The sequence below is a fragment of the Balaenoptera borealis genome, assembly GCF_965194805.1.
Source record: "Balaenoptera borealis genome assembly, chromosome: 10".
Classification (NCBI taxonomy): Eukaryota; Metazoa; Chordata; class Mammalia; order Artiodactyla; family Balaenopteridae; genus Balaenoptera; species Balaenoptera borealis.
In genome coordinates this window covers 89,948,891-90,070,071 of record NC_138874.1, presented here as the reverse complement: position 1 = coordinate 90,070,071, position 121,181 = coordinate 89,948,891, and the positions used below count along the sequence as shown (strand labels likewise).

Below are 121,181 nucleotides of genomic sequence, written 5' to 3'. Positions count from 1 at the left end.
GAGCCACAATTACTGAGCCTGCGCGTCTGGAGCCTGTGCTCCGCAACAAGAGAGGCCGCGATAGTGAGAGGCCCGCGCACCGCGATGAAGAGTGGCCCCCGCTTGCCGCAACTAGAGAAAGCCCTCGCACAGAAACGAAGACCCAACACAGCCATAAATAAATAATTAAATAAATAAATAAATAAATAAATAAATAAATAAAAATTAAAAAAAAAAAGTCTCTGACTGATTTATTTCATTAGGGGGGCTTCCCTGGTGGCACAGTGGTTGAGAATCTGCCTGCCAATGCAGGGGACACGGGTTCGAGCCCTGGTCTGGGAAGATCCCACATGCCGCGGAGCAACTGGGCCCGTGAGCCACAACTACTGGGCCTGAGCGTCTGGAGGCCGCAACAAGCGAGGCCGCGATAGTGAGAGGCCCGCGCACTGCGATGAAGAGTGGCCCCCGCTTGCCGCAACTAGAGAAAGCCCTCGCACAGAAACGAAGACCCAACACAGCCATAAATAAATAAATAAATAAATAAATAAATAAATAAATATTAAAAAAAAAAAGTCTCTAACTGATTTATTTCATTAGGGGTTGCAAAATAGTTATTCTCTAATTCGGAAAGATGAGTAATGCTGCTGGGACTATTCATGTACAAATTTTTGCGTGGACGTATTTTCAATTCTCTTAGATATATATATATATATAAAATATTATATCATATTATATTATGCTATATTATATTATATTATATAAACCTAAGAATGGAATTGCTGGGCCATATAGCAACTCTATGTTTAACATTTGAGAAACTCCCAGACTATTTTACAAAGCAGCTCCACCATTTTACAATCCCACCAGCAGCACACAAAAGTTCTACTTGCTACACATCCTTGCCAGCACTTGATACGGTCAGTCTTTTGGGGGGTATAGTCATTCTAGTGGGTGGGAAGTGGCAGCTCAGTGGGGTTTTCATTTGCATTTCCCTAATGACTAATGATTTTGAGCATCTTTTCATGTGCTTGTTGGCCAACTGTACACCTTCTTTGGAGAAATGTCTACACAAATCCTTGTCCATTTTAAAACTGGGTTGTCTTTTTATTGTTGAATTCTAAGTATTTTTTATACATTCTGGATACAAGCCCTTAATCAGATACATGATTTGCAAATATTTTCTCCCATTCTGTAGGTTGTCTTTTCACTTTCTTGATGTTACCCTTTGAAGCATTATTTTTTCTTTCCTGACTTGTGCTTTTCTTGTCGTATCTAAGGCTTTGCCTAACCTGAGCTCACAAAGATTTATTACTGTTTTCTTCTAAGAATTTTATGTTTTAGCTCTTTTACTTAGGTCTATGATGCATTTGAATTAACTTTTGTACATGATGTAAGGTCCCACTTCGTTCCTTTGCAAGTGTATATCCAGTGGTCCAGCACCATTTGTTAAAAAGACTATTCTTTCCCCAGGGAATTATCTTGCCACCCTGGTCAAGAATCAATTGCCTATAGTAAAAGGGTTTATTTCTGGACTCTAAATTCTATTGCATTGAGCTATATATTCATCTTTATGCCAGTAACACATTGTCTCAATTATTGTAGCTTTGTAGTAAGTTTTGAAATCAGGAAGTGTAAGTCCTCCAACTTTGTTCCTTTTTAAGATTGGTTATTTTGGGTTCCTTGCATTTCCAGATGAATTTTAGGATTGACTTGTTAATTTCTGCCAAAAAGGCAGTTGGGATGTTAATAGGGATTGCCTTGAATCCGTAGACCAATGGGAGAATATTGCTATCTTAACAATATTAAGTCTTCCAATCTACGAACATGGGATGTCATTCCATCTATTTATTTATTGTTAGGTCTTTAAAAATTTCTTTAAAAAATGCTTTGTAGGGACTTCCCCGGTGGTTCAGTGGTCAAGACTCTGCCTTCCAATGCAGGAGGCGTGGGTATGATCCCTGTTTGGGGAACTAGGATCCCACATGCCGTTGGGTGCGGCCAAAAAACTTTAAAAAAAAGCTTCGTAGCTTTCAGTGTATGGTCTTGAACTTGATTAAATTTTTTCCTAAGCATTTTGTCATTTTTGATGCTATCATAAATGGAACTATTTTCTTAATTGCATTTTAGGATTGTTAATTGCTAGTGTAGCAATACAACTGATTTTGTGTATTGATTTTTATATCCTGCAACCTTGCTCAACTTTAAAAAATTTTTGTGTGGATTCTTTTCCACACAAAAGTATTTTCCATATATAAGATCGTGTCACCTATAAATAGAAGACGTTTTACTTCTTTCTTTTTAATCTGGATGCTTTTTATTTCTTTTTCTTGCCTAATTGCCCTGGCTAGGACCTCTAGTACAATGTTGAGTAGAAGTGGTTAAGAGTGGACATCCTGTCTTGTTCCTGATCTTAGGGAGAAAATATTAAGTTTGATGTTAGCTACATGTTCTGTTTTCTTACAGATGATCTTTATCAGGTTGAGGAAGTTCCTTTCTATTCCAAGTTTGTTGAGTGTTTTTATTATGAAAGGGTGTTAGATTTTTGTCAAATGCTTTTTAAGTGTTGAGATTACCATGTGATTTTTGTGCTTTATTCTATCAATATGGTGTATTACATTGATTGATTTTTGGATATTGAACCAGCCTTGCATTCCTGGTATAAATCCTATTTGGTCATAGAGTACACAGTAAGTCCCCTATATATAAACCTTCAAGTTGCGAACTTTCAAAGATGTGAACGTGCATTCGCATGTCTAATCACGTAAATTAGTTTACCTGTCTGGTGCACATTGTCACATGCATGCATCCTCTACAAGTGGTTGTGCTTTTGTGTACTTTACTGTACAGTTCTGTTTAGAGTATAGTAGTACAGTATCTTTATTTCAAGCCCAGGATGTCCGGAAGCAAGCATAAAAGCAGTGGTGATGTAGCTGGTACTGGTATGACGAGAAAAAAAGAGCTATTACCCAGACATAACTGTATTGTTTTTTCAGGAGGGTAGATAAAATTGAATCCAGCAAGGAACCAGAACCTGTGCCATCAACGTCAGGTGTGAGTGAAATTGCAGCTTTCCCTTTGTCTCCTATTGCTGATGATCTTTCAGCTCTTCCATCTCCCACCTCCTCTCCTTCCTCCAGTCAGTAACTCTTCTTGCCTGGTTCACTCGATGCCAGCCCCTGTATGCCAGCTGTTGTACTGTACAACTGTACTTTTCAAGGTACTGTACTGTAAGATTAAAAATGTTCTCTTTATTTTTTGTATTTGTTTTTTATGTATTATTTGTATGAAAAATGTTATAAACCTATTACAGTATAGTACTATATAGCCGATTGTGTTAGTTGGGTACCTAGGCTAACTTTATTGGACTTACGAACAAACTGGACCTACAACTCGAATATGTAGGGGACTTACTGTAATCTTTTTTATGTTGCTGGACTCAGTTTACAGAACAAAGTGAAAAGTGGATCTCGATGGGGCAAACTGAAGATATCTAGCATAGTTCCCAAAGTCAGTAATCCTGATTCTCAATCCAGTGCTTTTTTTCCACTAGCAAAGTAAATCAACAGTATGAGTACACAATTGATGGCTGTAATGAGAAATATATAAAAATATGAAGTCATGGTTCCCTAGTCTCAAAATACTTATAATATTGATGAGAAGACATATATACATGAAATAATGAGTAAATATTTTAAAACAGGACTATGTGTAGAAAAATAAAATCAAGGTAAGGGGTTACCTTATGCTTCTTTTATATTCACATAGTGGAGGGCACAAACTATTGGCTTCAGTACTCAACGCCTAGCTTCCTGGGAGGACTTTTAAACTATCAAAGACTGATACTAGGAAACTAACCTAGAAGAAAAGAACTTTAATGGGTACATACTATGTACTTCATGTTTTAATATATCCTTAAACCAGAAGCCATAGTTTAGTTATTATTCCTGATTTAAAAATAAACGAATTAAAGTTCAAAAAATTAAGTTAACTTAAACTGGAAGTGAGGATATGATTCCAGGTGTGTCTGATTTGCCCAGGAGTATTGCTCTCTGTACTACATCCAGATACCAGAAGCACCCTTAAGCATAAGACTTAGAGGTTAGTAGCCTAGCATTCAAGTCTTGTAAACAACATTAATTTGTTATTAAATTTTGAGCAATTCATAGCACCTCTCAGATCCCTAGCTAATCTGTCTAAATAAAATAGAGATAATAACATAGCCTGCTCTTATCTCTGGAGGATCATACAGTGAAGTCCAAGCATGGGGGAGGGTTAGGCCAAAATACTAAACATGATGTGTGGGCATGTGTACATGATACTTACATGTCTCTTTCTATATTCCAAAGCCAATATTAAAACTATTAACAGAAACCAATATTAACAGAAACCACTGAGGTTATTATTAGTTTTAAAATAGCTTGCCTCTCATTTCTCATAAATTCCTTGGCAAATATTCTATGTTGAAATCGTACCTGAAAAAGTGAGGAAAGAAGTTAAGATTTAAAAGTGAGGGAAGGGGGACTTGCCTGGTGTTCCAGTGGTAAGGAATCCACCTTACAATGCAGGGGACGCAGGATCGATCCCTGGTCTGGGAACTAAGATCACACATGCTGCAGGGCAACTAAGCCCGCGTGCCACAACTACTGAGCTCACGTGCCTCAATTAGAGAGCCTACATGCCACAAACTACGGAGCCCACACGCTCTGGAACCCACAAGCCACAACTAGAGAAGAGAAAACCCGCACGCCACAACTAGAGAGATGCCTGCGCACCACAACGAAGAGCCTGCGCACCACACCAAAAGATCCCACATGCCTCAACAAGATCCCACGTGCCACAGCTAAGACCTGACGCAGCCAAAATAAATAAATAAATCTTTTAAAAATAAATAAATAAATAAAAGTGAGGGAAGGGGCACATTAAAAAAAAGAGAAGGCTTTTGGTATACACATTCATTGGTATCCAAGTTTGTGCATGCTATTTATAGAGGCTCCACTAATTAGCCTCATGACCAAGGGCAAGCTCTTCGTATTATGATTCAGTTACTCTCCTAATACGGAAGCATCAGTTCTATTACCAGAGCGGTGTTTGTATAAAATGAGATAATAAATATGAAAGTGACAGAAAAAACTAGAAATGAACCTCACCATTTGGGACCTGCCCATAGGAAAAGCATTTTTCATCACTAGAATCCAGTCTCCATATCTGTGGCCTCAGCTGAAAGAAACAGCTATTCTGATAACCTTCCTAACCTCCCCCAATTCTCTACAGATCTTTGTACATTGTCAGATGAACCTCATAGTTAAGCCATTTCTCTATCTGGGAGCAGAGGTAGAAGTAACCTGATGAACAACAGAGATCACTTCTGCCTTTCTAAGTCTGGGAACTTTTACATCCTACTTCCCAGGTCTAGGAATTTTTATGCTATACCATTTACTCTATATCCTTAGCATCCTTCCCAGGATCCAAAAAGTACATAATAAAAAGAGAAAATAAAATTAAAAAAAAAAATCCTCCCTTTAATACTTGGCTACAGATGAGTAAGAGACTCTACCATAATAGAATGGCAATTTTTATTTTACAAATGAAAAGGCAAAATACTGCTACTGAGTTGACCATGAAGTCACATCTGAGTTGAATTTTCATACTTTGCAGTTGAATTTTCCCACCTTGCAGTTGAATTTTCCCAGTTCATCAGTTAATTCCACTGAAAACAGACTAAGCCTCCATTTGTGGAAGAAGTGTAGGCCAGATTTAACCATGATGATGGAGATGGTCGACAAGATTAAGCAAAGGAAATGACTGTAATCTGTTTCAAGTTCTTTTTCTTCTTGGAAACATTCTCCATGGTAATGTAAGACTTAAAACAAAGACTGTGACTGTCCTGGCCAGAGAAGGTTAAAGCTGTATCATAGAGAATTGTAGACTATTCTTCTACCTTTGTCCAGTGATATCCATATCTCTCAGAGAGGTCTGGCTAAACCAGAATATTCTTTGCAATAGCATTCAAAGTCCTTACTTGGGTCACATCTGTTACCTTTAGAGAATATTCTGATCTAGAAAGAGAGGCTCCCATAGCAACAGAGGAATTTCTGCAATAGAAGTAATAAAGGGACAGATAATTACATAAGTTGTTAAATGAGTCCTCCTACTGGCACTTCATTTTATAGGCAATTTCATGGCTCAAGAACAAAGTTAGGTCAAGGACCCTGAACTACTATATTTCATAATTTTTATTAATTACTTGAAACATCTAGTATCTAAATCTATCAGATAGTGTACTTGACTTTATATCTGGAGTTGTAAATTCTAAGGCTCTTGCTTCTTTTACATTTCATTTTTTCCAACTTAGAAATAATCAACAATTAACTATTAAATTATAGGAGTCCTCTCAAGTATAATAAAAAAAAACACATAATAGTTTAAATTCCTTAATGGTGATATAATTTCCAAATAACTGAAAATAGGGAATTCCCTGGCAGTCCAGTGGTTAGGACTCCATACTTTCACTGCCAAGGGTGCAGGTTCAATCCCTGGTTGGGGGAACTAAGACCCCCACAAGCTGTGCGGCATGGCCAAAAACAATAAAATTTAAAGAAATTAAAAAATAAAAATAAAATAACTGAAAATAGAGAGCAAAGGTGAGGAAAGACTTAAGTATTAACAGTAGGAAAGATAAAATTGACTACGGCTCTTCCATCCTGATACCATAGTTATTAACTTTGCTAAAGGAAATCACAGGTGAATGGCCACACATACATATCTGATTCATTTGAAGCTTAGCTGCTGAATTAGAATTTATTATTAACTGGTCTAAGTTCAGCAATGCCTTAAGGCTTTGAAGGTTAGCCTGTGTTCAGAAGAGCCTGCTTATTTAAGGCAGGAAAAGAACCACTCTGCAGTTAAAACACTTCAAAAATGACTGTAATACTTACATACTAATCACAACATTCCATTCATTAATCATGCCATCAACTAAGATTTTCCTGTTTGGGGAAGTAAAGATTAATCGCATTCATTTTTGCAGGAGTCAAAGAATATATTTTTACCGAAACTTCATTCCTGAATCTCTAGCCAACCGAGCGGAACAGTGGAATTCTGTAGCACCTGAACCCTCAAGGATCCTTTGTAGATTTCTGTCTGTTATGCCACCCCCTGTTGGAAAGAATAAGTAATATATTAAATAGAATAGATTTTCATATAAGATTTAATGAATAATATGACTGCCAACTCTACCTGGAACCTCCATACTGAAATTTCTCATTGATTTGAGAATTATTCTCTCTTTACTCAGCTAGAATGAATTTAGAAAAAAATGATGAAAAGGCAAGACTACAGACTCTGAAGAACAAAAGATAAGGTCAAAGAAACTTTATGACAGAATTTTACAGGCCCACTGGTTTATATAACAATGCTATACGTTACTGATTTTAAATCTATAAAGATTACTCTAGGGCAAGGAAAATCACTGAGTGCTCTAGGCCTGCTTCTAAATCTATAAAGATTACTCTAGGGCAAGGAAAATCACTGAGTGCTCTAGCCCTGCTTCCCCTCAATTAAAGCAAAATCAAATTGAAATGAAAGGTAAGATAGACTTGAGGAAGAAGTCACAAAAGCGAAGCCTCAGAAATGTATGTCCAAGAGAAAACCTCCAAGGTTCTTTCTCTGGCCCAGGATTTGATGAACACACAGATTTCACTGGAAATGGGAATAATGCAAGGTGTTATACAGCTTATTTGTTATAATATCAACTTTTTGTTTCATTTTACAGAAGAATTTGATTCTACTTTATTAAAACTGCACAATCAAGTATTTTATGACTCATTTGTTTTAATGAACAATCTCTTAAATGTCTGTATATAAAGAATAATATTCTGAACTGATACCAGATTATAAATATAAAATCAGCTTATTCATCTTTATATCATTCTCTCCTAATATATAGGATGTATTCAATACATATTTTTAAATGACTGTTAAAATATGTACTTTTTATCTCAAGCTATTCAAGCTACTAAAATAACTTGACTTACACACTCTTTCAGACTCATTAACTTTTTTCTTGGTGGTACAGTAATATCACTGAGCCCTAAGAAGCAGAAAGAACACAGACGGAGAAGTCAGATTTAGATTGGAATCCTGGCTTTACCACTGTGGCCCTTCACAGCTATGTGATCTTAGATAAATTACTTAAATCCACTGAGCCTCAATTTTTTTCACCAAAGAGGGATAGTATTGCCTACTTCACAAACTTGTAAGGATTAAAAGACAAATACATTATTTCCTTCTAATAAATAACAAAATATCTGGCCACTGAAATACATGTTGCTCAGTTATCAGAACATAAGTAATACATTTTCCAAACATAGACTAACAGGTGGGACTTGAAAGAACAGCTAGTTCAATATCCTCTCTTTATAAAGATAAGGAAACTGGAGCCTAAATTATATTGTAAGCTTCATTATGAAAGTCCCTAGAGGGGAGCTACTATGTTCTAGTTATCTTTATATTTCCCAATGATGGACACTCATTAGGCATTCAGGTTGACTTACCCAGGAATTTTTACTTGCTGGTAATTACTTACATGAAATTGTTATAATTTGTTTATACATCTATTTGGTGAGCTCCTCAAGTAGAAGGATTACTTCATATACATTTCTGTGTTTTTACACCTACCACAGAACCTGGCATATAATTAGCATTTTCTTGGTAAGGTTTGTTAAATAATCACAAATATTTTTGGATATAACATCTTTTCACCTAAGACTGTAAGCCTCTTGAGGAAGTAGTTTCTTGTGTAACTCTGTATCCCAAGTAGTGCCTTGCACATAGCACATAACTTAATAATTACATACAAAGCAAAGGCAATCTTACGTTAACAACTGTCTTTAAGTCTGGGTATTAGTTGTCAAGTATAAATATATTTAGTCTTAAATGGAAATGCATCAGACTCAATTAAGTTTCTTTAACATTCCCTGATTAATCTTCTAAGGGTCTCAACTTAACAAATAATATATGCTTTCTGTCTGCTCATGTTTCAGGAACTTGCTACAAGTCAAAGCTTTACTAAATTTCTGACACTATCTGTCTGTTTGGCCTCTTTTTAAAAATTGGCCTATATCTCACTATCACCATTTTGACCTCTGGTCAGTCTTGGCATCATTGGTATTAAGACAACCAGACATTGTATGCCTTCTGATGTGATGAAATATGAAGTATTCAGAATTATCCATGAAGTATTCCTACCAAAAATATTTAACCAGAATCTAAACAAGCAGTTTATAGGAAAATACAGAGGCTAGTCTAGGAAATACATGCTAAACAATATCAAAAGGAAACAATCTGATAAATCCAGAAATTAGGACATTTTACGGGGTAAGTAGTTCAAACTTTTTAAATGTCATTTTTTTTTAAAGCAGAAGAAGAAAAGGAAAACTTCTATATTAAAAGATATTAAGAAAGATAAAAACCAAGTGCAATACTTGTTCCTTGATTGGATCCTGGTTTGAACATATCAGCTATAAAAAACATTCTAGGTACAATTAGAGAAAGGAGAGTATTGGCTGAGTATTAAATGGTATTAGGGATTTAGTGTTTATTTTGATAGATGTGATAATGGTATTGCGGCTAGAGTAAAATGCCCTTATTTTTTTAGAGACGTATAAAGAGAAAATGTCATAATGCCTTTAATTTAATTTTAAAATACCTCAGGATAAAAAAAAGATGAAACAAATATGACAAAATGTTAAATCTAGAAATTGAGTACGTGAGTATTCATAATGCTGTTTTCTTTTTTATACGTTTGAGAAATTTAATAAGAAAAAATTAAGATTGTCTTTATATTCATCTCATTCTGGATCTAGGTCATCTTATCTAATTCTTTAAAAACTGTTGACTTCTAATGAGCCATTATGTACTTCATTGATCTCAGAGTTATCATTAGGAGTATGTGATCCAACTGTTCTGACTACAAGGAAGAATTTCGTGATCAAATATTTTCAGAAACTGCGTATTACATTATCCAGGGATATTACCTATGTTTGCTTATACCTTGTCAACAACTAGGACATTTGGCCCTAATGCAGCATAGCAGCATCAAGCTTGGTGTGCCTCACCAGAAATGAACATCTACATTCACAAAATTGTATACTATGGGAAAGCAAACATGGAGAAACCCCAATCCTTATTTGCTCTTCTCTGAGCGAAACCCTACTAGAGTGTTCCTCATATAAAGTTTTAAATTGCAGCACAGATCCCCCAGTCTTAAACATTTTAATCCAATTATATATTCTTTCCGAACACCATGTACTAATACTACCCCCCATACTGTCCTGCCTCTTTTGCTCTTCCTCACTATAGTGTTACACTAGTAAACGGATAGATAAATAAATACCTGGCATTACCACAATTCTGCCTTTTGCCTGAAAAAAAAAAAATAAACAATTTTAATATCCTTCTCTTACATGGGATAATAAGGCAGCAAAACAGAAACATAACTATATTAAATTTATTAAGTTACTACTAGTATCTAATTTTCAATAGCTCTTTCTATTTCTTTGGGATCGTGGGTAAGTAAAATGTTCAGCATAGTAACTCCTTCTACCCAGAAAGGTTATTTTATTGTATTGCTTTAAAGACTTGTACTGTTACAAACACAAAGAATAGGAGAATAAAATATAAATACTAAATAATCGCACCACCTTAAGAAAACCCATTACTGGGGGCTTCCCTGGTGGCAGAGTGGTTAAGAATCCGCCAGCCAATGAAGGGGACACGGGTTTAAGCCCTGGTCTGGGAGGATCCCACATGCCGTGGAGCAACTAAGGCCATGCACCACAACTACTGAGCCTGTGCTCTAGAGCCCACGAGCCACAACTACCGAGCCCATGTGCCACAACTACTGAAGCCTGCGTGCCTAGAGCCCGTGCTCCACAACAAGAGAAGCCACCACAATGAAAAGCCCCCGCACCACAACGGAGTAGCTCCCGCTCACTGCAACTAGAGAAAGCGTGCGTGCAGCAACGAAGACCCAACACAGCCAAAAATAATAAATAAAATAAATCTTTTAAAAAAGAAAAAAAAAGAAAAGCCACTACTGAAAAATAACACTAATTCTGAGTTCTTGGCATGCGATGGAATGGAAGTAGTTGAATTTAAGTAAGATTTCAGCAGAAAAGAAAGAGTATAGCATAATCGTAAATTACTAGAAAAAAAATCTGTTCAAATCATGTATCCTCAACTAAATTCCCTAGCTTATTATACCAATTAAACAAAACCACAGGTCCATTTTATTGGATATTAAGTAATAAAACTGAACTAGATGAATTGATTTAATTTCTGATAATAGGTATTGAAATTTCCCTATTTTTATTCTAATTTTCATCCCATTTCCTAAATAAATTTTGGTGATATACCCAGTATCACTGAAAGTCAAAAGGAAATCACCTTTTTACAAATGCATACTCAGTGGAAACTCTAGTGGCAGGTAGGTAATAATGACAGAATAAAAATAACATATAATGTTATAACAAGCTCACTAACTTGCAGAATAATACCCTGATCAAATTGCTCTATCATGAAAGTGTTTATCAAATGTCACTTTACTCACTCCTCCATCCATCCAACAAGTATTTATTAAGCGCTTACCGTGTACCAGACACTGTTGTAGGTATGGAGAATACTGTGACTGACGGGGTCCAAAATATGCCACTGTGGCATAAAAATTATTTTGAGCTAAAGGCTGAAATTCCTTATCTGCCTAAAAGCAGAGCCTCCCAAAAGAACTGAAAAAGAACTCAACTGTCATAAATCCCCTCACTGGAAGCAGCTCATCAGCACCACACCCAGACAGACAATATCATAAAACTATCCTATCTCCCATCTATTCTTCTAAAGATACAATAATCTTTCCAAAAAGTCATTTGTTTTCCCATAAGGGCCCTTTCTCCTTCCACTTCTAAGTCCCTAAGTGCTCTCTTCCCCCTCCTTCACCTATTAGAATATGGTATATAAGCCCCAAATTCTAAGCACCTCTTTCAGTCACATTTCTTTGTGAACTCCCATACATACATACACACATGATTACAATCTTGTTTTCTTGCAAATCTATCTTTTGTCAGTTTAATTTGCAGGACCTACAATACTGAACCTAGGAGGGTTCACTTTTTTTTTTAAAAAGAGGGTAAAGAAAAAGTTTTTCCTCCCTGACATCATGAGCAAGAGAAAGTTCCTATTCTCATGGGGCTTTCATGTTCAACGAAAACAGACAACAGATAGGTTTATTTATAAAATGTAAATATTTAAACATACAACGAAAAAAAAATAAAGCAAGGAAATGAAATAGAGAGTAAAAGGGAGAGGGGGCTATTTCATAAAATTTAATAATTGTTAGAGAAATAAGTGAAACAAGGCTGTTTAGTATCCTCAAACAGACTACAGCAAAATACCCACAAAACTAAATATTTACTATCTAGAACGCTGAAATGAGTTCAGGAGCAAAAAAATTCATATTTACTATAACTGTTTCTTCCAACTGAAAGCTTTCTAAAACATGGACAAATCTTTAAAGAGATGAATTCTATCACTTTTTTTTTTGGCCTTCCATAAAAGATTATTTAGAACTATATGCTTACCTAAGGCTATCAAAGTGATTTACCAATACAGAGCAGTTACTAAGTGTCAGAACTTGTGCTGAAGTAATCCACAACTATTCTAGGAGGTAGGCACTATTATTATTCTAACTTGTAGGTAAGGAAACTGAAGTTTAGGATGGTTAGGTAAACTGCCCAAGGTCACTGTTAGTAAGTGGCAAAACCAGGATTTAAACATAGACCTTTCTAATCCCAAATCCTATGCTTTAACCAGTATATTATACTACTAAGTAACTGCTTCAAGAAGTAAAGTTAGCATGATCTCACTTCTATGTGGGATCTGAAAAAGTAAAATACAGAGAAGCAGAGAACAGAATGGTGGTTACCAGGGGTGAGGAGGTGAAGGAAATGGGGAGATGTTGGTAAAAGGATACAAAGTTGCTATGTAGGATGAGTACGTCTATAGATCAAATGTACAGCATGATGACTGTAGTCAATAAAACTGTACTGAATACTAAAAATTTGCTAAGAGAGTAGATTTCAGGTACTTTCACCACACACACACGCCACACAAGTTAACTATATGAACAGATGAATATGATCTTGACTATAACATTTCATTCTGTATATGTATATCAAAACATCATGTTGGGGCTTCCCTGGTGGCACAGTGGTTGAGAATTTGCCTGCCAATGCAGGGGACACGGGTTCGAGCCCTGGTCTGGGAGGATCCCACATGCCATGGAGCAACTAGGCCCGTGAGCCACAACTACTGAGCCTGCACATCTGGACCTTGTGCTCCGCAACAAGAGAGGCCGCGATAGTGAGAGGCCCGCGCACCGCGATGAAGAGTGGCCCCCGCTTGCTGCAACTGGAGAAAGCCCTTGCACAGAAACGAAGACCCAACACAGCCAAAAATAAATAAATAAATAATAAAAATAAAGGAATTCCTTTAAAAAAAAAATCATGTTGTACACCTGTTATATATACATATAATTTTTACTTAAAAAAAGTAAAGTTAGTGTATAAGCATATTTAACCCAGCTCTTCCTGCCAACCTGCCAGTGATTAAACTACAAATCTCTCTCTCTCTCTCTCTCTCACACACACACACACACACACACAATTATTTTGAAATGCAATATATGACTACAACAATTATTCTCTACTCCATACTGAGTAACCATTTTAAAATGGAAACGTGACTCATCAATCCTTCTATTTTAAAACGCTTCAGGCTTCCCCAGTGCACCAAGGATAAAATACAAACTCTTAAATAGTTTTCAAGGCTCTGGACAGTATTCTTCTCTTCACATTCAACATTATAGTCATTCTTCACTATCTTAATAAATTACGCTCACTTTTGTTTCTAGGCCTTTGCATATACTGTTTTGTCTACATGGAGCATCCCCCCGACTCTCCCTCTCCCTATTCCCTTTTACATTGATGGCTCCTAATCATCCTTCAAATGAGTAAGACATTGCAGTGTGGATTTCTTTTCTTCTGGGAAGCTAACTACTGTTAATCCCAACTGTTAACCTCAAATCTGGGGTTAATTCCTCTCCAATGTGCTCCCACAGCACTTTTTTTTTTAATATAGTACTCTATTAAAAGTGCCTGTTGTGCACTAGTTTGTAAGGGCAGTGACTACAGACACGTGCGCATGCGCAGGCACCCCTTGGTCACCACCATAGTGCAAATGCCCTGCACCTTAATATATACTTAATAAATACTTATAAAACCAGTAAGTTCCAGTCTAGAAAAGTTTATCTGATCCTCAGGTGAAATTTCTGAAAATTATTTTCATGGTTATAGAAAAGTAAACATAAGCAGATGTCTACACAAAAACACTAAATAATATTATTAATAATAGCAGTAATAATAATTACAGACACTAACATGTATTAAAATCTAATACATATCAAGCACTCTGCTAAGGCTCTTACCAAGAGCCTTTCTTATCTCTTATATTATCTCTTATCTCTACCAATCCTACCTGATCTCTACCAATCCTCAGAGCAACCCTATATAGGAAATATTAAACTTATCTCAATTTCACACAAGGAAACAGAGGCTTAAACGCTAGTAATCTACTCAACATTATACAGCAAGTGTCAAACCTGTCTCAAATCCAGAATATTCTCATCTCAAAGTCCATACTCACTAACTTAGAATGCCTCTGGACTGGTGTCAGAAAAACACAGACTGTTCTACAAATGATGCGAACTCACAAGAGGAAATCATATAAGAGAAAAATGTATTTCCTCCTATCTTGGTAGCTGGGGAGAAATGAGAGAAGGATACAGTTTTAGTTTTTTTTTGGCCGTGCCATCTGGCATGCAGGATCTTGGTTCCCCCACCAGGGATCGAACCCGTGCCCCCTGCAGTGGAAGCACAGAGTCTTAATCACTGGACCACAAGGGAAGTCCCAGTTTTAGTTTTAGAATTCACCTCAAAATGATAATTTTCTCAAATTTTATGTGGGAACCCCTGAGTATACATAGGTTGACAGTAAGAAGATATGGCTTAAACTATGCAACGCTGATGGCAGAAGAAAGGTAAAATTTGCTGTGGTTATCCAATTAGATCAGTTATTTAGGCATTGTCTATAATTTGATCTTAAGAGCCTTGCCTACTAAAAATGCTCATGTGAAAGAAATAAAAATTATAAAATATGTTATTTCCTGCTTGCTATGGAGTAACCACAAAGTCAGTAATATGTAGTTTCACAACCTCGTTGAACAGCAGAATATCAGAAGTAACCACAACAGAGTCTTAGGAAGAAAGGAAGGAAATTGTGTGTACCTGATCTATGAGTCGCTTTATTAGGGGTAGTCCTTCTAGTGCGGAACTGTCACATCCACTGGTTAATACTCTTTCAAATCCCAAAGTTAAGAGGGTCTCTAGAGCTGCCATTGGATCATGAACCATGTCAAAGGCTGAAATAAATAAAACTGACTTGAATTTTGAACAGATATCTCTAATACAGTGCTTTCCAAAATGTAGTATACACACAGTGGTATGCTGGACCTAGCTTGTCCTGGCTTGCAAGAGTGTCAGTTGTTAAATATTCAGGAATTTTGCAAGCATGATTGTCAATCCATTGGCAGCTGAAATTAGTCAAGGTGAAAGTACATAAACCACAGAAATCAACAAATGCTACAAGTCAGGGCTCTTTTTTCCTGAGAACCAGTTTACCAGCATACCACAGTCAGCATGCCACCAATGGTATGCAGGATCATTTTAGATGGTATGCATTTGAACAGATGCATTTACTTACATGCAGATTAGAAGTGAAAAGTTTCCATTTTTCATTAGTTATAAAGTTTCTCTTTAAAATAAATTTACTTATGATTTTAAGAAAATTATTAAATACATTTACACAAGTAGCCCTTGGATATGGTAAAATTGTAAACGTAACAGGCAAGTGACTCAAATTTGGGAAAGTCTGCTCTAAGGGTTCAAACAAACTGGACAAACAGAATGAAAACATTACATTCACCAGTTCTAGAAAAAGCCTTGGTTCACATTCTCATTATTGACTAATATTTTATTCTAATCCATTTATCCCATGTACTCAAGACTCATAGTATAAGGATAGTTGTTTACAACAGACTATATGAGGTTTCAGTTCCATCCTACTTTCTAAGAGACTTCTCTCCTCCTCATTGAGGAAACTGGCAATAGGAACCCCAAAGAAAACTACTTCTGCTTTGGTTCTCAGCACTGCTACATGATACGCAAGTGCTAATCTATGGTGCATTAGGTGGTAGACCCCTTCCTTTCACCCTTTAGTGTATGTAGGCAGCTAAATGTAACACAGAGGGTTTTCCTTTTTTGGTGGCAGTACCTTCTCAGTGATTACACTGTCATAATATTAAATACATGAGTGAAAAAAAAGTGGAATCCAGGACAATATAATAATATAAAAACGGAAATATTTTTGCTAAATTTATTGAAGGAAAAGACAAAAACTTTGAAATGATTTTCTTAGTTTAAGAACAGAAAAATATATTCTATATGGTGGGTTTATTTTGAATTATTTAGCATATCAAATTTTAAACTATATATTTTTCAGATAAACATTTACTAATTTAAATTACCTCATATTTTAAAACTTTTCTTTTTTTTTGGCTAGCTTCAAAGTTCCTGACTTTTAAGCGATCTAACATCTTTTAGTTATTGCTAGTTTATGAGAAGCATTGCTAAACAGCAAGTCAAGAAAGTTTTCTGGTGCTACTCATTTCATAAAGAAACAAGGATTACAAATGCTTTATACCTGATTTCTATAAATGGATGCAAATCCTAGTGTCCACTCTCATCCTAATCTTTGGATGCTTACTCAAAAGGACAAAAAAAATTCAATAATTTCTCATGCATATCATCAAATAAAAAAAAAAATTGAAGACTTCTTTCTTTTCATGTGCAATGGCAGTGCCTCTGAAGGCAAAATTCACACTTGTTCCTCCATTTTACCAATGCTAGGCAAAAATGTATGGAAACTGTAACTGCCTGATTTAGAGATAAGAAGTATTTTCATATAAAATTATCAGATACTTTTTAGAAATCATTCTGATGCAGACAAGTTATCAATAATGTACAATAATTTTGTGCACTATAGTGAACATCTGTTCATTGATTATCCAGCACCTATTTCTTCTCTCCTCTTCCTAATAGTACCCAATTCTTCATCAGATACCCACCCCCTCTCTGCCCATGAATCTTACATTCATCTGGGAAAGCTGACCTCACTCCTAGCTCCAGAAAGACCTTATCTGGCTTAAGCCAAGCAGCACATTTCCTTTCATTGGCCATAGTGATTTATCCTTTTTGAGACTGCACATGACCTGAGGCAAACTAATAAAAATGAATCTCAGGATTCTTGCTTGGAAAGCTGTGACAAGCACACGCACTTGTAGGCAATGCTTACTCTCTCCCTCTATTATATGCCACAACCACCACCTTCTGCTTTTAATAACTTTTCATAACTAAGGCTTCACATTTTCTAGAAACTGTGCATCTCTAAATTTACAACTGTTAGTCCCACGATCAGTATAAAAAAACCAATTGGTAACACTGTAACGACACTATACAATTGTGTTCCAGAAAAAAGGTTGTGGCATTTGGTGAAATGAGAAAACTGACACCGTTCAACAGAACTTCTAAAATGGAAATGACTCACCTCGGTGGAAAGTGACTGGCAGAGGACGGCAAATAGCTATATAAAGAAAATCACATTACAACATGAATGAAGAGATCATCACTGATTACTATTTACAGAATTCTCCATGTTAGAATGAACTTTTTAATACTTTCTTCTCTTAAGTGAAGACACTGAACTAAAATAATAAAAATATGGCAACCTTCCAAATCCAAAAGTCCTATGTTTCCATTAATCTCTGATTTTCATTTAAAAAAAAAATAGTCATCCACTCCTTAGAGGCACCAAATAAAAACTATATGATCTGGCAACTATAAGGGTAGCATTACATCTATTACTTACCCTTCTGAAAATCTTCAAGAAATACTCTGGCCTAGTAATATAGGTAGTTTGCTTCTGTCCTCTCTACATCTCCCCATCCTCACCAAATGTAACAGCTTTTCAACTTTTTGGTGCTGTGATTAAAGGAATCAAGGTAAATTTCCCTTAAACCCTATAGGAACAGTAGCAGAACCCAATCTATAGTAACTGAGAGAGTCAGGAGGGCTATGTCACACATAGTCTCTACCCAAAACACCTAAATAGCTAGTGTTTAAAATAGGTTAGTATAAGTGCCTGCAGGTGTGAATGAAAAGTCAGTTTTGTGACTGCGTTTTTCTATATTGGGAGTATTCAATGCAATCATCGTTAGAGGCTTTTTAGTCTCAGATACAAATTCTTACCCACAAGGGACATGCACAGTTCTTTGTCAATGTGTCCATCTTCAGTCAGTGCCCCAAATACCAAACCATCAGCACCATAAAGCTTGGCAAGACGAATGTCAGCCTTCATCACCTCAACTTCACGGTCTGAATATAAAAAGTCACCTCCACGTGGTCGAATCATCACAAAAACTGGTATCTGGACATATTGCTTCACTACTTGAAGGACACCTATAAGAACAGAGCAGACTAATTAAAATTCAAATGTGAGCTAAAAGCTCAAGGAAGTCAATAAAATATTACTGTACTGGTCTTTTACATTTTCTCTGGTGTATCACTTCTACAAGAAATGGAAGAGTTGATGGAATAAACCATAGAAAGATGGATCTAAAGGAAAAAGAAGACACTGAGAAGAAAAATGTACATATAGTAGAAGTTACATAATAAGAAAATCAAGCGTAAATAAAAAAGCCATTTAGAAAATAGAAGGAAGTTACCGCATTTTAAAAGCACTTGTCAGTTGACTCAACTAAATTCTTTTACTGGAATGTGACATTTGAAAGTGTAATAACTACCAGGCTCTATGTTCTGCCAGTGTATTCCCTAAGATCCGGTTTCTCCTTCATAATGATTACAGCTCTATTTAAAACCTACTATAGAGATGGTTACATAGTTCTAAAGTTTATGATTCCTTAATGGACAAAGATATTTAGCACAGCCTTTTTTTTTAATAAGAGATATGCAAAAGGGAGCAAAGTTGTACTTATTTGTGGTTTTATGAGGAGATCTATGAATAAAAGTACCCAAATTTGACACAATTCGTGGCTAGTTCAGAAACACTCAATGGTATAAGATCTGTGGCAAGCACCATTAGTGTTTACCCAATGTGAATTTACGTCTTTTTCCTTGCTACAAGAACCCCAATTCTGCATGGGATAGCAATGTGCCCATCACCAAGTAATGAATCATACATGACTGCTGTTGCAAAAAACAGACTGCACTCAAATAACAGGTATGTTCTAGGTATTTCACAGAGTGGCCAGGGAACGCCCTCCTTTATTTTAGAGAGAAGAGTCCAAAAGGCCATTGCATATATAAACCTTTTATACTAAATAACGCTATCATCCATCTCAGAGTAAAATATAGGAGTCAAAATTTCATATAGGGACTTGGGCTTTAGAACGAGACAGAGTAACAGGAACTGGATTTACCCTTCCACCCATAAAACCAAAAAACAGACAAAACATATGAAACAATGGTTTGCAACAAAGGATAATGTTGCCTGAGAGATGGGAAACAAATGAGGTGAGCTCTCTGAATGACCCAGATTACTACCTTGAGAGTTTTCCAGGCCACAGCATAGGGAGGGGGAACCCAGGCGGAGGCCAGAGAATTCTCTGAGTTGAAGAGACAAAGCTGAGAGTCCAGGAAGACCAAGTGGCTAGAGTTCACAGCAGAGAACAGCAGGGAGGAGAGAAAGAGAACCCTGGAGATCTGCACAGAACCACACCCCGCCTTCCCGCTAATATTCAGCTGAGTACCAATCGGCGTATGCACGCAAGGAAACTACACAAAGCCAGAGAAAGACCCACTGAAAAGAATTAGAAGAAATACTGCCTGTCAGTCACACCAGGCCAGGAATAATGCCTGTTCCCACAAGCCACACAGGAAAATTTCAAGATTCATGGGGCACTGGGTAGAGTACACAGAAGGTCTTGCCTCAGTAGTGGGGAATAACACTATTCCAGACCCACTTAACAAATTTTTAAAACCCAATCCAAAGTGAACAAACTGTTTCCAATACCTAACTGCTCAAGGATATTTATAGGAATACAAAAATATCCAGTACCCAGCAAAGTAAAATTCATAATGTCTTGCATACAATGAAAAATTATCAGGCAGGAAAACAAGATGCATCATTAGGCGAAAATCAACCAAACAAAACCACCTAGAACTGATACAGATGTTAGAATTAGCAGCCAAGTCATTAAAATAGCTATTGTAACTTTATTCTATATGTTCAAAAAAGCTAAAAAGTGACATGAGAGATATAACAACAATCTCAAGTATCTAGGGATGAAAACTACAGTGTGTGAGATGAAAAATACACTAGGTGGGATTAACAGCAATTAGACATTGCAGAGAAAAGATCAGTAAACTTGAAAACAAAGGAATAGGATCTATAGAAAATGAAACAGAGAAAAAGGTTTTTTTAAGAGTAGTTCATCAGTGAGCTGTGGAACAACTTTAAGCAGCCTTAAGTAAGTTAGCTGAAGTCTTTGAAGGAGGGAGTGGAGGACATTAAATGCAGAAAAATTTCCAAATGTGATGAAAAGTATAAATGCACATGTCCAAGAAACATGAAAAAAACTACACTCAGGTACATCATAATCAAATTGTTCAAAACCAAGAATAAAGAACAAAATCTTAAAAGTAACCAAGAGAAAGACAAATTACACAGAAAAGAACAAAGGTTTGGATGACAGCAGATTTCCTGTCAGAAACAATACAAGCAAGAAGACAGTGGAGAAGCATCTTTAAAGTCCTGGCAGAATAAAACTGTCAACCTAGAATTCTACACCCAGCAAAAATATCTTTCAAAAAATGGGGAAAGGTGTTTTCAGATATACAAAAGCTGAAAGAATTCATCACCAGCACATTGTACTACAAAAAATGTTAGAAGAATTACTTCAGGCAGAAGGAAAATGAAACCAGATGGAAATATAGATCTACACAAAGGAAGAGCATCAGAAATGGTTAATTACACATGGGTAAATATGATGTCTTCTTATTATTTCAGTCTCTTTAAAAGATAACTGGCTCTTTAAAAAAAATAATAACAATGTAGTGTGGAGTTTTTAACATATGTAAAAGAAAAATGTATGACAACAGCACAAAGACTAAGAGGGGTGAAATGAAGACAAAAGTCAGTATACCAAGGATGCCAGAATGGAAAGATAAAAAAAACCACGGTCCTTGACATTACTGCAGAGCATATAAACCAATATTAACAGTAACTTAATCTCAACTTTATGATATATAAGGGAAAAAAAATCTATCTGATCACATCTGTGCTAGACAAGTTTATTTGCAACCATAAACATTTCTAACTGATACAATATCCATGGCATAGTTAACATGTTAGTAACTTCAGTAAAAGATCCCAATGAAACAGATTATCAATTGTCTCCAGGCTCCATAAACTCCTATGAGAAAATCCGAAAAATGGACACTTACCCATGCTGGGTGTGGTTCCTCCTTCCACTAAGCCAGAACATAATTCAATGCGATCAGCACCTGTAATAAGAAAAGCATTGCTAAGCACAATAATTTTTTTAATTAAAAAATTAAGAAAAATTTTGAAAAGCATTGCTCAAAAGTTATTGTCCAAAATTAACTCTTATTAAACAGCAAGCTTAACATTTTTTTCTAAATATAGAACAGAGTCTTAGAAACTGAGAGAAATCAAATTATAAAACTAGAGTAAAACTCTATTTTTAAACCCAACTATATTCTGCAACCCACATGATGTTACTGCTAGTCAAATTTAAGAGTTAATTCAAGTTAAGCTAGGTCTCTTAAAATTTTGTATTATAGGGTTGCTTCTCTATGTACAAGGAAGTGATTTAGAATAAAGAAGTTTCTGGATTGACCACAGTGGAACACTGACTCTTCATTGATTAAAAAAATAGCAATCTCGGGACTTCCCTTGTGGCGCAGTGGTTGGGAATCCTCCTGCCAGTGCAGGGGACTGAGCCCTGGTCCGGGAAGATCCCACGTGCCACGGAGCAACTAAGCCTGTGCACCACAATTACTGAGCCTGTGCTCTAGAGCTCACGAGCCACAACTACCAAGCCCACGTGCCACAATACCGAAGGCCGCGTGCCTAGAGCCCGTGCTCCACAACAAGAGAAGCCACCACAATGAGAAGCCTGCGCACCGCAACGAAGAGTAGCCCCTGCTCACTGCAACTAGGGAAAAGCCCATGTGCAGCCATGAAGACCCAATGCAGCCAAAAATAAATAAATAAATAAATAAATTTTTAAAAATAAATAAAATAAAAATAAAAGATGAAAATCACAGTTTCTTTAACAAACTATAAGGAAAGAAAAGAAAGAATTAAAGAAAGAAAAAAGGGAAACATAGATTGAAACAGACATATCAAAAAAATGATATGTTTATATCTTGATTCAAAGAACTGTAAAACAAAACTGTGTGAGCCAATTGGGGAAAGCTGAAAACTAACTGGGTATTTTTGATGATATTAATAAATATTATTTTTAAAAGATGTTACTGATATTTTGGTTATTATTATTATTTTTAAAGGTTATTATTATTTTTTAAACCTTTTAGAGATACTGAAATATTTGTGGATGAAATGACATAATGTCTGGGATTTACTTCAAAGTAATTTGGGGATGGGAGAGGGAAGGTAGGAATATAGATCAGAGGTCAGCAAATGATGGTCTGCAGGCCAAAGGCTCACAAGCTTCTTTTTGTTATGGCATTCAAGTTTAACATGTTTTCGTGTATTTTTTAAATTTTATTTATTTATTTATGGTCGTGTTGGGTCTTCGTTGTTGCACACGGGCTTTCTCTAGTTGTGTCGAGCAGGGGTTACACTTCATTGCAGTGCATGGGCTTCTCATTGTGGTGGCTTCTCTTTTTGTGGAGCACGGGCTTTAGGCGCGTGGGCTTCATGAAGTAGTTGTGGCATGTGGCCTCAGTAGTCATGGCTTGTGGGCTCTAGAGCGCAGGCTCAGTAGTTGTGGCGCATGGGCTCAGTTGCTCGCTGGCATGTGGCATCTTCCTGGACCAGGGCTCAAACCCATGTCCCCTGCATTGGCAGGTGGATTCTTAACCACTGTGCCACCAGGGAAGTCCTGTTTTCGTGTATTTTTAAAAAACATACATTTCATACAACTGACCCATATCATACAATTCACCCTTTTACAGTGTACAATTCAATGGTTTTTAGTATGCTCACAGAATTTTGCAACCATTGTCACCAATTTTAGAACGTTTTCATCACCCCAGAAAGAAACCTCACACCCTTCAGCAGTCACTTTCCCCTCTCCCCATGCTCCTCAGTCCTCGGCAACCACCAATCTACTTTCAGCCTATAAAAAAATTGCCTATTCTGGATATTTCATATAAGTCGAATCATACAATATGTGGTATTTTTTTTACTGCTTTCTTCCACTTAGAATAATATTTCAAGATTCATCTACGTTGTAGCTTGATCAGTACTTCGTCCTTTTTTTATTGCCAAAATTGAGAATGGTTTTTACATTTTCAAAGGATTTTTTAAAAAAACAAAGAAGAATATATGACAGAGACCAAATGTGGCCAGCAAAGTCAGAAATATATTCTGTCTTGCTCTTAACAAAAACGTTTGCTCACCCCCAATATAAATGAAAGATTGGCCATGTACTGAAAATGATTAAAGCTGATGGGTACATGGTGATTCATTATACTATTCTCTCTACTTTCGTATATGTCTGAAATTTTCCATAATAAAGTTTAAAAAATTTTCTGATCCTGAGATGATGGGAATTCCTGTGCTTCCTGTTAAAGCAAGTTCAGGGTGCAAAAGAAACCATGAGGTAAAATATATGATGTTCAAAAAAAAAAAAGATAATGATAAAAGTCCTCACAATGAAAAAAGCATCAAATCTCTAAAATCAATGGCCTGAAAAAAATTAAATCTTTGCTAAGTTCAATTTTAAAAAAGTTGGTTAGGGCTTCCCTGGTGGCACAGTGGTTAAAGATCTGCCTGCAAATGCAGGTTAGATCCCTGGTCTGGGAAGATCCCACATGCCGCGGAGCAACTAAGTCCATGCGCCACAACTACTGAAGCCCACACACCTAGAGCCCGTGCTCCATAACGAGAAGCCACCGCAATGAGAAGCCCGCGGACCACAACGAAGAGTAGCCCCTGCTCTCTGCAACTGGAGAAAGCCCGCATGCAGCAACGAAGACCCAATGCAGCCAAAAATAAAAATTAAAAAAAAAAAAGTTGGGTTAGTAAGCACTATTATGGACACCTGACTCAAAATATAACCTACTGGGGAAGTAAGACTAGACGATCAGTAGGTTTTCTAGTTGGTTGGTTGTTTTCAAAAGGATTACTGGGGGCTTCCCTGGTGGCACAGTGGTTGGGAATCCACCTGCCAATGCAGGGGACACGGGTTCGAGCCCTTGTCCAGGAAGATCCCACATGCCGCGGAGCAACTAAGCCCGTGCGCCACAACTGCTGAGCCTGCACTCTAGAGCCCGCGAGCCACAACTACTGACCCTGTGTGCCACAACTACTGAAGCCCGCGTGCCTAGAGCCTGTGCTCCGCAACAAGAGAAGCCACCCCAATGAGAAGCCAGCGCACCACAATGAAGAGTAGCCCCCGCTTGCCGCAACTAGAGAAAGGCCGTGCACAGCAACAAAGACTCAGTGCAGCCAAAAAAATAAATAAATAAATAAATTTTAAAAATCTCCAATTAAAAAAAAAAGGATTACTGGGATCCTTAGAGATCACAAAGGTTCCTAAGGTCAGTTCCCAGGATTCATTTTCAGACTTTTAAAAGAACTGTCAATTGCCATCATTTTCTAATTTCTCTTACCTCCTCTTTCTGCATTTACAGCTGACTCCACTGAATCAACACACACTTCCATAAGAAACCCATTTGCTGCTCCTAAAATATACAGAGAACAATGAAATTTCATGATGATACTATCCATCCAGACCAAGCAACCACAAATATTTTACATTTTGCTGCCAAAATCCAAATGTCTAATAATAGGTAAGTATGTAAGTACACTAGGGCTCGTGAATGCAATAAAATACCACATTGTTAAATTGATGTCTCTGGACTGCAAAATAAAAACACAGACATATGTATAAGAAATATTGAGAAATGCCCATCGACAGACTAATGGATAAAGATGTGGTACGTATATACAAGGGAATATTATTCAGCCATAAAAAGGAACGAAATTGGGTCATTTGTAGAGATGTGGATGGACCTAGAGACTGTCATACAGAGTGAAGTAAGTCAGAAAGAGAAAAACAAATATCATATATTAATGCATATATGTGGAACCTAGAAAAATGTACAGATGAACTGGTTTGCAAGGCAGAAATAGAGACACAGATGTAGAGAACGTATGGACACCAAGGGGGGAAGTGGCGGGGGGGTGGGGTGGTGCTGTGATGAATTGGGCGATTGGGATTGACACGTATACACTAATATGTATAAAACAGATAACTAATAAAAACCTGCTGTATAAAAAAATAAATTAAATTTAAAAACAAAGAAATTATACTGAGAAAAATATACACTGAATGTCAAGTTAATCTTCCTAAAACACAGACCTCATCATCACATTCCAGGTCAAGATTCTTTCGATGCTTCTCAACACCTGCAGAATATGTTTAAACTTCTTCATAAGGTATGTATGTTTAAGAGCAGGGATGGATCTCAAATCCTGACCAGACAACTGATTTGTGTGATTCTAGACAAATTACTTAGTCTAAGTTTTCTATAAAACAGAGTAGGTTTTAGTACCTACCTCAGAGTAGTGAGGATAAAATGAGATAATTCATTTAAAGTGTACAGTACCCACTAAGTGTACAAAAAGTACTAGTTGTCATTAATTAACTATACATTATTTCCTCTATATGCCTCAAGTTCCCCCTGATCCCCATCCCTGCTCTTGGTTATGCCATCTCCTCAATCCACAGTGCTTCCAGCTCTATCTTTGAATGCTAAAATCTTCCAAGGTTCATGTCAAATCACATTTCCATGACATTTCCTCTCTCTCAAAGTAGGAAATTGTATCTCCCTTTTTTGAACTCATATAACTCTTCATAAACTATATGTTCCTCTTTAAAACACTAACTCTATCTCTTTAAAACATTATTTTCTCATATTATTTTTTTTGTAGATAGGTGTCTGATCACTCTTACTTGACCTAAACTTCCTAAGTAAAGTCTTTATGTGAGAAATCTTTATTATTACCCACAGTAAGAACACTGTCTACCACAGTACACAATAGACACACGAAGATTTACTAAAGGCTGAATATTTATAAATTCATAAAAATTCATGTATTTACACTAAAGAGTGTGATGAAAAGAGTTTTGAATTTTTTCTGTAAGTTAAGCACATACTTTTTAAAAAAATTAAAACTACTGAATGCATACTTAATGCCTAAAAGAATGTTCACCACATACTGATAATTGTTACTACTAGGTGGTGAGATTTAAAATTACTTTTACTTTCTTCTTTTTACTTTTCTATATTGCTTGATTTTTTTCTACCCGATGTTGCTTTTACAGTTTTTTTTAAATCAATTTTCAATTTGAAAAACAAAAATCTATCATCCACTAACATCAAACTGTAACTGCCTCATTTATTTAAGAGAAGACTATCAGAAAGAGCTAAGTGACACTCTGTGCTCTTAACCAACAGCACTGCATTAACTCCATGGGTTTCCTAATCGCCACCCACACCAGCTGTCAGATCAATCTAACTGAACAGTGCTGCAGGGGTACCATTTGCCTCACACAAGAAAACACCTTGGTGGGAATTCCCTGGTGGTCCAGTGGTTAGGACTCGGCGTTTTCACTGCCAGGGCCCGGGTTCAATACCTGGTAGGGGAACTAAGATCCCGAAATCTCGTGGCTCAACCTTGGCCAGGAGAGGGGGGGATGCACACTTACAGAACAAACTTACAGTTACCAGGGGAGAAGGGTGGGGGGGAGGGACAGACTGGAAGTTTGGGATTGACATGTACACACTGCTATATTTAAAATCGATAACCAACAAGGACCTACTGTATAGCACAGGGAACTCTGCTCAATACTCCGTAATAACATAAATGGGAAAAGAATTTGAAAAAGAATAGGTACATGAAAATGTATAGCTGAATCACTTTGCTGTACACCTGAAACTAACACAACATTGTTAATCTACTCTACTCCAATATAAAATAAAAATTAAAAAAAAAAAAAAGAGTAAGGCAATTGTCCTAAAAAAGGAAGTTGTTTGTAGGGATCAAAGAAGAGGACATTTGTTTGGAGCAGCAGTTCTCAAAGTGGGGTAGTCCAGTTAACTCTGGACTAGGGCACTCTAACACACTTTCAGAGTCCGTACAGTGAAAATTATTTTCATAGTAATACTGAGACTTTGCCTTTTTCACTCTCATTCTCTCACAAGCGGAATGGAGTTTTGGGGAGGCTACTTGACCTGTCAGATTGAATGCAGAAGCAGGTATGAGAATTCCATTTAGCCAGATGTTAAAGAGATCTGCAAAAATACAAAACATTGGCACTATTCTCACTATTTTTTGTTTGCTCAGGAAAATGGTGATTTTTTTTCATAAAAAATGTTGTGTTAACATGTAATGGGTTTATTATGGTTTTTTCTAGTTAATAAATATTTTTAAAATTCCTGCTTTAATTTCTAACGTGGACAATATCGATAGATTTAACCTATATAAATAAAAGGTCTTTGAGGGTCTGAATAATTTTAAGAGGGCCAAGGGGTCTTGAGATTAAAAAGTTTGAGAACTGCTAGTTTGGAGGAACCAAGAGGTTACGGAGGACGGACCTGCCAAATTCCCTAACACCTGCCATGCCAGCGCACCCTGCCCCGTTAGGAAGAACTCCGGGCTTGGGGCAGCTAAGCTCTGCCACTTGGGAGGGGTGTGGCTTTAGGGACAATCCTCGACCCCGTCGCAGAAGCTACAGGTTATTAAGCGGTCCCCACAGGTTTGGCACTGAGCTCAGCGCTCGACACTGAACCATCACAGCGGTGCCGTGAGGGGGATACTGGTATCCTCAGTGGAGAAGGGAAAAGCGAGGCGGAGGGAAGTTAACCAACTTGAATACGATCGCACGACGAGATGTGGTGGCGCCGGGATTCGAACCCACATATCTGGCTCCAGAGCCGGGCCACTCTCGCCACCAGCCCCCGGGTTTCCACACGTTTAAAGCCGGAATGACAGAGTATACCGCACGGGGGCGGGGGAGGGGGTGCTGTGAGGAGCAGGGGAAAGTACTTCCAGGGAAATCGCGATTAATCCACTGGCCAGAACCCGCGCCGGGCCCGGCCCTCAACCGGGAGCGAAGTCGGCCGACCGCCCCCTCCCCGCCCCCTTCCGCACCCGCCTTCCCGGACGGTATCCGCGCTCGCTTCCGCCCGGACGAGGCTCCCTGCCTCTTCATGCTCCACGCGTTCCTCCCACGTGCGTCTTCGGTTTCCACTCAAGAGTCCGGGTTCCAGCGCGCGCAAGCAGACAGGAGCGTCCTCACGGCTGCGCGCACCCCAGCGCGTCCCCGATTTCCACGCCCCAGCAGCCCCCGCGAAAGCCCAGGAGCTAGCGCAGGCGCAGTCACTGCTCGCCCCGGCCTTTTGAAAAGGAGGGGCTCGTTCTGCGTGACCCGGTAGTGCTTCTCCAGTCTGTGGCGAAGAAAGGGGACCAGGGAGTGCAGGAGTGTGGAGGTGGCAGTTGTGCACTGTTCATAGTATGCAGCGATTACTCTTTCCGCCCTTGAAGGCAGTGATGGGGAGCCCGTGTCTCCGGCTCTTGATTCCTGGGGCGGCGCCTAGAACACAGGTACCGCACAGCAGCGGACTGAGTCGCGGAAGCTGGCATGGGGTGAAAGGGCCAGGACAGAGATAATAGATTCTCACACGTCACGTTTCCGTAGCTCCGTGGAGTTCACGACGCATTTACTTATGTCTAGGGCCCCTGAGTTCGGATCCGGACTTACCACTTAGTAGCTGTGGGCTATTAGCCAAGTTGGGTAACCTTTCTGTGCCTCAATTTATTCATCTGCAAAATGGGGATAATAGCACCTACTTCATAAGGGTTGTTGTATTAAATAATTTAATATACATAGAGGCTTAGCACATAGTAAAAGCTCAGTGATTTTTACCCATATATTTGATTTTTGCTCAAAGCTCCCGGGTAGTCAGGTTAGGGACTATAACCCCATTCTACAGAGAAAAGTAAATTGAGGGTTAACTTGTCTAAAGTTACTTAGTTAATTAGAAGCAGGATAGGGAAAATATGGGTGTTTGGACTCTTAGGGATGGAGTCAGGAGAGGGCGTCTATTCGCTGAACTAATAATTATTGCGTGATTAATATGTGTTAGGAACTGGGAAGCAAAAGATAAAATACCAAAAGTTTCCTGCCTTAGAGGAAGTCACAGTTCATTCATTTGTAACTGATTTGTCAAATCTTCATTAAGGTCTTGTTATGTAAGGGAACTGTGTTTGAAACGAAGTTTGCAAGAGGGAAAGAGCCAGACTGACTAGACATTGCTGTCCCACAGCTCATAGCTTAGTGGGAGATGGAGACAAACCTCTGTGTACTGAATGGTACATTACAGTGTGTGATGGAGAGGTATAGTGTGCTGGGAGAGTGACCTGTTGCAGATGTGGGGGACTTTGGGAATACTTCCTAGAGGAGGTGACATCTAAGCTGAGATCTGCAGTAGATATTATCAGTCAGGGGACCAGTAGTACCCCGGTCAGAGAAAAATCATATTTAAAGACCCATAGGAGAAAGAAAATAATCTATATTTAGGTGAAGAGTTAAGTCTGGGGGAAATATGCAGAGACCAGAAGGTTCAGGTGGTGTGGGGATGGATTGGAGGCAGTTGGGGGTGGATGTAGTCCAGATAAGAGATGATGATTTACCAGGGCAGTGGCAGTGGAAGTGGGGCCAGTCAGGGTACTCCACACCAGACAGAGATTGAGTGTGAGTAGCAGTGGAGTGAAGCCTTTCCCTCTTTCTCCTGTTGTAATTTGTCTGTCTTGATCCTTAGTGTGGTTGCAGCTGTGGGATCAGGCGCCCCTTGAGGCCAGGGCAATACAGCACCATCTCTGAAGTAGCTTTGCAACCTGGAAGGGGTACAGTGTCCCATCCTTCAAAGGCTGCTGAGCGGGTGGTGGGCCGATGGCTCCTGGTCTGCAGCGGAACAGTGGCTGGAGCAGTTATTCTTGGTGGAGTAACTAGGTGAGTAGCTTGTTCATAGTGAGTCAGCTATTTGAGTCATCATTAAAGTGCAGGATGACGGAGGGGGAAGGGACCTTAGAAATCATTTAATCTAGCTCCCTCATTTTACGTATGCAGAAACTGAGGCCTACAGAGGGAACAGGTCTGATGGCTTGCCCAGCCCTAGAACAGTTTAGGGTTTTACTAGTAGAAGCCCTTCATAAAGACTGGTTCACGTCTTACCTGTTAGCTGTGCATTGTTTGTGTATATTTCCCCCTACAATCAGAGTTCAAATTTGTCACAAAAATTTTCGTACAGTTTGTTTGAATTAAGTGCAGATAAGTTCCATACCTCTCAGCTGGTTCCTATGCATGCCTCTTAGGTCTCTTTAAATCTATAAAGAGATTTTATAGATTTGGATTCTACTCCCTCCACCTCTCCCACCCCCTTTGCAGTTTTTTTGTTGTTGAAGAAACCCAAGTCGTTCGTCCTTTTGGAGTTTCTCACAGTCTAGATTTTGCTGATTGCATACTTACATTGTTTAACATGTTCCATTGTCTCATGTATTTCCTGTAAACCACTTGTTGCTTGATCAGATTCAGGTTGGGGGGCAGGGGGCAAAATACTTCGTAGGTGATTAGAACATTCATAAATATCTGGTGTCTATTAGCGATGTCAACAGCCATTGATGATCATTGCCTAAATCCATTATTTCACTAGAGATGCAAAATTGTAATAGGTATTTTATTAGCTCAACTATAAAGAGAAACTTTCTCTCATCAGCAATTCGGTTATCCTAAGGTACAATGTGTTAGGAAAGGCAAGATAAACACTTGATTCCTTTCCTTTTATTTACCAATTTTCAAAATAAGAAATTGGTTCCCAAGCACTCTCCAAAGGTGACCAATAAAGTGAGTTTTTAAGTATTAGGAGCTCCTAGTTTTAAATATATTTGATATGTTTCAATCCATTGTACTGAGATTTGCCCAAATTGTCCCATCTTTAGTCAGTTGGAACCTCTTCAGACTGGCTCCAGAGTCTTTTTGACAGGACCCTAGTAACCTTTGATTCCTTGCTTTCTGGATAAGATGTTCCAGGCTTGTCTTGTACATTTCCTGCCTCAGACCAGAAATCAGCTTTTTTACTTTTGGAGCCCTGACCCCTTTTGGTGAAAATACTTTATAGTGTTAATAAAGTATGTGCTCCTCAAATTCTCTCTACATTCCCTGTGCCCTTATTTCAAAATACCTATGTGTTATATAGGCTGTTATGGGAAACTGCAACAAATTTGAGTTGTATTGTCTTTAAATTCACTCAATAACCTAAACCGATTTATATCTGTAGCAGTCTCTTCTCCCTGTGTAAATGATATTGGTTGGGGCTTCCCTGGTGGTGCAGTGATTAAGAATCTGCCTGCCAATGCAGGGGGCACGGGTTTGAGCCCTGGTCCGGGAAGATCTCACATGCCGCGGAGCAGCTAAGCCCGTGCGCCACAACTACTGAGCCTGCACTCTAGAGCCCACAAGCCACGACTACTGAGCCCGCATGCCACAACTACTAAGCTCGCGCGCCTAGAGCCCGTGCTCCGCAACGAGAAGCCACCGCAATGAGAAGCCCGTGCACCGCAACGAAGAGTAGCCCCCGCTCGCTGCAACTAGAGGAAGTCCATGTGCAGCAACGAAGACCCAACGCAGCCAAAAAATTAATTAATTAATTAATTTAAAAAATAATATTGGTTTTGCATTTAGGACACATTTCTTTTGTCTAAGGGTTGGTTTTATCTGTCAATGAATGCTAGTGAAAGAAGTAAGGAGAGTTTAATGAAATAGAACAAGGAGTAAAGAAATTTGTACCTGATAGCAGCTGCTTCTGACAAAATTCTAAGCAGTAAGAAGAGAGCAAGTTGTCAAAAGAGGAAACGATGAAACGATGTATTTACCTTTATAGGGGTCAAGTTCAGATCCACTTGCTGCTGTAAACCGTTTATGAATAATCCAGTGTGGTGCACACACGTATACACACTCAAATTTAATACACTCAAATTTCTTTCCTATCTTAAGGTTGACAGAGTCTGGCCTCTCAATGGTAGATTGGCATTTAATAAAGGGGATGAAGCCACCTACAAGCCAAGAAGAATGGGAAGCAGAATTCCAAAAATATCAGCAGTTTCCAGAATTTAAAATGTAAGTATTATAGAAAATCGGGTAAACTTCCCAGTAGGCCCACGCAATCTTTTGCTTATTTAAACATTTCAGAGTGTTTAGGTTCCATTATTTTTCGATATTTGGTTCAGTTATGTTTAGCGAGCTCCCAACTCTAAACCTCCAATTCCAAAGTGATTCTGAGGTGGCCGATGAGGAAGAGGGCAGACCAGTCAAGCTTTAAAACCGAGAATGTTCCTGCATTCTATCAGGAAATAAAAATTAGATGAACTTTTTTCTCTTTCTTACTTTTGATGTCCCTTTTCACCCAGCTTGAATCATGATATGACGTCGGCAGAATTCAAGTTCATCTGGTACATGGAGTACTCACACCGAATGTGGGGTCGCCTTGTAGGCCTCACATACATCCTGCCTGCTGTCTACTTTTGGAGAAAGGGCTGGCTCACCCATGGCCTGAAAGGACGTGTTCTTGCCCTCTGTGGTTTAGTTTGCTTCCAGGTGAGATTTACTCAAGTTTGGGAAACCAGAGATTTTCTCAGGAGCCTCCAAGTTGGCATTGTCTTTAATGAAGTAATCTTTGAAACAGTGTAGCAAAGTGGGTAAGAGCATGGATTTTAATGTCACAGGCCTGGTTTCAAGGCCCAGCTCTGTCACTTAGTAGGGCATGTTGTCTGACCTCTGTAGGCTGTGCTTTTCTTACCTGTAAATGGGGATAATAATAGAACCTACCGCTTAGGTTCTGTGAATATTCAGTGAGATCATGCATGTAAAGTACTTAGAGTAGTAGCCTGGAATCAGTAAGCACTCAGTAAATATGTTTTTATGTCACAAGAATTAGAGTTTCTTTTCCATCATGGCTCTCTTCCTGGGTTCTTGTATCCTCCCTTTTTCTAACTTGCCTGCTCTATGGGGAAGTGGGATCCCTATGCTAGAATGGCTATAGAAGCAAATAGGGAAATTCCAGAAGAGAGAAACATTCTGTGGGATGAAGAATCTTAGAATACAGATGTAGCTGAGAGCTGAAAGTATAAATGGTGATTAAAATTATATAAGTTGAACTTCTCTCTTTTCTTAAGGAAAAGAGCTTTGAATGACTCCCACAGTTAAGGGGTTAGGGAAGCCTGAGAGCCAAGGAAAGGAGTGTTAGAGAAGACACATGTGAGTATTTGGGTCAAGGTATACAGGCCCTAAGGGAGAGTCTCAGAGCATCAAAGAAATACCAAAATTTGATCAGGAGGAAGCTAATTGGTTGATTTAACTCAAAGTGGTAAGAATACGAGCCAATGAAAAGGAATTAAGGAGGGAGATGGAAGAGACAAAATAGAGGTGATAGAAAAAGATAATAAGGAGTTAGACATTAATAAAAATCTAATAGAAACAAGGGAGGATTGGTGAAACAAAGTGAAAGTTTGTTTCAGAATTAAAAAGAAAAATAAAACCCACTTAAGATAGACTTACAGGGAGGCAAAAATTTGAAGATGGCAAGATAGGCTTATGGGAGGAGGAAAGTGAGGGCTGGCAAATCACACTGTATACTCTCTCATCTTCCAGTGTCCTGTGCAGATGAAATCACGATAATTAGAACATCTAGGGTAGTCGTGAAGGGGGAAAGAAATACCCAAAAAGACTTCCTGAGGAGTATATATTTAGAAAAGGTGGGATTCTCCCACCTCTTTAACATGATTCTATTGGCTGGGGAGGGTCGGAGTGAAAGGGTACCTTATCTGATATGACTAGAACTGACAGTTGTTTGGTTACTTGAAAAAATCAGTTAAAACAGGGAATCATAGAATAATAATACATACCTTAAACTTTTCAACTTAAACATGTACTTTCATTACCATTTTTTTAAAAGAGGGGTAGAAATTTAGACACTTGCAAACCAATTTGCCTGAAAAACCTTATAGATTTTTTTAAAAAATAAATTTATTTATTTATTTATGGCTGTGTTGGGTCTTCGTTTCTGTGCGAGGGCTTTCTCCAGTTGCGGCAAGCGGGGGCCACTCTTCATCGCGGTGCGCGGGCCTCTCACTGTCGCGGCCTCTCTCGTTGTGGAGCACAGGCTCCAGATGCGCAGGCTCAGTAGTTGTGGCTCACGGGCCCAGTTGCTCCGCAGCATGTGGGATCTTCCCAGACCAGGGCTCGAACCCATGTCCCCTGCATTGGCAGGCGGATTCTCAACCGCTGCGCCACCAGGGAAGCCCAGCCTTATAGATTTTTATGACTTCCCCCCAAACCTTTATAATTGTCTTTTTCCACCTAACATGACAGTAATTGTTTTTAAGCAGTTATCTTTGTGAGGTTTCTCCAAAGCATCTAGTTTTTGTAAAATCAGCTGTCTTTTTACTTTCATATTTCACTGGTTTACATAATGTTAAATTATGCCAAGTATTTGTAAGCTTTTGCCCAAATACACTTTTGTGTACTTCTCTATATTTGGCTTCTACTTCAATAAAATGTTATTCTAAACAGTGGTGAAGTATTTTTGGTGCTGTATGTGGAAATTGGGTAGGTCTCGATTCCTGGGATACTGGGGATATGGGAGGGTATAGAAAGGAGGAGTTAGGTAGGAGTACTCACTTTCTCAAAGAGTAAAGTTGAATAAACAGCTTCAACCTTGTTTTGTTTGCCTCTTCTCTTTTTGGTTGCAGGGCCTGTTGGGATGGTATATGGTGAAAAGTGGCTTAGAAGAGAAACCAGATTCCCATGACATCCCTCGGGTCAGTCAGTACCGCCTCGCCGCCCACCTGGGATCGGCCCTTGTGCTTTATTGTGCCAGCTTGTGGACCTCGCTCTCACTGCTGCTACCTCAGCACAAGGTGAAGTCAGTCTGTATTGTTTACCACATCTGTACAGATGCTGACAGGGTCAGAGAAATGGAAATTCTGGTACTAATGGGAAGTTATTTGTCAAAATATGCATGCATTCCCTTAGTAACACCTATCAGTTTTACCAGAAGCTAGATATAACCAAAGTTTAGAGAAACATTGAACTTCGGGACTCTGGATAGCTTTGGGACGGCAAAGTAAAAACTGCAATTATTCTTTTGGGCTGGAGCAGCTTATTCAAAGGAGAATTAGTATAGGTGCCAAATATTTTGTCACCATTGCCTATTAAGAAAGATGAAAAGATGAATTTTAGAAAAAGAAGGAAAGAGTACCAACAACAAGAGATACCCCAACCACTTTACTTCTGACTCCCAGAGGGATGATGGATGGAGAGGTGAGGAAGACCAGAACGAGAGCTATTTGTGGACCTTTAGTAGTGTACAAGAGCGACGTTGAGTTGTTTGTTCTTTATGCGGGGACCCTACCATTCAGCAAATCTAACAAAATAGTAAACTGTAGTGATCTTGCTTAAAAGTATTTTCTCTGTATGCTGATTAAAGGAAAACACTAGGTATTTTTTAAATGAGTATTATTTTAGGTATTAAAGTCATGGTTGGCCTGGATAACCTGTTCATGGAGTGAAGTTTAGGATGATAGTAGGACTTTTAAATAGAATCATCCAGTAGGTACTTGGAGCCAGTGGTCTGGATCCTAATAAGGACGGGAGATGTTGACTTGGCAGTCATCCCACAGGGAAGCCAGGTGGGGCTGAAACATTGGTATAGTAGATAATCCACACCTGAGTAGTTCCTAAAATGAATTGACTACATCTGTAGCTGTACATCCTGACAACCCATTCTTGTTTTCCAATTCTTGTCATCTGGCTTCCCCACCCACCCCTATATATACCCAGCCACACATTCACCTCCACACTTATACACATGCCCACACTCTCCTAAATACTCTCTACCGAATAGTACTCTTAAAGGTTACCAATGACTTTTTAATTATTAATTGTTTTTCTCTTTTTGTTTATTTATATTCTGCACTAATTACAGAAAGGATTTGAGATGCTAGTCAACCACATAGAACTGTGCTGTCCAGCACAGTAGCTACTAGCCACATGTGGCTATTTAAATTCTAATTAAAATTAAATAAAATTAACTTTATATAAACCAACTTGTTATCGACTTAAACTTTAAATAAAATTAACTTTTTAAAAAATTTTCAGTTGCTCTAGCCTCATTTTAGATCCTCATTAGCCACATATTGGACAGCACAGATAATAGAACATTTCCATTATCACAGAAAATTCCAATGGACAGTGCTGATATACTGTCCTACAAAATCTTAGTAATGATGCCTAACTCTTCACGTACTAGATTGTAAATCATTTGAGGGCAGCACTCTGACTTTCCTTTGTATCTTTATGGTTATCTGTGTATAAAGTTCCTACTAAATATTTGTTGATTCACTGATTATTATCACAAGTCGGCTACAGTAAAAATAAAAACAAATTTTGGCTTTACCCAAAACACTAAATGCAAGAATCTCTACTCTAGGCATTTTATGCAGTTTTGATTCTGATTATATTTGCTAAACATGAATTATTACACACAGTATGAAAATCCAGTTCTGTACCTTAAGTCACATCACTTTAACCATGGTGAAGTATTTTCCCGTGAACAATGCAAATCATTCAGTTACTGAACAGATATATATTGAATACCTATATGCCAACTACTGGGCTAGGATTACTATAATAAGCAAGTCAGATGGCAGTTCCTGCCTTCACAAAACTTATAAGATAGCAGGGAAGACAAATAGTAAATGTATAAATTTAATAAAGTTTAGATAGAATAAAATAGAATATCTGCTGGGAGTACTTAACCTAGTGTAGGGGTCAGAGAAGATCTGACCTCAGATTATCTCTGGGGTTTGGCCTTGGAGATCTTTACTGCCTTTCATAGTTCCTGCAGTCAGTTTATCTGTGCAATTTTCTTTTCTTATTTAGTTGCCTGAAACGCGTCAACTCCTGAGGTTGAGACGATTTGCTCATGGAACTGCAGGCCTGGTGTTCCTTACGGCTCTCTCAGGTAGGACTCCTTATCAAAGATGGCCTAGCTTCATTCCACATTCAGGTGGGATTTCTTGCCTAATGCTTTCCTCCTGTATCTTTATATTTCCTTTTCATACCTGCCTCTGTCATATACCACCATCTTCATCCTCTTTTTTTTTATTCCTTTCTCCCTTCCCCAAATCCTGCTTTCCAGTTAGTTGAACAAAAATATTGAGTATCTACCTGGATCCAGACTGTCTAGGTTCAAATCCTGGCTTTACCACTTGTGAACTACATGACCTTGGACAAGCTATGTAACCTCTCTGGGCCTCATGACCTCATCTATAAAATGGGGAAGATGATAATAGTTTGAGTAATATATGTGAAGTGCTTAGCACCTCACATGTAGCAAAGGCTATGTAAGTGTTAGCTGTTGTTATTATATAAACATTATTGTTATTATTATTATTATTTTTGGCTGCGTTGGATCTCTGTTGCTGTGGGTGGGCTTTCTCTAGTTGCGGCGAGCAAGGGCTACTCTTCGTTGCGATGCGCGGGCTTCTTATTGCAGTGGCTTCTCTTGTTGCAGAGTATAGGCTCTAGGTATGCGGGCTTCAGTAGTTGCAGCACGTGGGCCCTAGAGCACACGGGCTTCAGTAGTTGCGGTGCGCAGGCTGTTAGGGCGCGTGGGCTTCAGTAGTTGTGGCTCATGGGCTTAGTTGCTCAGCAGCATGTGGGATCTTCCTGGAGCAGGGATCGAACCCATGTCCCCTGCATTGGCAGGCGGATTCTTAACCACTGCGCCACCAGGGAAATCCCGACATTATTGTTATTATTACACTACACCAAGATGGGTCAGACAAAAGCCTGTCCTCAAAGATGGGCTTAGGTGGGGAGTTTACTGGGGCAAAGAGACTAACACAGATCTTTATCATTCTTTAAATCACACCTCTACCTCTCTTACTCTGGAACTGCCCTATACAATTATCAGTAGCCTCATGTGACTATTTAAACTTAAGTTACTTAAAAGTAAATAAAATTTAAAGTTTAGTTTCTCATTCACATTAGCCACATTTCAAGTGCTCAGTAGCCACATGTGGGTGGCTAGCAGCCATGGTATTGGATGGATGACAGATATAGAACATTTCCATCATCTTAGAAAGTTTGATTGGACAGCACAGCTCTAAATAAAACCATCAAACCAGTGATCCACCCAAACCTCCTCCCCTTTGTTTGGTGGAAGAACATGAATTTTGACTTTATAAATGCCATTTATAAAAATAAGGAATGTGATTTAACATACCTGAATCTTTGATCATAAATAATGGATCAGTCATCCATTAAATTCATGGATACCTTCTTTGTGTGTTTACCCAGGATTTAGTTTATAAGATTTTTTTGAGCACTTGAGGAAGACAGATAATAAACAACAAAACATAACATGTCAGATAATGTTTGGTGCTTCGAAGAAAAATAAAGCAAGATAAGGGGATAGAGGTGGGGTGGGGGAGTGCTATCTTATGCAGTATAGGATAACTGGGGAGATCTCTTTGATAAGGTGACATTTGATTGGAGACTTGAGGAAGTGAAGAGTAAATTAACTAGTTCCAGAATAGATGAGTAGTTCTCAGTTGGGTAGGTAAGCAGGACATCACAATCACTAAGGGAACTTTTCTAAACTAATATGCCTCCTCTAGAGCTTCTAGGCCACCCCTCGAGGGGAGGCATGCCAGAATCTTGCGGTGGGAATAGGTAAGGATGCTGGGTTTTTTTGTTTTTTTTTAAAGTTTCCATGGTGATTGTGATATATATTCCCTGTTTGAGAACCTGTGCTATTGATCTTTCTATTCTCTGACTATTCCTTTTGTCTAACCCTAGGATAATAAACCTATTCTATGTCAGAGCTAGTATTTGATCTCTTCTTTCTTTCATTTTAATAAATACTTTTTACCTTGGAATACAGGGGCTTTTGTGGCAGGGCTGGATGCTGGGCTTGTTTACAACTCCTTCCCCAAGATGGGAGAATCTTGGATACCAGAGGATCTCTTTACCTTCTCCCCTCTCCTGAGGAATGTTTTCGAGAATCCCACCACGGTGCAGTTTGATCACCGGATTCTGGTAAGTCTGGCTGGTGGTTACTGGCTACTAAGCACAGGGAGCCTCTTACGGGCTCTGCGGTGTCTGAAGCACTGATGGCAACACTGAGATGGTAGAGTGGGAATTAGATTTCCTTTTCTTTTTAGAAGAAATTTAGTACCAGTTTTCTGATGTGACGTTTTTGTCTTAATTACCCGCACCCCTCTAGCCAAATTCTGACTTTCAGGATACTGCCACCTTCTAAAAGTTCAAATATGCCTTTTATCATCTGGCAAATGATAACTCCCCTCAATCCTGCACATGCATAGGAGAGTCATTTTAGCAAAAATGAGGCTGAGTAGAGAAGAGTACAAAGACAGTGGTTGCTGAACACACAGCTGTCAGGGCTGAACCAAGACCCCAAGGAGCTAAGAGCATCATAAATACTCATTTTATTTAAGCTAATATTTATTAAGGGCCTGCTATAAGATCAGCTTGGTGGCCTGGGCAAGATAAATTGGAGCAGGGAAAGATCAGCAGCAAGGAGACCCGGGAGAAGCAGTAGTGCTATTGTAGTAATGCCGTGAGAGTGATGGGGTTCAGGGCTTAATGGTGGGACTGGGACTTGAGAAGAATGGTGAATCTGAGAGAGGTTGTAGGGAATAGAAGACTGGCTGCAGGAATAAAGGTAAAGAAGGATCAAAGGAGATCCCAGAGTTTCTTCTGTGGCATGTTTAAAACACACCAGCAGAAATGGGACTATTGGAATGAGTGTTGAGCTGGAGACAGAGGATGTCATCAGACTGAGGTACGTTGAGTGTAAGATGGTAGTAGTGCACCCAGAGAGAGGCCCAGGGGCCTCATATCCAGATGGAATGCTGGGGCTTGGGCAAGTTACCTTGTGTGGGCTCAGTCCCCACTGCCACACAGCATTTTGGAATAAGTCAAGTCTGGTTGAAATTGTCATCGTGGACAGCTCTGAAAAGGAAAAGAAATGAAATTGGTATAGAAAATGATAGAAAAACATTCTGCTTGACATCATGGAGGGGGGATGGAAACCCTCTTGCCAGCTGCAGACTCTCTTTCTGAAGAGGTGGAAATGAAAAGGAGACTTCAGATCATTTTCAGCCCTAGCTGGCAGCACCACCACCTCCTCTAGTCACAGCCCAGGGAAACAATAACCCTCATGTGCTGGTGTTAGCCCTGTTTTAAAAATACAGGATTGGAGTAGAGATAAAATTAGGGATAAGGATGAAAAGAATAATTTAAAAACTGAGGGCCACACCTGGGGGACACCCACATTGGAAGGTGGATAAGACTGCTGAGAGTAAGTGTGTATAAAGTGGTACGTGCAGAAACTTTAGGTGGAGCCATGCCTGGTTGGCATTGAAGTGGCAAACAGAAGAGGAGCATGGAAGAAGCTGAGGAGGAGTAATCAGGTGGTTCTCTGCCTGGGAGGGGAAAGTGCTTAGTGGTTATTCAGTGGATCTGGAGGAGTTACCTCTAAGGTGAGCAGAAACCAGGAGGGTGGGACATTTCTTCCTGGCACTCGATGAGACTCTTTCCTCCCTGCAGGGAATCACTTCAGTTGCTGCCATTACAGCACTCTACTTCCTCTCCCGGAGAATTCCCCTTCCTCGAAGGACCAAGATAGCAGCAGTGACTCTGCTAGCTTTGGCATACACACAGGTATAAACCATTTCTTTTTGTTCTGAAGGTGTCCCCAAAACAAAATTTAAAAAGAAAGGTGACAGGCTAGGAGAAAATATTTTCAATATTTATAGTAGACTAAAAGGTTAACAACCAGAAAATAAAATAAGTAAAGGATATTAATACACAATTCTCACAAGAGGAATGATGAATGGCCAATAAATATGAAAAGCTGTTTAGCCTCACCTATGATCAGAGAGGAACAAATTAAAGCAATGTTGCCATTTTGTACCTGTCAGATTGGAAAAAAATGAAAAAAAAAAGGTAAGCAGATATTGGCATGGGTATAGGAAAATGGATACCTTTGTATATTCTTAGCGAGAGCATGAGTTGGTACAGCTCTTTTTAGTGGGCGTTTGGCAATATCTTTTGAAGTATTAAATGTTTAATCCTTTCATCAAGCATATTAACTTATTAATGCCTGCCCTGTCCAAGGAAATTCATTGTGGAATTACTATGATAGTGAAAAATTGGAAACAGCCTAAATAAACATCTATGGTATATCCATACTGTGGAATACTGTACTGTAGTTTAAAATAATATCTCAAGACATACATTAAGTGAAAAAAAGCAAGTGACAGAACAATATATTTTTTTAAAAGCACCAAGCTGTTTTTCTATAAACATGTATACAATAGTATAGGTGTGTAGAAACTGGTAACAGTGGCTACCTTTGGGGAGGAGAACTGGGCTAGATGAAGGATAATTAAAGGGAAGTTTAGGTTTATCTAATTTGTTTGAATTTCCTTTGTTGTAAGTCTACTCGTGAAATTTAACAATATATTTTTTAATGTTCTGATGGGAGAATGTGGAGGATTTGTGTATCTGGTTATCCATGCCAGTCATTTCAGCTCTGAATATGTGGTTCCTGCTTGGCTTACTGCTTTCTTTCCTTTGTAACAGGTGGGCTTGGGCATTAGCACTCTGCTGATGTACGTCCCAACTCCTTTGGCTGCCACTCACCAGTCGGGCTCTCTGGCTGTGCTCAGCGTTGCCCTTTGGCTCATGAATGAACTCCGAAGAGTCCCAAAATAATTCTCAAGGATCAGCTTCCTAGGACTGAAACTGTGCTTTTGAGAGATTATCAGAGAACACAAGAACTTGAGCTTTTCTGAGAGGATTACCTTGGCATACCAAGTGGTTTCCAAATTGGTCAAGTTATATAAATTGTTTGCCTGTTTTGGGGATGGTCACTGAATCAAGAAAGTCATTAAGTATGGTTATGCTAAAGGTTCCTTTTTAAGTCCATTACTTTTTGTGTTGAAAATCGGATTTAATGTAGAGAAAGAATTGTCTGTCATTTGCTTCTTAACAGGCTCTGTCTCAGGTTTCTTAAATGTTGACAAGCTGTTGGTTCTACATGCATAATTTCTGTCTCCTTGACCTCCTGAGTCCTGGATTCTGCCTATGTAGAAATTCTTTATGGTCTCAACTTCACTTCCATCACGTAAAGATTCAAAGGGATAGATTGGCGTACCCTAAAGTAGCCAGATAGCCTTCAGCAAGAAATAGCTGCTGTCTTCTAGTGTTCTGATTTTCAAAACTGGGGAAAGCACTAACCTAGTTCCTCCTGAGATAGGGCTGTTACATTACTAGGTGAGATGAATGGAATACAGTATAAATCAGTTCCTGAAAGGGTTTCTCAACAGCCTCATGGATAAGAAAAATATGGCCTTGATGGTGTAGTACATGGACATCTATTCAGGTATTTAAACATATTGTTGATTAATGAATGTGTGACTTTGGCCTCTATTGATATTTCACAGGGCTCTTATTCAACTTTATTTTTTAAATCAGCAATTTGAATGAAGGCATCAGAAAGATTTGAGAGTGGAGCAACCCAACATTGCTGATGTAATAGAAGACAATTACAACTCAAAACAGTTCCAGAGTGGCGCCATCAAGATGAAATTAAACAGCTCATAAATGTAGCATCTTCATTTAAATTATAAATAGCTTATATAAATTTGGGGTAGAGAAAACTGGCTTAGACTTAGGGGAGGGGCTTCAGGTGGCCACAGGCTCGACATGAACCAGCCATGTGATGACACTGATAAAAATTAGTGGTGTTTCAGATTTTATCAATAGAAGTGTCACAGCCATGGTCAGAAGACCTCAATGCAAATGCTGCATTTCACTCTGGGTACCACATTTTTTAAGGAGGATATACATCCAGACAAAGGGACCAGGATAGTGAGGAGTCCAGAACGTGTTCCACACAGGGAATACTTGAAGGAACTAGGGGTATTCAGCTGGAGGAGAACGTTCAGAGAGAAAACAAGAACCCTGCCCTTGAGAAGTTGAAGCCCCTTCATGCAGAAGAAGGAATGAGCTTCCTTTGTGCTGCAGAGCTGGGAGCAGTGGGTGAAAGTTGCAGAAAGTTAGTTTTTAGTTTTGTAGAAGGCAAGAGTCAGTTGGGCCAAATCAAATGCCCACGAGGGTCAGGCTGGTGCCGACTGGCAAACTGGAGAGCAGGTGCCTGAATAAGGGACTACACTACTGCTGAGTGCTGGCCTCTTGCTGCCCGCAGGTCCAGAGTTGTCAGATCTGATTTTTCGAAGAAACTAAACATCCAGATTTTTATGTGAATGCTCCCAAGTCTTTTAGAACACTATGCAGGCTAAACAGATCTGGGAGCCATAAATGACCTAAGATTTGCCCCTGTACAATTGCTGGACTAATGATCTCAGTTCCCTTTCAACTCCAATATTCTCTGGGTTTCAGTGTGACCAACAACAATGTATCATTCTCAAATGGTTCTTAGCAAAATAGAATTAGTTTGTCTTTGATTCTTAAAAAATCCTGCTCCCTGGAGCTGGTTCCCAACTTCTCTCATGTTAGAATCTTTCAGAATCCTATCCCCAGCCTCAGCCAAGACCAATTAAATCACAATCTCTGAAAGCAGTAATAAGCGAGTTCCCCAGGTGATTCTGATGTGCAAATTTTGTGAGCCACTGCCCAAGCCTTAGTAGCCTAGTTACCTTAGAAAGTTTTGACCAGTTTATTCCCATTCCCTCCAAATTTCCACCCCACCCTATCTCATTTAATCTGCTTTGTTGATCCTGTTAGTGTGCTAATGGGGTATCACCTCTTCTATATAGAATTCTCTAAAGAAGGGGAGCTGCAGTCACGGGGGCACGTTGCCGTACCATCATCTCCTGATCCCCAAATTAAGGTTGTTCTTAGTTAATAACTGAGTCTGCAGAGGGCAGCCTGATCAACTCAAAGAACCACATGCTAATGCTGCTACTGTTCCCTCCAAAAAAGTAGCACTGAATGAATTAAATAAGTTTAAGTTGCAGATGTTTTACTTCATTGTTTCTTTTATTAAAGATGAGTAAGTTTGGAAAAACAGATCTGGTTGCATTGAGTGATATAACTATTATGCCCTTCTATGAGCTCCTGGTGAATGGATATTATCTGAATTATTTTTGTTTGCATTATTCCCAGCACCAGACACATATCAAATATTGCATGAATGAATGGAAAATGGATGATTACAAACTGATGTCCCAGACACTGCTCTCAAAATAAGTCATCATACCTAGAAGATGAAATTAATTTCCCTTAATATTTTCAAAAGTCTCTCTCAACAATTCTGTCAGTTGTTTTTAAAACATCAAAGGAGATTAATACACCTGGCTTTCTTAATTAACCCAGAATATCTTTGTCTTTAACTTAGACTGACAAATGCTGTCCATTTTGGCAGGGGTAATAATTAGCCACTGCCTAAAGTGATGCTGGCTGCAAAGACCAACACTGATGATCATAATAGTAGGATAACCAGTTTATCTTCAGCAATCCTTCCAGTCCTGGCATGAATGGTGGGTTGTCTACTGGCATATATAACATATATACCCATGTCCCTGCATAAGAATGCATCCCCTCTCTAATATGCATTGCACATTTTGTTCAACACTGATTTAACAGTATTTATCAGAATTTCAAGAACTGTTCAGCAAAACTATTATTTAATGTGAATAATAGTTTTTAGAAACAACTACTAGATGTCTAAACTATGTTTTTTTAGAAAAACATACAAGCTTAGCAACCCCCAAAAGTGATGCCATGCAGGCAGCCTTTGGTTTTTTAAAGCAAAAGGAGTTTTTAGTTGTGAACCACAAGATGTCTTTCAACATTGCAGGATCCAATGCTCAAGGCAGAAATCATGGAGGAGACAAGGCATATACTTCAGGACTGCAACTAAAGGAGAATTGTAGGATAAGAATTTCAAACACAACATAATGACAAATTCCAGAAATCAAAGTGTTTGGGATCCTTGCTCGCAGAGAAAGATTTTTATGAAGCTAATTAGGGCCAGAGCCTTCATCATCAGCAGTCTTTACAGGCTAAACTCTGGCAGGTGTTCTGTAGGAGGGGCTGCTTAGGAAAGTAGCAGGGCTACTTTACACTGGAGAAGTGGAGAGTAGAGAGGAGTGGTAGGCTGCCACAGGGCATATGAGTGGCTGCACTACTTAAAAAAGAGAGGCTCAGCTTGCCTGAAGTGATGCATACGTGGCTATAATCATCCTGTGATTCTGAAATTTTTTTCAATTTTGGTCTTTATAAAAATGGCAAGCTGGGCTTCCTGGTCACGCAGTGGTTGAGAATCTGCCTGCCGATGCAGGGGACACGGGTTCGAGCCCTGGTCTGGGAAGATCCCACATGCCGCGGAGCAACTGGGCCCGTGAGCCACACCTACTGAGCCTGCGCGTCTGGAGCCTGTGCTCCGCAACAAGAGAGGCCGCGATAGTGAGAGGCCCGCGCACCGCGATGAAGAGTGGCCCCCACTTGCCGCAACTAGAGAAAGCCCTCGCACAGAAACGAAGACCCAACACAGCCATAAATTAATTAATTAATTAATTTTAAAAAAATATACATCACATTAAAAAAAAAATGGCAAGCAACGATTGAATACATTTTAAAAGTAGAAAGCCCTTTAAAAGTATGGGTAATGATTCAATTTTACAAATAAAATGGTATTATTGCTCAGACTTCCAGAGAAACAAATTGGTCAATGGATGTATTTCTTCTCTGTCCCTCTAATAATGGTACTGAGAAATAATGAAATATTAGGGGGAAAAGGAAACGTGTAATAATACAAAGAAAGTGTATTCGGATATTAAAAAAAGAGTCCTCATTTTTTAACAAATATATTTTGTAATACCAACAAATCCTCACAAGTTTGTCAGAGCACATGGCCCTAGTGGCAGCACTATGAAATTAGCATAACCTGAGACTAGTTTGGGAGAATTAGAAACATTTGCTGCTACTTCTACCTTAATTCTTAATTCCAACTGAAGTTTCATCACATACCACAGCAAAAAGGGAAATTAGATGCTAGTTCTGAATTCGTTTGAAAAGTTTAAAAACAGCAAGAAGAAACAGCACTCTGTTTCTGTAAGGGAGTCTAGGAACTGCCCAATAATTACAACCAAGTTCCTTAATGAGGTAGCTCTAATAAACATTTATATCTTAAATAATTTAGATTGTAACCATAACATGAATTGCTTGGATGCTGTGGTTAAGAAAATTATACAAAATTAAGCAAATTGTTTCAAGAAGAGATGTCTAAAATTTTAAATTATTGAAAGAAATAAGCTAGAATGGATGTAGTGAAAACCTGATACTATTTCTAACAAAGCATTTCTTTCATATTTTATTCCTAAATGTGAGCAATCACCAAGGACTATCAGAAGCAGTTATAAAGACTGCGCCTGGTTAGTTGCAGTCAGCTGTATTATATATATTGTGTTGAAACACACAGTCTTGCAAGAAGATTCCATCAATAATCATTTCATTGTATTACTACTGTTCTGGGTGTCAATTTCATCATCTGTAAAATCATGGGGGTTAACCAGAAATCTCTAAAGTCTCAGCTTTAAAAATCTCATTTTCTGGAGATTGGTTTAAGATGGTGGAGTAGAAAGACGTGCTCTCACTCCCTCTTGTGAAAGCACCGGCATCACAGCTAACTGCTGAACAATCATCGACAGGAAGACACTGGAACTCACCAAAAAAGATACCCCATACCCAAAGACAAAGGAGAAGCTACAGTGAGACGGTAGGAGGGGCACAATCACAATAAAATCAAATTCCATAACTGCTGGCTGGGTGATTCACAAACTGGAGAACACTTATACCACAGAAGTCCACCCACTGGAGTGAAGGTTCTGAGCCCCACGTCAGGCTTCCCAACCTGTGGGTGTGGCAAAAGGAGGAGGAATTCCTAGAGAATCAGACTTTGAAGGCTAGCGGGATTTGATTACAGGACCTCGACAGGACTGGGGGAAACAGAGACTCCACTCTTGGAGGGCACACACAAAGTAGTGTGTGCATCGGGACCCAGGGGAAGGAGCAGTGACCCCATAGGAGACAAAACCAGACCTACCTGCTAGTGTTGGAGGGTCTCCTGCAGAGGCGGGGGGTGGCTGTGTCTCACCATGAGGACAAGGACACTGGCAGCAGAAGTTCTGAAAAGTACTCCTCAGCGTGAGTCCTCCCAGAGTCCACCATTAACCCCACCAAAGAACCCGGGTAGGCTCCAGTGTTGGGTCACCTTAGGCCAAACAACCAACAAGGTGGGAACCCAGCCCCACCCATCAGCAGAGAGGCGGATTAAAGTTTTACTGAGCTCTGCCCACCAGAGCAACAGCCAGTTCTACCCACCACCAGTCCCTCCCATCAGGAAACTTGTACAAGCCTCTTAGATAGCCTCATCCACCAGAGGGCAGACAGCAGAAGCAAGAACTACAGTCCTGCAGCCTGTGGAACGAAAACCACATTCACAGAAATATAGACAAGATGAAAAGGCAGAGGGCTATGTACCAGATGAAGGAACAAGATAAAACCCCAGAAAAACAACTAAATGAAGTGCAGATAGGCAACCTTCCAGAAAAAGAATTCAGAATAATGATAGTGAAGATGATCCAGGACCTCAGAAAAAGAATGGAGGCAAAGATTGAGAAGATGCAAGAAATGTTTAACAAAGACTTAGAAGAATTAAAGAACACACAAACAGAGAAGAACAATACAATAACTGAAATGAAAAATACACTAGAAGGAATCAATAGCAGAATCACTGAGGCAGAAGAACGGGTAAGTGACCTGGAAGACAGAATGGTGGAATTCGCTGCTGGGGAACAGAATATAGAAAAAAGAATGAAAAGAAATGAAGACAGCCTAAGAGACCTCTGGGACAACATTAAATGCAACAACATTCGCATTGTAGGCGTCCCAGAAGGAGAAGAGAGACACAAAGGACCCAAGAAAATATTTGCAGAGATTATAGTCGAAAACTTCCCTAACATGGGAAAGGAAATAGCCACCCAAGTCCAGGAAGCACAGAGAGTCCCATACAGGATAAAACCAAGGAGAAACACACCAAGACACATAGTAATCAAATTGGCAAAAATTAAAGACAAAGAAAAATTATTGAAAGCAGCAAGGGAAAAACAACAAATAACATACAGGGGAACTCCCATAAGGTAAACAGCTGATTTCTCAGTAGAAACTCTACAAGCCAGAAGGGAGTGGCATGACATATTTAAAGTGATGAAAGGGAAGACCCTAAACCAAGATTACTCTACCCGGCAAGGATCTCATTCAGATTCGATGGAGAAATCAAAAGCTTTACAGACAAGCAAAAGCTAAGAGAATTCAGCACCACCAAACCAGCTCTACAACAAATGCTAAAGGAACTTTTCTAAGTGGGAAACACAAGAGAAGAAAAGGACCTAGAAAAACAAACCCAAAACAATTAAGAAAATGGTAATAGGAACATACATATCGATAATTACCTTAAACGTGAATGGATTAAATGCTCCAACCAAAAGACACAGGCTTGCTGAATGGATACAAAAACAAGACCCATACATATGCTGTCTACAAGAGACCCACTTCAGACCTAGGGACACATACAGACTGAAAGTGAGGGGATGGAAAAAGATATTCCATGCAAATGGAAATCAAAAGAAAGCTGGAGTAGCTATACTCATATCAGATAAAATAGACTTTAAAATAAAGAATGTTACAAGAGACAAGGAAGGACACTACATAATGATCAAGGGATCAATCCAAGAAGAAGATATAACAATTATAGATATATATGCACCCAACATAGGAGCACCTCAATACATAAGGCAACTGATAACAGCTATAAAAAAGGAAATCGACAGTAACAAAATAATAGTGGGGGACTTTAACACCTCACACCAATGGACAGATCATTCAGACAGAAAATTAATAAGGAAACACAAGCTTTAAATGATACAATAGACCAGATAGACTGAATTGATATTTATAGGACATTCCATCCAAAAACAGCAGATTACACTTTCTTCTAAAGTGCTCACAGAACATTCTCCAGGATAGATCACATCTTGGGTCACAAATCAAGCCTCAGTAAATTTAAGAAAATTGAAATCATATCAAGCATCTTTTCTGACCACAACACTATGAGATTAGAAATCAATTACAGGGAAAAAAACGTAAAAACCACAAACACATGAAGGCTAAGCAATACGTTACTAAATAACCAAAAGATCACTGAAGAAATCAAAGAGGAAGTCAAAAAATACCTAGAAACAAATGACAATGAAAACACAATGATGCAAAACCTATGGGATGCAGCAAAAGCAGTTCTAAGAGGGAAGTTTATAGCAATACAATCCTACCTCAAGAAACAACAAACATCTCAAATAAACAATCTAACCTTATACCTAAAAGAACTAGAGGAAGAAGAACAAAACCCCAAGTTGGTAGAAGGAAAGAAATCATCAAGATAAGAGCAGAAATAAATGAAATAGAAACAAAGGAAACAATAGCAAAGATCAATAAAACTAAAAGCTGATTCTCTAAGAAGAAAAACAAAATTGATAAACCCTTAGCCAGACTCATCAAGAAAAAGAGGGAGAGAACTCAAATCAATAAAATTAGAAATGAAAAAGGAGAAGTTACAACGGACACTGCAGAAATACAAAGCATCCTAAGAGACTACTACAAGCAACTCTATGCCAATAAAATGGACAACCTGGAAGAAAGGGACAAATTCTTAGCTATAAGCTTCCAAGATTGAACCAGGAAGAAACAGAAAATATGAACAGACCAATCACAAGTAATGGAATTGAAACTGTGATTAAAAATCTTCCAACAAACAAAAGTCCAGGACCAGATGGTTTTGCAGGTGAATTCTATCAAACATTTAGAGAAGAGCTAACACCCATCCTTCTCAAACTCTTCCAAAAAATTGTGAAGGAAGGAACACTCCCAAACTCATTCTATGAGGCCACCACCACCCTGATACCAAAACCAGACAAAGATACTACAAAAAAAGAAAATTACAGACCAATATCACTGATGAATATAGATGCAAAAATCCTCCACAAAAGACTAGCAAACAGAATCCAACAACACATTAAAAGGATCATACACCATGATCAAGTGGGATTTATCCCAGGGATGCAAGGATTCTTCAATATATGAAATCAATCAATGTGATACACCATATTAACAATTTGAAGAATAAAAACCATATGATCATCTCAATAGATGCAGAAAAAGTTTTGACAAAATTCAACACCCATTTATGATAAAAACTCTCCAGAAAGTAGGCATAGAGGGAAACTACCTCAACATAATAAAGGCCATATACGACAAATCCACGGCAAACATCATTCTCAATGGTGAAAAACTGAAAGCATTTCCTCTAAGATCAGGAACAAGACAGGGATGTCCACTCTCACCACTAGTATTCAACATAGTTTTGGAAGTCCTAGCCACGGCAATCAGAGAAGAAAAAGAAATAAAAGGAATACAAATTGGAAAAGAAGAAGTAAAACTGTCACTGTTTGCAGATGACATGATACTATACATAGAGAATCCTAAAGATGCCACCAGGAAACTACTGGAGCTAATCAGTGAACCTGGTAAAGTTGCAGGATACAAAATTCAGCACAGAAATCTTTTGCATTCCTATACACTAGTGATGAAAAATCTGAAAGAGAAATTATGGATACACTCCCATTTACCACTGCAACAAAAAGAATAAACTACCTAGGAATAAACCTACCTAGGGAGAAAAAAGACTTTCATGCAGAAAACTATAAGACACTGATGAAAGAAATTAAAGATGATAAAAACAGATGGAGAGATATACCATGTTCTTGGATTGGAAGAATCAATATTGGGAAAATGACTATATTACCCAAAACAATCTACAGATTCAATGCAATCCCTATTAAATTACCAATGGCCTTTTTTACAGAACTAGAACAAAAAATCTTAAAATTTGTATGGAGACACAAAAGACCCCAAATAGCCAAAGCAGTCTTGAGGGAAAAAAAACGGAGCTGGAGGAATCAGGCTCCCGGACTTCAGACTATACTAGAAAGCTACAGTAATCAAGACAATATGGTACTGGCACAAAAACAGAAATATAGATCAATGGAACAGGATAGAAACCCCAGAGGTAAACCCACGCACCTATGGTCAACTAATCTATGACAAAGGAGGCAAGGATATACAATGGAGAAAAGACAGTCTCTTCAATAAGTGGTGCTGGGAGAACTGGACAGCTACATGTAAAAGAATGAAATTAGAACACTCCCCAACACCATACACAAAAATAAACTCAAAATGGATTAGAGACCTAAATGTAAGACCAGACAGTATAAAACTCTTAGAGGAAAGCATAGGAAGAACACTCTTTGACATAAATCACAGCAAGATCTTTTGTGACCCACCTCCTAGAGTAATGGAAATAAAAACAAAAATAAACAAATGGGACCAAATGAAACTTAAAAGTTTTTGCACAGCAAAGGAAACTACAAACAAGATGAAAAGACAACCCTCAGAATGGGAGAAAATATTTTTTTTGAGAAAATACTTATTTTTGAGAAAATATTTTTGCAAACGAATCAACAGACAAAGGATTAATCTCTAAAATATATAAACAGCTCATGCAGCTCAATAGTAAAAAAACAAACAACCCAACCCAAAAATGGGCAGAAGACCTAAATAGACATTTCTCCAAAGAAGACATACAGATGTCCAAGAAGCACATGAAAAGCTGCTGAACATCAGTAATTATTAGAGAAATGCAAATCAAAACTACAATGAGGTATCACCTCACACCAGTTAGAATGGGCATCATTAGAAAATCTACAAACAACAAGTGCTGGAGAGGGTGTGGGGAAAAGGGAACCCTCTTGCACTGTTCGTGGGAATGTAAATTGATACAGCCACTATGGAGAACAGTATGGAAGTTCCTTAAAAAACTAAAAATAGAATTACCATATGACCCAGCAATCCCACTACTGGGCATATACCCAGAGAAATCCATAATTCAAAAAGACACATGCACCCCAATGTTCATCACAGCACTATTTACAATAGCCAGGATATGGAAGCAACCTAAATGCCCATCGACAGATGAATGGATAAAGAAGATGTGGTACATATATACAATGGAATATTACTCAGCCATAAAAAGGAACAAAATTTGGTCATTTGTAGAGACGTGGATGGATCTAGAGACTGTCATACAGAGTGAAGTTAAGTCAGAAAGAGAATAACAAATATCGTATATTAACACATGTATGTGGAAACTAGAAAAATGGCACAGATGAACTGGTTTGCAGGGCAGAAATTGGGACACAGATGCAGAGAACAAACGTATGGACGCCAAGGGGGGAAAGTTGGGGGTGGGTGGTGGTGGTGGGATGAATTGGGAGATTGGGATTGACATGTATACACTAATATGTATAAAATGGACAACTAATAAGAACATGCTATATAAAAAAATAAATATAAAATTCAAAAAAAAAGTAATCTCTAACCAATAGTCCTAGCACTTTCATAGAATTTTTTATCATATAAAGCACATTACAAAAATCAGCAAATAAGTCAAACAAGTAAAAATGTAACTCTAGGAAGCTAAAGATGTTTATTTTGTAAAACTTCACCAGTTGGGATAAACTGGGAAAGAGAGACCAATCTTGGTTGAAAGTATGAATCATGGAATATTTTAATGTGATTTGAACTGGGATTTCAAAGTGTTCACAGGTAGAGTTTCTTAAGCGCTGATTTCAATAAATAAGAATTGTCAGTAGCATAAAAAAAAAATCTCATTTTCTGAAATTGATGTATGATGATTGCTTTTGGAAAGTCCATTCGCACCAACCTTAACGTCAGGGACTATGGATAAAGTAGGAAATGAACACTGGTTCTTCTGGGCAGCCTGATCTTCTAAACCAAAGGCCACAATCCTCTTCCTGAAACTACTATATCACTTCTCTACCTTCTCTGCCTTTAGTTCCTTAGGCCAGTTTTTCTCCCTTTGGAACTGGCCTCAGATCATCTTGTCCAGCCATCTTGTTTTATAGATGAGAAATGAACCAGAGAGGGCAGGTGACTTGCCTGGGGTACCAGAGCTACTTAATGACAAAGCCAGGGCTAAAATCCAAATCTGCTGTTTGGAAGCCTACTGTTCTTTGCCCTAAATCACACCACCCACTTGTCTTTCACCCCTGACAAAAAGCAGAACACAAAACTATGAGAATAGGGGTGAGGGGGCATCTAGATAATACCAGTGAGAAGTTATTGTATCTCAAAAATATAAATATGGAGGTGATAATAAATGTTAATGCCTAAAATGACTAGCTTAGCAAGTGTATGGCAGACTCAACCACATTTTAATAATCACTGCCTAAGGCCTCTGAAGTTAAAGAAAGCTCTTAGGCTGAGGAGAGCAGAGGCAGAATACTTTGAATAACATTAGAAGAATAAATACAAGGTTGGGGGAAGTGCCTAAAATTTCCTAGACCAAGGAAAATCAATTCAAGGAGCTAAGGTACAGAGAGAAAGATGGTATAATTTGGCTTAGAATTAACTGCAACTTAAGTGAATGTAATGCCAAATAATTGGGTATTATACATATTTTTATTATGTTCTCATAAGAATTCAGAGAAAAGTGATAGGCTGTGCCAACATAAAGAATAATAAAGCCTCACTCCTATAAGCCACTGTCTCGACTTTGACATTTGTGACCTATCTCAGTAATTAAAGCACTGAAACAGTTCAGGTTCATTGCTGCTGTTATAAGGAAGACTGCTTGGTAAGATTCAAAGGAACCAGTGGAATGTGAATTTTATGAAATCATAATTATTTTCACATGAGAACCGCTCAAAATGCAGAAATGCAAATAGAAATCTTTAAAAACTGAGGGCAAAAACAGGGTTAAAGGGAAGATAGACTGTCTGATTCTATAAGTAAGAATATTTCATTTTGAGAAAGTAATATATATAATTGGCCCTCAGCAAGGGATAAATGGCTTCTGTTTCTAGCTAATGAGATTTGATTTAAAATTTTTAATTGGGAGCAATGGAAGAAGCTCAGGAACCAGAACCAAGAGCAAATACTCAGTTTTTCTGAGGGGTATGACAAAAATTCGTCCTTCTTATTTTTATACCATGGAACTCTAAGATGCCTTACTCACTGCAGTAGACAAGCCTAGATCCTATAATATTAAAATAATAAAAGGATATAACACTAAAAAAATTCAAAGACTAATTAAAATAAATTAAGAAATACATTTATATGGAAAAAATGATAAACAGGTATCCTGAGTTTCTCAACTATAAAAAGAACACAATAATCTGAAAGGTTATCATGATGAGCAAATAATATACATAAAATTCTTAAAGATGTATCTGGTACACAATAAGTGCTTTGCAAACGGTAGCTATTATCATAGCCAGGATGAAGAATAACTTTTGAGCTAATTAGATTGGACTAATCACCACCTCCTCCATGCTTCAGTTTCATTCTGAGCATACAAATGTGATCACTGTTAGCCAACTAGGCAGCTTTTGAGATCTTTGACTAGATCACACAAGAAAACCAAAAATAGTATTTGGAAACCAAGGTGAGGGGAAAAGACTTAACCTGAGGAGGCAATGGCTAGCAAAACATATTATGACGTTATTTATAAGCAGCATTCATATGGCAAGGGGTCACTCACAGTACAAAGATATGAAGTCAAAGAAAATCAAGGCAATTTAGAAATCTTAAAAATTAAAGGAAACTGCTGTGACATAAGCCCTAATGAAAAGTAAAAAGTACTTCCAAAGGAACCTGTAAGACTCTTTGCTGGAACCATTTTTATCTAATTTGAAAACAATTCAAGACTCATGATCTTTTCACCTACCAACCAAGAGTCAGTATACTTATTTTCAACCCAGTTTATTTCTAGGAGGATTTGGATTTATTTTTCTTGGTTTTATGAAGCACTTAATTCCTTTCTGCTCCCAGTATGGAATTTATTTTTTAAGAATTCCACTTTCTTTTCCCTTTAAAGTCAAGGACCTTTCCCCTACTCATGTAATCCTAGAACTCAAAGCTGACAAAAAAGAAAACTGTTTTAACTCTGGGAGCATATTCTTGGGCAGGACATTTAAGGCTACATAGAGGAATGGTTATTAACGTATAAAGAAGGTTCCACGGGGATGAAAAAGAAACCCTTGTGCAATTTGAAGGCTAAATGAAGAGAAAAAGCAAAGCTCCTGAAGGGTAGGAGATAAAAATGTAATTACTATGGCTTTTCCTCTCTCCCCATTAATGGAAATGCTGTTTATGACTGAGAACTCTCTTAAGAAATATTCTGAAAGTTGCCAGGTAGATTATTAACAGATTTACCTGTTTATTCCAAAGTTTGGGATTTGCTTCTTTTCAAATATTCCAAGAGTCAAATTGAGAGAACTTCTGTTTCTCAGAAAAACATTAATAAATAAGAGCTTGGATTTTATTGCCTTTGTCCACTCTCCTGATACTGTTCTTTCTTTCTTTAAAAACAATCCAAATGCATCCCTTCCCAAAATACATATTGATCTTAGAAGTGAAATAAAGGAACTCTTTTTTTTTTAATCTTTCCGCATAAGGACTCATAAAAATAGGCCTAGAGGACAGTGACCTGAAAGCAGACAAATCTAGGTCTCCAATTCCCATCACAGTTTCTCCAACCCTACAAGCACACTTAAGGTTCAAAAAGAAAAATTAATGCCCAAACAGCCTGTGAGGCACATAGACATGGAAAAATTTTCTATCCTGGTCTTACCAGGCATCAGATAACATATTGTTAGAATCGTCAATGGACCATTCATTTAGAAAGGGTTCTAACCTTTTAAAATCACAAATTAACATCAGCAACAGTATGTCAGGGATCTTGGACCACACTCACAATGGCTTCTTTGTTGAGTAAGCAAAGAAGCTGTGTTATTTTGGTTGCCTGGAAATTCTTATCTGTTCCGCTGAACTGCAAAGATCTTGGATCCTTATTAAAGGCTGTGGATCTCCACATAAGTGATATCTCTGTTACAGAGAAAGAAGGGGCTGCTGCACTTGCTAGAATGTCTTCGGCTTTGAATCAGATGCTCCAAGTTTGGTTTCAACCAGACTTCCAGTGTGCCCAATGCCAAACTTCAAGCTTTAAGCAAGGGGAGAAAAGTCTAGATCCCAGGAGCACACCAGATCACTCAGATAAAGGAGTAGAAGCATGCTTCAATTGGACTAAAGTTGGTTCCCTTTGTTAGCACCAATCTCTCATTTAGTTCTTCATAGACTAAATTACAGCTTCTCTCAGAGAAGAGGACCTGGATATTGAGAATGAATTAAAGTAGGTACTAAAGTAGAAATTTCAAGGCCAAATATCCACAAAGTCAGGCAAAGCAGCATCTGAGGCCAGTACCAGAAAGTGGTGGAATTCAATGGGCAGCAATTCTGAATACTTGAGTTCCCCTAGAACCTGTCCAGCCTCATGGCCCAACCTGTACCCCAATCATGGGCACCACCTCCTCGATCCACAGTAAGTCCAATGGGGTTGAGGCTCGACTTAGTCGGTGGTGAATTCGGCGTAGCCGCAGAAGGTACAGGATGATGGCCAGTAGCACCACCAGGATACAGGCGAAGAAAAGATAGTGGTTGTACACAAAGGAGAGACGGAACCAGCTACCATGGGCCTGTCGGGCACCTTCCTGCCGTAGATCCCTAAGGAAGAAGGTGGAAAGAAATGTTAGTTTAGGAGAGAAATATTTATGCAGATTTAAAAGGCCCAGTGGTTTTACCCATTTACTCCATCCATGTAAACATGCTATAATACCAGCTCCACAGAGCAAGCAAAGCTGAAGCATGTCCCCAGGCCCAGAGCTGGTATGTGCGATTCCTTCTGTACCTTCCTTTCCCCGGCCTAGAGGGAGCCTCACAGGCCTACCCCCTCTAGAATCTGCGGGCAAAATTAGAAGCCAAAAAAATGAACAGTAAGACAAGACTGTTCATCTGTCAAATAAGTCTTAACAGTGACCCCATGCCACCCTGGCCTACACAGTTTGTAAATACGGTGCTAATGAGAGTAAGGTGGCCCCTGAATCTAATCAAGAAGTCAGAGTATATCTAAATCTTTAAAAAAAAAAAAGTTGCTGTGCTTCCTGAGGATTTAGGATTTATCTAGAGAAAGCTGTCACTTAATCAATTGTATTGTAAACCGAAGAAAAAATAGACATGTAAACCTAAGTGCAGTGATCTGTCTAGAACAGAAGCCCTTCTCTCATGGTCCAGATACCAGATCCATTTTCATTCTGTTTGACCTGCAGTGTTTTTTAAAAATGTGAATCTCCAAACAGAAAGACCACATATAAAATATGTATTTCTGGCTTCTCGACAAAGGAGAGCTGGCAGATGCTGGGACAGCACTTCTGCATGACGGTAATCAGCCTTTTGTTTGGGGCACATACTCTTCACTTCCCCACTTCTCTCACCGGCCTGGCTTCTGTATTGAGTTTAAAGAAACAGGCACCAAAGATTAAGAGTTCATCTTAGTTTATCTGAAATAGTCCAGAGGAGAGAGCACCTAAAAATTATCCCAAATATGTTATGGTACAAAAGAGCAAGACATCCCCTAAAAGCATCTCATGTCCTTTGTTCTAATTCTGGCCCACCAAAAAGCCTTCCAAGTCAATGACATGATCTCTAGAGTGACTCTACCCATTAGGAAAGATTGCTGCATAGGAACAACATATCCCAGTCCTCTAGTCAGATAGAGATAGTTCCAGAGTAACTTTAGTTCATCAGTCAGTATCTTAGAAGTTGTTAGTAAGAGCTCAATTCTAAAGACTGATTTGTTGTAGAGAAACAAAACTGAATTCCTGGGAACTCCCTGGCGGTCCAGTGGTTAGGACTTGGCAGTTTCACTGCCGAGGGCGTGGGTTCAATCCCTGGTCGGGGAACTAAGATCCCACAAGCCACGCGGCATGGCCATAAAAAACCACTGAATTCCTGAAATTGCAAAGAAGAACATACTCCAGACCAATAATTCTCAGACTTCTTTCTGTTTCAACATGCCTGGTAAGTAATAGTAGTTTCACGTGGCAGTAATAAGGGGAGTTTAGGTGGGTTTTTTTTTTGTTTTTTTGAGGGGGAGGTTACTTAAGAAACCTATTCTGAGGCACCAACTAACATCCTCTGAGCTCAAGATGCCAGCTTGGTCAGTCCACTTTACCTGAGTGGTAAGAAGCGTGTTTTATACAAAATGGCTCCCAGTGTCCACTGAACCTCTCGGTCATAGACCAGCTGGGCTGTCTGCAGATTTGGGTAGTCATAGGGAAAGTGGAATCCTTCATGAAGAACCTGGTACATCCAAGCTGACTTAAAACACTGATATCTGTGTGACAAAAAATAGTTAATTTTTTTTAAAGAGAAAAAGAGGGACTTCCCTGGTGGTGCAGTGGTTAAGAATCCGCCTGCCAACGCAGAGGATGTGGGTTCGAGCCCTGGTCCGGGAAGATCCCACATGCCACAGAGCAGCAAAGCCTGTGCGCCACAACTACTGAGCCTGTGCTCTAGAGCCTGCAAGCCACAACTACTGATCCTGTGTGCCACAACTACTGAAGCCCGCACTCCTAGAGCCTGTGCTCCACAACAAGGGAAGCCACCGCAATGAGAAGCCTGCGCACCGCAACGAAGAGTAGCCCCCGCTCGCCACAACTAAAGAAAGCCCACACGCAGCAACGAAAACCCAATGCAGCCAAATATAAAAATAAATAAATTTTAAAAAAAAAAGAAGAAAAAAAAAAGAATTTGAATGTTTTCTGCATATTCCCACTAGATGTCAAAAAGACCTCTCTTTCCCCGTTTCACCTTCCTCACCTCTAGGTGGAGCCAAATCTGAGCCTCCTTTATGTTAATGTTTACCGCAAAAGTGAAGAACACCTCTCTATGCAATGTAATAACACTATTATGAGTATGTTTTACTTTTCTTTTTCTTTCTTTTTTTTTCTAATAGCCCTTATCTTCAGGGAGAATGCTGAAATATCTACAAATACGATGTTTTGGATTTGCTTCAAAATGACTGAATTGTGGGGTGGGAAAACAGATGAAACAAGAGGGCTGGAAGTTGACAGCTATTAGGAGAGAAGCTGGGTGACAGATATTCAGGAGTTCATTATACTGTTCTATTTTTGTTTATGTTTAAATTTTTTTAACTAAAACATTTACAAAATGGGAGGACTGATGAACCAAACTGGCAAAATATTGATATTTGTTGAAGCTGGGTGACAGTTACACATGGGTTTCTGTTACTGTTCTTTCTACTTTTCTGCATGTTTGATATTTTAATAAAAATTTAAAAATAAAAAGACCACCACTTTTGATTTAAAACCACTTGGAGAGAACACTTTTTGGTAACCAGCAGTTTCCCTTGGCTTCACTAAAATAAGCTCACTATTTTGGCCTCTACCCTTCAGAAAATCAAAATCTGAAATAACCAAATTCTCCTTCAACATAAAATCCAATCTGTACTATCACTCGCTCACTCTCATTCATTGTTCATACACTTTTTTTTTAAATTTAATTTAATTTAATTTTTTTGGCTGCGTTGCATCTTCATTGCTGCGCACAGCCTTTCTCTAGTTGCGGCAAGCGGGGGCTACTCTTTGTCACGGTGCTTGGGCTTCTCATTGCGGTGGCTTTTCTTGTTGTGGAGCATGGGCTCTAGGCACACAGGCTTCAGTAGCTGTAGCACGGGGGCTCAATAGTTGCGACATGCAGGTCCTAGAGTGCCTGGGCTTCAGTAGTTGCAGTGTGTGGGCTCAGTAGCTGTGGTGCGCAGGCTCTAGGGTGCGTGGGCTTCAGTAGTTGTGGTGCACGGGCTCAGTAGTTGTGGCTCACAGGCTCTAGGGCACAGGCTCAGTAGTTGTGGCGCACGGGCTTAGTTGCTCCGTGGCATGTGGGATCTTCCCGGACCAGGGCTCGAACCCACATCCCCTGCATTGGCAGGCAGATTCTTAACCACTGCACCACCAAGGAAGTCCCGTTCATACATTTTAAGGCCACATCTAAGGGAGAAAAGGAAGTTACTTACTTGAGTCGATGCTCATCTGCATGTGATGAAAAGAGGCCACTCTTGAATCTCTGAGTGAGTACTGACCAAGCCATGCCACAGTAATCCTGGAACAACCACAGAGAAATGGTGCAACATGAAATGGGAGGCAAACTGTAACTGCCACAGTCATAGCTGTTCCATTTCTAAAGTTACTTGTGGGCTATTAGTTGACAAAGGAAAACAGAAATGGCATATTCATTCACCAAACACAGTGCCAGGTCCTGGGCAAGGCAAGTCCCTGAACTCAGGCCACTGAGTGACTTGAGTGACCTGGGAATAGTCCTTTTTATTCCTATTGCCTCCACATCCACTACAAAGCCCGCCTGACATGGCTCCTGAGCCTCTTAGGCTTCAGAGATGGGTAAGGTTAGGACGAGGAGTAGCAACATCAAAAGCCAAACAGAGCTTCATTCTATCCTACATAGGACTGACATGAGTAGGTCAAACAGATGGAACAGAAAATGGTCAAAGATCTATCACTGGGACTTCCTTGGTGGCACAGTGGTTAAGACTCCGTCTGCCAATGCAGGGAACACGGGTTCAAGCCCTGGTCCGGGAAGATCCCACATGCTGCAGAGCAACTAAGCCCATGCACCACAACTACTGAGCCTGCGCTCTAGAGCCCGTGAACCACAACTACTGAGCCCGTGTGCCACAACAACTGAAGCCTGCGCACCTAGAGCCCGTGCTCCGCAACAAAGAGAAGTCACCCAGTGAGAAGCCCGCGCACCGCAACGAAGAGTAGCCCCCGCTCACCGCAACTAGAAAAACCCCGCCTGCAGCAATGAAGACCCAATGCAGCCAAAAATAAAATAAATAAAATAAATAAATTTATAAAAAAAAAAAAAGATCTATCACTGGCCTGCCTCCGTGTTGTAATTCTCACCAAAGGAATCATTCCTTTTGGTTTGTTCAGTAATCTAACATTTCCTGCGTGTCTACTATGTGGCAGGTGCTATTCTAGGTGCCAGGGGGATCCAGCAGTGAATAAAACAGACAAAAATTTCGTTCCTTACGAAGCTTAATTTCTAGTGGTGGGGGACAGACAATAACCAAATATACATGTATACATACATACATATACACATACGTACACAGAGTGGGTTAGATTATGTTAAGTGCTCGTGGGAAAAATAAAGCAGGAAAGGGAAATAGGTAATATTGGGGAGGGCTGCAATTTTGTATAGGATGGCCAAGGAAGGTGTCACTGGGACGATAACAGTTGAGTCAAAGTTAAAAAAAAAAAAAGGGCGAACGAAATCATCTTTTACCTAGGAAAGAAAACATATTAAGCCACTAGCAGTTTGGGCAAGTAATAACTTGAGCCCTTTGATGTTCAAGGAAATAGGATTTGAGAAAGTTTTAAAATGAGAGAAAGATTCAGGCTATGGACACTTAGGGGATGCTGGAAAGGAAAGGGAATATGAGGGTATTCCTAGAGGCAAGGGCAAATACAAACCAGGTTTTCCTCAATATTTCTTAGGGACTGCCTTTAGAGAACAGAATAGTACAAACACTGCAGATATTATTCCCTTTGGAAGCCTTATACCAAGCGAACCTTAGAGAATTCTAAGAAAGCAGAAGGGAAAGAATAAAAAATATAAGAGAGGACAGATCTCCCCATAAATTTTTCTGATAAAAGAGACAGATATACAAAAATTAAAAAGAGATGAATCCAAATTAAAGCAGACACTGTAGAAAGCTAGCTAAACTTTCACCTGTCCAAATAACAAATGCTTTAAGCCTATAAGATGCTTAAGTCCTAAATGTGCTCTAAGTGAATGTTTACTTCTTCTGCAATTTAAATGCACTATCATTGCTTTTTGCAACATCTTTTTTTTTTTTAATATTTATTTATCTATTTATTTGGCTGCGCTGGGTCTTAGTGCAACATCTTTTTAATATTCTAAGTGACCCTATACCATCCTGGCCTCTTAAAACTCAAGGTAAGAAAATGAAAGTGGACTTGCCCACCTGTGTGACATCATCTCCAAAAGCACATTACACCTGGGAACACCCAGAAAGGGAAAAATACCTGGAGATGACACTTTTGGCCACAAACATTAATTAAGACTATTGGAAAGTTGGAGGAAAAACCATTAACCACCATGACAATATTAGACCTGGGTGATAATTTGGGTAATAGGACACCCATGGAAACCTAAGCTTAATTAATTAGAAGGCAGTATAGCACAGCAGGTTCCTTAACTTCTCTAAGTCCACCTCCTCATCTATAAAATGAGGGCTCACAGGGCTCCTGCCAAGAATCCAGTGAGATCATGCATGCAAAGCCCTTCGCACGGCATCTGGTACAAAGTTAGGCGTCCAATAAATGGCTGCTGCCAGGATGAGTCACTTTATTATTAATAATTTACCTGAGCAGCCTTGGCAAATGTTGGCCCGTGGTAGCGGCCACCGATGCGTAACACATCCTCTGTACAGTAAAAGAACTCGGAGAAACCGTAGAACTCGCTGTTGTTGAAGTCAATGGGTGACTGGTAGATGCCATTCAGCGAGGCCTGGCTGGTGTTGGAGCGAGCCAACAGGGGGCTCAGCATGGCCCCGCAAGCCACCCAGTCCCCTCTTCCTCGGACATGAAGGACCTGGCTGCTCCTTTCCACCACATCCGTGAGTCCCACAGGCAGGCAGGGATCTAGAAATGGATTGTCGGGACTCAGACCTGTCTTCTGGCCCAGCAACCTGTCACGATGACAAAAACAAACAAAACACATCACTACTGTACTCAGCCTCCTCTAAGATGCTTCCCAGACGTCTTGTTATTCTTCTACATGACACCCCTAAAAACAGGGATGGAGTGTTACCACGTAGTTGTGTCACATGAACATTTAAATTATGCAAATTTAGTTTAGAAAAAGAAAGAAATATGGCAGTGATTAATTTCGTTCAATCTTTTAGTCAACATGTATATTTCCCAATGTATAGTGAAATTGGAGATGTGAATCTGCTGTTCTCCCTCTGGTCTTCATTCCCATTTGCCTCTGAAAAGTGAAAAGATCTCACCATGCTGAGCGCAGTTCTAATGTTTAAAAAAACAATTGGGAGGAGGTGAAGTGGGAAGGGCTGAGGAGTGTCCTGAGGCAGGGACCATGGCAGTGGTGCAGTGGTGATGGGTGGCAAAAGTGACCGAGTACATGCCCAGCTCTGAGGGGGAGGGGAGGGGCAGGTTTTGATTCCCACCATGGCCATCACACAGCTCTGGTTAATTAAAGTCTGTACTTGTCTAGCAACAGTATTCTCATTCCTAAAGAGATTAATATGCAGATCTGGCCAAAGACGGAAATTAAGTAGAGACCAAATAACTTGGCCAACTACAGTTAATTACTCATCAGTTCCTAAGACAAATGTTGAAGAGTGGACTTCTTGGGATGAAGATGCACCCACAAGTGTAAAGACTGAAGGAGGGAATGGGAATGTGGCGACACAACAAAATGCTTTGGAACAAGTGGAATCTACTTTAAAGATGTGACACCACCTATAAGGAAAACTCAGAAAATTATTAAAAAGAGAGAAACATTAAGTTTTAACATCCCAGGAAGCACAGGTTTCTCTATAGATTAGCAGATACGCAAGATGAGTAATCAGTCTTCTGAACTAGGTAACTTAGATACATGGTAAAAAAAATACCAATGCATGAGAAGAAGATGATGCAGCCTCTCCCGAGGCAGCAAAAAACATGATACAGAGATAAAAGAGCAGCAGGACAACAAAGGAAGGAAATGGAAAAGGAAGCACAGTGGCTAAAGTTGGTGTGAAACTTTCATAGTAATCGTTCTTCAGATGCCATAGTGTCAGCAGGAGTGATCTGAACTCCATACAAGCAACATTTGTATGGATTTAAGAGTATTTTCAGAATACAAACACACTGCTTGGTTTTAATGCATTCATCAGTCATCCAGATAACAGGATTCTCCCAAAGCACCTTGAACTCTTAGGAGTTTAGACTCAGAAAAACAAAAAAGACTTATGAGACAATATTTTCTGTAACATGCTCCCAATATAAGACAATTGATTACTGTAGAGAAATTATTACAAATGGGATAAACCAGTAGCTCTTCAAGCCACTGTTTCCAGCTAAACAAATGGGGGGAAACAGTTTTATGGTGGAAAAGAACTCTGCTCTCTATTATGCTTTCCTTTAATGTGCATAATGATAAAAATAATTTTACATGCTAAAAAACCCACAACTATTTGTACATTATGGTCTAAATACTTCATCTGGTACACAAATGAAGAATCAGTGGCCTGTCCAATGCTGCAGGAAAAAATGTCTATTCTGGACTTAAAGAGAATATTTTAAAGGCTAATTTTGATTAAGATGCTTTTAATCTTTTATGCCCACTATGGAACCTTAAGTCCCACGTAAGATGCAGGTCTACTGTAATTCAGCAAACATGTCCTGCGCACTTCCATGTATTGATAGAATGAACTTCCAGGAACTACATTACACTGCACAATTTAAATTGGTGACTTAACTGATCTCACTTATCCTGTGATACCATGTCTGAAGATGGGCACAGCAAGAGGTCACCACAATAAGCCACTGTACATTTTTGAGTCCTAATAACAAAGATTAGAAGGCACTCTCAAGCAGATCAAGTGGGACTACTAATAGAGGGTCTCTAAAAGATGCTACCCCGTTGGCAGGGGTGGTCAGAAAGGAGGAAGCAAGGACGTATCTATCTAGTAGGATGTAACCATTTTTTCCTAATATCTGCAGCCTAACAACATTCTATTTCAGAATCACAGATCCCATGTCAAACATACCTGTTCTTGTTAAGAGTTTCATTCATCACAAGGTCTTCATAGCGCTGCCGGGCAAAGTTGCCCCCGAATCCCAGAAAGGTTGTGACGTAAACCCTATACACATGTTCAGTGTGTTGCACATCACAGCCCAGGTTGAACTCGGCCAGCAATATCTTCGCAGCTTCTTCCTGTAATATGATGTAACGGGAACTTTACTTTTGGTTGACTTCTAGAAAGGTATGACATTGCTAATACACTAGATTTCATCTGCTATGACTACTCTTTAAAACGTCTTATAGCATTCTTTCATCCTCACAGCATTATTTTAAACAAAGACGTAAAATGACAAGACTACACAAAAAGGAACAAATCAGAGACTAAATAACAAATTAGAGACAAATACTTTCTGTAGTTAGATAGGAGGTAGAATCATTACAGATGATGTCCTTACCTGGCGTGTACTTTTCTGATTTTCCAATTCTCCAAAATGGGAATGTACTATTTTTATAATCAAAAAAAAAAAATCCGGAGACACATAGTTTTTTGAGGCAGAAGCCTGCTGTGTCTCCCTTTGCTATCCTTTTCTACTTCACCCAAAAAGAAAAAAAAAAAAATCCTTTGACAAAAATAAATTTAAGGAATTTGAGAGATCATCATGAGATCTATTCTATGGCATTTTCTAAAACTATTCAAGATGCCTTAATATTCCCTGTGACAGATTTGAGGATTAGAAAAGTTCAATTTTATTGTACCTCTGGTTTTTTTTTTGACTTCAGGTACAGAGGTTGAATTAGTCATATTCCTCAGTTCATGGCACATTATCGTGGCAAAGCCCCACTTTTGTTTTATTTACTTCCTTTTATCCTCATACTCACTGCCATTCTGGCTCCTGCCACAGGCAACCATTCTAATGTGCTTAATATGTAGTATTTGTTTGTATGTATTGTTGCAAAATGGGGTTGTTTTGAATGTATTTATTTTAAATTTATGAAAATGCTACTGTGCCCAGCAATTCCACTCCTAGGTATATACTCAAGAAAACTGAAAACATGTCTACACAAAAATGTGTACATGAGCGTTCATAGCAGCGTTATCCATAATAGCCAAAAACTGGAAACAACCTAAATGTCCATCAGCTGATGAATGGATAAACAAAATGTGCCACGGTCACACAATGGAATGTTATTCAGCCAAAAAGGGAATAAAGTACTGATATCTGCTACAACATGGATAAGCCTTGAAAACTTTTGCTAGATGAAAGAAGCCTGACCTAAAAGGCCACATATTTTACGGCTCCATAGGCAAATCCACAGGGACAGAAAGTGGATTAACGGTTGTCAGGGCTGGGGAGAGGGAGAGGGGAATGGTGAGTAACTGCTAATGAATATGGGGCTTCTTTTTGAGGTGATGGAATGTTCTGAAATTTGACAGTGGTGATTGCACAACTTTGTGAACTGTACAAAAAATTAGGCATTTAGGATTATTTAAAGTGTTTAAAGTGCTATTGTGTTATGTCTCTTTGTTTCTTTCCTTTCTTTACTAAGCACAAAGATCCATTATATTGTTATATACACATCTAATTTGTTGCTTGCAAATATACTTTCTATACCAGTGTTGCTTTCTAAGTCTGCACACACACAAAAAGCCATTTGTTTAAGACTTTAAGGCTCAATGCCACCTGTCACCTATTCCTTAGTATCAGAACCATGCCTTCATTTTACCTGTTGAATACATACTAACAAATATAGACTAAACAGTCTCATGACCTAGTTCCCCAAATCTGCAACCCCACCACAGACAATCTCTTCTGAATGCCAAACCCACATTTTCAACATACCCAAAACTGAACTGCTTGGTGATAGGACTTCAGAGCTAGAGACCAGAAAGATACTCTCACCTAAACCATTCCTGTGTGCTTAGCATCAACCCTGCCCCTTCCCCTGTGGTCTCCTCTCTCAGTGACTAGGTTCTTCACCCTTCCAGTTACCTAAGTTGGACCCTTAGCATCTGGCCATCCCTTCCTGCCCTACCCACATCACCACATTACACTGTTTTTTTACTCCAAAATATCCCTTGAAATCTGTCCCCTCCCTTCCATTTCCACTTACACTGTCTAGTTTAGCTCTTTAGCACTTCTCACCCAAGGTTCCCCGACCTACAGTTTTTTCTCCTACTGACACCAAAATTACTTTCTTAAAAAACAGATTGGAACTAAGTCACACAATTAACATAGTCACAAAATTCAGAGCTGGGGACCTTCAGAGTTTAATTATTTCACAGATGATGAAACTTAGGCCCATATGACTGCCCTACTCAAAAACCTTTGCTGGTTCCCCACTGTCTACAGATAAAAAAGCCAAATCCCCTAGCATGGCACCCAAGACTCCTTATGATCTAACTTCATCTTATCTTCCCAGCCTTCCCTATTACCACACTTGAAAACCCCATACTGCAACAGGCTATTCATCATTACCTGGACATTCTGGGCTCTTTGCTGTTTTCTGTGCCTTTGTGCATACTGTCACCTCCATGTAGATGGCCTTCCCTCAACCTCCACTACACAAAAGCCTACTATCAGCCAAGGCCCAGGTAAATACCGTACTTTCCATGAAGGCAGCATGGAAGGCTCCTATTCAAGCCTTTGCAAATGGGGTTGACCCTGCCAGTTCCCACATTGCTGTGGCTCTCTGTTTAGACCCAAGGTTCTCAACCAGAGGTGATTTTGCACCCCCAGGGGCATCTGGCAATGTCTGAAGACACTTTTAATTGTCAAAACTGGGAGTTTGGGGGAAGTACAGGCGTTGCTGCACCTGATAGAGGCCAGGGATGCTGCTAAACATCATATAATGCACGGAACGGCCCTCCACAACAAAGACTTATTCAGCCCAAAATGCCAATAGTGCCAATGATGAGAAACCCTGGTTTAGATCAAATTACAACACTGTCATGGTCTGCCTGTTATCACAGGCTGTCTCCACTGATAGATTATAAGCTTTTGGGGGCAGTGTAACATGTCATTTCTTGCACATACTAGGTGCTAAAAAGTGTTTTATTTCTTTTTCCTCTGTATGATGAAACTTCTCCCTCAAAATACATTCTTTACATTCTAGTCAGGTAAGGAATAACAGAAGCACAAGGATGGAATCATCAGTAAAGGAAAGGGAATAACGTTTAATTAACAAGTATGTAACAAATACTGTACTCCAGGTTTTATATTACCATGTTTAATCCTCAGGCAACTCTTCCAGATAAGTAGTATAGTTATAATTGCTAAAATGTATTAAATGTTATTACACGCTGGGCAGCTTGCTAAGTGCTTTATACACGTGGTATTATTTCATCTTCACAACTTTATGAAGTAGATACTATTATTATTCTCTTTTTACACACGAGGAAACTGGGGCTCAGAGAGGTAACCAACCCAAGATAACACAAGCTAGCAATGATCTGAACCAACATTTGGACCCAGGCCATTTGGTCTAAGTCCAAACATAGTGCCCTTCCTTCTCAAAGACTGGCATTCCTAGCCACTGAATTCCCCCAAAAGGTAAAATACCTGTTGTGGAGACAGGACAGAAGTTGAGGTAGGAACTTCATAAGCAATTTGGAGAGAGGCTCCTCCCATATCCAGGATCCCTACTGTCCTTCTGCGTCCTGTTGCCAATTCCTGGGGAGCCTCGGCATCTGATTCTGAAATAAATAAGGGAACAGAAGGGGTCTAGTAATTAAAAGCCAAAATTAAGTTTAAAGGGAAAAAACCCCAGAAATCCCTTAAAAAATTGAAAGCAAACTGAAATAAATTAATTTAACTGTACCAACTGTATATTATACAGAGAAGATTTAAGTGACTTAAAACATGGTATTTTGACTATGTATCTCTTGTAGAATATATCTTAATGACAAAAGAAACAAATAACTTAAACTGCATTCCAGTAGTTTTATTGGTATTATTATTTTTAAACAATTAAACATATATTATGGAATAAAGTTAAATAAATGTTTATGTAAATAGCTTTAGGAACAAATATTCAGCACAAGAGAAAAAGGATTTGATTTTAATATAAAATCAAAGAAATTAAACAATAATCTTATAATCTTAAATATGAATCAGAACTATCACTATGAGATCATGATTTATTTTTCTTTTTTAAAAAATACACATTTCCTAGCTCTGTCCACTGAAAAGGCCTAGAAGCGATGATAATCCAGGAGCAATGAGCACCGCTGTTGTCTAGACCACAATCTCTAAACATCATTTTCCACTAAAAGAAACAAGGGCTCCTTAAAAAAATGGCCGATGCTAGGGTCTAGAGTAGAAAAAATACAAGATGAGCATAGAATACCATGGTGTGCCAATATGCCAGGGAAATAGAAAAGACTCCTGGGATCATGTTAAAAGGGTACAAGAGCCAACTTAAAGGTGCTCCTAGCAGCCAATGATGGTAAAATTTGAGCACCAAAAAGAATAATGATGTGATGGACTGCAATGCATCAAATAAATTAAAATCCGCAAGTTCATAAGGATACTGAAAAAAAAATTCACTGGTTACCTTCAGAAGTTGCTAGGACACCAGCTCATTATTCAAAAACTTGATAAATAAAAGCAAAGAATCAAGGGTTCATTCTGTCGTTCCCGTAGGAACTACATTTCAGGATAACCAAATGGCTAATGAAGAAAATTTCATTATATAAAACTCTTAACTGTTAAATGCAGAAAGAATGACAGAATTAGAAAAATCACCATTCTGCAACCTCTAATGAGAAAACAAATCTAAGTAACGATCACAATTGGCTGCTATAACCATTAGGTGAAAAGTGGATGGAAAATTTTTATAACAGATCAGATCAGACTGACAATTCCTGAAACCTGAACACCTGTTCAGTCTTAACATGACTAAAAGTAAGACAACCAGATATTACAAAACTCCTGATGTGATACAGCAGTAAACAGCACCACCTATGATTTTTTCTTGCCAAAAGAACTGAATCTGAGTCTAATCAAGCTTCTATACCTAACCTCCAGTTTACAGAACAAAAGCGGGGGAGGGGATGAAAAACATGTTAAAGATCCCACAAAGATTCAGTCAACCAAATCCAGAATGTGGCAAATTCATTCCATCAAGTGACCCAGTTTGGGTTGTTTTTTGGTTGTTGGGTTTTTGCTGTTGTTGTTGTTGTTGTTGTTGAATGATTTGGAAAAAAGAGTTGGGGGGAAAGGTTAACTGTTATAGATTAAAAGAGACCTATCAGTCAAATGTAATTTGTGATCTATGTTCAGATTCTGATCTGAACAAGACAACTACAAATAAATATTCTTTTTTTTTTAACATCTTTATTGGAGTATAATTGCTTTACAATGGTGTGTTAGTTTCTGCTTTATAACAAAGTGAATCAGTTATACATATACATATGTTCCCATATCTCTTCCCTCTTGCATCTCCCTCCCTCCCACCCTCCCTATCCCACCCCTCTAGGTGGTCACAAAGCACAGAGCTGATCTCCCTGTGCTATGTGGCTGCTTCCCACTAGCTATCTATTTTACGTTTGGTAGTGTAAATATGTCCATGCCACTCTCTCACTTTGTCACATCTTACCCTTCCCCCTCCCCATATCCTCAGGTCCATTCTCTAGTAGGTCTGTGTCTTCATTCCTGTCTTGCCACTAGGTTCTTCATGACCTTTTTTTTTTTCCCTTAGATTCCATATATATGTGTTAGCATACGGTATTTGTTTTTCTCTTTCTGACTTACTTCACTCTGTATGACAGACTCTAACTCCATCCACCTCACTACAAATAACTCAATTTCGTTTCTTTTTATGGCTGAGTAATATTCCCTTGTATATATGTGCCACATCTTCTTTATCCATTCATCCGATGATGGACACTTAGGTTGCTGCCATGTCCTGAATATTGTAAATAGAGCTGCAATGAACATTTTGGTACATGACTCTTTTTGAATTATGGTTTTCTCAGGGTATATGCCCAGTAGTGGGATTGCTGGGCCGTATGGTACTTCTATTTTTAGTTTTTTAAGGAACCTCCATACTGTTCTCCATAGTGGCTGTATCAATTTACATTCCCACCAACAGTGCAAGAGGGTTCCCTTTTCTCCACACCCTCTCCAGCATTTATTGTTTCTAGATTTTTTGATGATGGCCATTCTGACAGGTGTGAGATGATATCTCATTGTAGATTTGATTTGCATTTCTCTAATGATTAATGATGTTGAGCATTCTTTCATGTGTTTGTTGGCAATCTCTATATCTTCTTTGGAGAAATGTCTATTTAGGTCTTCTGCCCATTTTTGGATTGGGTTGTTTGTTTTTCTGTTATTGAGCTGCATGAGCTGCCTGTATATTTTGGAGATTAATCCTTTGTCAGTTGCTTCATTTGCAAAATATTTTCTCCCATTCTGAGGGCTCTCTTTTGGTCTTGTTTATGGTTTCCTTTGCTGTGCAAATGCTTTTAAGTTTCATTAGGTCCCATTTGTTTATTTTTGTTCTTATTTCCATTTCTCTAGGAGGTGGATCAAAAAGAATCTTGCTGTGATTTATGTCATAGAGTATTCTGCCTATGTTTTCCTCTAAGAGTTTGATAGTGTCTGGCCTTACATTTAGGTCTTTAATCCATTTTGAGTTTATTTTTGTGTATGGTGTTAGAAAGTGCTCTAATTTCATTCTTTTACATGTACCTGTCCAGTTTTCCCAGCACCACTTATTGAAGAGGCTTTCTTTTCTCCACTGTATATGCTTGCCTCCTTTATCAAAAATAAGGTGACCATATGAGCGTGGGTTTATCTCTGGGCTTTCTATCCTGTTCCATTGATCTATATTTCTGTTTTTGTGCCAGTACCATACGGTCTTGATTACTGTAGCTTTGTAGTATAGTCTGAAGTCAGGGAGCCTGATTCCTCCAGCTCCATTTTTCGTTCTCAAGATTGCTTTGGCTATTCGGGGTCTTTTGTGTTTCCATACAAATTGTGAAATTTTTTGTTCTAGTTCTGTGAAAAATGCCAGTGGTAGTTTGATAGGGATTGCATTGAATCTGTAGATTGCTTTGGGTAGTATAGTCATTTTCACAATGTTGATTCTTCCAATCCAAGGACATGGTATCTCTCTCCATCTATTTGTATCATCTTTAATTTCTTTTATCAGTGTCCTATAATTTTCTGCATACAGGTCTTTTGTCTCCTTAGGTTTATTCCTAGATATTTTATTCTTTTTGTTGCAATGGTAAACGGGAGTGTTTTCTTAATTTCACTTTCAGATTTTTCATCATTAGTGTATAGGAATGCAAGAGATTTCTGTGCATTAATTTTGTATCCTGCTACTTTACCAAATTCATTGATTAGCTCTAGTAGTTTTCTGGTAGCATCTTTAGGATTCTCTATGTATAGTATCATGTCATCTGCAAACAGTGACAGCTTTACTTCTTCTTTTCCGATTTGGATTCCTTTTATTTCTTTTTCTTCTCTGATTGCTGTGGCTAAAACTTCCAAAACTATGTTGAATAATAGTGGTGAGAGTGGGCAACCTTGTCTTGTTCCTGATCTTAGTGGAAATGGTTTCAGTTTTTCACCATTGAGGATGATGCTGGCTGTGGGTTTGTCATATATGGCCTTTATTATGTTGAGGAAAGTTCCCTCTATGCCTACTTTCTGCAGGGCTTTTATCATAAATGGGTGTTGAATTTTGTCGAAAGCTTTCTCTGCATCTATTGAGATGATCATATGGTTTTTCTCCTTCAATTTGTTAATATGGTGTATCACATTGATTGATTTGCATATATTGAAGAATCCTTGCATTCCTGGAATAAATCCCACTTGATCATGGTGTATGATCCTTTTAATGTGCTGTTGGATTCTGTTTGCTAGTATTTTGTTGAGGATTTTTGCATCTATGTTCATCAGTGATATTGGCCTGTAGTTTTCTTTCTCTGTGACATCTTTGTCTGGTTTTGGTATCAGGGTGATGGTGGCCTCGTAGAATGAGTTGGGGAGTGTTCCTCCCTCTGCTATATTTTGGAAGAGTTTGGGAAGAATAGGTGTTAGCTCTTCTCTAAATATTTTATAGAATTCGCCTGTGAAACCATCTGGTCCTGGGCTTTTGTTTGTTGGAAGATTTTTAATCACAGTTTCAATTTCAGTGCTTGTGATTGGTCTGTTCATATTTTCTATTTCTTTCTGGTTCAGTCTCGGCAGGTTGTGCATTTCTAAGAATCTGTCCATTTATTCCAGGTTGTCCATTTTATTGGCATAGAGTTGCTTGTAGTAATCTCTCATGATCTTTTGTATTTCTGCAGTGTCAGTGGTTACTTCTCCTTTTTCATTTCTAATTCTATTGATTTGAGTCTTCTCCCTTTTTTTCTTGATGAGTCTGGCTAATGGTTTATCAATTTTGCTTACCTTCTCAAAGAACCAGCTTTTAGTTTTATTGATCTTTGCTATTGTTTCCTTCATTTCTTTTTCATTTATTTCTGATCTGATCTTTATGATTTCTTTCCTTCTGCTAACTTTGGGGGTTTTTTGTTCTTCTTTCTCTAATCGCTTTAGGTGCAAGGTTAGGTTGTTTATTTGAGATGTTTCCTGTTTCTTGAGGTAGGCTTGTATTGCTATAAACTTCCCTCTTAGAACTGCTTTTGCTGCATCCCATAGGTTTTGGGTCGTCGTGTCTCCATTGTCATTTGTTTCGAGGTATTTTTTGATTTCCCCTTTGATTTCTTCAGTGATCACTTCGTTATTAAGTAGTGTATTGTTCAGCCTCCATGTGTTTGTATTTATTACAGATCTTTTCCTGTAATTGATATCTAGTCTCATAGCGTTGTGGTCGGAAAAGATACTTGTTACGATTTCAATTTTCTTAAATTTACCAAGGCCTGATTTGTGACCCAAGATATGATCTATCCTGGAGAATGTTCCATGAGCACTTGAGAAGAAAGTGTATTCTGTTGTTTTTGGATGGAAAGTCCTATAAATATCAATTAAAGCCATCTTGTTTAATGTATCATTTAAAGCTTGTGTTTCCTTATTTATTTTCATTTTGGATGATCTGTCCATTGGTGAAAGTGGGGTGTTAAAGTCCCCTACTATGATTGTGTTACTGTCGATTTCCCCCTTTATGGCTGTTAGTATTTGCCTTATGTATTGAGGTGCTCCTATGTTGGGTGCATAAATATTTACAATTGTTATATCTTCTTCTTGGATCGATCCCTTGATCATTATGTACTGCCCTTCTTTGTCTCTTGTAATAGTCTTTATTTTAAAGTCTATCTTGTCTGATATGAGAATTGCTACTCCAGCTTTCTTTTGATTTCCATTTGCATGGAATATCTTTTTCCATCCCCTCACTTTCAGTCTGTATGTGTCCCTAGGTCTGAAGTGGATCTCTTGTAGACAGTATATGTACAGGTCTTGTTTTTGTATCCATTCAGCCAGTCTGTGTCTTTTGGTGGGAGCATTTAATCCATTTACATTTAAGGTAACTATCGATATGTATGTTCCTATTCCCATTTTCTTAAATGTTTTGGGTTTGTTATTGTAGGTGTTTTCCTTCTCTTGTGTTTCTTGCCTAGAGAAGTTCCTTTAGCATTTGTTGTAAAGCTGGTTTGGTGGTGCTGAACTCTCTCAGCTTTTGCTTGTCTGTAAAGGTTTTAATTTCTACATCAAATCTGAATGAGATCCTTGCTGGGTAGAGTAATCTTGGTTGTAGGTTTTTCTCCTTCATCACTTTAAATATGTCCTGCCACTCCCTTCTGGCTTGCAGAGTTTCTGCTGAAAGATCAGCTGTTACCCTTATGGGGATTCCCTTGTGTGTTATTTGTTGTTTTTTCCTTGCTGCTTTTAATATATTTTCTTTATATTTAATTTTTGATAGTTTGATTAATATGTGTCTTGGCATGTTTCTCCTTGGATTTATCCTGTATAGGACTCTCTGTGTTTCCAGGACTTGATTAACTATTTCCTTTCCCATAGTAGGGAAGTTTTCAACTATAATCTCTTCAAATATTTTCTCAGTCCCTTTCTTTTTCTCTTCTTCTTCTGGGACCCCTATAATTCGAATGTTGGTGCGTTAAATTTGTCCCAGAGGTCTCTGAGACTGTCCTCAGTTCTGTTCATTCTTTTTTCTTTATTTTGCTCTGCAGTAGTTATTTCCACTATTTTATCTTCCAGGTCACTTATCCGTTCTTCTGCCTCAGTTATTCTGCTATTGATCCCTTCTAGAGTATTTTTAATTTCATTTATTGTGTTTTTCATCATTGCTTGGTTCCTCTTTAGTTCTTCTAGGTCCTTGTTAAATGTTTCTTGCATTTTGTCTCTTCTATTTCCAAGATTTTGGATCATCTTTACTATCATTATCCTGAATTCTTTTTCAGGTAGACTGCCTATTTCCTCTTCATTTGTTAGGTCTGGTGGGTTTTCACCTTGCTCCTTCATCTGCTGTGTGTTTTTCTGTCTTCTCATTTTGCTTATCTTACTGTGTTTGGGGTCTCTTTTTCACAGGCTGCAGGTTCGTAGTTCCCGTTGTTTTTGGTGTCTGTCCCCAGTGGCTAAGGTTGGTTCAGCGAGTTGTATAGGCTTCCTGGTGGAGGGGACTAGTGCCTGTGTTCTGGTGGATGAGGCTAGATCTTGTCTTTCTGGTGGGCAGGTCCACGTCTGGTGGTGTGTTTTGGGGTGTCTGTGGCCTTATTATGATTTTAGCCAGCCTCTCTGCTAATGGATGGGGCTGTGTTCCTGTCTTGCTAGTTGTTTGGCATAGGGTGTCCAACACTGTAGCTTGCTGGTTGTTGAGTGAAGCTGGGTCTTGGTGTTGAGATGGAGATCTCTGGGAGATTTTCGCCATTTGGTATTACGTGGAGCTGGGAGGTCTCTTGTGGACCAGTGTCCTGAAGTTGGCTCTCCCACCTCAGAGGCACAGCCCTGATGCCTGGCTGGAGCACCAAGAGCCTTTCATCCACATGGCTCAGAATAAAAGGGAGAAAAAATAGAAAGAAAGAAAGAAAGAGGATAACATAAAATAAAATAAAGATAAAATAAAGTTATTAAAATAAAAAATAATTATTAAGAAAAAAATTTTTTTCAGTAAAAAAACAGAAAAAAACGGACGGACAGAACCCTAGGACAAATGGTGAAAGCAAAGCTATACAGACAAAATCTCACACAGAAGCATACACATACACACTCACAAAAAGAGGAAAATGGGAAAAAATAATATATCTTGCTCCCAAAGTCTACCTCCTCAATTTGGGATGATTCGTTGTCTATTCAGGTATTCCACAGATGCAGGGTACATCAAGTTGTTTGTGGAGCTTTAATCCGCTGCTTCTGAGGCTGCTGGGAGAAATTTCCCTTTCTCTTCTTTGTTCGCACAGCTCCCGGGGTTCAGCTTTGGATTTGGACCCACCTCTGTGTGTAGGTCGCCTGAGGGTGTCTGTTCTTCGCTCACACAGGATGGGGTTAAAGGAGCATCTGATTCGGGGTCTCTGGCTCACTCAGGCCGGGGGGAGGGAGGGGTATGGATGCGGAGCGAGCCTGCAGTGGCAGAGACTGGCGTGACGTTGCCGCAGCCTGAGGCGCGCCGTGCGTTCTCCCAGGGAAGTTGTCCCTCACAAATAAATATTCTTTTTTTTGTTTTTTTTTTGTTTTTTTTAATTTGTTTAATATCTTTAATAATTCTATTATTTGTAAATCCTTCCATAAAAGGGCATTACGGTTCTTCAGTTTATTGCAAACATATCTTTAAAAAAAAAAGTCAGCCCTACTGTTGGAGCTAAAATACAAAGTTTTAAATTATTGGCACTATACTAAAAAGCACAATGGAGAACATCTTATTTAAATAAATTGAGGATGATACTTCACTGGGGAATATAGCCAACAGATTTTTTTCTCTCTCCAAATCTACATCCAACAGTGGTGTTTTATAGGCAAATTTTAAACAAATGCAAGTTTTTAGAAAATAATGAAAGCCATATTTTGCTCCAGAATACTATTATACACAGACCATATAGATTGTTTTATAGCAGATAGTAGTCTGCCAAATTTCAGATGGCAAAATGCTAAGCAGTGAGTTTGGTACTATCCAGCTAGTTGTTTCTTGTCATCCTGGAGAATCTGTCAATGGGTAATGCTGAGACCATCTTGTCACCACCATGTCTCTTCTCAGAGGTGACTCCACTGTGATAGAACCTTCATATCCTTAAGATGCAAGGCCTAGCAAAAAGCCTCCCACAAATCCACTGGATATCACAATGTTCTGTTTGACAAATTCTGTTGCTTCTTCTATTATATTGTTGATTTCAGGTGCTGCCTTATTTGCTCGTTTCTTAATCTGTCTTTTTGCTTTGTTTACATCTTTTTCAACTCTCTTCCAGTCGATCTGCACATAGCCACTGTGACTGGCAATCTGAAGGAGAAGAAAGCCACCACCTACTGCAGTTGCTGCAAGTTTTCCAACTTTCTGGAACAAAAATCCCGCACACCAGCCACTCACTCCACCCATTACAATCTGGGTGGCTACTGAGTATTTTTCTACCATAGGTCTGGAACTGTGGCCAAACACTCGATTCCACCAGTGGTGTCTTCTTGCATACTCAGTTAAATCCAACACTTCCTAAGAGTCATCATCACTTTCATATTCTTGGGGAGGGGCGTTCCGGGTCGCCATGATACTGCCGGCGGCCAGTACTGAAGGCGGTCCCAACCCGTCCGCCTCTCCCCGCTACTTTTCCACAAATAAATATTCTTGATACAATCGGGGAACTCTCTACCTGGGTATTAGATGGTTGTTATCAATACATGATATTAGGAATTGTTAACTTTGTTAAGTTTAAAAATGGAACTGAGGGGGAATTCCCTGTCTGTCCAGTGGTTAAGACTCCACGCTTTCACTGCTGAGGGCCCAGGTTCAATCCCTGGTTGGGGAACTAAGATCCCACAAGCTGCATGGCATGGTGCAGCAAAAAAATTTAAAAAGAAAAAAGAAAAAAATAAAATAAAAATGGAACTGTGGGGGCTTCCCTGGTGGCGCAGTGGTTGAGAATCTGCCTGCCAACGCAGGGGACATGGGTTCGAGCCCTGGTCTGGGAGGATCCCACATGCCACGGAGCAACTGGGCCCGTGAGCCATAGCTACTGAGCCTGCGCGTCTGGAGCCCGCGCTCCTCAACAAGAGAGGCCATGACAGTGAGAGGCCCACGCACCGCAGTGAAGAGTGGCCCCCGCTCGCCGCAACTAGAGGAAGCCCTGCACAGAGGCGAAGACCCAACACAGCCAGAAATAAATAAATAAATTAATTAATTAATTAATTTAAAAAAAATGGAACTGTGGATATTTTTGTTGGTTTGTTTTGAAACTCCTTAACTATTAGAGGTATTACTGAAGTACATGAAGATAAAGTGATTATCTGTGGTGTTTGCTTTTAAAAATCCAGTAGGGTTACAGCAGAAAATAACACAACATTGTAAAGCAATTATACTCCAATAAAGGTATTAAAAAAAAAAATCCAGTAGGGAAAAAAACCTGTGTTGTATGGAAGGAGTGTGGGAACAAAACAACGGCAAATTGTTAATAACTGTTCAGACTAGGTAATGGGTTCATGGAGGTTCATTTTATTAATTACTCTACTTTTGTGAATGCTTGAAACTTTCCATATTAAAAAGTTAAAAAGAAATAAAAGAAAGCAAATTAGGACTGGGAAATGAAGCATCTTAAGTTTTGAAAAAAGAAAGAAAAAAAAAGAAAGAAAACTCAAAATTAGCACTTACATGTTACTGATAGGTTATGACATAAACCTTCAGCCCTTAGAACTGTCATAAGAAGACAATACTACTCACCATCCTCATGGTCGAATCTTCCCAAAACAAAGTTGATTCCAATCCATGCATAAACCCCTAAGTAAGAAATACAAAAGCCCTTGCTTAATTCTCTACTGCTATAGCATGTATATACCTCTCCCAGGGCTGCTCTTTTCCTCCTTTTCTTGGGAAAAAAGTGATAACAGTATTTTATTCCACACTCTCAGTGTATGAATGTAAAATCTTTTATCTTGTGATGTTTTTCCCTTTTAAAATTATTTGCATTTTCTAAATTTCCTACAATGAATAGGAATTAATGTATAAAAATAAATGTTAAAAGATAAAAATCTTGGAGTGCTGGTTCTGGGCAAGCACTCTCACCCTGTCTCCCCACTGACTACAGGTATAAACTCTGGATAGAATATATGGAGCAGCTTTCTGAGAACTCTGAAAGTAAATGATAGTGGGCACACTGGGACAGAGATCAGACTTTAAAGTACCACCAAAACCACAGTGAGTTTCCCATTTTTCCCCCTCAGATACTGCCTGGCCTGGACTCAAAATCAGCTTGAAATACAAAAGTACACACCAGATGTGGACAGAAAGAACTTCAAGACTTTGCTTTGTGGTCCAAGGATCAGAAAAAGGGACTCCAAAGGTTCAGAAAGAGTGGTGAGAAATTCCTTGCTTTTTTAAAAATTTTGTTCTCTCCTACCCCAGGCAATCCTGCAACAGCAGAGGTAGAGACTGGGTAGATGCCTAAACCTCTGAGGGATGTGAATCCTTCTTTCTGACCAGAGGAGCTAGAGCCTCAAGAGCTGGGACAAATCCCTATTGCTTTTTTTTTTTTCTCCCTCTGTCCTCTACCACTTAGCCTTGGATACAGATGCAGTCATGGGAAATGCATGGCAGAGTGGGCAAATTAAATCCCTGGCTTTCTGACCTAAGGACCGTGAAAGTGAACCTCAGGGAACCAGAAAGTATTGGGGAGATTGTGGAGAGTGGGGAATAAACTGGTGTAGGAACTCCTGGGCTCACATGCATGATCTGACTCTAAACAACATATCAAAGCTTTTGAGAACTGATATACTGGCTAGTCAACCCATTTGTATGGGCTGCGCCCAGGTTCAGACTGGCCACAGGCTGGCATACACATGGGACAAATCCAAATAGCCGTGCCAAAGCTTTGAAAAATGAATCAACAGAATCACAGCCCACAGAAGGCAGGTCAGAACTTAAGGCTTAAACCTAAGCAGTCTGCTAAGACAAAAAAAAATTAACATTCTCTTTATGATTGAAACAAGACCCAGGGTCTAACAATGTAATATTCAAAATATCCAGGATACAATATAAAATGACTTGTCATACAAAGAACTAGGAAAATCTCAACCTTTCCAATCTCAAGGGAAAAGATGCCAACCCTGAGATGATACAGGTGTTGGAATTATCAAGTAAAGCAGCTATACAGCCAGGAAATAAGAGCAGTCTTCCAATGAATGGAAAGATAGAAAGTCTCAGCAAAGAAATGGAGTAAAACCAAACGGGAATTTTAGGACTGAAAAAGGCAATACTGGATTGAAAAAGGTGAATCTTTTCCTTTATGTGAACTGCAGCTAGAACACAAAAGATTTTCTGTTTTTCAAGAAATGGAAACATAATTCATCATACAGGCCACATTTGGGCTACATGAGAACATGCATTCAACTCCACCCCAAAACTACAAACCCCAAGTGCAAGCTTTTACTCCTCAAGGCACAATACCTTCCTGCTTCCCAGAGATCACTTCTGCCTGAGACTGAGAAAAGAGGAAGTCAAACTCCAGAGGTAAATCTTTCACTAGATCAGCCAAGATAGCCAACTGCTTCCTGCAAGAAAGAACAAAAAACCTAAGAGTTAATGGTTAAACTCTCTTCTCACAAACAACCTCAACTTGACCTTCTACTTAGCCTTGTTAGACCTCACTGTTCACCTACCCAAGACACTTGATCCCTGCTTCTGTTTGGTACCCCCTTCAAGATTTCAAAGGTTTAAAATTACTCAAAAGTATAGCCTCCTCAGGGCAGGAATAAAGACGTAGACATAGAGAATGGACTTGTAGACACAGCATAGAGAATGGACTTGTAGACACAGGGCGGCGGGGGTGGTGGTGGGGAAGCTGGGGCAAAGTGAGAGTAGCATCGACATATATACACTACCGAATGTAAAATAGTTAGCTAGTGGGAAGCAGCAGCGTAGCACAGGGAGATCAGCTCGTGCTTTGCGATGACCTAGAGGGGTGGGACAGGGAGGGTGGGAGGGAGGCTCAAGAGGGAGGCGATATGGGGATATATGTATGCATATGGCTGATTCACTTTGTTGTATAACAGAAACTAACACAGTATTGTGAAGCAATTATACTCCAATAAAGATCTATAAAAAAAAAAAAAGTATAGCCTCCTTCTTAAAAGGCAATATGGTAACAGTAATACTTACCCTTTATACAATGTTACAATTCAAATAGTATTAAAAGATGAGACTATGGTTCTATGCCTCTCACAGGCTAAGTATGGATAAGTTGCAGGAAACTGAAACACAGTTTCATAATCTATAAAACAGATGTAATTACGTTATTGCTAACCACTATGAAAGGAGGCTGTTAAATTGAGGAACACAATCTCATCCTTAGATCTCACACAATACAGAAAAAGTGTCTCACATCACCACATAAGAAGCACTGTTTGGCCCACAAATTTTTACATGATCCTTCACATTAACAATGAACTTTTAAATCTCCTTTTCCATATTTCAAGGGTTGATTTTTTTTTCTTTATAAAAATCTTATCATTTGGAAAACCCAGATCAGGATCAAAATCCAAAGGTCATAATTTGGGGATGACGCTTGAAGCTTAGTATCTACAGGGCTGTTTTGTCCTCTAAAGTTTTATGTTATTAGTATTATCAGATAAAGACAAGCAAAGAAACAAAGCTAGAGGTAATCATATAAATCTAGAGACAATGCTGGTTAAAAATAAGAGTAATTATCTTGGATTTTTAAGATTACTCATTACAAAAATATTCTGCTGGCTATACTGGTTGTCAGCATGACTTGGTGAAGAATGTTATTAGCACTTGAAAGTGAAAATTACATTTAAAGTAATAATCTTCCAATATATAATGTCATTGTTATACACAAGAAATTTTTATGATAAAAATTTCATATGGGGAACTAGAGGTGCTATTTTGCCCTCCTTATTGGATATGGTTCTAAACTACCCAAAGAAGAGGGCTTGCTGGTTTTGGTGATGACATGGAAGAATGGGTACCAACACACATTGCTGTTTGGAATATAAATTACTGGTACAACCTTTCTAAAGGGCAATCTGGGACTATGTATCAAAATTTTTAATGTGCTTTACCTTTGACCCAGCAACTACATTTTAAGACATTTATTGCAATGAAATCATCAGATAAGAATACAAAGAGAAAAAATACTACAGCATTATTTATAACAATGAAAAACTGGAAATAACCTAAATGCACATACATCAGTAGTGACTGGCTAAATAATTTATGGTATAGTCATGCAATGTAATAGTACACAGATGTTAAAAGAAATGAGGTCAATTTATATCTACATGTATTGACATGAAAAGATGTCCAATATATTTTGAGTTCCAACAGGTTACAAAACAGTACATATAATATGATCCCAATTTATGTTAATAAACAAAACACTCTTCATGTATTACACAGGACAGGACAGAACTTTCATTTTCTAAAATTCAATATTGTTTCTTCATTAAAAAAAAACATTTTATGGCAAAACATTGACAACTGTTGAAGCTGGGTGGCAAGTAAATGGGGATTCATTACATCATTCTCTCTACTTCTATATACATTTGAAATTTCCCTTAATAAAGTTTTTTTTTCTTAAATTATTACTTTGTAATTCTTTAAAGGTATTTCCATTACAAACTAAAAAGGCAGTGGAACAAATTCTGTTAGTCTAGGCCTTCGACAAAAAAATAAAACCTAGTGCTAATAAATCCAAAATACAGTCTAGGGGATTCAAACCCATTTTGAATATTGTTCACAAATGCTAATAAATTAACAAAGCATTAATTATACAAAACAGGTTCTTGCAGTGATTGTTACACTTACGTCAACAACTATAGCTACCTTAGAGGTAGCAATGATTTCATAAGCCCAGGGTAGATCTAGGCATTATTAAAAGAGGTGATCAAAAAACAAGTTAAAGGCAAGTTCTTTAAAAATTCTTAAGATAAAATAAATATTAATATTCAGAGCTTCCATGATGACAGGGGACATCTTAGAGAAATGGGGTGGAGCTACATAGTTGGTTTTGTTTAAATAGAAACTTCTTTGACAAACAGAGGAAAGGCTGGGCAGTGCCAGGAGATGAGGCAATCCTCTCCTTTGCTCCAGACACACAAAATGTGGCCATTTCATCACCCTGCTGGTTGGCTCTGCCTTTTTGACCTCCGAGTCAGCTTTTTCTCTGACCCTCCACCCTCCTTCCTTGTTTGTGAGACCTTAGTCCACAGCCCTGTGATGTGGCACCACCTATGTCATCCATACTCTTCCCATGGTTTCTAAAATTTTGAATGATGTATTACTTATGTCAAAAACAAAAATTCTAAATTGCACATGTAGTATGATTACAATTTTGTAGAAGTTACACATAGATATACAGAGAGAAAGGAATAGGACAAAATGAAACATTTTTGATAGGATAGTAGAATTATAACTTCTTTGTTTTGATCTTAAGATTTCCTTTAATGATGTAAGGTTCTAGCAATAACATTTTAAACTTTAGTTTTAAAAATAAGTAAAAACAGGGGCTTCCCTGGTGGCGCAGTGGTTGAGAATCTGCCTGCTAATGCAGGGGGACATGGGTTCGAGCCCTGGTCTGGGAAGATCCCACATGCCGCGGAGCAACTAGCCCCGTGAGCCACAACTACTGAGCCTGCGCGTCTGGAGCCTGTGCTCCGCAACAAGAGAGGCTGCAATAGTGAGAGGCCCGCGCACCGCGATGAAGAGTGGCCCCCGCTTGCCACAACTAGAGAAAGCCCTCGCACAGAAACGAAGACCCAACAAAAGCCAAAAAAAAAAAAAAAAAAAAAGTAAAAACAAACCAAAAAAAAAAATTTAAAGACCAAGATGTATGGGAAAACAAGGAGCTAGAAGGCCTTTCAGATTGACAAATGGCTACATAAAATAATCTGCTTCTCAACAGTAAACCAGTAACTCTGTGTCTGAGCAGAAGGAAAGTAGTCAACTGGAAGAAGTGTTGACACACATGTCTGGCACAAGCAGAATGGAGCCCTACACACATGGCAGAGGTTTTCATTGCTGTTGGCCAAGTATATGAAATGAAACTTTGTGGAAAAGGGAACTGCTATTTATCAAGGAAAAACATTTAAGCTAATAAAAAATACCCGATGACTATGAGACTGTGAACATTCCAGAAGGATGGGTGCTCAAGTTAAGGGAGCTCATTCCTACCTCAAGACCATAATAAGTATGGAGGGGTCAGGGAGGTGTCAAAGGGGAGAAATCACAAACAAGGAGGGGTCTGACCTAAGCATAGCTGCTGCCTCTTCGTCTTGCTCCTCTTTCAGTGAAGGAAGAAGGATCAGGTGGCAAGAAGCCAGGCTGAACTGCCAAGGTCAAGTGGAAAAGGCTTAACCAGCAGGGGTTGAAAAAAGTGGTCTAAAGCAATGGAGACTAAGCTTTGCAAGTAGCACCAACTATCACCAGGCAGCCAGGCAAAGTTATAGAGAAAACCCCATTCCTACCAGAGCCCTCCTACTAGCCCCCAGGTACCCAGTCCCTCAGGTGACCCTCCTACTACCCTTCTGAAATTATGCTCCCCCTCTAGGTGCCTCATGATCCAAATTTATTACATCACCACTGCTCCCAACCCTCAATCAAAACTAAGAATCATTACAGCCATCTCAAATAGATATTGATCCCAAAGAAGCAAATGACATGGAGGTGTGATCAACTGATTGTGAAATAACGGGGTGTAGAAGTGGCTCTGCTCTATTTTGAGCAAGAAGTCTTTTAGTGCCACCTGTCAACTCTGTGTGCTATACCCACATCCTGCCTTCAGACCAGGGAACCACAGAGAATAATGTATGAAACTGCACTTTCAACTCTTGTGCCACCCACTCTCCTGCATCTCACCTCTCGGAGAGAAGCCTCATGCCTGCTGTGCATAGGATGTAAAGGGGGGTCTCCTTGTGCTTCCTCACAGGCACATGAGCAGCAGCAAAGCTCAGTAGAGGACGAAGGTAATCGCTGGCATGTTCTGGAGTGTCTGCCATTGCAGAGATTCCTTAAGTAAGATAAGATACTTTCTTTAAAGAGCAGATCACATAGACTCAGAAGACTGATACCCCATAAGGTTCTGTTTAAGGTCCTAAACATTTATTTCATAAGAGTAGGGCAGCAATGAATCCCTCCCATTATCCAGAACCTCCAGAAGAAAAGGGTAGCTTTCTTTCTCCCTCTTCTCTTCTGTCCTCTCATTTCTGTAGCAGATAAAAGAGATTGACAATGAAATATATTCCATTTAGTACCTGGCTTGATTTTTTTAACCACTGGTTGGCTGTTACGGTCTCTCATCTGTTTGATGTCCAGCAAGTCATGAGGATTCCCATTATGTCTTGGCCAGAAATAAACAAAAATCCGAGAGCCACTGCTGCCACAGTCCACAACAAGTCCATAATTTAGATTTGGGTCTTCAGTGTCAGTAGCTTCAAGATCTCCTACTCGAGCCAAATACCTAAGCCGGGCAAAAAGAGAAACTAGTGTTAGGCAAATAGCACCACCACTTAATTCATCTGTTCGTGAGTCTTCGTTAAGTGCCTACATGTGCCAGGCACATGGGACTACACATCCTAACAAAGGAATGAAACAATATTGACCATATTTACTGATGTATATGAGGCAACAGCTGGTTTATACTGAAATTAGGTAACCAAAAGACTCCCCTAAATTTGGGGGCAGTTCTGAAACTGGCCAGGGTAGCAAATCTTTTACTAAGCATTAAAGGGCTTCTAGGCCTGAGTAAATACTGAGCCACTAAATTTGAGGGGGGTTTGCTATGCACACTAGATAACTAAAGCAATTCTAATAATTTCTTTTCTATTTATCTATCCTTTCTGTATATAAACATGAAGAATATGGTGGAATGATATCTGGCTGACAGCAGGAAGACGGAACAAGTAAAGATGTTACCACCAAAACCCCAAGGTTTGAGTCTCGGCTCTAGCACTTTCTATGTTTTGTGAGCCTCAGGAAATTACTTCTCTCAAGCTGCTCCCTCATCTGTGAAATGAGGGTAGTTAGGAGTCTCTACCCTCAGAGAGACAATGCATGTTGAGCAGCTAGCACAGCGCTGTGCTGCTACCTCTGCTCTTATTGTCACATGATAACTATTGGGAGAACAAATAGCAGAAGACTCTCTGGAGAAAAGGGCTGAAATATCCAGAAAGAAAAGAAGGCTAAAAGCTGGTAAAACCCTTCTTCTGAGTGATGAGTCTTTAATAAATATTAAAGTTTCCTCAGAGTGTAAGGGTCTGAAGAGTACAAATGTCACTGATGACCCCTCTTCAAAGGCTTCACCTGAACAGGAGCCCGGTGAGAGTGAGAATGGCTTTTAGCTTATTACTCAAAAAAGGAGAGCTCTTTCTTGGTGCTAATATATAATGCATGGTAGGCAGACTAAAATTTTGCCTTGTAGAGTCTTTTAAATTTGAATAAATACTACCAGAGGTTGAGCTAATAATTGAATGAATATTCTGAAAGTAATGTTGTGAATTTTTTCAAGTAATACACCTAAACTCCCTTCTGCCCTATCATCCAACAGTGCCTTTAGAGCTAACCCCCAGATCCCCAAGACCCTTACACAGAACCCTTTAGAACTAGCTTTTGTGAAGCCTGAAACTAATATAATGGGGGAGGAAGGTTCTTTTAAACAGAATATTCAACATTACAAATACAAAAGGGGCCCATGCAAGTGAGGGGCCTTGAATTGCAGGTAACATTCCCTTCACAGTAAATCCAGAAAAGTAAGCCATGTGTCATACCTCTCAGAACAATCTAGCCTGTGTTTACTGGTGATTTCACATTGCTACACAGACTACAAAGTTCCTCATTTTGGACAGAAAAGCAAACTTGATGAAAAGAAGACTGTGTAGAAATAGTTCTGAAATCAAAAAAGTAGAGCTGAGTACCTTTCCTATTCTGTAACACAAAATGCATTTTTTTAAAAAGAGGAGAACATATATTTGAGCTTCAATACAATGCTGTAAATTACTGCATAGGATAGGGTCAGGTAGAACCTTTTTCTGGATCTGATATGAGAGTGAGTTGCGGGAAGTGAAGCAGATGGTAAAAGTCTGTTACACACTAGAAAGTTTACAGTCCTAAAGATTCCATTCCACCACAGACTTTCCCATTCTAATCAAATGATTGGGCTGAAACGGGCTCACAATCCACCAATCAACTCATAACAGCTCACTTCTATCACAGGAAAGCTGGGCAGACATCTGTGCACCACAGATAGGAAAGAAATAGGCAAGATAATCCATCTCGAGCCCAAAGTGACTTTTCATTTCTCATCAGCAATCTTTCTGCTTCACAGATCTTTATCTGCTTTCCTTCTCTGAAAACCACCCCTTCTACTTCTCTTTGACAAGATTCTGGATCCTGTCCCCTCCTGCTTAATGAATAACTTTTTCCAGTACATTGGTTCTCAAAATTTTGGGGCTCAGGACCCCTTTATAGTCTTAAAAAAATTATTGGACCCCAAAGAGCTTTTGTGGTACATCTATCTATATTTACCATGTTAGAAATAAAACAGAACATTTAAAAATATTTATTTAGACACAATAGCAAACTCATTACATATTAACATATTTTATGAAAAACAACTATTTTCTAAAACAAAAAAGTTAGAAGAGTGGTATTGTTTTAGAGTTCTGCAAATCTCTTTAGTGTCTCGATTAATAGAAGAAAACTAGATTCTCATATTTGCTTCTGTACTCAATCTGTTACGATAAGTTGTTCTGATTGAAGTATATGAAGAAAAATCAAGCTTCACCCAGATATGTTGTTGGAAAAGGGAAGAGTACTTTTTAGATCATTGGTACTACACTGAAACTCAACAAGTGGAGTTTCTTAAAGGTTGGTTGCAATGTGGAATCTAAACTCTAAGAACTTCTCATACTGTTACATTAAAATGCACTGGTCTATCTTTCACTTTAATTTGCTTTTACCCATGCGTAATGTTGTCACATCATATACTGGAAAATACTGGTTCGCTGAGCTATGCAAATCTTAACGTTGACACATTTCATTCTACCAAAAAAACCACACACATTCATTAATATCACTACCAATTTTATCAAAAAAGTCTTTTAAGTATTGGGAAGCTATCAAACTCACAGTGGCAGATACAAATTTCCCCAACTTCTAATTTTCACTTAAAAGCTCAAATTTTATCACTGGCAATAAATACTGACAGTTATTTTCCTTAAAGTGACAGGTTTTTACTTCATTCATTTTCAAGAAAATGTCTATGAAATACCCACATCTGAAATCTACAGTTTTTCTGACAGTTATTCTTTCAAGTGAAAAATAGTATTCCATGACTGTGTTCAGCTCACAACTCAAACAATTGCCTAAGTGCTTTTCCTTGAGACAACCTGAGTATGCAACAGAAGTGCTTAATTCCTATTTCCCATTTTGTCACACGGAATATTAAAAAGATATTCTTAAGTGGAATTAGACTTTTCTTCCCACTGCAATTGTGTGACAATGAAGACTACCATAACTACTAGTATAACTTGGTGCTCTATCTTGATTTGTGCTAAGGCACCAGCAGTTTTACCCACCATTGCTTTTGCATCATCAGTGTAAATGTCAACTCAGTGAAAAAGGCAAATAATATCACCATAGCCAAAAGGTAGAAGCAACTCAGATGTCCATGACAGATGAATGGATAAACAAAATGTGGTATATACATACAATGGAATATGATTCAGCCTTTAAAAAAAGAAGGAAATCCTGCCATACGCTACAACATGGGTGAACCTTGAGGACATTATGCTAAGTGAAATAAGCCAGTCACAAAAGACAAACACTAGATAATTCCACTTATATGAAGTATGTAAAGTAAGCAAATTCATAGAAACAGAAAATGGAATAGTGGTTACCAGGGGCTGGGGATAGGGAAAAATTAGGGGTTGTTGTCTAATGGGTATAGAGTTTCAGATTTGCAAGATGAAAAAGTTCTGGAGATTGGCTGCATAGCCATGTGAATATACTTAACAGTACTGAACTATACACTTAAAAATGGTTAAGATGGGTAAATTGTGTTATGTGTTTTTAAACACAATTTTTTAAAAGGGCAAACAACATCTTAGTATTATTATCAAAATAGTTTTGGCCTCACAGACTCCCTGAAAGGATCTCAGAGACTCCCAAGCGTCAGTAAGCACTTTGAGAACCACTACTCTAACGCGACCTTTTTTCCTTCTAACATCCGTTTGCTTCTCTACCTATTCCTCCCCCTTTCCCTTCTTTGATATGGCTTCCCAGTTCTCTAGAAGCCTCCCCTCTCCACTTCTAATTCTAATTCTCTTGCCATTTCCACCACATCTGCAATGACTCCCTCCACTGAAGTCTTGAACGTCTCAAAGTCATCCACGAGGGCTGGAATCAACTTCTTCTAAACTTCTGGGTTTTTAAAAAAATTTTTAAATTGAGGTGTGGTTGATTTACAATGTTGTGTTAGTTTCTGATGTACAGCAAAGTGATTTGGTTATACACATACATATTTTCATATTCTTTTCCATTGTGATTTATAACAGGATATTGAATACAGAAAAGAAAAAAAAAAAGAAGCCTCCCCTCAACAAGCTGATTCTTGTAATGATCTAAAAAAGGCCTCCTCCTTCTGTTCTAACATGTGGAGTGTCATTATTCTCTTTAAGCAGTTTGCTTACATTTCAGTATGAGCCCTAAGACTTCTTTCATATTTGTTTGCTCCACCTCTCCATTTAGACTCTCAGCTTCTCAAGAGTAATTACCTTAACTGCATACCTCAATACAGTCACAATGTTCCTCACATTTCTCTGATATGTATCAATCAATACTGATTGGCTTGGGCCTAGAGCTCACAATATGAAGCTGCTAGTTTGTTAACTAACATAATAATTCATCTATGTCTTTGTATAGCTATATTCAAAATCAGTTGGTCTCCTTAGAAAATTTCAATGGCTTTCCAAAGCATCCTGTCATCCTTTTTGGTTCCTGTCAAGATAAGCAACTTTACAGCTCTAATTTGGGTACAACTCAACTTTGCTTTCTCTTCTCTTAGAAGTCGCCATGTGTGCATTGGCAGAAAAAAGTCAGCTGACACTAGAATACAAGGGAGAAAGATAGGACCAGATGACATTTATGTTACATTTCCCACTTGAATCCTTGATCAGTTGCTTCAGGCCACAGAAAGTTCTGGAATTCTGACCTCTTATGACCTAATCAGGCTTCTTACACTTTTCAAGCACCTGAAGGTCTTCCTCTGTCTAGGCTCCTAACACGGATGGATCACTGGTCCTTTCTTGGATATTTTCATTTCTGATTTGCAGTCCTAGCCTTAGCCATCATGGTTAATTACTTGCATCGCTGGATCCTTCTGCTTTGCTGATACTGCACTAAGTCAACCCCTAAAGAAGACCTAAAGCCCAAGAGAAAAGTTCCAAAAGCTTTGGATCCCTCACATCCACCGTCCCAGGAGAGATCTGATTCACCATCACATGCACTTACCCCCGCCTCACACACATATATCCTATTTGAGAAACATGATTTCCCTCTGGTCACTGCTGAGTCAATGAAAAGAAAGATACCCACGTATACATCACCCAAGGTAGAATTGGAAGACATTGCTTTTCGTTGCCATTATCCTCAAGACATTAACAGCATTAGAGCAATAACTAACCAAACCATTACCTAGCTTACAAAATCAACGCTAATTATACCACTTCTAGAGTTCAAAAAGAACTCAGTAATATGCCAAAAGTCCATTAAAGTGATCCCCCATCAGCATGGAGCTACCACCTCTTTGATGAATGTCATCGTATCCCAACTCTGTTCAAGGCTTGAAACCAAATATAATGACATTATAGCCAAAGCAGCTGTGCATGACTGACGACAGCAATGCATACCCAGAAAAGCATCTTGCAAGGTTACTACTTATCTCCTAACAAGATTAATCAGAGCAGTCACGAACATTTATAATCTAAAGCTCTGCTTATAAACATTATAAACACCATTAAGGACAAGTAAATGAATAAATGAATAAATGCAAATAAATGCCTTCAATTTCACCAGCAAAATCTCTGAATTTTTCCACTGTACATAAGAACCCTTAACTTCATCTGTATATCTGTTTATCATTTTTATTCTAACCATAAGTAATGGCTCTTTTTCACTTGCTTTAAACAGGATTAAAACTCCTAAGGAAGGTCAGTATTGAACCGACTGCTGACACAGTAGCTCTCATTCGCAGTTATTCCCAGATGGCAAAAGAACATGAAGGCACCACCTTTCAATAGCTACATTCTTCAGGACAATAAGTCAACCAGACAAAAATTTCCCCACTAATAAAGACAGTAGTGGGGCTACCAAAAAGTGAACAATATTAAACATTAAGGTGAAAAAGAAATGTACTGAATATACAGAACATTTAAGTAAGAACGGTTCACTGTTTGTCTTGCACGATATATATGAATACATGCTAAAAGTACCCCTTATACTAAAAATTATTAATAAATTTTAACAATTTACCCAGTATCCAGGACTAGCACTTTCCAGCAGAACGTTCTGATATGATGGAAATATTCCCTTTCTGCACTGTCTGATAGGATAGCTACTAGCCACATGTGGCCAATGAACACTCGAAATATGACTAGTACAAATAAGGAATTGAATTTTTATTTTATTTAATTTTAATTAATTTACATTTAAATAGCCTCTGTGGGTAGTGGCTACCCTATTGGATACCACAGTGTAGACAGTGTTGAGTAAGTGAATAGATGAATGAATAAATGGGTGTAAAATATGAACTAAGTAGGATGAAGTTGTTGGAGCGCATCTTATATGCCACATGCTAGATAAATAGTTGATTAAAACACATCTAACAAAAATTATTCTTAAAAATAGCTTTGCTGTGCGTGGTCGGGGGAAGGCAAGAGGTATATGGGAAACCTCTCTGTACTTCTGCTCAATTTAGCTGTGAATCTAAAACTACTCTAAAAAATAAAGCTTGTTTTAGAAATATAAATTTAAAAAAAATACTGGATTCTATCCTTACTGACACCCATCATTCTGTAAATTTACCTTTTCCTAAATTCTAGTTCTGACGCAAACCTTCTGCTCTCTCCTTCCAGAAGCAATGTGGGTATATGTTTGTAAAACAACAGCTCTTCAGCTTTGAAACTACTGAGGGAAAACCCCCATGCAGGCTTCTAAAATCCTGGGCCATATCACCTCAAAGGTGATATGCTATATATACACTAATATGTATAAAATAGATAACTAATAAGAACCTGCTGTATAAAAAATAAATAAAATAAAATTTAAAAATTAAAAAGAAAAAAGAAGTGATATGCTAGGTTCCACCAATGGCTGAAAAAATTCAAATTAAAACATTTTTTTCAATATAAAATATTGATATAATTTCATCATGTGAATTAAGAACAATTTAAGTTGGAAAAAATATGACTATATTCAATGTATGTAACGTAAAAATCACAACCACAAGCACTTGTCCTAATTTTTTATAAGCTGTTGAACTTGAGTGTTGGGTGTTTTCATCAATTCCTAATTATTTGTTTAATCATTTTATCATCAGCTAGTGCTTACCAGTGCCTAAGTAGGTAACAGCTGCCACAAAAAAGAAATTCTGGAAGGAAAAAGTTTAAATGGAGATAATGCTTCCCCTTATCTTCATTGCATATTTGCAGGGCACAAAACAGAATTAGAGAACAGAAAAATCAAGATTATTCCAAATAATACTAATAAGACTAATAACTGTGATGTACCAGGCAGTCCTAGGTGTTTTTCTTTTTTACTCCAAATGACAAGACAAGGCAGGCATTTTACCTCCGCTTTATACTTAAAGAAATGAGATCCCAGAATACAGCACCTGTCTGAGATAACCCAACTAGAGAATGACGGGCTGATTAGCTCTAAAATCAATCCTCTTTCCCCTATACCACAATACCTCGTTCCCAAATAAATATAACTAAACTGTAGAGCAATGGTTCCCAATTTAGGCTGCATATTAGAATCACCTTGAGAAAAAGTCCAGTTATTTGCATTTTTTAAAGGTCCCCAAGTGATTCGGATACATAAAGTTGAAAACCACTGACTTAAAGTCATCGTTAACACAAATAATTAGACTGTATAAAATAGTTTTAACAAAATGTGTAGAACTGTTTAGCACTATAGAAACGGTCTGTAGAAATTCTGAGTTATTGAGTCTACTTTTTTTTTTTTGGCTGTGTTGGGTCATCGTTGCTGAGCGCGGGCTTTCCCTAGTTGCGGCGAGCAGGGGCTACTCTTCATTGAGGTGCACAGGCTTCTCATTGCGGTGGCTTGTCTTGTTGTGGAGCACTGGCTCTGGATGCGTGGGCTTCAGTAGTTGTGGCACGCTGGCTCAGTAGCTGTGGCTTGCAGGTTCTAGAGCACAGGCTCAGTAGTTGTGGCACATGGGCTTAGTTGCTCCGCGGCATGTGGGATCTTCCCGGACCAGGGCTCGAACCCAGGTCCCCTGCATTGACAGGCGGATTCTTAACCACTGTGCCACCAGGGAAGCCCCTGAGTCTACTTTTAATAAATTTCCTCTCTCCTGCCTCACTGTCAAGATGTCAGTACGTTATTAATTACTGTCATCAATGTGCCCGCATCTAATGACCATCACACCCTTCCCACTACCACCATTCTAACTTGTTATTATTTGCTGTGTCCTGAGACAAGAGAGAACTAAGCTAATTACAACAGTATGCACATTACACAGTACTATATTTAAAATGGATAACCAACAAGGACCTACTATATAGCACAAGAAACTCTGCTCAATATTATGTAACAACTTAAATGGGGCAAGAATTTGAACAAGAATAGATATATGTATATGTATAACTGAATTGCTCTGCTGTACGCCTGAAACTAACACAACATTGTTAACAAACTACACTCTGATATAAAATAAAAAGTTAAAAAAACAAAAACAAAAAAACAGTATGTAAAACAAAAGTAAACAGCCTCTATGTGAGAGCCTTTCTTATCAGTATAGTACATAAGCTCTTAGTACATGAACTCAGTGATATCAAATTTGGTTACTCATGAGCCTCTTCCGATTAATTCTGATTCTTAACTTTATTCCTCATTCTTGACTATGTACAGTTCCTGATTCTTTATTCCTGATTCTACATAGTTATACTTAAACTATTATCTCATCAGGAAACAATTATTCCTTCACATCTGCCTCCCTAACTAGATTATTAACTCCATGAGTTCAGGGGCCACGTTTTATTCATCTTTGTACCCTAGTGCCTAGCACAGAGTCACACACACAGCAAGCTCTCAACAGATGTTTGCTTCCTAAATGACTCATGTAGGCAGCCATGAGTGAAGTTTAAGGACACATGGTAATTTGTGGCCATATGCACATAACGTTTCATTAAAGAACAAGGAGCTCTAGGCTATATGGCTGCTGGCTGCTCAGCCAGAGCATTACGGGGTGTGAGGATTTTGTTAAGATCATTACACAGGCACAGTCTGTGTGTTCCTTAGCTCTGTGGCTAACTTGTTTCAGTTAATTCAGCATAAGTATCTATTGAATCTGGCCACCTGAGTTTAGTGGTAGATAAGAACTATCAGATCACTCTACCTCCCACGTATCCCTCAGATGCATTTACTTCTCTTCATCATCATTGCTGCCACCCAAGTCTAGGCCACCATCACCTCTCTACTGGAGGATTCCAATTCATTCTCCACCATGCCATCAAAGTGACCTTTCTGTAAAAAGCATTTCTGATCATATCACTCTTCAAAGCCTTTCAAAGTCTTCCCTCTGCCCTTAAGATAAAGTCTAAACCCCCTAAAATGGCTTAACAGGCCCAGCCTGATCTACCTCTCCAGCTATATAGATCACCACTCACTGCCTAGTAGTCTTTACTCCAGCCATATTATCCTACATAGAATTCCATAATTAGACCATGCTATGTTCCAGTGAGAAACTGTGCTCAGGTATGTCAAGAAAACCTCAATAAGCATTTAAAAAACTCAAATTATGGGCTCAGTTTTCCAAAGCTACAGGCTTCTTAAGACCAATTGTTGACAACACAAGTCATCTATCTAAACAAGTGTTTCCTCTTCGAAAAGGAAGAAAGAAAAATACAAAGGAATAGTGCTGCTAGAGGAGAAAAGTTTGAAAATATAAACTTCTTGAGAAAAAGTACCAAGTCTCCATGCCCTAGTTCCTATCAACCAGCACACAGTGGCTGCTCAATAAATGTTCGTTGAATGAATGAATGAATGAATGACCAAAGTGAATAGGAAATGAGAAATTCTGGGGACAGAACAACCCAGAAATATTAAGGGGAGGAGGTATGTGTCCCAATTCTTACCAAAAATGATTCAAGGAAAGGGCTGCTGGAGGTTTCCAGGAAGGGTCTTCACTCTTATAAGAAAGCATGGAAGACCCGTTTCTCTCCTGCAGGACATGAGTGAGGATGCAGGTAGCCCTCCCTGGCTGCTATTATGCAACCATTTAGTAAGCTGACAAAATGGGCAACTGAGACAGAGACTCCCATCCTGACAGCCAATGTTGAACTTGTGGTCCCTCTACACCTGGACTTCTTGTTATGTGAGCCAATAAACTTTGTTATTATTTAAGTTGGTCTGACTGTTACTTGCAGCCCAAAGCCTCCTAACTGATACTTTCTGGGATGCAATAAAGAGAAAATCATGTTGAAGATGATGAACACATGTCATCATTTCATTCTGTAGCCTAATCATAAACTAACCTTTAAAAAATAGCAAAATAAATCACTGTTTTAAAGGAATATAGATCTTCTATGCAACTGGTAAGGCATTAAAACTATATCAAATAATTCAAATATATTTTCTGTGAAAAAAGGTATTCAGTTCTCACTGAACTAACAGTAGATTTGACTCTACAGAAGAAAATACTAATGAACCGGAAGGCATGGCAATATATTAATAAAATATCCAGAAAAAACAGAGAGAAAAAAGACTGAAAAAAAAAAAGAAATGACTAGAGCACCAGTGAGCTGTGAGAAAACGTCACACGGCTCAGTATGTCACTGGAGACACCAAATGAAAAGTGGGAGAGGATAGAAAAATATTTGAAGAAATAATGGTTAAAATTTTTCCAAATTTGATTTAAAATTATAATCCATAGATTCAAGAATCAACAAATCACAAACATAAGAATCATGAAGAGGGAATTCCCTGGTGGTCCAGTGGTTAAGACTTCGCCTTCCAATGCAGGGGATGTGGGTTCGATCCCTGGTCTGGGAGCTAAGATCTCACATGCCTCGGGGCCAAAAAACCAAAACATAAAACAGAAATGATACTGTAACAAATTCAATAAAGACTTTAAAAATGGTCCATATCAAAAAAATCTTTAGGGCTTCCCTGGTGGCGCGGTGGCTAAGATCTGCCTGCCAGTGTAGGGGACACGGGTTTGAGCCCTGGTCCAGGAAGACCCTACGTGCCATGGAGCAACTAAGGCTGTGCGCCACAACTACTGAGCCTGCACTCTGGAGCCCGTGAGCCACAACTACTGAGCCCACATGCCACAACTACTGAAGCCCGTGTGCCTAGAGCCCATGCTCCATAACAAGACAAGCCACCGCAATGAGAAGCCTGCGCACCCCAATGAAGAGTAGCCCCCGCTCGCCACAACCAGAGAAAAGCCCGTGTGCAGCAACGAAGACCCAACACAGCCAAAAATAAAATAAAATAAGTAAATTTAAAAAAATAAATAAAAATAAAAATTATTTTTAAAAAAATCTTAAAAAAAAGAAAAAAGAGGGTTTCCCTGGTGGCGCAGTGGTTGAGAATCTGCCTGCTAATGCAGTGGACACAGGTTCGAGCCCTAGTCTGGGAAGATCCCACATGCCGTGGAGCAACTAGGCCCGTGAGCCACAATTACTGAGCCTGCGCGTCTGGAGCCTGTGCTCCGCAACAAGAGAGGCCACGATAGTGAGAGACCCACGCACCGCGATGAAGCGTGGCCCCCGCTTGCCACAACTAGAGAAAGCCCTCGCACAGAAACGAAGACCCAACACAGCCAAAAATAAATAAATAAATAAATAAAAGTAACAAATGTTCAAGTATAATTGGTGTCTTTGAAAAAAAAAAAGAAAAAAGAAAAAAGAATCATGAAGAAAACTACATCAAGGCACATCATAATCGAATTGTTTAAAACCAGTGATAAAGAGAAAACCTTAAAAGCAGCCAGAGGAAGACACATTATGTACAGAGAGAACAAAGATAAAAATGACAGCAGACTTCTCCTAAGACAAGCCACAGTGAAGCATCATCTGTAAAGTAATGAAAGAAAAAAACGATCAACCTAGAGTTCCATACTCAGTGAACATTTCTTTTAAAGGGAAAACAAAATAAAGACTCTTCCAGTCATAAAGAAGTTTAAAGAATTCACCAACCACAGACTCACACTACTAGAAATGTTAAAGGAAGACCTCTAGGCAAAAGGAAAATGAAACCAGATGGAAATATGAAATCTACACAAAGGGATGAAGAGCCCCAGAAATGGTAAATATACAAGCCTTTTTTTCTTATTTTTAAAAACCTCTTTAAAAAATAATTGAATGCTTAAAGCAAAAATAATAACACATGGTGGAGCTTATAACATATGTAGAAGTAAAAGGTATGACAACAATAGCACCAAGGCCAAGGGGAAAGAGAGGAATGAAAGTACACTGTTGTTAGGTTCCTACACTGTGTGTGAAGAAGTATAATATTACTTGCAGTAATAAGTTAAAGATGTATACTCTAAACCCTAAAGCAACCACTGAAAAAATAAAAACAGAGTTATACCTAATAAGCCAAGAAAGGGGCTAAAATGGAATCATAAAAAATGTACTCAATTCAAAAGAAGGGAAAAAAAGAGGAAAGACAAACAAAGAACAGATGTGACAAGCAGAAAACAAATAGCAAGACAGATTAAAACCTAAACAATTGATAAATGTAAATAGCCTGAACGGCCCAAATAAAAGGCAGACATTGTCAGATTGGGTAGAAAGAAAGACTCAGCTAAACTCTGCCTATAAGAAGCTCACTTTAAACATAAAGACACAAATAGGCTAAAACTAAAAGAATGGAAAAACATCTATCATGCTAACTCAAACACAAGAAAGCTGAAGTTGCTATTGATATATTAATACCAGACTAGTAGATTTCAGAGCAAAGAATATAATCAAAGATAAACAGAGTCATTTAATAATGATAAAAGGGTCAATTCATCAAGAGTACATAACAATCCTAAACATTTATGCACCCAGTAAGTCTGCCCACCAAGACAAAAAAACAGAAAGATGTCTTTCATGGTTAAAATGCAGCAACAGCATTCCTGAATCAAAACTGAACATTGCCAAAATGGGGCTTAAGATCTTCTTTATGTAATAAGTGGCATGCAGTTTTACTAATAAAAGTGTGGTATTCCCCAAAAGAGTCAAAGGTGGTAGTGTGTTAAACAGCTTATCAAAATCTTTATGACTTCAACACCAAAGCCAATCGAAGCGATGTAAAGCTGACTCACCTTTCATATTGCCTGTCTCGTGGTAATGAAGCACCCCAATGTCGAAAGTCCATGATTAACATAAGTAAAAGGAGGAGACAGGATATGAAGAAGAGTCCTAGGAATGCCACCCGCTGCCGGGGAAATGGGCTCACTGTGGGCACAGTGAAGTACCAGGAGGCTGGGCAGAGGTAGGAAAAACTGATCCTGAAATGAGACAAACATTAGTAAGAAAAGTCTGTACAATCCAGTGCTAAAAAATGGTTTTTAAGCTGAATTAAAGCCCTTCCTGATAAAGGCAAAAAATTCATGCCCCCAGAAGTCTAAATGTTCATTTAGTCTCGAATTTTAGAAAAGGACATACATAGTTCATGGAGCTTCTACTATACAAATAAAAAAAGCCTCCTCTGCTCTTTTTCCAGGGTCTGCACTTTGGGATGCAGTTCAAAGAACCAACTTCATGTCAATGAAAAGATCACCAGTCTCCCTGTGCAATCTCATAACGCTGAAGAATCAGAGCACTTGTAACATTCCCATCAAGAATGCTGTCAAAAAAAACTGGATAGTCAGAAAATTTATTCAACTGATTTTTAAAAATATTTTAATAGGTAACATACGCACACAATAAAAAAAAAATCAAGCAGTTTAAAGGATATATAGTGGAAAGTGAGTCTTGTGCCTTAAACCCATCATTCCCCTCTCAGAGGCAACCACTGTTACTCAGGGATAGTCTATGTATACACAAGCATAAATACATACCATATAGGTAATATATCTGTGTGTGTGTCTGTGTGTGTATCTCCATTCCTTTGGTTTTACACCATACCTACTGTTCTGCATCTTTCTCCACTTACTCTATTTGACAACTGTCTCATTTGGTACATGTTGCTCCACAGAGCCACATTAATCTTTTCTGAAAGCTTCAGAGTGTTATAATGTATGGATAAGCATATTCAACTGTGAAGTTCACTTTCCATAGTAATTCAGAGGGACCTCGGTCTGTTTTCAAAGTTCATTAAAAAAATTGTTTTTTTGTTTTGTTTTTGTTTTTTGTTTTTTTTAACCTCCTCAAGGGGCACCTAGCCTCACTCAAGTGGAATCTGAAAGAACATTACAATCTAGCACTTACCAGAGCTGAGCGAGCACTCACTCTATCACCCCGGGGGCTCTGGGCTGTAAGGTATTGTTGAATCTGCCTTCAAAAGAATGCAGCTTTGATCTTTGCATCCATCTGACCAGGCTGCGAAGTCCAGATGCAGCCCTAGAGCAAACCTCACTGGTAACAATCTCCCAGCCACCCCCCCACTGAGCTCCCAGCTGAGGATAAAGTCTGCAACCTTACCTAGCCATGGGTTCCCTTCAGTGGTCTCAAGGCCTGTCACCTCCTTTTCCTTTTGCCTTGAGAAGGTGGTCTCCTTGTCCCAGTCATCTCCGAAGTCTGCAGCCTGGAAAGAGTTGGTTGGGGTTCCGGCTCACCTCCAGCAGTACCCACGAGACTAGACCCCATACCCCACCACGAGAAGCTCATGGCGTCCACCCACTCCCCGGGCTCCCACTCCAGATCCGTATGCTCTTGTTCCTGGGGCTCAGTGGACCCTACCCGGGCTCCCTGGGAGCGGGGTATTCTAGAGGGCCAGCGACGTCCTCGAGGAACCCGCGGTCCGCAGGTGGCGGGGATGGGGGTTCCCTCTTCCCCTCGCCGCCCCTCCCGGCCCCGCAGCCCTCCCGCGCTCACACTCACGGGTCGAGCGGCCCGCCGGCCCCCTCAGCTCCGCTCTGCTAGGTCCCGAGGTGCTCCCCGCGGCCTCTACCCGAGCCGGAAGGAGGCCTGGGCCGCCGGCGGCGCCACGTCCCCAAGGAAACCGCAGGGAGCCAATGACTAACAGGGGGCCCGCGGAGAGGGGCCCGCCTTCCACCCAGCAGGGGCCGCGGGCGAACCAGCTCCGTCGGCCACACGTCGGTCCGCCAGGGTGGCCAGTCCCCTAGAGCGCTAGGCCTTAATGCCCGCCCCGGGATTTCGAGCGCGTCCAATCCGGAAGGGCGTCGTGCGGGCTCCGCCTGGAGGGGCCGGCTGTGGCTCACAGGTGAGCAGTACCGAGGGGCGTCCAGGTGCCTTGCGGCTGCTGCCCTCTCGGTGGCGCGAGTTCTCTGCTGGCTGTTTTCTCTGCGGCCGTTTTCAGGACGGAGCGGCTCGGGTGGGTGGGTCTCGGGGTGTTCGCGACACAAGTGCATCCCTTGCCTAAAGCCAGTCGGAGGTTTTGTGTCCACAAATCCTGCCCTGCAGAATGGCAGTTCTCCCACCACAAACCTTCCCTACAGCCTCCCAAACAGATGCCGCGGATCCACTGTGTTGTCCCATGAGAAAAAAAAACACAAGTTGTGGGAGTGGGTAATGACGACTACACCGCAGCGCTTATATCCATTCATTCAACATTCATTGAATGTCTACTGTGAGCCAAACATTAAGAGCAGCTGTGTCCCTGCCCTCCCGGACCTTAACAGTGATACACAAAAGGTAATGTTTCCTGAATGTTGTTTTTCTACCTTGCTTACACCAGCCCCTTCTCTCATGTCCAGGCGGGAGCCGCTTGGACAGGATGAAGTCCAAGTCCTTACAAACTTGGCACACACATGGCCGTCCACGACCTGCCCATGCAGCACCTGCAGCTGCTCCTCGCCTCCCTTATCATGCCCCAGCAACGCACCTCTGTGGTTTCTGCCCTCTTGGGCTTTGCTCACTCTGCCTCCTCCACCCACTCCCCTCCACCTGCCTTGAGTATCCTTCCCTGCCTCTTTACCAGGTCAACTCGTCCTCATCCCTTACCACTCGATTTAAGGGTCACTTCCCCTAAAAGCCTTACTTGATCTACACCTCCTTTATAGATGCCTGTTGTTTCACTTACCACATTGAATTACAATTATATTTATGTATCTGTCTATCCCAGTAGACAGAATATCCTTGAGGGCAAGACTACCTGCTTGCATAGCAATGTTGGGCACTGCCTGGCACATAAAATACAACTAATATATGATCAATAAGTGAATGACTGACTGTGGAAATAAATGAAGACCACCCAAATGAGAACAAAGAGGCTATTTATTCTATGCCTGCTATAACAAGGCAGTCAACCACTATCACTTGGCATCTGGCAGAGAATCAAAGGCTGTTAAGGGAGTGGGGAAGTTTAAGGTGGAAAAACAAAAAGGGAAGATTTCATGTATGCACCGAGTACTGGCATGGGGAAGCTGGAGGCAGGCTAACTAGAAGCAAGGCATCTTATGTGATTGTTCTGGGGGAGCATATTTGACCTTCTCCAGTTGGTCCTGAGTTGGGAGGGCAGGGGCAAAAATTAGGGACGCTGACGGTCATTGACCAGTCATGAGAGTTCTGGGCTGATTGCTGCAGGGGCTGTGGGTCAGAGTTTTAATTGTCATATATGGTCTGGCCATTATCCAGTTTGCGTATTCAGTCTCTCATGACTGTTTCTTTTTTCCTCCATTACCCTCCCAAACTTGTTGGGTTTCCTAGGTTGCTTTTCTCCTTCAATTCTCAATTTTCTTTTTTGTCCCTCAGTCCCTACTCTGCTTCAAGTGTTGTATTTTAACCAGGCCCCAGAAACCACATCGAGTATAATAGTTGCATAAAGTTAGGATTAACCACAAAAAAATACAAAATACCAGGTGTTTTTATTCTAGAGCCCAGTTCAGTGCCTGGAATAAGGTAGACATGGGAAAAGCTCAACAAATGTTTTGGCTTTGTTTTTTTTTTTAATTCTTGAAGTTGCCTGCCAACTGTGCAGTTCTAAGCCTAATCTATGTATATTTCAAACTCCAGTGTTCCACTAAATGAGTGTTTTTGAGTGGAAATAAAATTCCTATTTATGTTTTAAATAGTACTTGATTCATATGGTTTATGAACTATATTAACTTAGAACTTGAAGGTGCATTGAAACATCTAATTTATATTTTGTAACTACTGTTACAAAATAGAAAAACAGAAAAGAAACCTACATTTTAATCCCAACACTTTCTCATTATACTTTCTTTGTCCATCTGGTTTGGACAATAATCCCTTCAATCAGTTCATATGCCCTCAGGCATGGTAAAGCCTGCAGTGCTTATCTGATTAACAGCCTACAGGGCTAAGTTCTGAGGTTTCCAGTTAGGAGGCCAAAAAAAAATGGGTTGAGATCATTTCTCCATCTCATTTGCTGTAATTCAACATGTTGAAACAAATTACAGAAATCCGTATTTCAAAACAGGTTTTTAACTGCTTTTTAAAGGCTTGTCTACGATTACATTTGCAATTTTCTCAAGACGTCCTTGACTCTACCCACCCTGAGCAAAATCAGTCAAACCAGTCCCACACTAGGTGTCAGTTGTCTGCATTGCTTTATTTCTCATCAATTCTCCTTCATTCCACACTCCATCCTGCCCTAACCTCTAATGGAATTTAATGTGGTCTTTGCTCTCCCCTCCAAGTTTACTGATCTCTCTTCATGTGTCCTGTAGGTACCTCATTGTCGAAGACCAAATTCACTGTCTCTCCATTCTCACCTTATCCACCCAAACCTCCTCCATGCATATTCCCAACTTTGACAAAATACCCTGTGATTCACCCAAGCAGGTATCTGCAAGTCATTCTTGTTTAAAAAAATTTTTTTAATATATCTTTATTGGAGTATAATTGCTTCACAATACTGTGTTAGTTTCTGTTGTACAGCAAAGTAAATCAGCCATATGCATACATATATCCCCATATCCCCTCCTTCTTCTATCTCCCTCCCACCCTCCCTATCCCACCCCTCTAGGTCGTTGCAAAGCACCAAGCTGATCTCCCTGTGCCATGCTGCTGCTTCCAACTAGCTAACTATTTTACATTTGGTAGTGTATATATGTCAATACTACTCTCACTTTGCCCCAGCTCCCCCCTGCCCCCCACCGTGTCCTCAAGTCCATTCTCTATGTCTACATCTTTATTCCTGCCCTGCCACTAGGTTCATCAGTACCATTTTTCATTTTTTAGATTCCATAAATGTGCGTTAGCATACAGTATTTGTTTTGCTTTCTGACTTCACTCTGTATGACAGACTCTAGGTCCATTCACCTCACTACAAATAACTCAATTTCGTTTCTTTTATGGCTGAGTAATATTCCATTGTATATACATGCCACATCTTCTTTATCCATTCATGTGTTGATGGACATTTAGGTTGGTTCCATGTCCTGGCTATTGTAAACAGTGCTGCAATGAACATTGTGGTACATGTCTCTTTTTGAATTATGGTTTTCTCAGGGTATATGCCCAGTAGTGGGATTGCTGGGTCATACGGTAGTCCTATTTTTAGTTTTTTAAGGAACCTCCATACTGTTCTCCATAGTGGCTGTATCAGTTTACATTCCCACCAACAGTGCAGGAGGGTTCCCTTTTCACCACACCCTTTCCAACATTGTTTCTAGATTTTTTGATAATGGCCATTCTGACCAGTGTGAGGTGATACCTCACTGTAGTTTTGATTCTAATAATTAGTGATGTTGAGCATCTTTTCATGTGCCTCTTGGCCATCTGTATGTCTTATTTGGTGAAATGTCTATTTAGGTCTTCCACCCATTTTTTAACTGGATTGTTTGTTTTTTTGATATTGAGTTCCATGAGCTGTTTGTATATTTTGGAGATTAATCCTTTGTCCGTTGATTCATTTGCAAATATTTTCTCCCATTCTGAGGGTTGTCTTTTCATCTTGTTTATGGTTTCCTTTGCTGTGCAAAACCTTTTAAGTTTAATTAGGTCCCATTTGTTTACTTTCGTTTTTATTTTCATTACTCTAGGAGGTGGGTCAAAAAAGATCTTGCTGTGGTTTATGTCAAAGAGTGTTTTTCCAATGTTTTCCTCTAAGAGTTTTATAGTGTCTGGTCTTACATTTAGGTCCTTAATCCATTTGAAGTTTTTTTTTGTGTATGGTGTTAGGTAGTGTTCTAATTTCATTCTTTGACATGTAGCTGTCTAGTTTACATGCAAGTCATTCTTGAATCTATTCCTTCTACTTCCTTTTCCCATTCCAATTAGTCACTAGGTGTTCTTAATTCAAATGCCTAAAATCCTCTCTAATATCTTCTGATGAAATCTTCTAACTGGTGGCCCTACCTCCAGACCCATGCCCCTCCTGAGTACCCCTCTATTCTGACATAGTGAAATATAATCATGCTATTTCCTGTTTTAAAATCCTTCTGTGGTTTCCCATCTCAATGGGATATAGTTCAAATTCCTTGGCATGGTGTGGGAGATTCTGCTGACTGCCTACCCAAAACACCAACGATCTCTCTTCCACCTTGTTAACAGAATCCCAATTTTATTCTAGTAACCACACTGCTATGCTTGGCCATGTGCTTCAAGAGTGCTAGCTCCCACCTCAGCCCTAGGGAGTAAACTGTGACTGGTCTATACCAATCATGGTGGCCTATTCCCTTACCAAATACTGAGCCTGGGCATATGATGCAATTCTAGCCAATGATACTAAAGGGAAGTCAGCTGTTGGGAGGAATGGGAGGAGGAGGGAAGACATTTCTGGGATAGGCTTTCTCCATCTTAAAAGGAGTATGTCAATCAAAAGCTTACATAATGAGAGAGAAGAAAAGGCCCCTTTTCTACCTCCAGAAGTCATCTTAAGGGTACCTGGAGCTGCTTTAGTCATCTTACAACCACGGGGGTAGGGGGCAAGCCTGGGAATAACAGAATAGAAATATGGAAAAAACCTGGGTCCTTGATTACATCATTAAGCTGTGAAGGTGACCAACATGGGAGCAGCCCTACTTACGGACTTATTATTTGAGATACTAAATTCATTATTGTTCTTATTTTTAAGTCAGTTGAATCAGGGGATTCTGTTAGCTTTGGTCTCCTAACTGATATATGTGGCTTACAACGCCTGATATGATCTAGCCCCCAACATCAACCAAGCTCCTCAACAGGTATTCTCACAACCCTGACATATTGACACGTCTCAGAATTATGCCTTTTTTTACCTCTGAGCCCTTGTACTTGTTATTACTTCTGCATAAGTGAGTTTCTTTCACTTCTCTACCAAATGAACTCCTACTTATCCTTCAAAACTCAGCTCAAATGTCACCTTCTCTCTATGAGCTCCCCCAGTCAGCTTAGATGCTTCCTCTCTGCTCTTGTAGCACTTTGCTCATGCATACTTCTATTAGGGCAAGAATACTTGTTTTAAAAGCTGTCAGCTGTTTGAGTGGACCTGGTAACAGCTGGCCAGGTAGGAAGACAGAATATCTAGGTTTTGGACCATAATGGGTATGTTTGGTCAGGGAGAGTGGGATCCCCTGGGCTTAGTCTAGATGGGAGAGGTTTAGACCAAGAAGACTTCAATTACTCTCCAAATAAAATACAGGAATTTTGAGCATTCCCTCTAGAGACTAGGTTCAGGGAGCTCTGGTAAAGGAAAAAACAAATGAGATAAAAGAAAGATGAGGAACTTCTGCAAGATGGTGGCAGTTGGGACTGGAGAGAACAGCCCATGAGAGAGTCCCTGTATTCTTTGTCTATAGTTGCATAACAAATTATTATCTCTCCCAGTTTTCATGGGTCAGGAATTTAGGAGCAGCTTGGCTCAGGGTCTCTCATGAGGTTGCAATCAAGATGTCAGCTGGGGGACTTCCCTGGTGGCACAGTGGTTGAGAATCCGCCTACCAATGCAGGGGACATGGGTTTGATCCTTGGTCCAGGAAGATCCCACATGCCGCAGGGCAGCTAAGCCTGTGCACCACACGACTGAGCCTGTGCTCTACAGCCCGTGCTCCACAACAAGCCACTGCAATGAGAAGCCCGCGCACCACAACGAAGAGTAGCCCCTGCTCGCCGCAACTAGTGAAAGCCCACGTGCAGCAACGAAGACCCAACGCAGCCAAAAAATAAATTTTTTTAAACAAAAATAAATATTAAAAAAAATTATGTCAGCTGGGGAGACTTCCCTGGTGGCACAGTGGATAAGACTCCATGCTCCCAATGCAGGAGGCCTGGGTTCGATCCCTGGTCAGGGAACTAGATCCCACATGCACACTGCAACTAAGAGTTCACATGCCTCAACTAAGACCTGGTGCAACCAAATAAATAAATAAATAAATATTAAAAAAAAAAAAAAAGAAAGAAAGATGTCAGCTGGAGTTCTAATCATCTAACATCTTAACTGGCACTAAAGTATACGCTGCTAAGTGATCGCTGGCAAGTTGATGCTGTCTATTGGTGGGAGGCCTCTGTGCCTTCTCACATGGGACTTTTCCAGGGATCCTTGAGTGTCTTCATGATGTGGAAGCTGGCTTCTCCCAGAGTGATCTGAGAGAGAGGGAGAGTGTGAGTGCCAGGTAGAAGCTTTCTTCTTTTGATGACCTAGCCTCAGAAGCCATGTCTTCACTTATGCCACGTATTATTTGTTAAAAGCGAGTCACTAACTCTCAGTCCACATTCAACGGTAGGGCAATTAGGCTCCACTTTTTGAAGAGAGAAGTATCAAACAATTTGCAGACATATTTTAAAATCACTAGTCCCCAAGACATGGTGGTCAGGGAAATTTCAGGTAATAGCATTGACATCTAGGGTTCAATTTTGAATTCTGAGCTATGTTATAATCCTCCCCATGACCCTAAACCTTCAGTAAAAGTCTGATAACACTACTGCCACGTGTTGGAGTATCTTGAGAAATGATGGCATAGCAGTGCAAAAAAGATGACAGCAACTGTAGGAAGTGAATTAACAAGTAGGATGATTGAAAATTTGACAAACGCAGGAAATCAATGCCATAGGTCATTCAGAGAAATGAAAGACCACTCTTCAGAGATTCCAGCTGGGGAGGTGGGGTGCAGTATGGCAAAGTTTAAAATTCCCATAGTACTTGGGACGAAGGCATGGGGAGAAGGATATTTATCCCCTTCTCTTGGCATCCATTCCGATTTTGAGTGTGGGCACCTTCCCCAGGCATAGGCCGTGTGTATTTGAGGATTCTAACTCCACCCTGGCTCTAGGAGTGGGACATGCAAGCCAGGTCTAATAAGGTATTGGGCAAAATCCCATCCCTTGGCCACAGCTGTGTTTTCAGGAGTGGGCATATAGTCCAATTCCAGATAAAGAGACATATTTGCTGGGACAAATAAAAAGTTTATTTGCTTTTCTTATGGAGTATAGTGAGGGAGCCTCTCTCTCTCTCTTTCTCTCTCTCCCCTACTTCCTAAATTCTTGACGACATGGTTAAGTTACTAAGTCAAATGAAACCTGAATTCCATTGTATCTCTGGATAGCCAATTATTTGAGCTAATAAATATCCTTTATTGTTTAAGTCAGTATGAAGTGGGTACTATTCTTTCAATTTTTTGTACGTTTGACAATTTTCACAATTAAAATATAGGGAAAAAACTACATTAGATACCATTTTTTCAGCTACCAATCTGGCAAAGATTAAAATGTTTGATGACACACTATGGTAGAAAAGGAGTAAGAAACACTCCATTCTTCCAGATGCTCAGGCCCAAAATCTTGGAGTTATCCTAACCCTTCTCTTGCTCCCATACCCACTCCCCACCTTCCATCCAGACCATGAGCAAAGCCCATTAGTGCTACCTTAAGAATGTATCCATGAAGCCAACCATTTCTCACTAACCTCATTGCTACTACACTGGTCTAAACTACTACCATTTTTTTTTTTAACATCCTTATTGGAGCATAATTGCTTTACATTGTTATGTTAGTTTCTGCTGTATAACAACATGAATCAGCTTTATGTATACATATATCCCCATATCCCCTCCCTCTTGCGTCTCCCTCCCACCCTCCCTATCCCACCTCTCTAGGTGGTCACAAAGCATCAAGCTGATCTCCCTGTGCTATGCAGCTGCTTCCCACTAGCTAGCTATTTTACATTTGGTAGTGTATATATGTCCATGCCACTCTCTCACTTCATCCCAGCTTACCCTTCCACCTCTCCATGTCAAGTCCATTCTCTACGCCTGCGTCTTTATTCCTGTCCTGCACCTAGCTTCATCAGTACCATTTTTTTTTTTTAGATTCCATAAATATGCGTTAGCATACGGTATTTGTTTTGCTTTCTGACTTACTTCACTCTGTATGACAGACTCTAGGTCCATCCACCTCACTACAAATAACTCAATTTCATCTCTTTTTATGGCTGAATAATATTCCATTGTATATATGTGCCACATCTTCTTTATCCATTCATCTGTTGATGGACAGTTAGGTTGCTTCCATGTCCTGGTTATTGTAAATAGTGCTGCAATGAACATTGTGGTACATGTCTCTTTTTTAATTATGGTTTTCTCACTGTATATGCCCAGTAACGGGATTGCTGGGTCATATGGTAGTTCTATTTTTAGTTTTTTAAGGAACCTCCATACTGTTCTCCATAGTGGCTGTATCAATTTACATTCGCACCAACAGTGCAAGAGGGTTCCCTTTTCTCCACACCTTCTCCAGCATTTATTGTTTGTAGATTTTTTAATGATGGCCATTCTGACTGGTGTGAGGTGATACCTCATTGTAGTTTTGACTTGCATTTCTCTAATGATTAGTGATGTTGAGCATCCTTTCATGTGTTTGTTGGCAATCTGTATATCTTCTTTGGAGAAATGTCTATACCATTTCTTACTGAATTATTGCAGTAGCCTTCTTCCTGGTCTTTCTGTCTCTACCCTTGCCCCTTATAGTCTATTCTGAACACTGCAATCAGTGGGATCCTTTCAAGTATAAGTCAGATCTTGTCACTCCTCCAAACTCTCTAGTAGCTTCTCATCTCAGAGGAAAAGCCCTAGTCCTCACAATAGCCTACAACTCACATACCTCTTACCTCTCTAGCTTCACTTCTCACTGTTATTCCCTTCACTCACTTTACTCCAGCCACAGGGGCCTCCTTACAGTTTCTACCTTATGACAGGCCCTGTCTTGATTTAAGTTTTTTGTAATTAGTGTTCCCTTTGCCAGAGTTTTTATGCATCTGTTCTCCCTACCCAGTGCTTTACCCAGACCCTTACCTCCTTCACTCTTTATTAAAATACCAACTTCTCAGTGAGACTCACTTCACCATCCTAATTATAACTGTCCTTCCCACCCACACTTCCTATATCACCATTTTATATACAATATGTTTTATTGTCTATCTTCCTGCAACTAGAATAGAAGCTCCATTCAAAAAATGAATAAAGAAGCTCTTTATGCACAGATATGAGATCTCTAAGAAATGTTGTGAAATAAAAAACTGACAGCTAACAAAAAACCTCATATCACATATGAAAATTAACTTGAAATAGATCATAGTCCTAAATGTAAGTGGTAAAACTATAAAACTTGTAAAAGAAAAAAATAGATGAAAATCTTAGTGACCTTGAGCTTAGCAAAGATTTCTTAGATTCAGCAGCAAAAGCATGATCTACAAAAGAAAAACTTAATAAATTGGTACTCATTAAAACGAAGAACTGTTCTTCAAGAGACACTGAAAAAAATGAAAAGATGAGCTACACACTGGCAGAGAAAATATTTGCAAATAACCTATCTGTTAAAGGACTTGTATCCAGAATATAAAAACAATCCTCAAGGGCTTCCCTGGTGGCGCAGTGGTTGCGAATCTGCCTGCCAATGCAGGGGACACGGGTTCGAGCCCTGGTCTGGGAAGATCCCACATGCTGCAGAGCAGCTGGGCCCGTAAGCCACAATTACTGAGCCTGCGCGTCTGGAGCCTGTGCTCCGCAACAAGAGAGGCCGCGATAGTGAGGGGCCCGCGCACCGCGATGAAGAGTGGTCCCCACTTGCCGCAACTAGAGAAAGCCCTCGCACAGAAACGAAGACCCAACACAGCCATTAATAAATAAATAAATTAATTTAAAACAAACAAAAAAAACCCCAAGTCTTTACCAAAAAAAAAAAAAAAAAATCCTCAATACTAAATAATAAGAAAACAACAAAGAAAACCCATTTATAAATGGACAAAAGATTTACACACCTCATCAAAAAAGATATACAGATGGCAAATAAGCAAATGAGGTATTCAACATCATTAGTCACTAGGGAAATGCAAATTAAAACTACAATGAGATGCTACTATATACCCACTAGTATGGCTATAAGCAAAAAGGCAGAAAATAATTTGCCAAGAATGTGGTACCATGTGCTACTATGTCATAAGGACCCTTAAGCAGCTCTCTGGAGAAACCCACAAGGAGAACATCTGAGGCCTCCTGCCAACAGCCAGCAACAACTTGACAGCTGTGTAAGCGAGCCATTGTGGAAGTGGATCCTCCAACCCCAGTCAAGCCTTCGAATAGCTGCAGCCCCAGCCAACATCCTGACTGCAACTTCATGAGATAACCCACACCATAACCACTCATCTAAGCCACTATCAAATTCCTCACCTGCAGAAACTGATAGTGAATGTTTATTGCTGCTTTCAGCCACTGTGTTTTATAGTAATTTGTTCACTGAGCAGTAGATAACTAATATACAACCAAAGAGGATTAAAAGAAATAATATATACCTTGCCTGGCACACAGTAAGCCCTTCATAAAAGTTAGCTGTTATAACTGTTGTTGTGTAAATGCATGCATGTCCTTTTCACCAACAGTTGCAAGTTTGTTGAAAAGGACTGCAGCTCATTCCCTTTTTTGCACTCTCTGCCTCTCCTCAGCCCTCTCAGCCCTTTAGCATAGCGCTGGGCACACATACAACAGAAGCCCAGTAAGTAACTCTCAAAGAGGGAATTAAATCCGAAGGTGAAACAATTTCCCTTTGTCACCGTGAGGATAACTTTCCACTTCCTAAAATATTTGACTACCTTTTGGTGCAGTTAATGTAAATGCTTGGACTTTTATATGCTAGTTTGTAATGACTGAGCTGTAAAAGCCAAGGGGTGGAGAGGGAAGACTTGGTTGACTAAAAGGAGGCAATGCAGAAATGCACATTGGATAAGGCAGAGGACCAAGTTAGAGGGTCAGGGATGTACCTGTAATAAAAAGAGTAAAAAATGGGAATTGGACCTGGAGAACAGCCAGGAAAATTACACATATAATTCAGGGCTTCAAGGTTCATGGTTTTGAGGCCCACATCTGCTGTTTTTTGCTAATGATGATGTTTTTATTGTTGATAATGTTTGCTGCCTCCATAACTCTGGCTAGTTGCTTTGAGAAGATATCCCATATTTATAAAGGATTCAATACCACAGAGCATTAAAAATGCATGACATCTACTTAGATAAATAACCCAAGTGTCATTCCCTGCTAATAGCTTATCTTCTTTGTACATCAAGGACAACAGCCCATTACAGTCTTTGATAATATTCAAGGAAAGTTTTGCAATTTTAGCCATTTTACTTAAGAAATTAAAAATATTTAAATCTACTCTTTATGATACAAAGCTCATACAATAATTGAAGTCATACATGACATGGACCTGAAGTCAGGATATTACTGTCAGGCTTATTTGTGAGATATCCCAAATTTGGTGCGCTAGTCTAGAAACAAGTTGATTGTTTGAAAAGAAGTCATGTTAAGGGTATCAATTTATATATCTTAAGAACAATTTATTTATTTATTTGAATAAATAAATAAATAATGAGTGAGACAAATTGCAAAGAAGCAAAGGACAGTAACTAGTCAGGGGCATCTTGGTTTCTTGATTGGCAGTTAGGTAACAAGATGCCATCAATTTCTGCAGTGGCTGGGTGGACAGTCATAAAGAAAAATAGGTAATGATAATTATAATAATAGTAATAATAATCAACATTTGTTGGCTTCTAACTAACCTATAGTATAGTAAGAATTTAACCTTCTTTTTCTGATTGAATCCTGAAACAATCCAATGAAGTACATATTATTACTATTACCATTTTACAGATTAGGTAACTGAAGTTTGGATTAAGTCATGGAACTTCAGCTATACTATGCTTCCCTCCTTGATCTCTTGACAGTCACGACCAAGGCAATATCAGAATGAGTCAGAGGTAAGTCTCTTTGTTTCTTCCTTTCTTAAATCATTGTAACTAACCCTATTTTGGGGTTTATTCCCTTGATCTGGAGAGACAGCACTGTGTGGTTAAGTTTATACTCTGATGTCAGGCAGATAAGTGTTCGAAAGCTGGTTTCACCACTTACTAGCTGCGTGACCTTGAGGAAGTTATTTTCGTTAAAGCTCATTTTCTTATCAATAAAATAACAATAATTACAACACTTCTAGGGTTGCTGCCCTCAATCTTTCTCCACAGCAGCCAGAGAGAAGTTTTCAAAATGCAAAATTGACCATGTCATCTAATTTCAACTCAAAATGAGATCCCATTGTTCTTAAGATATATAAATTGATCCCCTTAACATGACTTTCAAAGCCTCTCATGGTCTGGCCCCTAATTCACCTCCCAGGCTGCATCTCAATCTATGCTTCCTCTAGCCCCCAAACACTGGCTTAAGCCTCTCACTACAGGACTTTTGCAATATGATGGTCTCTTTGTCCAGAAAGTTCTGCTTCCCTTACTTAGCTTAATTAACTCTTATCTTTCAGGTCGTATTTCAAATGCCACTTTCCCCGTGTAACATAACTCCCTAGACTAAGTCAAGTCCCTCTAACATATGCTTTTAGTGCGTCATGTGTTTTCCCCTCATAGCATACATCCCAGTTGTAATGCTACATTTGTGAGTCTCTGGTTAATGCCTGTGCTCTTCGCTAGACCCTAAGCGCCACCAGAAAAGAGCCCGTGTCTAGTTTTACTCATCTTTGTCTCCCTAGCACCTAGTTCAGGGCCTGGCACATATCATCTGAAAGAACACTTGAATTGCCTAGCACTATTAAGCTTCACTGCCCCTGCTGTAATTTTAGCCTATGAAACAAGCACCACCTGGGTGTTTAGAATTAGTATGGTGATTACAAAGCAGTATTTATCAAAGAGTGAATAACCTGCTTGGAAAATGCAGATTCCCATGCCTCATTCTCAGACCTATGAGTTGATAGGTCTAGGATAGGGTCTAGAAATTTGCATGTCTAACAAGTCCTCAGGGTGACTTGAGAACCACTGGTAAGAAAGGAAGGAAAGAAAGGAAAGGAGAGGAAGAAGCTCATTCATAGTCTCACTACGTTTTAGTAAACTCTGATAAAGTAATGGCAGGACTCTGCTTCCAGTCCTGGTTTCTGAATTCACTGCTGGGCTTGTTGCTTCCAAGGCAGCTTCCCAGAATTAAGGCCATGATTAGGAAAGGGATGAGCTTTGCTAGCATCCTGTTGGGTGGTGTCTCTGGTGACAGCTGCAGGACACTGGGGAGGGTTGAGGGGTGAAGGAACTGGAACTTACTGGATGAGTCACTGCTACTACCTAAGGGGAGAAATAGCAGCTCAGGCCCAAGATCCATGAGTGTCTCACTCATTATTTATTTATTTATTCAAATAAATTCTACCAAATTCTTACAGTGTTTCAGGTACTAAGCTATTCTGAAAATATAATGACACAGGGGAAAAAAAGTAAAAAAGATACTCCTTTCCGATGGGGCTTACCATCTACTGGTGATATAGACAGTAATGAAATAATTTTATAAACATATGCAAAATTACAGCTATCTAAGCTCTGTAAGATACAGGACCTGAGACATGATGGGGGAACTGATCAAGTCAGGGAGATCAGGGAAATAATTATTGAATTGGGATATGAAAACAATATAACTATAAATTAGATTCTGATGAATCACTACCTACATAAAAAGTAAAAGTTTATTGGACTGTACCTCTTAATAGATGGATGGAGCTTTAAAAACATTTTAAATTATATCATTTAATGTAATTAGATGACTAGATCACTAGACGACTCATTTTTTGGTAAAGTGAAATAGAGATCATCACCAATTCTACTCCTATTTTTTGTTATTATAGGTAGGTACCAAAGAACTTTTTACACAAATAAATGAATGGCATTTTGCCAAATCTTTGTCACAATTTTTCCATATACTTAAGGTTTGTTAAAGGATTAGAAACCATCTCATTTGCAAAAGGATGTGTTATTCATTTGAGTAATCACTTAATCTCTGGAAATAAACCCAAAAAGGCTTATCAAGTGACTACTAATTGTTCTTATTTCTTTTTCACTTAGAGGCACTTTGGTTTTGGAGCTGAAAACCCCTTAAAAATGTGTTTCATGATTTTTCTTGTTGATTGTGAATAAAGATCTACTTCAATTATTTAGGTCATGTCAAAGTGCCGTAAGAAGACATTACAGATGGGCAGAAATTGGTATAATAAAAATATTATATACAGGTTTTTAAATCTCATTTCAAGATTTAAACAAGTTTAAAATTATACATTTGACAGAATTAAAAGAACATGTCACCATCTGAGATGAAGATATTAATTCTAATTAAATGAAATGGTTTCCAAAAGCTCAGGGCATTATATCTTAGGTTATATTTTGGGAACATTTTAATTTTACCAGGTACATAAGTAGATGCTTTTAAGAGTGCAGTTTTGGACTTCCCTGGTGGCGCAGTGGTTAAGAATCTGCCTGCCAATTCAGGGGACATGGGTTAGATCCCTGGTCTGGGAAGATCCCACGTGCCACAACTACCGAGCCCGCATGCCTAGAGCCCACGCTCCACAACAAGAGAAGCCACAGCAATGAGAAGCCTGCGCACCACAACAAAGAGTAGCCCCCGCTTGCCACAATTAGAGAAAGCCTGCACGCAGCAACAAAGACCCAATGCAGCCAAGAAAAAAAAAGAGTGCAGTTTTATCTAGTTTGTGGAAATAAACAGCAAAAAGAAGAGAAGGTTTTATATGACTAGTAGGTAGAGTTTACAAAATGGTGTAAAAATAATTGTTTAGGGGGATTATTTACATAATTTACAACATGTTTCTGTCAAGGTAATAAGGATATAATAGAAATGCATAAATGAAGGGGAAAAAATGCGTGGCAGTGAGAAGATTTGTGCCCAAATAATAATATGGATTTACCATATCAAATATTATTTTTTTCCTGTGTCTGTTTCAACTTGAGTACGAAATGAACTGAAACTTCCTACTAGACAAGAACCAGTGAAGCTAAAGTAATTTGGGGGGATTTTTGCCTTTGAGCCAAAGATGACATGTTTATTTCTTAGCCTGATCAAAATTAGTGATTTTCCTTGTTTTGCCTTTTTTTTAGAAATAACATCCTTTAGGAGAAATAAACAAAAAATTTAAAAAGATGGTGTGATTGCAGTAACTACCACCACCCGAAAAAAAAATGTGCAAAGGGAAACAGTTTATTGCTTAAAGGATGCTGCAACTAACTAAAGTTCCAAAAGAAGACGCTCTTTCGGTCGTCTGGCTACCTGGAGGTTTTTACGCACCAGGGCAATGAATTATAACAAGATATAGGATGGGCAAAGGCACACTTGTCTTTCATAAGGTGGGAGGACAGAGTGAGAAACAGGAGGAAGGAAAGGAGAACTGCCTCATCAGCTTTCTCAGGAAGATGAATTTTATGAAAGATACGGAAAATGAGGAACAGCAAATTGATTCCCTTAAACTGTTCCCCACATACCCGTTGGAAAGTCTTCCTGTACACATTCTCCAGTTTGAAACTGCTAAAATACATAATTCTATCTTCTTATCCCTTCAGCCCTTACTGATTGCCCCCTCTCTGAATTCCTACAGCTCTTATTGTCTATTCTTGATAATTTAGGAATCAATTTCTCTTTAAGTGACTGTAAAGAAATCAGTCTTATTTTCAAGTGTGGCTGCCAGAATCAACCCCATTCTATATTATACTCATACCTCATGTCTGGTCATGTACAATGGCAGTTCAGGGAAAGAGGGTAATGTAAGCCGGAATAAGTAGTGGGACCTGTTTTAGACCTTCAAGATGAGATTTTTATAAGAGAGAAATGCATTCTCGGGAAGAACATGTGTTGGTTAGGATATAAATCAGCTGCTGTAATGAAGATTCAGACTACCAGCAACTACCTAAACAAGTTCTCTCATGTACCAGAGCATGCATAGTCCAGAGGTACTACTGTAATCCATAAGGTAGCAGGTTTCCTTTACCTTTTGCTCTGCTACCTGCTAAGGTAGAGGCCTTGTCCTCACGGCCAAAAATGGTTGACATTTTGGGTCTGTATGCTAGATGACAAGAAGAGAGAAAATGAGGAAAATACTCAAAGAGGACATAATCTTTCCTTTAAAGGCAGAACCCAGATGTTTCATATCTATTACACTCCCATCCCACTCGCCAGAACTTAGTCACACAGACGATGCTAGCTGCAAGAGAAGCTGGGGAAAGTATAGACTTCTGCTGGGAAGCCATGGGCCCAAGCTAAAACTTGGAATTTCTATTACTAAAGAAAATAACTGAGACAACATTGAGACAACTAGTGGTCTCACAGATTAATGCAGAAAAGAAAATGACAGGAGATAGAAGGGAGAATGGGGAAAACAACTGTCCTAAGAATATAAGAAATTAAGATTCTACAGTGCCCAACTGAGGAGTTGCAGGCATGGGAAGCTATTCAGGGTTTATAAAGAATATCACCAAGAGGGACTTCCCTGGTGGTCCAGTGGTTAAGACTCCATGCTCCCAATGCAGGGGGCCTGGGTTCGATCCCTGGTCAGGGAACTAGATCCCGCACGCGGCAACGAAGATCCTGCGTGCCACACTAAGACCCGGCACAGCCAAATAAATAAATACTAAAAAAAAAAAAGAATAACACCAAGAAAGTTGTTTCTTTGCTTGCTAATTTGTTTGTTTTCTAGGAGGGTTTAAGTGCTGGTGAGATGTAGGACAGAGTGTGTGTAGATGTGTTAAGAGGGTATATCAGATAGGATGGGTAAGGTCCTTATTATTTGAAGTGTGGTCCAGGGTCTCACAGCATCAGAATCACCTGGGACCTTGTCAGAAATGCAGAATCTTAGACCCCCACCCAGACCTACAGAATTATAATGTGGCATTTTTACAAATTCTTTAGGTGATTAATATCACATTAAAGTCTGAGAAACGCTGTGCTAGATTATGTTATGGTATGGAATAATCCTAAAATCTGTATCTTAAAATCACAGAGATTTATTTCTTACTCATGCTGAAAGTCCATCTGGAAGGAAGAGGGTGGCAAATACGTGACTGCTTCATCATCCTGACCTGGGCCCCAGCCTGACGGTGCCTCCACCATCTGAACGTCACCAGTCAGGTGGCAAGAGAAGGTAATGTGTGGCTCTCATGCTTTGCTCACACTTCCTTGGTCAGACAAATCTCATGGCCATGCCTATCTTCAAGGAGGTGGGAAGAACAATTCTACCATGTCCCTGGAAGGAGAGGACTCAAAATACTGGTGAAGCCAGGAGATCCCAGAGGTAGGGAGGCCTTTCAAAGGTTATCACAATATAGATGTAAAATGATCAGACACTGGGAAAGTATAATATCTATAGGAAGGAAAAGAAGAGCATGAACAACAACAACAAAAACATTTCAGGGTAATTATTCTGAAGAGGTAGTCAAGGAAGACTCCCAGCTTTAGAGTCTGATTGATTGGGTAGAAATGAGAAATTGTGGAGGAATTGGTTGCAGAGGGGAGTGGAAAGGCTGAGTTTGTAACGGACATGCTAAATCAGAAATTAAGGTGGATATTCACCCTCCACCTATCTTTCCAACCCCCCACCGTGCTCCGGCCACACTGACCTTTCTGTTCCTTCATACACCAACCTTGTTCTCACCTTAGGGTTGTTGTACCTACAGTTTCTTCTGGAATGCTCTTCTCTGGGCCTATCATGAGCTCCTGCCTGTCATTCAGAACTTAACCATAGTGTCACCTCCTCAGAAAGGACTTTCCTGGTCATACAAATGTAGCCACCCAGTCACACATTATCACACCTCCCTACTACAGTTATCAGCATAGTACCTAGAGCTAACCGATATTTTTATTGGTCTATCCCTCTCCCCCCATTAAAAAGTAAGCTCCATGAGGTCATAGACTCTGTCTATCCTGTATCACCAGCTTCAAGTAAAGTGCCAAGCAAAGTTGGTACTCAATAAATACTTACTGAATATTCACATGGAAATTTCAGTTAAAAGGTATGCAATAAGGGACATACAGATAGGGCTCCAATGAGGAAAACAGATTTGGAGTAGTGAAGTTCTCTAAAGTATTAAAGATGAACTAGAAGCATTAAACCTTTAGGAATGTTCCCCCTCAGTGGGTAGAGAAGCGTAGGAGACTCAGAAGTCTAAAGGGTAGAATAGAGTGTCTCCTGAAGCGAGGAAAAAGTTTCAGTGAGGGATGGGTCAATGGGGGGCAAGTGTTATCTCTTAGTCAAGAAAAATGGGAATAAGAAAAAGACCATTGGATTTGGAAAGGTCATTTGTGACCAATGAATAAAGGAGTAAAAATGTAGGGCTTAAGGAGAGAAAGGACTTGGCAGGTATAGCTTATTACTGGAGTAGGTTTGGCAGTAAAGGGAATTACTACTCCAGCAGGATTGAGTGGGTTTCTTTTTGCGAAACCTATGGTTCTTAACTTGAAGTTAATGGATCCCTAGGGGGTCCACGAGTCACTTTCAGGGACTCTGCAAATTCAGAAATTATAGGCAAAATTTTGTGTGTGCATGGGGGTACGAGGTGGGGGGAAGAGGATTTTAGTTTCATTATTTTCCAAAAGGTCGAGACCCAAAGGTTGAATAGCCAGTGCTGAATAGGAAGAGAATAAGTTAAAAAAAAAACAAAAAACGGAGACCCATAAAAGGGCTAAGCTTTAGAGAGAAAAAGAAAAACCTCTTTCTTATCTAAGGAAAAGCTAGAAACAGATTTCTAAAAGTTCACAATTACATCATCATCTCAGTAAAATAGGGAGTAAAGACAGATCTGGAAACACTGGGGAGACTTGTGCAAACACGCTCCAGTTAAGGGAGACTGAAGAAGCCGGGAAGACGGAGTGGGGAAAGCCTGTGTTCCTCAACCGAGCCCGCGGCCCTAGCAAAGCACCACCTGTGCAACGTCACCGCCCAGGAGGTGGTGCTCAAGGCTGGGAACTGCTGGTATTGTTCTTTAATCAGTAAGCGCCCCTCTGAGACCCCAGCCGAAGCGTCTGGGATCGAGAGCAGTCTTACCACAAAAAGCATCATCACCGGGCAGGGGAGCTCATCAGTGAGTCAGCTCAGGGACAAGCTGTGCGTCCGACAAGCTTCCCCAAATTTGCCGTACTTTCCTGCTGTGTTTGGGCAGCTGCCTCCTGCCCAGCCGCCCCACCTGTCGTCGTCTCTGAATCGTCCCGCCCCATTTCGACATCTCCCTTCCCCGCCTCCAGCTCTCGGCCTGGCGCAGGGCCGAGCGACAGCAGGCCCCCGGAGAAATCATTCACTCAACAACTGCGGAGTTTACTTGGCGACTCCGGGGCAAGCCCAGCCGGGCGCTGGGGCCTGAGGAGCGTCAGGCCCTAAGGAGTGCGCCCGCGCGCAGCACGGAGGGGTCAACTCTCCCGACCTGACCGGAGTTTAACGGGCCTCCTCCTGCATGTGGCAACAGCTTTCCCGACATGCCGGCGGGCCTCGCCAGGGGATGCCCGGCCCCGGTTCGCTCCACCCAACGCCAGTCCGAGATCCCGCGGGAACAGAATTCTCGGGCCAAGGCCACCCGCCCGCACACGACCCGCGAGTCCCGGGAGTCGGGGCGGGCGCTCTAGCAGGGGCTTAACCGCATCCGTCAGCGGTTTGACCTTGAAGGCCAGGCACCGCCCTCCCCTCCTCCCCCGACACGATCCAGCCTGCAGCGCCCACAGCTCTACGGGCGCCAGTCAAGGCCCCAAATTCCCCCTCGATAGCCCCTGGGCGCTTCGCCCTCTTCCTGTAGCCAATCGGATCCCGAAATAAAACTGGCCAATGGCCGCTCTCAAAGTATCAAGAGTCGTTGAGCCTATCAAAGTTCAGCCTTAAGTTTCTCCCGCCCTCCAGGAAAGTCGGGGGGCGGGTTGATCTTACATGTTGGCCAATCAAGTGGCCAATAAACAAGAAGCTTCCAAGATCAAAGGGGAAGAGGTGGGATCTAAGCTGTCGCAACGCCGCGG

At 39.5% G+C, this 121,181-nt stretch overlaps 3 protein-coding genes and 2 pseudogenes across 14 annotated transcripts; 2 read left to right on the top strand and 3 right to left on the bottom strand.

Annotated features, from left to right (window-relative positions):
- Positions 1 to 5,533: 5,533 nt before the first annotated feature.
- CUTC (cutC copper transporter) lies at positions 5,534 to 28,791 on the bottom strand. Of its 6 annotated transcripts, none has more exons than XM_082408174.1 (9): positions 28,597 to 28,791; positions 25,050 to 25,121; positions 21,669 to 21,728; positions 18,453 to 18,662; positions 17,752 to 17,787; positions 15,375 to 15,508; positions 10,373 to 10,400; positions 7,029 to 7,134; positions 5,534 to 6,071 (listed from the first exon to the last, which is right to left on the bottom strand). In XM_082408174.1, exons 1-9 carry the CDS (start codon positions 28,655 to 28,657, stop codon positions 5,957 to 5,959), a joined length of 822 nt encoding a protein of 273 aa, XP_082264300.1. In that variant the 5' UTR covers positions 28,658 to 28,791; the 3' UTR covers positions 5,534 to 5,956. The 6 variants fall into 6 exon arrangements, with proteins under 6 accessions (XP_082264300.1, XP_082264304.1, XP_082264301.1 ...); XM_082408178.1 differs by having other exon boundaries at positions 28,650 to 28,765; XM_082408175.1 differs by lacking the exon at positions 28,597 to 28,791 and adding an exon at positions 28,314 to 28,540.
- Positions 28,792 to 28,839: 48 nt separating this feature from the next.
- Positions 28,840 to 44,626, top strand: COX15 (cytochrome c oxidase assembly homolog COX15). 3 transcript variants are annotated; one of them, XR_014249223.1, is made up of 10 exons: positions 28,841 to 29,049; positions 30,267 to 30,457; positions 32,498 to 32,620; positions 32,911 to 33,097; positions 35,251 to 35,418; positions 37,442 to 37,523; positions 39,450 to 39,604; positions 41,138 to 41,251; positions 42,176 to 42,977; positions 43,070 to 44,626. XR_014249223.1 is itself a non-coding variant. In XM_082408148.1 (9 exons), exons 1-9 carry the CDS (start codon positions 28,960 to 28,962, stop codon positions 43,075 to 43,077), a joined length of 1,149 nt encoding a protein of 382 aa, XP_082264274.1. In that variant the 5' UTR covers positions 28,840 to 28,959; the 3' UTR covers positions 43,078 to 44,626. The 3 variants fall into 3 exon arrangements, 2 of the variants coding, with proteins under 2 accessions (XP_082264274.1, XP_082264273.1); XM_082408148.1 differs by lacking the exon at positions 42,176 to 42,977 and having other exon boundaries at positions 28,840 to 29,049; positions 43,039 to 44,626; XM_082408147.1 differs by having other exon boundaries at positions 42,176 to 44,626.
- ENTPD7 (ectonucleoside triphosphate diphosphohydrolase 7) lies at positions 30,478 to 120,589 on the bottom strand. 3 transcript variants are annotated; one of them, XM_082408102.1, is made up of 16 exons: positions 120,229 to 120,589; positions 100,861 to 101,358; positions 100,462 to 100,564; positions 99,141 to 99,326; positions 85,837 to 86,042; positions 85,442 to 85,592; positions 81,014 to 81,117; positions 79,292 to 79,348; positions 69,022 to 69,155; positions 65,487 to 65,653; positions 63,077 to 63,401; positions 60,681 to 60,766; positions 58,821 to 58,982; positions 57,100 to 57,313; positions 35,180 to 35,253; positions 30,478 to 31,153 (listed from the first exon to the last, which is right to left on the bottom strand). In XM_082408102.1, exons 3-16 carry the CDS (start codon positions 100,467 to 100,469, stop codon positions 31,084 to 31,086), a joined length of 1,944 nt encoding a protein of 647 aa, XP_082264228.1. In that variant the 5' UTR covers positions 100,470 to 100,564; positions 100,861 to 101,358; positions 120,229 to 120,589; the 3' UTR covers positions 30,478 to 31,083. The 3 variants fall into 3 exon arrangements, 2 of the variants coding, with proteins under 2 accessions (XP_082264228.1, XP_082264229.1); XR_014249219.1 differs by lacking the exons at positions 30,478 to 31,153; positions 35,180 to 35,253 and adding an exon at positions 40,461 to 40,540 and having other exon boundaries at positions 56,448 to 57,313; positions 100,861 to 101,464; positions 120,229 to 120,586; XM_082408103.1 differs by lacking the exons at positions 30,478 to 31,153; positions 35,180 to 35,253 and having other exon boundaries at positions 56,047 to 57,313; positions 100,861 to 101,464; positions 120,229 to 120,586.
- On the top strand, positions 63,410 to 65,479 carry LOC309636086 (receptor-binding cancer antigen expressed on SiSo cells pseudogene; annotated as a pseudogene). Its single transcript has one exon. The product of its transcript is annotated as a receptor-binding cancer antigen expressed on SiSo cells pseudogene (transcript).
- LOC309636097 (FUN14 domain-containing protein 1 pseudogene) lies at positions 70,943 to 79,281 on the bottom strand (annotated as a pseudogene). Its single transcript has one exon. The product of its transcript is annotated as an FUN14 domain-containing protein 1 pseudogene (transcript).
- Positions 120,590 to 121,181: the final 592 nt, after the last annotated feature.

What these genes read in the sequence shown, in the direction of transcription:
- ENTPD7 (XM_082408102.1), bottom strand. An exon ending in CGAGACAGGCAATATGAAAG is followed by an intron (nt 86,043 to 99,140) that starts GTGAGTCAGCTT and finishes TGCCCGGCTTAG; the next exon opens with GTATTTGGCTCGAGTAGGAG. An exon ending in GGTTAAAAAAATCAAGCCAG is followed by an intron (nt 85,593 to 85,836) that starts GTACTAAATGGA and finishes ATCTTACTTAAG; the next exon opens with GAATCTCTGCAATGGCAGAC.
- COX15 (XM_082408147.1), top strand. Translation starts at nt 28,960, where the DNA reads ATGCAGCGATTACTCTTTCCGCCCTTGAAGGCAGTGATGGGGAGCCCG. An exon ending in GTGGTTTAGTTTGCTTCCAG is followed by an intron (nt 33,098 to 35,250) that starts GTGAGATTTACT and finishes TTTTGGTTGCAG; the next exon opens with GGCCTGTTGGGATGGTATAT. An exon ending in GTTCCTTACGGCTCTCTCAG is followed by an intron (nt 37,524 to 39,449) that starts GTAGGACTCCTT and finishes CTTGGAATACAG; the next exon opens with GGGCTTTTGTGGCAGGGCTG.
- CUTC (XM_082408174.1), bottom strand. Translation starts at nt 28,657, where the DNA reads ATGAAGAGGCAGGGAGCCTCGTCCGGGCGGAAGCGAGCGCGGATACCG. An exon ending in GATACCGTCCGGGAAGGCGG is followed by an intron (nt 25,122 to 28,596) that starts GTGCGGAAGGGG and finishes TGTATATTTTAG; the next exon opens with GAGCAGCAAATGGGTTTCTT. An exon ending in ACTGTGCATGTCCCTTGTGG is followed by an intron (nt 17,788 to 18,452) that starts GTAAGAATTTGT and finishes TTCTTTATATAG; the next exon opens with CTATTTGCCGTCCTCTGCCA.